This window comes from Microtus oregoni, unplaced genomic scaffold (genome assembly GCF_018167655.1).
Source record: "Microtus oregoni isolate MIOR12 unplaced genomic scaffold, Mior012 000126F_ref0000101, whole genome shotgun sequence".
In the NCBI taxonomy this organism is placed as follows: Eukaryota; Metazoa; Chordata; class Mammalia; order Rodentia; family Cricetidae; genus Microtus; species Microtus oregoni.
The window spans coordinates 765452-909630 of record NW_024544769.1 but is presented as its reverse complement, the minus strand read 5'-3'; the positions used below and the strand labels follow the sequence as shown (position 1 = coordinate 909630).

Here is a 144179-nt window from a genome sequence, read left to right as displayed (position 1 = left end):
ATGACCTTGTTGGAGGAAGTGTGTCACTATGAGTCTGGGCTTTGTGGTCTCCTCTGCTCATGCTACACCTAGTTCAGTTCACTTCTTGTTGCCTGCAGATCAAGATAGAATTCTCAGCTTCTTCTCCAGCACCATGACTGCAGCATGTTGCCATGTCCTGCTATGATAATGGACTAAACCTCTGAAAAGTAAGCCACCCTTAGTAAAGATTTTGTTTTATAAGCATTGACATGATCATGGTGTCTCTTTGCAGCAGTAGAAACATGAAGACATGTCCCTGTTGAAAATTAAATTCCTAGAATAATTTGGCCCATATAACTGCAACTGTTTACTCTGTGACCTATATCATGACATTTCTTTCTTTTCCCAGTGTCTGCTAACTGCCATTCCACTCCTCATTTCTCTGTATTTAACATTTTTTTAATTCTACATATATGAGGTAGTATATTTTTATTTCTGTCTTTGGCTTATTTAATTTAATGTAAGATGGTATTTGCATTTGTTGCTGATTCTGATTATAGGTCTCAAAGTCTGAATCTACTTCTTTTAATTCTTCTATAAAACTCTGGTTTGGGTTATTTAATATTTATTATAAGAACATACTCATGCATTTCCTTGTGATCTGAAGAATATTTGAAGATTGCAGTCCAATTATTGCTGCTGGAGTAATAATTGGATATATAACAGATTATACGTAAGATTTAATTTATTAATGTACAACTACCTGCTGTCCGGGTACTTCTTTCCAGTGATTAGAATGTTTTGTCCCTATAGACAAATTTATATAAGTAGAGACAAATTAGAAACATGATATGGCTTTGATGAGCTTAAAATCTAAGCAAAGGGAGTTAATTGAATGTTTCTGATTACTAGTGTCATCCACCCATGAAGCCTAATACATCTATCTGAATGTAGCTAGATAATTCTCTTTTGAATGTAATGTATTTTATACTTTTCCTCTACCCAGAATATGAAAAACTTTTCTCACTAAAGTTATCAAGTACAAACACCTTTACCTGACTGACATTCAGGACCCTTCTTAATCCAATCACATTTACCTAGATGAATTTATTTCCTGTTATGAGTACTGATGGAGGTGGGTCTTGTATCTTATCTGTTGCTTTTATTGGTTAACTAATACAAAAAAAAAAACTGCTTGGCCCTAATAGGACAAAAAATTAGATAGGCGTAGTAGACAGAACAGAATTCTGGGAGAAAGAAGCCAAGTCAGTAAGTCTCCATGATTCTCCCACCAGACACAGACGCAGGTTAAGATCTTCCCTGGTAAGCCATCTCGTAGGCTACACAGATTATTAAAAGTGGGTTAGATCAATATGTAAGAGATAGTCAATAAGAGGCTAAAACTAATGGGCCAAGCAGTGTTTAAAAGAATACAGTTTCCGTGTAATTGTTTCAGGTAAAGCTAGCCATGTGGTCGGATGGGTGCCAGAAACGTAGCCTGCTGCTCCTATTACAACAGAGTGGTGCCCAACGTGATGGACTAAATCCACTTAAAAACCTGAGAAGGCTTAAAAATAAGGGAGAGAGAGTTTAACACAGATTTCTGCTGTTTGTTGGTGGCATGCCGTAGAGAGATTTTAAAACGATTTTATACTGCCATTGTGATATGGCCATTTTAGCAGTCATTTTGATGTTAAAAATTTTTTGATGATGTTGGCTATGTGAGATTGTTTTCATACTGAGATATTTGACAGATTCTGAGACACAAACCATTTACGTGTCAAGTATTTCTTTTAATGATTAAATAGAACATGTTACAGTTTTGCCTTTCAGTCTTGTCCCAATTCCTTCCCATAACCACACAAACATACTTCACTCCATCTTTGCATGCCTTGCTCAGTAGTTGACCAAGAATTTAGTTAGTCATTGCCTTGTTCTGTGATTTACTCTCAAGTCCCCATCACGTTACAGTGAAGTCATTTTCGATTCACTTGGATTTTATTATAAACAGCTTCTTAAACTGTTTTCTGGACTGCCCTAGTTGGATGCTTTGAGTCATTTTTAATTCCTATGCATAAGTATGTATAGATTCCAGTAAATAATCTATCAATCTAATCACTAACAGATGCGTTTTTTAAACAAATGTTCTAGGAAACACTGGAAATATCTAAGCCTGTTTCTTTTATTATTATTAGTGTTGCTATTTAAAATATGATGATTCTCATATTGTTCTTGAAATGAATAATATTTAATGAAATCATCTCACCACAGTGGCTTTCTACTCTTATTCATTGTGATGAGATTTCATTATAAATGATAACAAGTGTTTTTTATTGAGATCAGCACTAATTTTATTTTTACTTGCTAAATCCATTGTAGTCTTTATAGTATGTCTAATTTTTTGCCCTGTAACAAAGTTAAAACTTTGTCTCGTCTTTTCACTATGTGGATCATGTATCATGGTATGCTCATTTTTCTCCATCCTCTAAAATGTGTCATTCCTTTTTTGTTTTTCTTTTTTGATAGTGACCGAAAGGTTGCTCTCCTTTATATATTAATCATATGTAGAAGCTTTAATTGAAAGTTTAAATTTTGGTCTCTATCTCACATCCATAAACTTTAGCTCTCTGAAATATTCATTAATACTGAAAATGCTGGTGTTATTAATATATTTTATTATGCCAAATTCTTCTCTCTTCACTTTTATATGCAACTTTCTATCAAGTCCACTTAGTTATTGTTTTGAAATATCCATATATTCACTTTAACTATAACTGGTTAGTTTCTCATGTCCACTAGCTCCTTAATTTAGTCTTGTCCTTATTGATTCCATTGTTTAAATGTGATAATACATTTATTTTTTTTCAAATAAATCATGTAATTTAAGAACTTTTCGTATTTATGTAACTCACCTTTTTGAGACTCTTCTTCAATGACTGATTTCTTATTGTTCTGTCCAGCTGCCTTTGCTATATGAGAATTTACGTTTTCTTTCACCTGGTGAAAGTTTCTAGAGTGTGTTGTGGGTTATATGTTTATGTATTTATTGGTTTCTTTTTCTGAAGTACAGTCACACTAAGAAAGCACAATTTGATCTCCAGCCCATTATGAAGAAACTGATAGCCTTAAACTTACAATCCTCATGCCTTAGTCTCCTAATGTCTAGATTACAGGAATGCATCACCATTATGATTCCATGGTGGAACTTCTCTTATGTGCATACTGAATTTCCTCAATATACATTTAATCCACCCTAAGGTTGATTTCTTTTTCTTTAAGTGATATCACAGATTAGACCTTTAAGGTGTATTGTTTATTATTAATATCTATTTTGGTCCTGGAAATTTATGTATCATCCTGTTTTTCTCATTATTGATTTTATATTTGTGCTTAGTCATCTTTTCATGACAATTATGTGTTACAAAAAAGTAAAGATGTTTGAAATTTGGGTATGTCTCCGATGGGCTCATTAGAAATGTCAACAGAATGGAGTCATTTGTTACCATTGTTTATTGCCTTTGATTTTCTTAGAATAATGTGAAGTTTTTATAAAATTCATTTGAGAAAAATATATAGTTACAAGTTTCAAGAAAGAAAAACATTTTTGCAAATTAGAAACTTGGGCAATGTAGCTACACTTCATTTGCTGATGAGTTTATTATTGGATTTTTTCTTTATGATTAAGGCGTAGAATACAGAGGTACTGGCCTTTTAAAATCGTCTCAGCTTGAAATCCCTTTGTCCCATCAACCCAATCCTCAAGTTCCTGAGAGGCCATTAAACTTCACATCTCATTTGTAGTAAACGACAAATTTGCTCAGGTCAAATAAAATGTAAATTAAGTCATTCAAGAATTGTTAGCTGGAGATACACTTCAGTGATAGAGCACTTGCCCAGAATGTATATTTGATCCCACTTACATAAATTAATGATGCATGTATATGATAGCAAGTATTGTTAGAGGTGACAAGTAAACAGCAGTAAGTAAAATAAAGTCTCTATCCTTGTGGATCTCATGTGTACCAAACATGTCTTAGGTATTTGTTTGAGGCTTCCTTGAAAACATTAAGAACTTAAAAATTATACAATAGAAGAGCAATTATGAAAGTTTGATACAATACTGGACCAACGTATAGATGTCCACTTGTGCAGATTCATTTTTCTTTGCTTAATACAAAATAGAATCATCAGGACAACCCTTAATTGAGAAATTACCTCTATCAGATTTTCTTGTGAGCAAATCAATATGGTTTTCATCATTAATGTTTGTTGGAGAAGATCCAGCCATCAGGGCAGGTGACTCTTAGCTCTTTAAAAAGCAGGTTGAGGAAGAGATGGAGAGCAAACCAGAAAGCAGAAGTCCTCTATGGTCTTTGTTTGAGTTTTTGCCTACAAGTGCTTGCCCTGACTTCACCTAGTGATGAGCTATAAAGTATAACCTGAACCCCTTTTCTCCTCAAGTTGTTTTTGATCAGTATTTTGCCTCAGAAAAATAAAACAAACTAACATATTATCCAAGGATTATTTAATGTTTTAGTGGAAGATAATTTGTTTGACGTAATTAATCATTGTTTATAGCCAAGATCCTATAAAGTTACATTTCCATTTGTTTATTTCATAGTAGATATACAAATGATTTCAAAACAGCACAAAAAGAAAACTCCCAATAATTACATGTATTTTTTTTTTACTTATGAGAGGAACCAATTCTGTGTCTAACCTAACAAAATTATTTTGATGTGCCTTGTAGTAAGGAGCTTGCTTGTTCTGTTCCCCAGCTACCTGACAGCTCAGAAATAATCACTGCTTGGCCCATTAGCTCTAGATTCTTATTTGGTGACTCTTAACATTTTAATTTAACCCATATTCATTAATCTGCACATCACCTTGAGGTCGTGGCCTACCAGCAAAATTTCAGCAATCTGTCCCAGCAGCAGCTCATGGCTTCTCTTCTGACTCTGCCTCCTTTCTCCCAGCATTCAGTTTAGTTTTCCCCATCTATCTCTATTCTCCTATAGCTCTGCTATAGGCCCAAAGCAGTTTCTTTATTAACCCATGGCATACAGAAGGGAATCCCATATCACCTCCCATTTTAAATGAAAAGGAAGGTTTTAACTTTAACAAAGTAAAATTGTATATAATAAAACAGGTATCAAGTAAGAATTACAGTTGCAATATTTATATCTACTTTATCACTTATAACTAAAGAAAACTACAACTATAAGTATAAATTCTTCAATTCCATCAAAGACTCTGAAAGGATATAATATTACCTAAGTAAACAGGAAGTATATTGTAAGCAACTTCCAAAACTCTAGAATTGACAGAGACCTCTCACTGCCTGTAAGTTACCAAAAGTTCTTCTCTAACATTTGGGGCATCCATCTTCAGCCTACAGGCCCATATTACCCAGCAGTCTTTTCCACAAAGCAGGAAACTTCAAAGACAGTTCCGCCTATATTGGCAGTTTGCCAGTCACTTTTTTCTGTGTCCTGAATAATGTCTAGCAGACTCTTTCATGAAGAAGGAAACCTGAAGGATCATCTCACCTTTAGGCAAGTTCAGTAGTCGTTTTTCTATGAGTCCTGCATGTCCATTTCATCAAGCAGTCCAGGCAAGAACAGTTTTTTGCCCAAATGACTAATCAACTCCATAAGGAGCCTCTTTGATGCTCATCTTTCTGTTGATGTAATTGGTGCTGCCAGGAGCAGATTTGTCTCATTGTCATGAAAGTCATATTTTAAATGCTGTATTCTGTAGTGTTTGAAAGGTTTGAAGAATGTCTATCCATCTGAAATACATCTCTGTACATCTAGAAAACCTAACTAACATGACTACAAGCTTTACTATTATAGATGACTTTCTATTAACCTATATTTCTTAATTTTATATATTGCATTTTAAAATGAGCTACACAAACACAATACTTTTGTCAAGAGCAGAAATACATATACACAGTATAACAAAATTGACATTAAATTTGTTCAATAAACAAAGATCCATACCAATGCAAATCTCTATAGCATATCCCCCTTTAAATGTAAAGAAACATTTACAAACAATATTTGCGAATTTGGGTGTAGTTCTCTAGACTACTTCCTTCTTATTGGGGGCACTTTTAATCAAGTCTTTCATATTGTATCCTGTGTGCTAGGTTCATCTCAGTCAGCAGTTGGGCGAAGTAATTTTATGAAGGTGTTCATGGCAACCTTTCAGGGGTTCTTGGTCCATGAAACCACTTAGTCTGGAATTAATCCACAATTTCTCATCTTCTGTGTAAACAAAAGAAGAACGTCTTTTCTAAAGCAGCATATACTTAGATTTAAATTCTGAAGTCAAGATACCTTTACATGAAGGTTTAGCTTAGCATCCCATACAATGAAATGTCTCTCTGTACTTACCTTCTTCCCAGTCAAAAAATTCAAAAACAACACAATAATATTCATATTCCAGACTCTCTGTTTATATTCCATATTTATGTGACTTGTTTTTACTTCATTACTTTTTAATATTTACTTAATTATCTTTCTCCCTTAATCTATGACTGTCTGTACTCTGTCTCTTTAAAATGATTTTAAAAAAACAATTTAATTCTTTTCCAACTCCCTATACACTTTTTATTCTCTCTCCCAAGTCCATGTACATTTATCCAACATTGTGACTCATTTAGAGGTCTTTTGCATCTGAATCTGTCCTATTTTATATCTATAATTCTTTACTATCTTGAAGAGTGTTTAAAATGGTCAGCAACTTGGTTGCAGTGGCTCTGGATGCTGGCTCCACCTCTCTCTACTTTCAAAATGATGGAGGTACTATTACTGCCAGATCTGGGACCACTAGATAGGAGCTTCACTCAGCACTTTAACTCTGAGAATGAGCATGCTGCAATAATCCCCGAGTAATAGCTAAATATGCCCTGCAGTGCAGTATGCAGCCTGGAAATATATCTGTGTATGGCAGCATGAATCTGCCATGCTCCCTTGTTTGTGTATGCCTAGTAGACCTGATCCCGCTTCCTGCCCAAGCATGGAGCTCTGAGCTATGTGCATGGTCTCAGCTGCTTTCCTCCCAACCCTGAGTGGGCACACAAATATCCAGGCCCACAAATGCCATCCAAATATTCCACAGCTAAAGTTCAAGCTGACAGCATGACCCAGGAAGCTGTCTATAATAGAGAAAACTAGCTTGGCCTGATAGGGCAAAAGAATAGAGGTAGGCAGGGAAAACTAAACTGAATGCTAGGAGAAAGAAGGGTGGAGTAAAGGAGAAGCCATATAGCCCCAGTGGAGCCAGACAGAACTTTACTTCGTAAGTCACAGCCACGTGGTGATACACAGATTATTAGAAATGGGTTAAATTAAAATGTAAGAGCTAGCCAATAAGAAGGTAGAGTTAATAGGCCAAGCAGTGATTTAAATAATATAGTTTCTGAGTGATTGTTCTGGGGCTAAACAGTCGAAAACCAACAAGCAGCCTCCTCCAACATTGCCTATCCTCCAGTACTGCAGCAACATCATCCTTCTAATTTGTCTTTGATGTAGATTGTTGGCCTTGTTCATTGCCTTGATGAATTAAGAAAATTTCTGAAACATCTTCATATTTATATGAGAATTGTATCTATAACTCTTTTTAAAGCACATGTTGACAGGAAACTGACAATTTCCTCTGCTGGATGTTATGATATTCATATGAATAGATATTTGTTTTTTATCGATCATTACTAGAGTTTTTCATATGGGGATTTTTTTTCCTTATACAATCCCCAAAATGTCTAAAAAATATATGTCACTATGTTACAATCTTACTTGCTTTATTTCTATTCTAGTAGGTTCTATCTTATTTCTCTCTTTTCTGTCCCTCAAAGTCTTCTTAAACCACATTCTTTTTGCTTAATTAACTTCTACTCATCCTCCAAATCTCAAAAGTTATTTTCTTAGAAATTTTTCTTTGACTACCACCATGTCCGTAAATCAATTTTTATTTTATTATATTCTATTTAGTTGTTGCAAAAAAAAATTTCCGCATCCTCCCCTTTTCCCATTTCCCTCCCCCTCCTCGCACACATAGCCCCCTCCTCCCTCCCCTCCCCCTCTCCCCCTCCCCCCCACTCCATTCCCCCTCCCTCTCAAGAATGAAGAGCAGTCCAGATTCCCTGCACTGCAGGAAGTCCAAGGTCCTCCCACTTCTATCCAGGACCAGGAAGGTGAGCATCCAAACAGGCTAGGCTCCCACAAAGTCAGCTCATGTTTTAGGATCGAAATCTAGTGCCATTGTCCTTGGCTTCTCATCAGCCTTCATTGTCGGCCATATTCAGAAAGTCCGGTTTCATCCCATGCTTAATCAGTCCCAGTCCCGCTGGCCTTGGTGAGGTCCCAATAGATCAGTTCCAGTGTCACAGTAGGTGGGTGCACCCCTCGTGGTCCTGACTTCCTTGCTCATGTTCTCCCTCCTTCTGCTCCTCATTTGGATCTTAAGAGCTCAGTCCGGTGCTCCAATTTGGATCTCTGTCTCTATCTCGATCCATCGCCAGATGAAGGTTCTAAGGTGATATGCAAGATATTCATCAGTATGGCTATAGGATAGGGTCGTTTCAGGTTCCCTCTCCTCAGTTGCTCAAGGTACTAGCTGGGGACATCTCCCTGGACACCTTTGACATACCATCGTACACCTGTCAGAATGGCTAAAATCAAAAACACCAATGATAGCCTTTGCTGGAGAGGTTGTGGAGTAAGGGGCACACTCATCCATTGCTGGTGGGAATGCAAACTTGTGCAACCACTTTGGAAATCAGTGTGGCGATTTCTCAGGAAATTTGGGATCAACCTACCCCAAGATCCAGTAATACCACTCTTGCGAATATACCCAAGAGATGTCCTATCATATGACAAAAGCATTTGTTCAACTATGTTCATAGCAGTATTATTTGTAATAGCCAGAAACTGGAAACAACCTAGATGCCCTTCAATGGAAGAATGGATGAAGAAAGTATGGAATATATACATATTAGAGTATACTCAGCGGTAAAAAACAATGATTTCATGAATTTTGCGTGCAAATGGATGGAAATAGAAAACACTATCCTGAGTGAGGTATCCCAGGCCCAAAAAGATGACCATGGGATATACTCACTTATAATTGGTTTCTAGCCATAAATAAAGGACATTGAGCATATAATTTGTGATCCTAGAGAAGCTAAATAAGAAGGTGAACCCATAGAAAAACATATAGTCATCCGCCTGGATATGGGAAGTAGACAAGATTGCAGGGAAAAACCTGGGAACTTGGGGGTGAGGTGGCATGGGTCTAAGGGGAAATGGGGTGAGAAACGTGAGAAGGGGAGAATGGGGAGAGCTTGGGGGAATGGGATGGTTGGGATAAAGGAAGGGTGGACACGGGAGCAGAGAAATATATATCCTAATTAAGGGAGCCATCTTAGGGGTGGCAAGAGACTTGACTCTAGAGTGGCTCGTAAATCAATTTTTAATACAATGAGCCAGCCATTTCTTTTTAAACACTTACCAAGTTGTACTTCATTAATTAGATAATAAGTTGTTTTAAGTCTGCCTCCTTCTAAGATTGAAATAATATGAATAGAGATATAGTTCTTATAGTTTTATTCTCAGCTATATGTTAATACCCAGAGCATAGTACCTGTTTGCTAAGAATACATTTAATGAATTAACAAATCACCATGTATTTTTGTTCTTGGTGGGTCTCAGTCCTGGTTTCACCTAACATTTAATGGAGTCACTATTTCTCATCTCCCTCCACATCCATTATGAACATCTGATGAGATGTTTTGTTTTCTCAGATAAGGATTTGAAAATTTAATTCTTCAGATCAAAAACATTCACATGTAAAAATAAACAAATACAAACTTTAGTATAAAAATAGAATTTATTTGCACAGTGCAAGAAATACTTCACATCTAACTAGCTCTAGTTTTTGTTTGGTTTGAAATTATTTTGGCCTTGTGAACTTTGTGCTCTAAAAAGATGATCTGTTCATTAATAGATTTTATTTATTGTGTGCTTATTTATTTACAACGCTGAGAACTGGACCTTGGATCTAGAGTACACTAGAAAATCCCCTACTATTGAGTTACATATCAAGTGCCTATTTGATAATCTTTAAATTTAATGCTACTAACATTCCACACTTTTCTTCACATATTCTTTCACATATTCATCTCTTTCTTGACATTTCAATCATTTAGTCAAATCATACATGTCTGCAGTATTCCCACTTAATCTCCGTGAAAAAATAATCTCTTTGTCTTGCTTTCTTACAATAATTTTTGTTATATAATATGTATACTCTAACAGAAAATGTAATCTAGAGATACCCAAGTATGTAACCAGGAAAATCAAAGGATACACATCTTAAATGTGATCTGATAAACTGATCAGATAGACCAAACTGGAGACTATTTGTTAAGAAATTTTCTGAAAGACAGGTCCAGCTGTGTACATTGCTAGGATTAACATATGTGGGAATGCCAAATAATTTTAAAAAAATTAACCAAGCAGAAGTCTGTTTGAAGAAAAAATAAGGATATTTCATAAGAGAATATGTTTTTCTTTTTATAATCCATACAGAAGCAGTTTATTTATATTTTTTTTTGGATTTTTTTAGAGACAGGGTTTCTCTGTGGCTTTGGAGCCTGTCCTGGAACTAGTGCTGTAGACCAGGCTGGTCTCGAACTCACAGAGATCCGCCTGCCTCTGCCTCCCGAGTGCTGGGATTAAAGGCGTGCGCCACCACCGCCCGGCTTCAGAAGCAGTATATATATGTATATATATATATATATATATATATATATATATATATATATATATATATATATATATAATTTCTACTGCTCCTTTTCCTACTTTCTAACTTCTCCTGTATACACTCTTTTCCTCAAATTCATGATCTCTTCATTATAATTATGTTTATATTTTTATATACAACTCACTAAGTTCATTTAGCATTGCTCATATGTATATGTATTTTGGGTTGACTAGTTGAGATTAGATAACCTATGAGAGGGTTTATCCCTAGAGAATACAGATTCTTCCTCTTAGCAATTATTTCCAATAGCTTTTCATCTTGTAGATGGGGTTTTGTGAAATCTCCTCCATCCATTTTGGCATGTTGATTGGTGCTGTAATTATGTAGATGTTATTTTAGCAATCATATTGTTAAGATTTCACAGCATTGAATTACCTGTTACTGTTTGGTTGGAAGTGTCACCCCAGCCCCTGGCATCCGTTTCAAAACCCTTCCCCTGGGAGTTGCCTTAGTCCAGACTCCACCTTTGGGAAAGCCTGCCAAGCAGTGACTCCTCCCCAGGGAGAGTCAGGACCACTCCCACAGGCTCTTTAGGCTGACCCCCAGAGAATGAACATGTGGTCTCTGGGCTTTGTGTTGTTTCCCCTCCTCTCTCTTTTCCTTGCCATGCTTTCCTTGTGCCATCCAGGAACAATGAATTAAACATGGGCATCTTTTATTCAGTTTAATTTGGTCTGATTGTAATTATTTGCGTTGAAGGAGAGGCTCTCTTAAGAAATATTCCTAATATATGGAGGTTCCACAAGGGAGTCTATTTTTCCCATGGGCCCAGGGCCACGTGTTGAAAAATGCCCTTCTCATGCATGTTCTCCACCAAGTTAAGACCGGCTTCATCTCAGTGAGTTCCCCTTTTGCACTCCTTTTTTTTTGTCAATTTTTGGGCTTTCCGTTGAAGCTGAGGCTATGATGGAACCCCAATCCACGTGATGAGCCAAGCCTCACTGAGATGGGACTTGAGTGTCCAGAGAAGTTCTGCCACTCATTTCTCATAAACCCCCATTTTGGACTCAAGAGTTCTGTCTGGTGGATACATCTTGACAAGCTTGAGTCCAAATTTGCATGGGCTTCTACATGGGTTCTTGTAATTTGAAGCAAAATTCTCAAATGCCCTTTGGACGCCTTTTACAAAAATCCTTTTAAATTGTGGCTATCTAACACCTAACATAAAAGCAAACAAGCCTCCAAAAACCCATGGTTTCTAGATGTGTGCTCCTATCCCCATTCTCCTTTCCCCCTCCCCCCTGCCTCTCTGGCTGTTTGCTGTTTTCTCAAACTCTGGAATTCTCTAAAACAAATCTGTTTTCCTGTTATTCTACTCTAAAACTGTATAGGTGATCCGTCCTTATGTTTCTGTTCCTCTTACAGTGTCTGCTAACCTGGTCTTTAAAGGGACCACCTCTGTGTTTTCCTGGCTTCTGCCACCTACCTATGCAGGGATTTTTAAATTGGTGAGCTGACAATTTGTCTATGTTAGAACAATGTACCCACAATATGTCTACGTGAGTATGTGGGTGCATTTTCATAGTATACTTGCTTTGTGTCTTTATGTGTATATATGTGCATGTTTCAAGATCTGTAAAACTTATAACTCCAGATTACAACAGCTCTGGGAAAATATAAACATGTGGGTTACCCCATTTTGACCATACCACCATCTTGGATAAAAGTATCCACATGTGCTAATATTCTTTGACTTATTGAAATATCCCTTTTAATCTTCTTACATTTACTAGCACTGGTAAGCTGTAACTAATTGGGTAAAATACATGCCTAAATTTAGCTTATATGTCCAGTTTAAAGTACCCAATTTTCAAGTGCCTTTACAAATCTGAGAGTATGGCATTTAACAAAAGAGCTTCTACCAAAGAGACATGCCAGCTCCTGCCCACCCTATAGCTCATCCAAGATACATGGTTGCAAAAGACCTTCTGCTTCCAGGCTTGCCAGCCACCCACACAGCAAAAAGCAGCCTTCCACCTCTTCAGCTTCCTGGATGCTACCCTGGGGATGGATCTCATCTTGCCAAGACAGGTAGACTAAATATCCCCCTCCATGGGAAAATTTTTGGATATCTTGTACTCAGCAGCTAATATCAAGCACTACTTCTAGGCTGGTGTTCTCCAGGGACTAAAAAAGAGACTTGGGATAGCCTGTGTAGGTAAAAATGCTGCTCATTTCTGCTCGTTTATCCCTCCCAGATATCTAATGACATTTGATGACTTAAGGTACTGGTAGCTCATTCCTTTTTTTAAAAGTTTCCTGCTAAAATACAGAGAGGTGTGCCTCTTTAACAGGCTTCATAGTCCAGGAATAATAGGTTTTAAATGTATCTTAAGAGGTTCAAAGTTTTCAATTCCCTTTAATTGTCTTCTAAAATATTTGTACCTCTGAACCTAAAGCAATAGCCTTTTGCTATGACACTCGGATGTAAATCTGTTCCAGTTCTCTTACAGATATTTACAGGTTCCTGGAAAAAGTTCTACTGTATTATCAAGAGACCTGGTTTGATAAAGACTAACAGTCACCAGAGTGTATTTTTAACCCCACCCATTTTCAAGCATATTTTACAGGTTACTCTTGCTGTCTGGGCCAAGACCATAGTTCTCTCCAGACAATACCAACACTTGCATCAACTCCTGGGACTTTACCATTGTTACCAACTTTCCTGGATCAAAGATACCAACTAAAATCTTGTTTTATTTTCTATTGTTTCCCAATTATACACCAGAGACTCACCTATACAACCTGGGCACTTCTCTGTCCCGTTCTTTCTGGCAGTTAATGATTTCCCATGACTAGTCCCATTCATAGGGCCAATAATAACAATATTTCCTTCTACTGGTCACCTGCCTTCTCATCTCCCTCAAGAAACAGATGTCTGAGGTCTCCAGGATAACAGTAAACTGGATCCTGCTCTGGCCATGTCTTTTGCTCTCCAACCCCCAGCTCTCCTGTCTCTAATGTCCTCCTATACCCACAGAAAGTAGCAAGGCTTGAGCCAACACCCCTATATCCAAAGAGTCTGGGATGTTTGGTTGGAAGTGAGATTTTAGCCCCCTGATACCCCTATATCTAAGACTCTTTGAAAAGTGTCATGCCACCCCTAGCATCCATTTCAAGCCCCCTTCCCTGGGCATTGCCTTAGTCTGGACTCCATCTCTGTGAAAGCCTACCAAGCAATGAACCCTCACCAAGGAGGGTCAAGAAAGCCCACTGAGTGGTGAACTCACCCCAGGGAGGGTCAGGACCAGTCTCACAGGCTATTTGGACTGCCCCCCCCCCTAGAGAATGAACACATGCCACTGGGTTTTTGCATGGTCTCCCCTTCTCTCTATTTCCCTGCCATGCTTTCCCTGTGCCATCTGGGAGCACTGTATTAAACATGGGCATCTTTTATTTGGCTTAATTTGGTCTGATTGTAATTATTTGCATTGGAAGAGAGGCTCTCTTAAGAAATATTCCTAGCAGTCGCATCTAGAAAAAATTGTCCTCCAAGAAGCATCTTGGTTATCTAGCTCTTAAAATCATTCTACCCCCTATTGTACAACATTCCGAGAGCCTTAGATGTAGGGGTTGTATTGTAGATGTACCAGTTGGGGTGCTATACGCTGTTACCACTTATTTTCTGAATTTTGACTAGTTATGGATTAGTTAGTACTCTCTGTCATCTGCAAAAAGCATCATGAGAATGTATGTTTTAAAAAAGAAATATGATGGTCCAATGAACGTTAAGTTACTAATAGAGGAATAATTTCCAAATAGGATACACACAGAGATACTAATGGCATTCAAGTCTGTAGGGGACTAGCTAGCCATCCTAGAAGTACAGCATCAGCAGATAAACATAGAGAGTTAATGAATGTATGTTGTCTGAGGTTTTGTTCTGCCCAGTTCCCACAGTCATTAAGTCCCAATGAGATTACACAGAGGTCTACATTAACTATAAACTGCTTGGCCCATTAGCTCAGGCTTCTTATTAACTCCTATAATGTATATAGCCCATTATTAGCCATTATTCTTATCTGTGTTAGCCATGTGGCTCAGTATCTTATTCAGCGGGGCAATCACATCTTGCTTCTTCTGTGACTGGGTCAGGACTGCAGAGGAATAGGCTTCTATCTTCCCAGCATTCTCCTGTTCTCCTTGACCCACCTCTACTTCCTGTCTGTTGTCCCATCTATACTTCCTCCCTGGCTACTGGTTAATCAGCATTTATTTAAAATATAATTGAGAGAACATAGACCATGGTTCCACACCAAATGTATGTAATAATATATTAAATAAAGCTTATATAGGATCATATTTTTTACAATAGTCTTTCTCTAGCACTAGGCCATGGCAGACTAGACCAAATTTGTAGTGGCATTTCATTTTTATTTTAATAAGTAAAGCTTACCTGAAGTTCAGAGACTATAACAGTCACATTACCCAACCTTAAAGACCAGGTGGCAATAATACAGGTATTTAATCCCAGTAGCCAAATTAGTTGCCATAGAAACCGGATGGTGAATGTCTTTAATCTCAATGGTGCATACCTTTAATCCTAGCCCTAGAGAGGATTATAAAATGCGGGGGAGAGGTGATGAGAGAACAGCTCTCAGACATAGTCTCATTTTTAAGATTTCTGGAGGCAGGATCATCATTTCAGAGAGGTCGAAGTAAGAGCCAGTGGCTGATGGCTTTGCTTTTTGAATCTTCAAGTTCAACACCATTATCAGTCTCTGAGCTTTTATTAATCCTGCCTCATTTTGGTGCCCAACTTTGGGGGCATAACTTTATGAAAAACCCATTTGCCTGATGCTTTTCAGCCACCAGGTGGGATTGGAATTCCAGCTCAAGGAACTGGAATCCAAACGAGCCACCTGGGATCAGGAAAAGCACTAGCACTCCTAGCTCCCATCCACCCTGGTTTAGCTTACTCTCCTGCAATGCCTGTCCTTTCTGCCACGCCATGGGACACTAACATGACTTCACAACTCCCCACCCCACAGCTTTCTGTGGCTCCTGCAGTCCCACAACTTGCCCCCAGCCCCACCTGCATGCGGCTCTTCAAATTGAAATGGATTCTCTGCTAAGTGGCATATAATTGAACTGGACTTCAAAATGGGTCATTTTTCCTTTTAAAAAAGTGAATCAAAGTCAACCTGAATTAGCATAGTAAGAATGTCCCCTTTTGTTTAATTCCAATAAAGAAAGGACTTTGAGATGACCAGTATACTTTTTTTGCTTTCATCAACCTTTTCCATCTATAAAAGAAATCTCTTCAACTCATTAGAATGTACTTTGTAGAATGAAACTTTGACTGATTCTAGAATCACAAATAAAAGCCAATTAATTTTTCTAGCTAAGTTCATTATAATTCTGCTTTTTCAGAAATATATTTATCTTTCTCCCACAAGATGGTAAATCTTGGAAAACCTGATTTTTAAAAATATTGACAAGTTTTAGATACTTTTACCCACTGAGTTTGTTTTACTAATTGTCACAGAGAAAGCTTTATTTTCTTTTCTAAGATTTATTTTTAGTTGTGTGTGTATATATGTTTGTAGGTGCCTGTAGAAGGCACAAGAAAGTATCAAATCCCCTGGAGTCAGGATACCAGGTTATTTTAAATGGCCTGACATGGGTACTCAGAATTGAATTTGGGTCCTCTGAAAGACTAACAAGGTCATTAACCACTGGGCAAACTCTCCAGCCTCTAAATTTACTTTTTCCCCAGAACTTCATGAATCCCCTTCTCTCCAAGTTTTTCTGACTGCTCCTTTAAAGTCCTTTTTGTTTTTATTATTCTGATTTCTAGACATTTTAACATTGTGTTTATCCTAATCCAAATCCCAAGCTCTTGTCTCATCCTAATCCAAATCCCAAGATCTTGTCTCTTCCCTCCATCCCTTCTCACCCTTCATTTCCCCTCCCCACTCCTTTATTTAAACTACTGTTCTAGATGAGTCATTAAGTGCTGAGATCTTAAAATGCTATTTCTTACTTGGTGTGGTGACACACGCCTTAATGTCAGCACTGAGGAGCCAAAGGTAGATATATCTCTGTGTGTTTGAGGACACCTTTCTTTACATAGTGAGTTCCAGTATTTCCAGGGCTACATAGAAATATCATGTCTAAACACAAACAAACAACAACAACAACAAAACACAACCTTACCTCCCCCAAATAATAATAATAATGATAATAATAATAATAATAATAATAATAATAGTTTCGTGTGGGTAACTTTTCACATTAAATCTCTGGACTTGACCTTTACCATAAACTACACACTTAGTCTAACATTGTTTAAACATGGATATCTGGCAGACAAACTGAACGTTCCCCTAATTGAACATTTGATTCTTAATATTTTTTAGCTAGCTATCCTCAGAAACTTCCTCATTTCAGTTAATGGAAATCCATGTTTTTAGTTGCTTAGGAGAAAATTATGACTAAACATTTGATATTCACAAAATTTGCAGGAAAATAAGTGGATTTTGAATGTATAATATTAAGTGAGGTCTCATAATCTCAAACAGAAAAAAATAAATGTTCCCCCCTCATATGTGGAATCTAATTTATTATATAGAATATATCATATATAATTTTCATATGTGTATGATGTATGAGTACAGTATAACATGTAGAAAGGAGAACAAGAAAAGGAAAATATTAACTGCAGATGAAAGACTATGGACACATGTCATGTAAGGCCATGTAAAGGCCATGGACACATGTCATGTAAGAGGATATACAACTAACTGTTATTCTGGCTCTATCTCTGTCATATCTTTCTGGAGTCTTAATAGTAGGAAAATGCATAAATAATATCATGAATAGTAAAATTGAAAATCCAAAATGAAGCCCCACAGCTTCAAAATACCTATTCTACCAGCACAGAAGTTCATTGAGATATATGATTTTGGGGTATACTTCATTTTAGTGAGGCTTTTCTTGTTGCAAGTTCTTTATAATAATGCTTCATTAAAATAAAAACATTCTTACTCTTCCCATCAAGCCTGTTGGATTGATATTCTAAATACAGACTATCGAGAAGTCATTGATTTCTAACCACTTTCACCATTATTCCATAATCCTGATAATTTTAGCTAGTCTTTGGACTTTCACTCCTGCCCCACACCATCCTGAACTGTTCATTTTATATAAAACAGCTAGAGTAAACCTTTAAACTATAGATTTGACACCCCTACACTTCTAGTATAAACATTTAAATAGTTTCATAGTTATTCATGTTAAAATCTGATATCTTGGCATAGTTGAAACTATTATTAGGTCCTGGCTTCCTTTCAGAATTCTACTTCTAGTAACATTCTCAAGTTGCTAAAGCAGGTTCTTGCTTCAGAGCTTTTATCTCTAGACATGGTATACATCATACACAGCATTTCCTCCAGGGTTTGCTCAAATATTGCCCCCTCAGAAAATCTTCCCCTGACTTTACTTAAATAAAGCACTTTCCCATCTCACAACATCATCTATTCATTCAATTTCATTTTCTTTCCTGTGTTTCTAATTCTTTAAATTATTTATTTCTGTCTCTTCCACTATATAGTCCAAGGTCTACTGTAGCTGGCATTCTTTTTCAGTCCTGATTTTTCACATTCAGAAGAGTGTATGGCACACAAAAATGGCAAAAAATTTTCTATTGAATGATTCAAGGTTGAATGATGTTTAAACATGACTAAAAGAACTAAGCAATACAGTTACTAATAACTGCCCAAGTAATGTCCAATATTTTTGAGGCAATTGCAAAACTTACAAAGACTTAAATAATTTGATTGCATGTTGATCCTGTTTTGTAAAATGAAAACTATGAAATTACTTTATTGTCTTCCATAATGTATATAATTTACAGATATTTGATACTATATCTTATTTGATATACATTATTTTATATTTAGTTGATATACATTAGAAAATCATTTTCAGAGAGCCCTTTCTATGTTCCCCATGCCTTGTAGAACTTTATATTGCATTTCTATTCATGACTCCTTCTTTCTTATGCTTATATTATGATGAATACAAAATCTATTTAGCACTACAAAAGCCATGTAATGGATGTTAAGTTTATATTTGTTAAATAAATGAGCCAATAAAAAGTGTGAATGTATGAAAAATTGCATATTTCTTTCTCAGTATCATCTCAATTTGATATAGATGTAACTAAAATTGAGTTTTTTTGTGATAAATGGAAACAAAAATTAGACCAGTAGCTATCTAGATGAAATGGAGTTGAAAGTGACTGTAAGTTAACATTAAAAAACTTTGGAAGAAGAAGAAAATGTTCTAAAACTGCATTGTGATGAGGTATAATTCTATATATTTACTAAAAATTATTGAACATTTACAATACACATATTTTATGCATGAAAATTATACCTTAAAACTGTTTTCAAAAACTGTATGGAGTAGCTCAAGTATCACAAGTAACAAATACACCAACGTTTAAAAATACAAAATTTAAGAACAAATATTCCTACTTTCTCTTAACATTTAGTTGAAATAAATATTATCTATATTAACAACATATATTTTATATAATAGCACTTACAACTACAACGATTTGACAAGAAACTCAGAAAAGTGAGGAGTGAGAAGAATGGGGAACTGAACATTTGTTCAGTGGCTACTGAATTACAATCTTTGTAAAAGCAAGGAGATTGCGATGTTACTGCACAGTAGGGTGACTGTGAATAACAAAACTGTGCTTCCCTTTTGCAAAAGGATAGGAAAAATGGTTTAAACTCTTTCCACAAAAAAAGGTGGTTGATTTTTGAGGAAATAGGCATACATTTCATACATACATATATATATATATATATATGTGTGTGTGTATATATATATATATATATATATCGAGAGAGAGAAAGAAATATAAAACACTGCTACATTAATATGCTTAATTTTGTATTGTATAAATTAGCTAATGAATTTTAAACTGGAAAAAATTTGACTGTCATCACAATGGGGAAAATAATTATAAAATCCAATTACTTGAATACTATAGCCAAAGCTGAGTTCATGACAGCATAATTTCGTGAAAACATGTTACCTGTTTTTGATTCAATAATATGTAGCAACAAGTTATACTTACAATAAATTGACATTTTGATATATAATTATACCACAAAGGAAGATATATGCAGGTTAATTAATTTCTTACCAAACCATACTTTGATTTTCATAATTGATTAAATTTTATATTTTAAATGAAATGTTAATGTGTGTAATTTACAATTGATTAATATAAAAGACATCATAAAATAAAAATAATAATGCAGTACTTGATAAGGTAATGACCTAAAATAATTTCTGCTAAAATTATTTCTACATGGCATGATTTATGTAAGTCAGCTTTCTGCATAAAAACAGAAATACTTGAAGCACAGAGAGACACACACTGTTTCCCCTCTGTATGTATGGAGGACTGGTTCCAGGATGCCCACCAGGCATGAAAATCTGCAGATGCTCAACTTCTAATAGAAAATGGCATATTATTTATACAGCTTCAGACATTCCTTCCTGTGCACTGTAAGTTACTTCTAGTTTACTTGTAATACTTAATATCATATAAATTGTGTGAAAATAACTTGTATTCTCTAGAGTAATGAAAAGAAAAGTAAAAGTTAATGTCTGTATATTTTCCAAATCAACATGCTTCTTCACATATTTCTATTAGCTCTTGGTTGAATGAACAATGTGGAACCAGCCAATATGGAAGGTAAACCATATGTATGCCTCTGTGTTGTGTATGTGTTCATGTATAAATACATGTAGAAAGAGAGAGAAAATGATCTTTAAAGATTTAGAATTAGACCAGGTCAAAAATCCTTGTATTAATAGATCCTAGTCTTTGTAAGAATGAATACAAATACTGTGTCTTGCAGTAGCATGTTTTGTTGTTTAAGATTAATGTTTACTAAGACCATATTTTCTTCCTTAATATGGGGTAATATTTATGTAAAATAGTATTCATCTTCAACAAAATGAAAGCAGCATTTTATAAAAATTAAAAACAAAATGAAAATAAAATAAAACTTTAGAATCAAATAATATCCTCAAAGTTTTCAAACTATGAGGCAGTCCTGCGTAGACTAGCTGCAGTTAGATAAAGGCTGAATAGTTTCAATAATTCTACATCCTACTATGTGCAGACAACACCCTCAGATGGACTCGGGCCTCCCACAGAGGTGAGAGAGCAAATAGTTGCTTTATAGAAATACATTTTATGGCCGGGCGGTGGTGGCACATGCTTTTAATCCCAGCACTCGGGAGGCAGAGGCAGGCGGATCTCTGTGAGTTCGAGATCAGCCTGGTATACAAGAGCTAGTTCCAGGACAGGCTCCAAAACCACAGAGAAAGCCTGTCTCGAAAAACCAAAAAAAAAAAAAAAAAAAAGAAATACATTTTATGTGACTTCTTATACAACAATAATGATAAAACAGCAGAAATTTCTTAAATCATTCATAATGAGTCGTTTGAATTCGACACTTACAAGAATGGCTATAATTGATACTATCGCAAGTGAAGAGTACATATAAAGGAGGAAGTTGTGGGCTACTCAGAAGACCTAGAGTGATGAAACCAAATTAAATGTTTTATAAATTACATATATATATATATGGAAGAATTAATAAAATAGTTTAGTATTGTTTGTAATAACCAGAACCTGGAAACAACCTAGATGCTCTTCAATGGAAGAATAGATGAAGAAAGCATGGAATATATACATATTAGAGTACTACTCAGCAGTAAAAAACAAGGACTTCTTGAATTTTGCATACAAATGTATGGAAATAGAGAACACTATCCTGAGTGAGGTAAGCCAGACCCAAAAAGAGGAACATGGGATGTACTCACTCATATTTGGTTTCTAGCCATAAACAAAGGACATTGAGCCTATAATTAGTGATCCTAGAGAAGCTCAATAAGGAAAACCCAAAGAAAAACATATAGACATCCTCCTGAATATTAACCTTCATCAGGCGATGAAAGGAGACAAAAACAGAGACCCACATTGGAGCACCGGACTGAAATCTCAAGGTCCAAATCAGGAGCAGAAGGAGAGAGAGCACGAGCAACGAACTCAGGACCACGAGGGGTGCACCCACACACTGAGACAATGGGGATGTTCTATCGGGAACTCACCAAGGCCAGCTGGCCTGGATCTGAAAAAGCCTGGGATAAAACCGGACTCGCTGAACATAGCGGACAATGAGGACTACTGAGAACTCAAGAACAATGGCAATGGGTTTTTGATCCTACTGCACGTAGTGGCTTTGTGGGAGCCTAGGCAGTTTGGATGCTCACCTTACTAGACCTGGATGGAGGTGGGTGGTCCTTGGACTTCCCACAGGGCAGGGAACCCTGATTGCTCTTTGGGCTGATGAGGGAGGGGGACTTGATTGGGGGAGGGGGAGGGAAATGGGAGGTGGTGGCGGGGAAGAGACAGAAATCTTTAATAAATAAATAAATTTAAAAAAATAATAAAAAAAAGATTTGGCTAATACTGATGGGAGGCTAATGACTCTGAAATCTGCAGGGCTTTGGAGGATTGAAAGTCAGGGCAAAATTAACTCTGTTGTTTTGAGGTACAATTTCTTCTTCTCTAGGAACTCTTTTAAGTCCTTCAATAGATTAGACTAGATTAAACCCAAGAAAATTGCTGGGGTCATTTCTTTCAGCTAAACTCAATTGGTTATAATTGTTAACCATATATATGAAATACCTTTACGTTTATTAAAGAATGGGACATAATAGCCTAACCAACTTGATACAGGAAAATGCTTACTCCAAATTTAGCTCACAAATCATGGTAGTAGTCTTCCTCTTGCCTGGTGGAATTAACATTTTTTGGAGGTCCCCCATCAGTCCATCCATCCATATTCTAAAACCAGGACTGAAAGGCCCAGTACTTAGTCCAGATTTCTGAACCTAAAAAGCCATCTCAGGAGATGTGCACCTGAAGATGTTCCAAGGTTCCGAGACAGGTTTTCCATTTTGAAAACTGTCAGAGTCAACTGCTATGCTGAGAAAATTAACAATCATCTATGAAAGCTTCCCCTGCTATGACACAGTACTTTTCTGTAACTCCAGGGGATCATGATCTGGAAGGAGTGTGGGGCTTGGAGGACTCAATACTCTTTCATCCAGGGCAAAAAACCATGACATTGCACTACCCACCTTGTTTCTCGGTATGGTTTTTTGTCTTGTCTGTTTTGTCTTTGTATCTCTTGTCTTTCATTTTGATTTTACTATCTTCACTTCTTGTATTTTTTATGTTCTATGTTTATTGGTTTTCTCTTTGCTGTCTCTGCTATTGCCAGCCTCTGGCTACTGCTGATGCCCCATGCCATGACAGCGTAGATGGCTAGGGCTCAGAATTTCTTATCTTGTGTTTTCTGGTCACTGTATTCAGTTTAGCAAGAATTCAAATATATTTTTGGTGTGGATCATGTTAAAGTTGCTGTTGTTGTTGTTGTTTGCTGTCCAGTTTATTGCAGAACTAGCTCTGGAGTTGGGTTATAGCTTTCTCTTCTCTGATTTATAAATTCCCGCTATCCTTTGTTCAGGTGAGTTACCTGACTCTGTGACAGGTAAAAATAACAAAGCAAATGAGCAAAATCTAGACTGATGGTTTAGTTTCCCTGCCTAAAACTTTTGTTAAGATAAGAACCTTATTGTCCTGGGCTGACAAGGGAGGGGAACTTGATTGGGGGAGGGGGAGGGAAATGGGAGGAGGTGGCGGGGAAGAGACAGAAATCTTTAATAAATAAATAAACGGAAAAAAAGATAAGAACCTTATCTAAAGATTTGTAAGACTTTTATGCGAATTTTCTGTACTTCAAGTTTTGTAAGTTTATTGAATATGGTTAAAAAAATCTGTAAGATCAATAATGAAAATTAAATTAAAACTCAGAACATGGGAGTAATAGCTAAAAATCTATACATGGATAATGTTAACAGAACCATGTGCCATGGATGCTGATTATATCATGATGTGGGAGTGTCATATATCAATCTGTTGATTTCATTGGTTAATTAATAAAGAAACTGCTTGGCCTGATAGGTTAGAACATAGGTGATTGGAGTAAACAGAACAGAATGCTGGGAAGAAGGGAAGTTAGGCAGATGCCATGCTGCTTCTCTCCAGGTCAGACATGATGAAGCTCTGACCTAAGATGGACGCAGGCTAGAATCTTCTTGGTAAGTCACCACCTCATGGTGCTACACACATTAATAGAAATGTGCCAAGCAGTGTTTAAATGAATGCAATTTGTGTGTTGTTATTTCGGGTGTAAAACTAGCCATACGGGAGCCAGGCAGGATGAAAAGCAGGCCTGCCTGCAGTTCCTTCAACAATATCAGGATTAAACAACATGTAGCTTGTCACTATCTTAGCTGATGAGCCCATAGGATGGAATTAAATACTTGACTGGCAGCAACTTTTATTAAGGTTAAAAAGGGTAAGTGCCATGTGACTTAACTACCATCTTGACTAAATGTTACCACATATAAACCTACTAAGGAGGCAGCAACTGGTCTCCAAGTTATTTTGGATGAGGATAGATTTAGTGTGATAATTCTTATCATGAAAACAAAGTCACAAAAACAAGTTTTCTGAAAGATAGCATTTCAAAGCAATTCTTGTTTAATACATTGTTAAAGCTGCACCTCCACATGTTCATACATAAGAAGAACATACCTTATGCTGGCAGCTAAACCTTGTAATGTAAGAATTACTTAGATGCTATTGATTTTATAGGCATAAAGGGGTCATGAAAAGCACTACGTGGCAGGGCTGGAGTTCCTAAAGAAAGCTCAGGTGAGACTATTGGTAAAAATGCAGCCCAGTCACAGTGGGAAACACAAGCAGTTTTGAAGATGCTAGTGCCGTGTTATGGTCACCAGGGATAACAGCTGCAATGAAATGGAGCTAGCTGGATCCTAAAAGACATGCTGTATTTGCTGCCGAGGGTGTATCTGTGGAGATGACCCAAGCCCCTTGGAGAAGCCCAGAATGAATCCCAGATACTGAACACTGAGTTTCTTGCACTGTTAGGAATTTTGTTTTGCCTTGTCCAGATTATGGCTGTGCCCTGTTTCTTCTCTCTTGAAGTAAAAAAAAGGGTTTAACTTATTTTTTCATATTCTTTTTTTAAAAAAAGAAAATTTTGGAGTTTTGCAAAAAATTTAAATAAAAATACTTGATTTATTTAAAGAAACAGCTTTTAAAATATTTAAATTTATAAAATGTTTTATAGTATGATGCCTTTATTTATGTGTAATTTTAAAAAATAAAGAAAAGGCTAAAGAGTAAGGGCCACCAAACTCCAAACATAAAAAACTAGGATATTCCTGTCTCATGATCCAGCAAGACAATGATGTAAGCAATCCAGCAAGGATTGTCGCTCCTCATGCTAACATGGACTGACTTAAGAATCTATGTCTAGTCTCCTTGTCTTTGCTAACTTTATTAAGTTTTAGCTATTTTGATAAGCCAAGTCATACTGTGCTATTTTATAATGATGTACAATAAAAGAACTAGGAAAACAAAGTCAACAGTTGCCCTGTGGACTGTATTTATGATTTAAAATTTTATTTTGACACTAAAATTGCTTCAATTAAAAAATGTTATTTCTTATAGCTAAACTTAGCAGGAATAAAAATGCAAATCCTTGTTGTAATAGGAGCGGCAGGCTACTTTCCCGGCACCCGGCCACCCGCACGGCTAGTTTTACCCAAAATAATTACACGGAAACTGTATTCTTTTAAACACTGCTTGGCCCATTTCTATCTAGCCTCTTCTAGGCTAATTCTCACATATTAATTTAGCCCATTTCTAATTATCTGTGTAGTTACAAAGAAGACACAAGGGGCTCAGACCTGGATAGTGATGATGTTAACCACTTGGAAAAACTGCCCCATGCCTCTCCTGCAGCCAGGGCCCTACACAAACTGTATAAAATATTGGATAGACTGTCCTACTCTGCCTAAGTCAAGACAGGCCAATTCTCTAAAGTTTCTTACCCACAGGAAAAATTTTCAGACCTTCTAGTTTTGGCAGTCAAAGGCCTACACTGTAGTGTGGAAAAACTGAAGATATAATGCGATATTATGTGATAGTCAAAGACCTACAACTTCTGCCCTCCAACAAAGGAATCAAGACCAAGGGAGCCTACTAGGGTTATCATCCAGGTATCTGGAAAATCTATAATTGTAATTAATAAAGAGGCCATTTGCTTTATACTTCCTGCTGTTATTTTGTCCTTTTCATGTATCTGACGGTACTGATGACTAAATATAGCTTTGTCAGTTGGGCAGCAGAAGGTATCCAGTTCCTTCCCTAAGGCTACAGTTACCTTGTTAGTTCACTTCATATGTAAAAATTGGCCTTGATTTTTCTAGAGCTATTATGTCTCCTGGTGAGCCTACTAACAGGCATTATATTCAAGGATAAACAGGTTTCAGGCATAACTTTTTATTATTGTTTTATTTAGAAGAACTTGTTTTATGACTGCTCTCAGTAATTATCCACTTGTTGACTATTGGTAAATAATTAGATTTAAAAACATCTTAAGATTTATGAAAATTGTAAGGATTTAAAAATGATTTAAGGTATATAAATGCAAGTTGTAAAATCTAATGATGTGAAAATTTAAAGTCATGAATATATGTTATAAAAGTATAAGAAAATGATCTAGATTGATAAATAGTTCAAACTTCTTCCCCTTATATGCTATTATAAAGATTTCAAAAGTTAAGAATTTTAACATTGATCAATGGCGTTCTGATAGTCTGATAAAACACCGGCTACTATTATCAGTCACTTTATATGTTTTAGATACATTAGAATTACTGCTGTTTGTAACCTGTACTAAAATCCACATTGTAGCAAAAGTGCCTAATAGGTGTCTGTAAAACAGCTGAAGTAGACTTACATCTTCTAGTCATAGCAAAATGTATGGTTTTAAATTTAAAAAAAAAAGCAGGAAAACCCTTTCCTCTATCCAGAAGGCTGGATATACAGATCGGACAGAAGTGTTTTTAGCATGGTGAGAAGCATCTTTAAATCTATATTTAGAAGACAATCAAATGAAATTTAAAATCTTGAGCTTGCGACTGATAATAGTAGTTGGTGTTTTATCAGGGGAAATGTGGTGATATTAACAAAATAGCTGCTCTGAAGAGTGCAAAGCTAGTCATACCAGTCAGCCATACAGGCCATGCAGTAGTGACAAACACCTTTGATCACAGTAGCCAAACTAGTTAGCCATAGAGGTCAGGTACTGGTAGTGAACACTTTTAATCCCACCACTAGAAAGAAATATGACCTGGGATGAGACAGCAACCCACTCTTCTTTCAGTCTGAAGATTTCATAGAAGTAACAGCTCTCTAGTGGTTGGCTGCTTTGCTTCTCTGATCTTTTAGCTTGTACCGCAATATCTGTCTTGGGTTTTTATTATTTGTGCTACGATTATCTTTTCTAAACTTAAAAATTCCTATAAGCCTCAGGGAGCCGCACAGGCCAAATGGACTCCAGATAAGGATTCCTGTCAAGTCAATCAACAGACAAAGTTTCCCTAGTTGCCTATTCCTGAGGGTAGAATCTCTCTCACTCTCCTGTGTTCTTTGGACTATTCCCCTCCCCCAACTACCAGGACTATGGGCCTGGAAGTTTCATATGTAAAATTTCTTTTGCACTCTTAAACTTTAGCCTCTACTCCTAGTCTATATCTGTCCACCTGGCTAACAGACACCATCCAGGAATCAGCTATGGACAACAATTTGCTCCAAAAAAATGATCTACACTACACTATTCCGAGTCCTAAAAAACCAGAAAGCCCTAGACTTGCTGAAAGCTGATGTGAACAAGGCCAACCAATCTGATTGCTCCCTGTCTGTTCAGCTGAGCCAGCAAACCAGATTCTTCTGATGAATACCCCATTGGCTGATTCCCCTCCAGGCTTTTGACTAGTATTCCGGTCTTCCTGGACCCTTATAGTAATGCCCAAATTTTATAAGAAGTATTTACAGTAGAAGGTACATCAACCCTTATCCTCAACAAAAGGTTAGAATGTTAGGTCCAAAAGAGAATCACTGGCAAAGAGAAAGAAATTACTACCTATAGTGTCTATTGCATAACAGAAAATGTACCAGTTAAAACCAAATACACCCAGATCTATCAAGAGGTAGATTCATTAGCTAAAACACTGCTACAATAGGGCAGTTGATCTGTTCTGTGCACAACAAGGAGGATATTGTGTGGCTTTAAGAGAAAATTGTTGTTTCTATGCAAACAACAGGAATCATTAGTGATAATTTAACTGTACTTCAGGGGGAAAATAACCAAAACAAAACACAGAAAAAACTCGCAGAAAAAAGAACACTAGATGAAATAACTGGATAGTTCCATTCTCATTTTGGGGCTTCTTCTGGATAGTAACTCTAAAGTCAACCACCAAAATGCCTTTGGCCATTCTCTTTTTGCTTGTTACTATTGGCCCTTGCATGATTAATGGCTTAACTAGATATATTAATTCTTAACTGGGTGCCATTACCATGATAGTTATTAGATCCCAATATAAACAAGAACCTACCATGGAGTCAAGGACTTGACTCAGGTTACAACTGAAGGGGGGATTATGATGGTTTAACTTTATATATCAAGTTTATATTACTGTACCTCCAACCTATAAGCCCCACGTACCCAAAGACAGATAACTTCCTGGAATGCTGGGGGCTGTAATTCATGTAAGATAACAAACCACATATTTTTGTTTCTGTAAATAAGCTTGTTTCCCCAGCTACAATTTTGTCTCCTTGATCACATGTAGACATGAGGTAGGTAGGCAGGAAACATATCAGTGTATGTATGTACATATATATATATATATATATATATATATATATATATATGTTCTTTATTAGATGAAGGTAGAAAATACATAGCTTTGTGGGTTTTGTCTGTATAAGATTCTGACTAATGTAATTTGGCACCATACTCCAGAAATCCCAGGTACAAACCTAGCTAGTATTTAATAAAGCCTGCTTTAAATTTGGCTCAAAAAAATGTGCTAGTGGTCTTATTCTCACCCAGTGTGATTAACATCTTTAATCTTTTTTAATTAATTAATTGATTGATGGATGGATGGATTTTACATAACAATGACAGTTCCCCTCCCTCCTTCTTGCTGTGCTCTAAATGTCTTCTTTGGGGAAGGGAATGAGAAGGCAGAGTGTCAATAGCATCGACACTGGGAGTCAGGTAAAAAAAAAAAAAAGGAGACTCGTTTATTCAGCAATGGGGAGAGCCTTAATATACCATTCTTCCAGTGACAGGCTGTGTTATGATCAGTTGACATTGTATGGCACTTCTCATTGGTTGAGCATGATCAAGACCTCTGACAGTGCCTATTGCTAGGCCCTCAGGCAGACTCCAGGTTGGTTCGTTTCTTGGCCTTGTAGGTCTTATCTTCCTATACCACCTCTCCTTGCATTCATTTCCTTCTCCCACCCTCTTTTACCCCCATTCACTCCTCTTCTGCCTCCATTCAGAAATAGTAAGGCCACCCATGGGAGTTCTCAAAGCATGCCATATCAAGTTGAAGCAGGACCAGCTCCTCCCCCTTGCATCAAGACTGGGCATGGCATCCCACTATAGAAAATAGGTTCCAAAGAGCCAGCTAATATATCAAGGACAGGTCCAGGTCCCACTGCTAAGACCCAAGAAAAAACTAACCTGCACAATTGTCATCCAGTTCCAGAGAGCCTAGGATGGTCCCATGCTGACTTCCTATCTTTCTGAGTTCAGAGTCTGTGAGTACCCACAAAGTCACATCAGCTGTCTCTGTGAGTTCCCTGTCATGATCTTAACCCCCTTGCTCTTATAATCTCCCCTCCCTCTCTTTAACTGGATTTCCAGAGCTTGGTCCAGTGCTTGACTGTGGATATCTGTATCTGCTTCCATCAGTTACTGGATGAAGACTCTATGATGACAATTAGGGTAGTCACCTATCTGAATACAGGGGAAGGCTAGTTTAGGCACCCTCTCCACTATTGCTGGGAGTCTTACCTCAGGTCATCCTTGTGCGTTCTTGGGAGTTTCCCTGGCACCAGGTTTCTCCCTAACTCCATAATTGATGGAGGAAGGTCATTGGCTAATAAAGGAACTGCCCTGGCCCATTTTATTGGTTAGAGGATAGGTGGGAGGAGAAAACAGGACAGAACGCTGGGAGGAAGAGGAAGTGAGGTCAGAGTCTCGACCGCTCTTCTCTCAGGAGCAGACGCCTGAGAGAGACGCCATGCCCCGCTCCCGGGATGAAGCTCCGACCCAGGATGGACTAGGCTAGAATCTCCCTGGTAAGCGCACCTTGGGGTGCTACACACAGATGATTAGAAGTGGGCTAAATTAATATGTGAGAATTAGCCTAGAAGAGATTGGGCCAAGCAGTGTTTAAAAGAATACAGTGTCTGTGTAATTATTTGGGGGCATAAGCTAGCCATGTGGGCGGCCGGGTGTGGGGGACGCAGCCCTGCCGCCCCATATTACTACATTTGGCGCCCAGACGTGTGAACAACTAAACCCACTTAAAAAACCTGAGAAGGCTTAAAAATAAGGGAAAGAGAGTTTAACACAGATTTTTGCTGTTTGTTGGTGGCGTGCTGTAGAGAGATTTCCTGATTCAGCAACAGTAGCAGAAAAAAAGGCTGTGTCATTTTAAAGCGCGACTTCCTGGGGCTGTGCCGCCATTGTGATCTCTGTCTGGCTCCTGTGGGAGACAGAGCTTTTGAATAGAGCATTTGGAGTAAAGTGCTACGATTTGTTTGATGGCAACTAGACTCGCTGTGTTCTCGGGTCTACTCTGCTTGCCAGAGGCAAGCAAGCTCCTCATCTAAGAGAGGCTTCCCGACTCAGCTTTAGCTGCAAAGTCTGCAGCTCATTAAGAGGTCCTGCCACGAAACACTTAAACGGTGTTGATGAAAAGCTGAACGCATGCTTTTCGGTTTTCAGCCGTAGCAGGAAAAAAGCTGCACCGTTTAAAAATGCCGGCTTTCTGGGCCATCCTGCCAGGGCAAACTCTGACTGTTTGAGGCAGGAGGGCCGGCTACCGAGAGAGAGGACTTGAGTGTTGTCTGTTGTAGCTCACTTGCTGGCAGGGACCTTGAAATGCCATACAGTTGTTGCAGTAAACATGGCTACAGCCTGTATATCCGCCATGAGGCTGGAAAGCTAAGGAATGGACTGGATCTAGCTGGCAAAGCCACGCCTTTAGTCCTACTGATATTGCTTGGTAAATTAAAGACTCATGTGGTCAGAAAAAGAGAGATATACAGTAAAGAGAGATTCAGAGACAAAGAAAATTTTTAAATGGTTTAAAGTGTGTTAAAAATATATGCAGACTAAAAGTTGAAGTTCTTAAAGTAAAAAACAAAAAAAGGAAGAGAGTTGTTGTGTGTGGTAACACACGCCTTTAATCCCAGTGCCTAGAAGGCAGAGACAAACAGATCTCTGTGAGTTCTAGGTGTAGCAGTGTACACCTTTAATCCTGAATGCCTGGGAGGCAGAGACAGGCAGATCTCTGAGAGTTCAAAGACAGCGTGGTCTACAGAGTTAGTTCAGATCAAAGATACAGAGAACCTGTCTCAAAAAGCAAAGAGTTAAAAGTAAAAATAAACAAAATAGAGGTTAAAACACAGCTGCACAAAGATGGAAAATACACAGAAAATTTTGATACTGTATGCTACTATGCTCTCTTTGAATTGTTTGAATGCTGAGGAAAGAGCAAAAGCTACTAAAAGATATTTGTTTATAAATGCTGCTGAACTAATCCAACATAGATATTTTGAATTTGTATCTAAGGATATGATACTTTGGAAAGGAGTTTCTTATTTTGTTTTCACAGAGGATGAGACGCTGTTCATTTCTTCTATTCCGATTTGGTATGATGGACCACGCCCTCCTGAAGCGTTGCAGTGAACATCTTCAGAAAATTGCTTTGCTCAACTGCCAACTGAGATGAAACTAGAACACAGGTTATACCATGAAAGACCTAATTAACGACGCCCCCATTCAGCAGGAAGCAGTTTGGAGAGAAAAAACTGCGCCCATGTTCCCAAATATGGTTTATAAACGTTCTTTTACTTTTAAAGGGGGATATATGATATAGGTATGAATAATTTGCATTAGTATAGATTTTGCTTTATTGATAGAGATTTACGGTCAATTTTGTTATATGTATATGTATTTCTGATATTGATTAAGGTGTTGTGATTGTGTAGTTCATTATTAAAATGTAATGTATAATTAGGAAATATAGGTTGTTGATGGATAATAATAAATAATAATCAAGTTTGTAATCATGTTAGTTAATATTTTCTAGATGTGCATAGATATATTTTAGATAGGCATTCTTCATATTTTTCAAAGATTATAGAATATGGCATTTTAAATGTTTTAATAACTGAGGACTTTTATGACAATGAGACATGTCTGCTCCTGGCGGCACCAATCTACTTCGAGAGGAAGATGGGCATCGAAGAGGATCATTATGGAGTTTGATAGCCATTTGGGCAAGAAACTGCTCTTGCCTGGACTATTGCATAAACTGGACACAGAGAACCCACAGAGAGAGGACTACTGAACTTGCCTAAGGTGAGATGATCTTTCGGGGTTCCTGATTCATTTTGAAAGAGTCTGCGAGACATTCTGCAGGACACAACAGATAGTGACTGAACTGACTTTGAATTTTCCTGCTTTATGGAAATGTCTGCTGGATACCATGGGCCTGAAGGCTGAAGATGGATGCCCCAACGATACAGAGGAACTTTGGGTGACTGTCCAGGCAGCGAGATGTCTCTGTCATTTCTAGAGTTTTAAAAGTTGCTTTTTTCTTGTTTGCTTAGGTAGTAGTGTATCTTTCTGGAGTCTTTGATGGAGTTAAGAATAGTTAGTTATAGTTATAGTTTTCCTTAGTTATGATAAAGATTATTGTAACTTTTACTTGATAACTGTTTTGTTATATGTAATTTTGCTATGTTAAAGCTTTTTTTTTTTTTGTTTAAACCGAAAAAGGGGAAATGATGGAGGAAGGTCATTGGCTAATAAAGGAACTGCCCTGGCCCATTTTATTGGTTAGAGGATAGGTGGGAGGAGAAAACAGGACAGAACGCTGGGAGGAAGAGGAAGTGAGGTCAGAGTCTCGACCGCTCTTCTCTCAGGAGCAGACGCCTGAGAGAGACGCCATGCCCCGCTCCCGGGATGAAGCTCCGACCCAGGATGGACTAGGCTAGAATCTCCCTGGTAAGCGCACCTTGGGGTGCTACACACAGATGATTAGAAGTGGGCTAAATTAATATGTGAGAATTAGCCTAGAAGAGATTGGGCCAAGCAGTGTTTAAAAGAATACAGTGTCTGTGTAATTATTTGGGGGCATAAGCTAGCCATGTGGACGGCCGGGTGTGGGGGACGCAGCCCTGCCGCCCCATATTACTACACATAATGGTCCCATCTATCAAGATATCTCTTTTATTACTCTCCCCTTTCTCCCTCCCCCAAGTTGACCATCCTGATCCCTCATGTTCCCATCCCCCATCCCCTCCCCTTTACCCACTGTGAGCCCCCAGCTTACTCAAGACATCTCAATCATTTCCTTTTCCCAGGGAGATCCATGTGTCCCTCTTAGGGTCCTCCTTATTACTTAGCTTCTCCAGGGCTAAGGAATTTAGCCTGGCTATCCTTTGATTTATATTTAATATATACTCATGAGTAAGTACATACTGTGTTTGCCTTTCTGGCTCTACATTAATAGGAAACTTAAAAGTCCAGTTCCTAAAGATCCATCTCAGCATTCAAAAAAAGACTCCACACTAAGCAAAAGGAACTAAAATCTCAGGGTCAAGAAATCTACTCAAAACACACTCTTTTACACCATGTCTCTTTATTGTTATATATCTTGTTACAAATGTTCCCAGTTTATATACTCTTAACAAGCAATTCCCCAGCATTAGTGGGCTCCTCCAGGACTGGAATTCTTTAGTGTGATAAAATATAGATAAGAGTTTATACACACACACACACACACACACACACACACACACACAAAAAAAAAAAAAAATCTGTGGCTGTCAGCTCAAAGGGTGGGCGTGGCTTATTCAATGTCCCATGAACTCCTGAATGGAGAAAGTTAGTTAATAAAGGAATTACATCAGGGGATTCTAGAGGGGCACACTAGTGTGGTACACAACATTTTTAGCTGGTTAGGTAAAGAGCTAAAAAAATTTCTTTTCAGTAAAGTTACCAATAAGGCAAGGATTGCCTTTTTACTCAGCGTGCTGCCCCCCCCCCCAGCATGCATAAAGAGTATCAGGTAACCAGGCAACCTATGTAAATAGGGGGGAGCTATGGCCCTTGTTCTGAGAGTAGATTCATTAAATACTGCTACTTCTATTGGCCTTTAGTTCTGAAGTTTACACCTTTGCTCTAAGTGGCAGATAGAAAGAGGAGACCCAGACCTCTAAATTATCAGATCTGGGGTATGCTGCTTATCCGACTCTCTAATTGTAGGCATTGTGTGTTTGTGGCACCAGCAGGAAGGATGTCTTTCTCTGGGCAAATAGTTAATTATTTTTTCTGCTGTCCCTGAGAGTAGAACACAAGCGGTAAATTTCCTGAACTAAAATCATCAGTAAATTGAGGTGAAGATGAGCATAAGGAATTAGGAATCTTGTAATGCAAAGTTACTTTTGGGTCATTGCTTCCCTTATCTATATAAGTGAGGCAAAACCAGGGTATGCTTATTTTTTCTATCTATCTGAGCAGCTATGAATCAACAGCTTTTCAACAAGTAGTAATTCTATGCCTTTGGATATCTAGGAATATCTTAAATGGAATGCTTTTACCTGATCCAAAACACTGATCAAGTGCCTGTCAATAAAGATAGTTGCAGGAAGACAGATCTCTGCATATACATAGGAAGAGGAACAAAGGACTGACATTGGGAAACTGTTTTCACACATAGTTAAGGGAATGCAATCAGTAATCCCCAAAAACATAGAAAAGATCATACTCAGTAAATGATCAAACAATTCTGAACCGAATAAGTTAAAAGATCTACAGCAAAATTAGTCACTTTATTCAAAAAGCTATAATGCCAAAATGCCCTGATTTTGCTTTAAAACTTTCACCAAAAACCTCTGACTTTGATGAATCACTTATAAAATGAGAGTGGTCTGTCTAATTATTGCAAGACTCCTCAGTTTTTAGCACTAGGTTGCCTCACTCAGAATAATTTTTTCTAGTTCCATCCATTTATTTGCCTGCAAATTTCATGATATCTTTTGATTTTTCCTGTTGAGTAATACTCCATTGTGTAGATGTACCATATTTTCTTTGTCCAATCTTCAACTGAGGGGCATCTAGGTTTTCAGGTACTGACTGTTAAAAATAATGCTTCAGTAAATATAATTGAGTAAGTGTCCTTGTCGTATCATTAAGCATCCTTTGGGTATGTGCCCAAGATTAGTGTCGCTGGGTCTTAAGGAGATTGATTCCCAATTTTCTGAGAAAACACCATACTGACTTCCAAAATGGCTGTATAAGTTTGCACTCCCACCAGCAGTGTAGAAGTGTTCCCCTTACTCTGCATCCTCGCCAATATAAACTGTCATTAGCAATTTTTTATCTTAGCCATTCTGGCAGATGTAAGACATTATTTCAGAGTTGTGTTGATTTGCATATCCCTTTTAGCTAAGGATGTTGAACAATTCTTTAAGTGTATCTTGGCCATTTGAGATTCTTCTGTTGAGTATTCGGTTTATATCTGAACCCCATTTTTTATTGAATTATTAGTTATTTTGATGTCCAGTTTCTTGAGTTCTTTATATACTTTGAATACCAGCCTTTTGATTAGTTCATCAGTAGTTTAAAAGAAGTTTAACACTATAGAGCATACATGTGTTACAGATGATGTTTATCTGATATTGTCAGTTGTTATCTGTTAGCATTAATACTAAATTACATTTTAGATGGGTTCACAATCAATGTTGACACATTTTTTGTTCATATATTGCCTACTCTTAGTTCTTGAAAGATATAAAATTTAGATTTGTTCTAAGGTGTAAAACAAAGGACTGGAATAAATCTGCTACTGGTATTGGCTCTTCATTTTAGTTTTGCTTTCCATTTGATAGTTTCAAACCATTTCCTATCTTAAAAGCTGCTGCTCTCATCATACAATTTTCCAATATGCCTTTTTAAATAGGAAAAAAAGTACTTAGGTAACACATAAGCCCCAAATTTCCCTGTGCTAAATAGCAACTTGATTAAACATTCTAAATTTTTTATATAATGAAATATAGTATAATATTTCAAAAATTAATTAGTGGCAGGCATTTCCCTTTATCCCTCCTCCTTGCAAACAAAAACACATGCACACAGTAACAACTTACTCTGTTTAATAATTGGGATTTTTCACAGTAATACAATTATCTTCACTTGCAGGAATATATATACTTTCAAATCCAACTGGAGAATAAAATTATATTGTGTTAATTTATAGAGAATACAAAAACTTGCTTATTTATGGGAAAATAGGGAAAATATGAATAATTGTCTTTGAACACGTACTGACAGAAGTTTCTTCACACTTCAACAGTTTTTTTTTTCTAGAAGGGTGGCTGATGTTAGTTTCCTTTCTTTATTTACTCTAACAAGGAAGATTCAATTTTCTCTCCCACTCAAAATAAAATCCACAGCATTGTGATTACTTGAAACATAATAAAGTAATTAGATATAAAAGGTGCACAGAATTTTTATAGAGCTCACACTTGGTCATGTGAACATGTTCAAGGTTGCTTTGCATTGGCCAAATTCCAATCACTGCAGCAGCATCTGTTACTAACCAGGTTTATCTATTCTTTGAATTCCAATTACACAACAGAACACAATTATGTGGTACTTGGGGAAAATGTTTTGTATTTTTCTATTGGACAGAAAATACTACTAAATATGTCAAAATAATAATTTGTGAAAGAAAGATATCATTTGAAACAGAATGAAAAATGTTTGATCTATATTCTTTCCATGCTTGTACTAAGTTAAAAGGATAGAAATGATGAAAACGTGCATAGCTCTCAGCATGTCACAGCCAGCACTGCATGCTTGAAATGTGATCTTTGTTTCAGCTTGGCCACCCAGAGAAGTAGACATGAATAAGAGATGTCTTTATACTGTGTGTACTACTTAACAAGTACACCTATAGACAAAGACTTTGTAAATAAAATCATGAAAGGCTTTATACTCCAAAGGTTTTTGCTTTGTGTTTGTGTTCTGGGGTAAGAAACTAGGGTACATAGGTCCTGTCAGAGGCTTGAGGGAATTGAAGAAATTGTTTTGCTAAGACATGTACTTTGTTATTTCCCAAACAAAAGCATAACTTGTAAAACTATTTTTAAACAGGAAGTAATATTTTGATCTGCAGTTGCCTGCCTTCATTTATAACTCCCCTCTCTCCTACAAACATTCTATATAAATCTCATCAACATTCTGAGAGGCTGGTTTAACATACCTCAGAAAATGCCGCATAGATATTTGCAGAAAAAAAGAAACACTGTAGATATTTGTACTGTTCTTAGAATTTATTGTGTTATCTTCACTAATGTAATGAAACACTCTCAGATCTGAACACATTTAATTTTATGTGAACCATCGCCAAACAAAATTATTAATAAGATAAAAATGAGAATTTATCAGAATGACTTAGGATTTCTGATAGACTACAATAAGAAGCTTTCAGTGACCACAACCAATGTAATAATTGTTCTGTCTCTTTAAGAGACAAGCCACGCCCACTTCATTCCTGCTTGCAGCCTCAGAGTCCCATTCTTCCTCTTCCTGTCCCCTCTCTCAGAGAGGCAGCTTCTTTTCTCTCTCTCTCTCTCTCTCTCTCTCTCTCTCTCTCTCTCTCTCTCTCTTCTCCCCTTTTTCCTTCCCCTCCATAATCCACCGAATAAATGTTTAACTTTACTCTGTATGGTATGTTTATCTGTCTCTCTGGCCTGCTGGCCACAGTCACCTGCCACGTGGTCTTGTGCACAGTCCCTACTTGGGACTGGCTGCTGTCTGGACCTCTGCAGCTTGCAGCAAACCCATCTGCATGGTGTGCCTATTTGTCTGCCCCTTGCCCAACTGCTGCCCACATGGCTAGCCGCCAGGGACGCCCAGGGGACCAGTCACCTTTGGAGACATGCTGCGTGGTGTGCCTGGGCCCTGCCCAGGACTGGCTGCTCTTAGGACCCACTGTCCCTTCTGCTCTAGGGACCCACTGCCCCAGGAAGCTGCAAATCCATAACACCCAATCTTAATCCAAATACATAAATAATACTTTCCAGTTTTTCATGAAATTCAAGGTTGCCTAAATCAGAAGTTGGGTTTCATGCCCTCTTCTCTTGTTAATCCGTTGGGATGCTTGTTAAATGTACAGATTTCTGGACTTTACCTCAGACCTATTGAATGTGAATAGCCAAGAGAAGTATCTAAATTTATAAATGTTTAACTAGGTGTTTGAAAAACACTGTTACAGCATTAATGAGATGTGTCAAGGAAAGACTGTAGCATAATGTGGGGATGGACTTACATTATTTTATTCAAGATAAGACACATTGAGAGAAGCACGGTGCTATTTAGAAATATACCAAGACAACTGAATAAACAACTTGTTTCATATATATATATATATATATATATATATATATACATATATATGTGTGTGTGTATATATATGTAATGTTAATTCAAACTTACATAATACTTTTAAAAATAAGCTTTATTGTTGTTTTTTAGAATGATGTAAGGTTCATAGAGAAATTTAGTGGAGGGGATAAAGCACAGTTGTAGCGTGCTTCCTTAGCATATGGACAGAAAGGAGGAAGTAATGAATTAATAGCAAGAATGAATTCCTGTATATTATTTCTCTCCTTCCACATACCACTGCCCCAACTGTGAACATATACAACCAGACTGCTACTCTGTTGACTCAAAGTGCATAGTTTTTATTAGAATTTATTCTTACTGTACACTCTACGACTTTCAACAGAAGTATAGTGATATATATCTACCATACAGAGTAATTTCACTGCTCTAAAAATTATTTCTGCTTCTTTTATTCATCTTTTACATTCCTCCTGACCGCCAGCAGCTAGCTGTTTATAATATGTAGTTTTGTCTTTTTTCAAATGTCATATAGTAAGACAATGTTACCTTTTAGATTGACTCCTTTCTCTTGGAAATATGCATGTATTTTTCTGCCACATAATGTCATAGTTTGATAGAACAATTTCTTTTTAGAACTGAGTAATTGGTTATTATCTAGATGTGTCATGCCATATGCATACTTTAAACCTACTGGAGAACAACATCATAGTTGTCTCAAACTTGGTATCAGTGTAGCATCTATAAATAGCCACATGTATATTTTTATTTAGATAGAAGATTTTGATGCATTCGGGTAAATAACAAGGAGCAGGATGGTAGGATTATATTCTAAGAATATTTTAAGTTTTGTAATAAACTGCCAAAGTGTGTTCCAGAGTAACTGTACTTACTTGCATTTACGCCAACAGTGAGAATTTCTGTTGGCCCACATTCATCAGCATTTAGATTATCAGTGCCTAAATGATGGGCATTCTAATAGGTATGTCCATGTTTAAAGGTAATTTTGTTTGTTTGATTTGTTAGTTGTTTGTTGCTTGCTCAGTTTTATTTTTTTTTTTAAGATAAGTTCTCTCTACATAGCCCTGGCTGTCATGGAACTCACTTTATAGACCAGAATGATCTTGAATTCAGAGATCTACTTGCTTCTGCCTCCCAAGTAACGAAAATAAAGACATGTGCTACCATCTCCTAGCTTTACTCTTCATTTTTAAGGTATTTCCTTATCAGATAAGTATTCTTTACTCAAATATTTCCTTCTGGTGTTGGGCTTATCTCTTCACACTCTTAATATTGTCCTTTGTACAGCAAGATTTTTTTTAATTTCCTAAGGTAGATGTTGAAGTGATACGTTTTTATGTTTTTTTATGTCCATGGGCAATTTGTCTGCATTTATGTCTGTGTAGCATTTGCATGATTGGTACACATGAAAGCCTGAAGAGGGAATCAGATCCCGTGGAACTGAAATTACAGATAGTTGTGAGTCATTATGTAGGTACGAGGAAGTAAACCTGGGTCCTCTGCAAGAATAGTCAGTGAACGTCATCACTAAGCCATTTCTCCAGTTTCTAGGGACATAATTTTTACATTTTTCTTAGGAACATTCTATGCTCTTTACAAGTTGGCCGTTTTAAGTTTGTCTGGATTTTCCAGCTAGCTTTCTGACCATGTTAAACATTGTGTGGCCTATTGCTCGGGCTTATTACTAACTAGTTCTTGCATCTTAAATTAACCCATATCTTATCTATGCTTAATCACATGGCTTGTTATCTTTTCTCAGTAAGGCATTCTCACTTTGCTTTCTCTGCATCTGGCTTGTGACTGACTCTCTGCCTTTCCTTTTCCCAGAATTCTATGTCTGGTTGCCCCACTTATACTTCTTGCCTGGCTACTGGCCAATCAGTGTTTTATCAAACTAATATGAGTGGCAAATCTTTACATTGTACAAAAGCATTCTCCCACAGCAGGCCTTTTACTCTTTCACCTTTATCTCCTTCACTCCTTTGCTTTCTCCCCCCAATAAACCTCTTACATGAACTCTCTTGTGTTTGCCATGTTTGCTTAGTGCCAGGGCCCACTGAAAGGTAATTTCTTCGTGCTGGGACCCTATCCACCTGCTCTACCCTCAACAGATCCACTTTCTTCCACCTGCTCTACCCTCAACAGATCCACTTTCTTCCACCTGCAACAAATCTGATTTCTCATTTGCTGATGGCTTCGCCTTCCATTCAATACCAACAACAAGGTCTCTGGTGGGTTTATCCACCTCTGACGATTCCCCTGGGTGTGAGGCTTCCTTTCTTGAGCATAGTCCTCTCCTTACCTTCTGGCTTTTCTCAAAGTTCTAGAACTAGCCAAGTGTGTCTCTCTAAGTCTCAGAGTCTTTGACCCCTTTTCTTGTGTGATGATATACTGAACAGCTTGTTCCCACTAAATCTGACCCTCCCTGGACACCTGGGATGCCAGCATATTCAGGCCTTTGGATCTTCCTTCTCTACCTCACTCATTGTGCCCACTCAATCTTCCTCTGCTTCATCCTAGGTAACTGTATCATACACCTTCCTCCTCCCATTGGGAACTCTTTTAGAGACCTCCTAACCACCCCTTTTAAATCAAATCTGGTCTCAGTATTCCTTAAACCAGATTATTGGGGAACTGATAAATAATTCTTTACTTTATTATTTTCTGTCTGTTTTCCCTCTCTAAATGTCCTGGTTGCTTGCTGCAGTGTGTGGGTCAGATGGAGAAGCCAGCTTCCTCTTGCCCACCACACACTGATTCTTCCTTTTTTTATTTACTCAACTCCTGTTTCCATTTAGCCCTAGAGATCATTCCCCTGTCACTTCTTTTCCTTGCCTTCTCAGGAGACAGCCTTACCAGTTTGGTACAAATTTGTTCTGCTTAACTTTTACTATTGACTGCCATCAGTAATCAACCACCTGTGTGTTTCCTGGTAAATCGGATAGAAAGAGAATATCAAGGTGATGCTGTGGTGATGGGAAAGCAATAGGTGCTTTAAGTTCTTGCGAGCCCCAGGACGTCAACTTGGATCCACCTCAAACAGAATTTTGCTAGTTCCAAGTGGTGCCTGCAGGTTCCCCAGAACCTGTACAGTAAAACAGTCAGATACCCGAGGACATGGCCAGCACCCCAGCTTTCTCAGGTCCTCAAAGACGATCAATGCCCCCTAAGGTCAGCAAAAAGTAGTCTCAAGAACATGGCATCCTCATCGCCACCTCTCCCGCTACACCTTTCTAATTCCTCACCGTTTTAAAATAAGCAAAAGGAAAGAATGTTAGTATTCAGGCATCTGCACTGACCTTCCCTTCAGGTCTGGACAAGATACATCCTCAGCTGCAGCCACTAAAAGCACCTCCTGTGCACATTCACTATGTTCCCTGTTAAAAGGTGGGACTTGCCCACCTCTTGTCTCTTTCTCTCTCTCTTTCTCTTCCACCACTCTTATCCTCAGGAACCAGTTTCAGGCCCCTTCTATGACCCCTTTTCTTTCCCCTTTTCTGCCCCTTCTCTCTCCTCTTCTAATAAACCTCTCTTGTGAGCCCTTTTGTATGGTATCTCTCTCACCTGCCATTTTTTTTTAATTATAACACTGGGTGTTATTTGTTTCCATTTCAAAGCACTTTTGAAGAGACTCTTTGGTTGAATGCATTCTTCCATATTCTTAATTCAGCTAAATATCGTAGGCTTTTAATAGCGGATCTAGAAAGGGAGTTTTTAGAAGGCATAAATTCTTTTCACACACACACACACACACACACACACACACACACACACACACACACACACACACACACACACCATGCTAGTTCCAAAACTGTAGAATAGAAGAGCTGTGAAAATAACTGTATCATTAGAGTGCTTGAGGCACAAGCCTAAGAACCAGAGTTCAGATTTCCAGCAACCGCATAAAACAGGGGACATGGTAGTGTATGGTTGTAATCCCAGTGTATGGGAGACAGAGACAGGAAAATTCTGGGGTCTGCTGTCCAGCTAGTCTTGCTTAACTAATAAGGTGTGGGTTCAAAAGAAACCCTGTCTCAAAAAAACAGAACATGTGGAGAGTATCAGAAGACAACCAACGACCCCCATACACAGATGTGTATGTATACCTGTACACATACACTGTGTAGATTGGAGTGATTTCAATTCTAGTATCATAGCTTTTATGAAGAATCTCTGTCAGCCTCCAGAGGTTTTGCAAATGATCCACAGGTGTAGCTGGTTTGAGGAAACAGATGTGTTCTTGAAGAGCTGTGTGCAAATTGAATTTTTGTTAATTGAATCTTATTTAGAATTCATTTTTGGAGAGCTAGCTATTTAAAGTAGCCCTTTGGTGAATTCTTTTGTAAAATGAATAATTGCTCCCTAATTTATCATTTTTTTGAAAATGCAAATTTTCTTGTGTGCACTTTCTTAAGCTATGTACAATTTGAGGCCTGTGTAAGATGCACAACATACTTGTGGCTCTTGGTAACAATACAACTCATTTTCTATAATTAAAGAGAATGCTGTGTTAAAATAATTGAATATATCCTATATGCAGCGTTGTGTTTGGAAACACAAGTTGCCTAGATTTATGATCCTGAAAAATAAAAATAATTTTAGTCTAAATAAACTTGTTGTTCAGTCAGTTTTGACTAATATAACGTTAAGAATACAGATTCAAATGACAGTGTATTAATGATTCTGACTCCATTGACCTTAGGTAAACTGCTGCCCAACCACCCAGCATGCTTATTCTGGTTATCCTGTTCTGTTCCATACAGTGGTCATTTATGCTCCCTATACTTGTCTCAATGTCAATGTATTCTGTTCTCTGTAGCACTAATCACATTTCAAGTGTTCCACAGCTATGTGTGGCTAGTGAGTACCACACCATATACACAGGTCATAAAATGCTTCTGCCATCCTGTCATGCTCTATTCAAAATCCCAGTGGAGATTCTAATATCAGGTAATATTTGGAAACATCAATCTAATTATCAATGACTCTTGCCAGAGAGTGCCCTGAAGCTGGAAGGCTTTTAGACCCCAGAAAAAGAATAATTGTTTGATGTTAATTTATTTGTTCATACACTCACCATTAGAAGCAATTGAGCTGAAATTATTATCATATGCAAAATCATTTCATTTTTCATCCTTATAGGTATGACTGTTAAAAGAGGGAGTTTCATGGATCACAAATGAAAATCAGTTTCATTACTTTAGAGACACATTTTGAAAGCTGCATAAGAAACTATATATTTTCTGTGGAGGGTGTGAATAGAATTGATAAATTCCAAGTCAAGTAATAAATTCCAGCTGGTGATATTTTCCTAGGGTAAATTTAGTAGAAGGCAGGAAATGTTTTATTGGATTCATAGGTTGTATTAAAATATTATAAAATCTCAGAAAATGCTCAACATTTAGAGCTAAGGAAACCTCAGGACACAAATACAGACCTGGGATCTTCCAGCCTTTCTGATACAACTAAGCAAATCAAACGAAAAAGCCTCCCAGCTAAGTGCCAACTGCCTCTGTTTCTCTATCTATAAGATGAGGACAATTATAGTTGCCACTTTATTTGCATATTTTGTGGTTTATTAAGATAGTGCATAGAAACAACCAGCACAGTACTACCTGATATATCCAGCAAGGATCCCTTACATTTCAGCCATTACTGTTGTTAGTCTTGTGAGTGACATCATAGCGATTCACATACTTGAGAACAGAATGCTCTTGCTAACACTTTAGGTCTTTGATCTGCATTGTGTGTCTTCAAATTGCACCCTACTATGCCCACAATGCTAGTAGACTCAGTTAGAATGATCCCAGCTGTCTCTGGAAAAAAAGACCTGTTTGGGAAATCCATTTTTGCCCTGTGAGTTTTGATCTCTAGAGCAATCATCCTAAGTCAGACAGCCTGAGATGCTTGGAGACCTAGGAACAGAGTAAGTGTTGAGACCCTGAAGAAATTTACTAGTGTTCAAAACAGCATTTAAATTTCTATTCACTTGTTTTGGGGAGAAAATACTCTAAAAGTGATGCTATTTAAAGTAAATATCTAGATACAAAATGACAAAACTCTTATCCTTTTCTTTTCTTAATGCAGTCTGTTGATGACCCCTAATGGGTAGGACTATAGACAAAACGTCACTTTCTTGGTTCAAGTGTTTGCCAGGCACTTTAGTGCTTCTGACAAGGATTACATTTTCAGTATGGTTGTTCTTTGAGTTGTTTTCCAAGCCTCCAGCTAGTATTTGGCCTTGCACTTGCATGCTGTGGTCATCCTTCATCGGTGAGGTCACTGATTCTGACAGGATGTGTATTTTTCACTCTATAGTATATAAATTTATCCAGCCTCATATCTGACTGGAGAGAAGTATCATGTCTTGTTACCATTTTGACAGGTAAGTCTCTGTGAAGAGTCAAATGCTTTGAGCCCAGTCTGGCTCACAGTTCTCCAGGCTTCCAGTAAAATAGATCACAACAACCAAAGAAAAAGAGTCATACTATAGGAGGGGATTGTGGTTTAGTTTGTTTAAAAAAGAAAAAGAGAAATCTAATCCTTATATCCAACAACTTTTAAAGATCAGGTAACCCAAAAAAACATGCTCTGACTAGCCAAGAAACTGTTTTATGAAATATATAAAAGATTGCTTTGTTTTCAATATTTCTCATCTCCTATGGAGTCATAACTAAAGATTTTGATTTTGCATGGTGTCTGGAAGCCACCTCCCAATCATCATCTAGCTGATCTGATGGTTCTCTTTCCATCCCCTTTACTGGCTGTAAGGGCTATCTACTGCTTTGTATGCTTTTATTTCTGTTACTACACAAAGACTACAGCTCATTGCTTTCTCTGTTTAATGCTGCCTTTGCCCCAAGCAATTACTGAGGAAGAAAGTATACTGGGGAGGTGTGAGAAAGAAGACACAAAGATTGTTTTTTCCTCCCTATACCTTTCTCTAACTCCTAGACTAACCATTACTAGTAATAGCCTGGTTAGAAATTCTTGCTGTCCTTCATTCTGTATCAACAAGTAGGCATTTGTCTTTCTAGAAAGATCTGTTCCTTGGTTAAAATAATATAAAGCATATTTAAAATGTCCCTAAGAGATAGCTATCAAGGAAAGATCTCTTTGAAAGGACCACTACCTACACTATTTCCAATCTAGGATTGGCATGAGACTTACGTGGTAGCTTGTAAATAATAGGGTGGAGACTCTAAGGTGCATATACACATAGACACACACACACACACACACACACACACACACACACACACACACACACACACACCAGCTCTCAAAGAGAATAAGATATAGTTTATTTGGGACACAAATCTGAATGACCAAGGGCCAGGAATATAGAGCAAACAGGTTTCATGTTTGCAAATCAGATTAGAGTCAGGCAGATATGATGCTAGCTGATAGCATACCTTTGGTGGAGAATAAGGTTTTACTACGATAATACGTTTCTGTAGTAGTGTGAATGTAATTGTTCCCATAAGCTCATAGGGAGTGGCACTATTAGGAGATGTGGCTTTGTTGGAGTAGGGAAGGCCTTGTTGGAGGAAGTGTGTCACTTTGAGATCTCATATATGTTCAAGCCATACCCAGTGCCTTAGTTCACTTCCTGTTGCATTTGGATCAAGTTAAAGTATTCTCAGCTCCTTCTCCAGCACCATATCTACTTTTGCACTGCCATGTCCCACCTGATGATAATGGACAAATCTCTGAAAATGTAAGCCACTCTCATTAAATGTTTTCTTCACTTATGAAAGTTGCCATGGTCATTGTGGCTAGCAACAGAAACCCCAAGACACCTTCAAAAATTTTGAATCTGTTTCTAAGGAGGTTGGAGTTGGGCTAAGAAGGGCTTTTGAGAAGATGCAAGTGGCTAAAGATAGCAGAAGAAACTGCAACTGTGCTCTCAGACTTGCAGCACTCTAAACTCTCCACATTCTTTGAAGTATTTATCTGTCCATCAGTCCTACAATGCACAGCTTCTTTCTAGGAATTTTCTTTGACACTAAAGTCAGAATTTGTAGAGTGGTGCCCTGAGTATCTGATCAGGCAGACTTTATGGTCCATGAACAGACATTTGGGACAACCCTGGTTGAGGATGCTAAATCCATATCCATAATGTGGCCCTAGGAAAGAAAGCCCTGGGCTTCTTAGCAATACTTCCTTGCACTGATTCTCACCTAGATCAGCATAGATAATTGAGAGACCATTAATATTTGGAAACTATCATATTCAAACACAAAATGTCCTGAGCAAAAAAGGAAGATTAATTCATGTCTAACAGATTTGCTTCTATCTTAGTTAAGCAATTTAGAAAAAAAAAATAGAGGAAAACAACATTCACTAAAGTAACAAAGTAACAGAAAGGTCACAGCAGCTACATAGCAAATGAAAGCAGCTTGCTATTGTTCTTCACTGAATTTAGATTACTCCACCCCCTGGAATCACTTACATCATTTTATTTTATTTTTCTGTCTTCTCTTTAAGTGTTCAGCATGCCTTCCTTCCTGTCATCCTGCAGCACACATTGGTGAAGCTTCTTTCAGGTGACACCCAGAGAATTGAAATGAACTCGCAAATGGAAACAAACTGCCTTCATTTTGGGCTGGAGTCCATCCTCCTCTACATAGGATTTATTTCCATGTCCATAGATAATAATCATTTGCATTATGCTGTCAGTTTCTTATAATATGCAAAGATGTAAAATGGCTCAAAGGCATCAAAAGATTAGCAATAGATAACTTGGAACTGCGATCTCTAAACAATGCATAGAAATCCACTGAAGCACAACATTTTTTCCTCACTGCTGAGGAATATAATAGCCTAATACATATTAACCAGTTACTGCCATAAATCCAAATATGTTTCATCTGAACCTCACTTACCTTCTGCCTTCACTTGCTTTATCAGGTCTTTCTCCTTGTTTTCCAATTTAAACAAAATATGTCATTTTAAGGATTGGAGAAATGGCTCAGCAGTTAAGAGCACTTGCTAAGCCACCAGCAGGATCAGCGGTTCAAAGTCTGGCATGCACGCAAGAATCTGGGTACTCTACACCTGCTTATAACCCTGAAGAGAGAGGAGAGGTGGATTCTAGCAACTGACTAGCATCCAGACTAGGAGAGAAAACATCAGCTCCAAGTGAGAGATTGAGCCTCAGAGTAGTAGACAAATAATGATAGAGGAGGATCCTGACACCAGCTTCAGGCCTCTAAGGTGCCACAAACAGATGCAAACAACTGTACACATACACACACACACACACACATTCATTATACACCCACACTGATGCACAGACTTAAATAAATAAATAAAATGTTTTTTATTTATTTATTTATTTTTTTTTTTTGGTTTTTCGAGACAGGGTTTCTCTGTGGTTTTGGAGCCTGTCCTGGAACTAGCTCTTGTAGACCAGGCTGGTCTCGAACTCACAGAGATCCGCCTGCCTCTGCCTCCCAAGTGCTGGGATTAAAGGCGTGCGCCACCACCGCCCGGCTTATTTTTTTTTTTTTTTGGTTTTTCGAATGTTTTTTATTTTTAAAATCTCATTTTTGATTAACTTAATTTGATTATGAATTCAGTAATTTGAATTGTTTCATTTAGGAATTGTTTCAAATACAAATGAATACAAAAAATAGAATGAAAATCATCAGTATACTGGTTAGTTTTCTTCTCAACTTGAGTCACTGCTGTCATCTGGGTAGAAGGAACCTCAAGTGGAAAAATATCTGCATCAGATTGCTGATAAGGCATTTTCTTGATTAATGATGGATATGGGCAAGCCCATCACATGGAGCAAAAGGAGTGGTGCCACCCTTGAGCCAGATGGTCCTGAGTTGGATGGAAAAGTAGAATGAGTGTAATGGTTGGAACGAAAATGGCCCCTGTCTTAGAGTTTTTAATGCTGTCAAGAGGCACTATGACCACAATTCTCATAAAGGAAACCATTTAATTGGGGTGGTTCAATTACAGTTCAGAGGTTCAGTCCACTATCATCATGGCAGGGTTCATGATGATGTGCAGCCATACATGGTGCTGAAGAAGGAGCTGAGAGTCCTATATCTTTCAGGCAACAGGAAACGGTCTGAAAGTCATACTGGGGAAGCTTGAACAAAAGAGGCCTCAAAGCCCACCCTGCAGTCACACACTTCCTCCAGCAAGGGTACACCTACTTCAATAAAGCCACATCCCCCAATAGTGCCATTCTCTATGAGTTCATGGGGGCAACTTACTTCAAACTACCACAGCCCCCATAGGTTCATAGGGAATAACATTAGTAGGAGGTGTGGCGTTGTTAGAGGAAGTGTATCACTGGGAGTGGGCTTTGAGCTCTCAGATGACAAAGCCAGGCCCAGAGACTCACTCTCTTCCTGCTGTCTGGCAATCTGAATGTAAAATCTTACCTACCTCTTCAGCACCATTTTTGCCTGTATGCTTCCATGCTTCTCAACATGCCAATAATGGTTGAAACCTCTGAACTATAAGCCAGTTCCAATTAAATGTTTCCTTATAAGAGTTGCCATTATCATTGTCTCTTTAAAGCAACAGAAAGACATTGTGACCAAGCCATGGAGGAAATGTTGTAACTGATGTTTCTTCACCGCTTGTGCATTAGTTTCTGCCTCCAGATTCCTACCTTGAATACTCTCTCTGATGTTCCTTTATGATGGACTGTGAAGTAGAAGTCTAAGCAAAATAAGATTTCCTTTCCTTCAAGTTGCTATTGGTTTTGTTGATCATCATAGCAGTAGAAAGCAGTCTAAAACAATTAATAACACTGTTGGGAGCTGTGAAAGCCCAGCTCCTGAATTTCTTGTAAACTAAACAACTTGTTCACCCCTGATCTAAGTGCCTACAGCTGCTCTGAGCATAAGACCCTCAGGAGTTTCTGATGGCAGGAGAGTGGTTTCTGGTGGGTTTGCATGGGTTGTGGCTATCAGTTAAAGATCTCTTGTGTTCTCTGTCAGTGTGTCTTTGTGTGTTTCAATCTCAAGGCCTTTGCCAGGTTCACAAACTGTATGGTGGTACATAGAGCGCAGATGGGCGTGGTGCGCCACATAACACTACTATAACTAGAAGAAAGTCCCTCAATATTAAAATGCATAGGAGGGGCTGCGCTTTGTAGCTCAGTGATAGAAAGACTGCTTGTAGAGCACACAGGAAGCCATAGACTCCATCTCCAGTAACTGGCAAACAAACAAACAAAACTAATTGTACAAACACACACACACACACACACACAGAGAGAGAGAGAGAGAGAGAGAGAGAGAGAGAGAGAGAGAGAGAGAGAGAGAGAGAGAGAACTGAGGGGAGAAATTTATGGTAAGTCATTGACATGTACTGAATTCCTGCACCAGGCCTCAACAGACCAAACTGAAATGGAGTCAGCTCCTGCTGAACTTCCACATCACCAAACATGACTTCCTGAGAAAAGAAAGACTATTTTCCAAATGTCAAACCAGTCATATATACTAATAAGGAAAGGCTCCCACTTAAACTCTTAACAAGGAAAATAGTGGACATAGCCTGTTTGCAAATCTGTTTATTTCAGTTTTGTTTCCTTCTTCTTGTTCAAGTTACTGAATCAAAGCTAGCTGTTTTGCTGTAACTAGCATGTGTGGTTTCAAAAGTGATACTTTTCAATTTATAAACTTCAAACAAAATTCAGTTATATAATTGAGCTAAATCACTGGAAACTATGTCTTTCAACACTGTAAGTTGTTAATGAAATTTGGGGACATTTTCCAACTATTGCTCACGGTTATCAATTCCTGTTTTGTCAACAGCTAGTTGGTAAAGATTTTCCCCTTACTTTGCCCTTCGTTTCAGAAACTCAGCTACTACAAATACCATATCCTCTTCATTTAACTGACATCATTATTTCTGCATTCCATGCCCCATTCTAACAAACAACACTCCTTGTTTTATCTATAGCCCCTGATTAATGAAATTCCAATGCGCCTCATCATCAAACTGCTGTAGAGTGTCTTATCAAAGCCATTCAGGGAAGGAAGAGCACTGAAGCAACATTCTGTCACTGGGTCTGACTTGTGAACCGCAGATAAATGCAGGATTAGCTTCCTTGTGTTATACTTTGTCCAAGCTGCTAGCTAATGTCATGGTCTTTAACTTCAGAATGAGAACTTTGAAGATGGTATGGGTGAATGGCCTTCTTTTGCCTATGTTTTCAATATATTTCACGGATAAATGAACAGTTAAAAAAGCAGAGACATCATCACCCTCAAATCCAGTATAAAATGGAAGAGCATTAAAACATGAACATACATGGATCATGCATGGCTCTCTTTAGCTCTGCAGTAACAAGTGCTTGTCTAAGAACAAAAGTCTTGCACTTACCAATTTCCATGGTGTAAATACTCTTACTGTAGTTAATTTTAAATTCCCCTTGGGATGTCACTTCACAGAGGGTGTGACAAGGCAAGACAGTGGAGAGGTTCCTCTATCCTGTATTCTTGTTGAGGTCATTTTAGGTTTGACCAGAATTCTGTACTTGATGGGAAGCCCCATGAAAAATTACCGAGCTCTATTCTAGGAACCTAAGGCCAAGGTGCTTCACCTAGCTTATCTTAGCTTCAGTTAAACTGCCTGCTTGTGCAGATCTCCCCAAGCCTTCCTAACCACTTACCCCAGTTTCTGTTAAATTGCCACTTAGAGCAGTGCTCCCCCTCCAGCTAACAGCTTATTTTACCTTCTGTTAAACTGCTTGTCTGTGTGAAGTCCTCCCCTGCCCCACCCCCTGCAGCTGCCAGGTGAGATGCAAAGGCATAGTTTCTGCATTCCAAAACCTCTAACATAAACCCTCAGCACTATACTTGGGTCCCCTATTCCTGAGTGTATTCCTAGCCCCCTAGAATAAAGATTTCGAATTTGTTATAACCTGTGTCTGAGTTTTTAGCTTCCGATAACATGAGAAGAATTGGGCTCAATGTATTATTGGAAAATAGAAGGAACCAGCCTTAGCTTCTCATTTCTTCGTGACACCACTCCTAAAATGTAAGGAAGTACATAAAACTTAGCCAGAGCTAGCTTCCGAAGGAAGCATACTAATAGTAACTTTCTTGGGATGATCTTTACAAATAAGAAAATTACTTGGAGTTTCAAAGCACGAAGTCACCACATCTTCCTTCCTCATGTTACTGATTTCTTTTTAATTATCTATACCAGAAATTGAATCAAACGCCTTGCACATGATAAATAAATACCCTATCATGGTGGTAGTTTCTTTGTTAACTTGACACAAGCTAGGGTTATCTGGGAAGAGGAAATTTCAATTAAGAAGATGCCAGTTGAGGACCCAGTATTGAGTGGGGAAGTGGCCATTATCTACCATCCCTAACAGAGAAGCTATCTCCAACTGACATCCACTTACAAAGGAAAAATTAGTTTTCTCCAGTGGAGTCTTGCTGAGTATATTAACCATACTCAAGTACAGGCTCCATTCCCAGCAGTAAGTGGCCAATCAAAGCAAACCCAATGGCGTTTTTAAAGACTTTTTGTTTCATTTCTGTATGCCTGTTTGTTTTCTAAAGAGAAAAACAAGATGAAGTTTGGTAGAGTAGTAGGAGAGAAAGAACAGGGAGGAGTTGGGGGAGAGGAAACCAGGATTGGAATGAATTGTATGAAACAACAATAAAAAAATATAAAATTTAAGCCAGGCATGATGGTCATACCTTTAGTCACAGCACTCAGGAGGCAGAGGTAGGTGAATCTGAATTTAAGGCTAGTTCTGCCTATAGAGTGAGTTCCAAGGCAGCCATGACTACACAGAAAACCCCTATCACAAAAATACAATCTATCTAAATATATATGCATATGTATATTGAAATTTTAATATACAATTTATATATATATATGAATTTCCTCCACCATACTAGACGATAAGAAAGTCTATGGACCACTTTCTTCACTAATAATTGATATGGGAAGTCCCAGCCCACTGGGAGTAGTACCACACCTGGATTTTTATAAGAAAATAAGCTGAGCAAGCCATAGGGAGAAAAACAGTTAGTGTTCCCCCATGACCCCTATTTCAGTTCCTGCCTTGAGTTCTGATTTACCTTCATGAGAGATTAAGCTAAAATAAACCCTTTCCTCCCCCAAACTGTTTTTGTTCAAGTTGCTTATCACAACAGGAAAGCAAACTAGGACACCTATCACTGACCTGTATGGCTCCAGCCTTTCCCTATGACATTTGAGTTGGGATGAGGTCACCTTCTATAAGTATTATGACTTAACTATGTGATGTCAGAAGCAGACCAGAGTTGATCTACATCACTCATAAAACATAACCCACTTCTATTTCATCGCATATATAAATTAGCTGGCGTTACAGTTAGAATATGAAACATATCCCAAAGGCTTGTGTTTTGAAAACCTGTTTCCCAGCTGGTGGTACAAATTTTTTTAAGGCTGTAGAACCTTTAGGAGACAGGGAACAGATAGTGAAAATAAATGAGTAAGGGTAGTTCTTCGTAAGTTATATCCACATCTAGTGGTAAGAGACTAATTTCTTTGCTTCTTGGCCCACCAAGATATGAGAAACTTTCACAATATATTTTTCCCACTGTGGAACTGTCTTATCATACCTTTCTGTGTTTTCTATTTCTGAAAAAAGAAAAAAGTAACAAACTTTGAAGCTGTGAGCCAAAAACTAGCTCTCTCTCTCTCTCTCTCTCTCTCTCTCTCTCTCTCTCTTCCACTCTCTCTTGCTTCTGACATGTACTTCACCATTGCAATTAGAAAAGTAACTGAAATAGATTGGGTTGTACAGATCAAGGTAACCCTTTTGCTCTAAGACTCTGGAATTATGGAGGCTTGTATATTCAACTTGACATAAAAAACAAGTATCAGGACTGAATTTCTGTGTGGCTGTTAACAACTAGGAAGGCATACAGTCATGGTTTATCATGCAGACTCAAATTAAAGTTCTTCCTTTTTATATGTTGTGAAGGTATATATATATATATATATTTTTTTTTTTTTTGGTTTTTCGAGACAGGGTTTCTCTGTGGTTTTGGAGCCTGTCCTGGAACTAGCTCTTGTAGACCAGGCTGGTCTCGAACTCACAGAGATCCGCCTGTCTCTGCCTCCCAAGTGCTGGGATTAAAGGCATGCGCCACCACCGCCCGGCTGGAAGGTATAATTTATGTATCAAGTATTCACTAATTTTAAGCATATAATTCAATAATTTCTATAAAAGGAGAGTTATATAAATACTCCCTGTCTCATAGTCATATATTTCATCACCTCAAGTGTCTATATGCTTATAAACAGTTATTCCCTATACTTTATACCAGTTTTTCAACACTGCTGCAACCCTAGCCTTAAGCAAGCTTTCTCTGCCTTGAGAGATCAGTGAATTTATATACATTTCTTATGGATGGAATTCCATGAAGCCTTTTGCTCCTGCCTTCTTTCATTTATCATATTTTAAAGATTTATTCATATAAAATAACATATGCCATCATTTCTTTTTATTGCTGAATAATATTCCATTTTATGAATATATAGCACTGTGTTTATCCATTTGAAATTTCATGACCATTTTTTTCTACTTTCTTGTTAGTATAAATACTGTCACTATGGCTATTGGTGCATAAAGTTTTTGATAGCCAAGAGTTTAAGCCAAAATGTTTTGGGTTGTTTCTTGGACAGAAACCAGGGATGCCACGGGGGCAGTCTGGTTTCTCACTATTTTTCTTTCATTAAATGAACATCTTTTCTGAATACCGTACTGAGGATTGCCATGGAAGAGAGGTAGGTGCCTTGAGATAACACTTTGTGAAGGGACAAAATCCACTGAGCAGTTTATTACTCCCTTTCCAAGCCTTCAACCAGAAAACCTTATTAATTCCAGGATGGAGACTCACAACAGTCTCTCATTTCTTTTTTTTTTTTTTTTTTTTTCGTTTTGCTTGTTTTTGTTTGTTTCTTTGTTTGTTTGTTTGTTTTTCGAGATAGGGTTTCTCTGTAGCTTTGGAGCCTGTCCTGGAACTAGCTCTTGTAGACCAGGCTGGCCTTGAACTTACAGAGATCTGCCCACCTGGCACATGCCACCACCTCCCAGCTAGTATCACATTTCTTGGAACCCACACCTTCATTACAACAGCTCTTCCTTTTCTCTTCTAAGCTCCTACCTATGACACTAAAATAAAATACCTTTTTAAACTTGATCTCCCATTGTATATGAATTCCATTCTTACTTAGCTTTTTTATTTTATTGGTTTATGTATATGAGTGTTTTGTGTTATGGAATATTCCTTTACACTGTATTGAAATGCATCACTGTAATTGGTTTAATAAAAACTAAATGCCCGATAGCTAGGCAGAAGGTACAGGTAGGATTTTTGGCCATAGAAAACTGTGGGAAGAAGAAAGGAAGAGTCACCAGCCAGACACAGAAGAAGCAAGATCAGAGTAAAATTAACCAAGCTATGTAAAAGAGTGTAAATTAAAAAAAAAAATGGGTTAATTTAAGCTTTAAGAACTAGTTAGGAATAAGCCTAAGCTAAGGCTGAGCTTTCTTCTTTTTTTTTTTTTTTTTGACTTTTTGTGAGCTCTACATTTTTTCTCTGCTCTCCTCCCTGCCTATCCCCTTCCCTCTTCAACCCTCCCCCAAGGTCCCCATGCTCCCAAGTTACTAAGGAGATCTTGTCTTATTATACTTTCTACTTCTCATGTAGATTATTAGATCTATGTAAGTCTCTCTTAGTGTCCTCATTGTTGTCTAAGTTTTCTGGGATTGTGGTTTGTAAGTTGGTTTTCTTTGCTTTATATTTAAAAACCACCTATAAGTGAGTACATATCATATTTGTCTTTCTGGGTCTGGGTTACCTCACTCAAAATAATGTTTTCCAGCTCCATCCATTTTTCTGCAAAATTCAAGATGTCATTATTTTTTTCTGCTGGGTAGTACTCCATTGTGTAAATGGACCACATAATTAATAATAAGTCTCAGTGTTATGATTTGTGGGCAGGTGTTGCAAAAAGAGCCTTCTACAGTTTGGCCTGCATGTATGTCTGTATACCATTTGTGCTTCTAGTGCCTTCAGAGGTCAGAATTGGGGATCAGGTTCCCTGGAAATGGAGTGGTAGATGGTTGTGAGCTACCACATCCAAGGGAATTAAACACTGGTTCTTTGTAACTGCTCCAGTTACAGCCAGTTTTCCAGCCCTAAATTTCATTTCGTTAAATCCACAAAACATAAATCAAGAAGCCACAGACTGTGTGACTATGAACATCTCTCACCTAATTCCTATGTTAAAGTATATTTGTGCCTAGGAAAGTTGTAACATTCAGGGCTACCCTACTTTCTTTTGTTCAGATCAAGGTTCTAGTCCCCTTTCACCTGTCTGTTTCCTCTTGAAAACCTTCCTCATTCCAAGCAATAAAACCATCCTGGCAGATATTCTCAAAGGTACTGTGGCCATTCCTTTGGCCACTAGATTTTTGAAACAACAGATCCCAGAAATTGAAATTTCCCCAGAAGCATCATTCTGGGAAAAGGACAAGGGTGAGAGCAGCCAGAAGAAGAACCTGAACCTGACTTCTGAAGAAAGATATATATATTGAGCAAGAGAATGGATCTGAGACAATGATGCACAAGTAGGATGGCTTGGGGGTTGGGATCACATTTTAGTCAGATTGCTTAGTTATGCATATCTCTTGTTTTCTATTTAAACCTTACCCTTGAGGCAGTACCAGGAAGACAAACTAGTTTGTCCTCTTCTCAATGTGCCTATGTTGAATAAATCTCCCTTGTCTTGTTTTCACTATTAATTTGGCTCCATTAATTGACTTACTGCAAATGAGTGACTCACAACCACCCTTTGGTTGGATTTAAAACCCACTTCGTGAGAGAGAACCTCTTCCGATATTATCAATAAGGCTAAAAACTGGAAGTTAGGTAGGTCAGTAGTACTAAAGGAAAATCTATTGCTATTACCCAGCTAGATGAACATAGCAAAAAAAAAAAAAAAAAAAAAGAGAGAGAGAGAGAGAGAGAGAGACTCATAATGACATATTGTTCTTACCAAAAAGTTTTTACGATAAATGCTAATTAACACAGAAACCCCATCTATAGCCAGTCAATGTGCAGAGAAGAGGCTTCAGCATACTCTACTTTTAACGAACTATCTATCTCACACAACTTCTCTTCTGTAGCTCAGAGGTACATGCAGAAGAAAAGGTGGAAAACAATTGTACGAATAGTAGCAGTGGATATTATCAAGCAAAGAGCATTTTCCAGACACAGCAGTGCTGATGCACAGACAAACTCAGAGACTATGACAACATGCACCAGGCCTTCATAAACTGAAGCCAGACAAATTTCCAGTGTGGAGGAGAGCAAGTGGGCACAAAGACCCACCCCTAGCCCAGAAGCTATTTACAATTGATACCTGCTGGGAGACAAAAGATGAGTTTTCTTTAAAGGAGTTGATCAATCATACTCCAGGGCAAGTCTCTTGCTCTGGAGTAGATGGCCTTGTTGTGTATTTGTTTTTCTTTTAAAAGAGAAAGGTCCTGAAGAGGGATAGGTAGGGAGTTCAGGGAGGATATAGGAGAGATTAAGTGAGGGAAAGATCAAAATATCTTGTGTGAAATTCTTTTATTAACATAATTTCTTTATTAATTCTTTGGGAATTTCACATCAATTATGTGCCTCAATTCTTCTCATTTCCCATTCCCTCCAAATCTGCCTTCACCCTTGCAGCACCACCCCCAGAAAAGTTCTTAAAAATTCAAAACAACCATTTTGGAAATCAGTATGGTGGTTTCTCAGAAAATTGGATGCAGCAATACCACTCTTTGGCATATATCCAAAAGAATCTCAATCATAGTATAAGGGCATTTGTTCAGCCATGTTCATAGCAGCATTATTTGTAATAGCCAGAACCTGGAAACAACCTAAATGCCCCTCAACCAAGAGAACGGATAAAGAAAATGCAGCACATTTACACATTAGAGTACTACTCAGTGGTAAAAAAACAACGACATCTTGAATTTTGCATGCAAATGGATGGAATTAGAAAACACTATCCTGAGTGAGGTACCCCAGACCCAAAAAAGAAGTACAGTATGTAGTCACTCATAAGTGGATACTAGCTATAAAACAAAGGACATTGAGCCTATAGTACATGATCCTAGAGAAGCTAAGTCATAAGGTGAACCCCAAGAAAAAATCATATAGATCTACCTGGAAAGTGAAAACAGACAAGATCACCTGACAACATTGGTAGCATAGGGGTGTGGGCAGAAGGGAGGGTAGAAGGGGAAGAGGAGGGATGAAGGGGAGAGGTAAGGAGAACATGAGGGAATGGAATAGTTCAGAAGGAGGAAGGACAGAGATGAGAGTAAGAAAAGAGATATCTTGATTGAGGGAGCCATTATTGGGTTATCAGAAACCTAGCTCTACAGAAAGTCCCAGGAATTCACAAGGATGACCCCAGCTAAAAGCCTAAGCAATAGAGGAGAGGGAAGCCTGATCTTGACTTGCCCTGTAGTCAGACTGATGAATATCTTATATATTACTATAGAACTTTCATCTAGTAACTGACGGAAACAGAGGCAGAGACCCACATCAGAGCACTGGACTGAGCGCTCAAAGTTCAGTTGAAGAGTGGGAGGAGGGAGAATATGAGCAAAGAGGTCAAGACAATGATAGGACCCTCACTGAAACAATCTACCTAAGCTAATGGGAGCTCACCAACACCAGCTGGACTGGGAAGAAACAAACATAGGACCAAACGAATCCCTCTGAATGTGGTTGACAGTTGCATCGTTGAGGCAGACTAAAGAGCCACAGGCAGTGGCACCAGGAGTTATCCCTACTGCATATACTGGCTTTTTGAGAACCTATTCTCTTTAGATAGATTCCTTCCTTAACTCAGCCTAGATATAGTAGGGAGGGCCTCAGACCTTCTACAAAGCAATGCACCTTACCCTCTATGAGGATTGGATAGGGGTAGGTAGGAGGGTATGTAGATTGAATGGGAGGAGGGGAGGGAGTGGAAACTTGGATTGGTATGTATAAGAAAAAAATAGTTTGTTTTCTTTATTAAAAATAAGAAGAAACAAAGCAAAACAAATAACAACAAAACCCACTTTGATCTTCCATCTTTCCTGCCTCTCCAATACTTCTTCATTCTTTTTTTAGAGGGGTGCAATGAACTTTATTGATGGTATTAAAGAGAGTAGGGATCCCTAAGCCCCCTCCTGCTATCCGGGGGTCTGGGATGGAAACTGTGAGGGAGATGCTCAGTGTCAAGGTTGAGGTAGGACAGGGATTGCTCAGCAGCCAGAGGGCCTCTCTCTTGCTGTGCCCTTGCTGGGATGGGTGGTCCAGGGTGGGCTTCTTACTCCTTGGAAGCCATGTAGGCCATGAGGTCCACCACTCTGTTGCTGTAGCCGAATTCATTGTCATACCAGGAAATGAGTTTTACAAAGTTGTCATTGAGAACAATGCCAGCCCTAGCATCGAAGGTGGAAAAGTGGGAGTCTCTGTTAAAAGTCACAAGAAACAACCTGGTCCTCAGTGTAGCCCAGGATGGCCTTTAGTGGGCCCTCGGATGCCTGCTTTACCACCTTCTTGATGTCGTCATACTTGGCAGCTTTCTCCAGGCGGCATGTCAGATCCATGACAGACACACCGGGAGTAGGAACATGGAAGGCCATGCCCGTGAGCTTCCCGTTCAGCTCTGGAATGACTTTGCCCACAGCCTTGGGAGCGCCAGTGGATTCAGGGATGATGCTCTGGGCAGCGCCACGGCTGTCTTGCCACAGCTTCCCAGAGGGGCCATCCACAGTCATGAGTCCTTCCACGAAGCCAAAGTTGTCATGGATGACCTTGGCCAAGGGGGCTAAGCAGTTGGTGGTTCAGGAAGCATTGCTGACAATCTTGAGGGAATTGTCATACTTGTCATGTTTCACACCCATCATAAACATGGGGGCATCCGCAGAAGGGGCTGAGATGATGACCCGTTTGGCCCCAGCCTCCAAGTGGGCCCCAGCCTTCTCCATGGTGGTGAAGACACCAGTCAACTGCACAACATACTCGGTGCCGGCATCACCCAATTTGATGTTGGCGGGATCTCGCTCCTGGAAGATAGTGATGGCCTTCCTGTTGATGACAAGCTTCCCATTCTCAGCCTTAACTGTGCCTTTGAAGTTGCTGTGGGTGGAGTCATACTGGAACATATAGACCATGTAGTTGAGGTCAATGAAAGAGTCATTGATGGCAACAACGTCCACTATCCTATCATAATTCGTGTAACCTATTTGGGAAACAGTCAGTGTTTGTTTGTCATTATATTAAGGTGCCTTATGATACAGCTTCCTGCTTTTAAAATTGCTTTGGCTAGATTCTTATTTGTTGATTTACTGAATCTAAGGCTGTCAATGTTTTTGAAGCTTGCATGACTGACTCCAAATTCAGATTGCGTCCTTCCACCATACTACCTTTTCCAGACAGTCCACTGCAAGATCTTCTATCTCTTCTCTGAAGCAATTACTCATGTTGATTTGACCACGCAGGAATTTTATTTACTTTCCCTCTACTGATTCATTTGTTTTTGTTTTGGTGTTAATGGCCATGCTGCAATCTCTGCAAGAATAGGACCATGATTTGTAGTTTATTTGAATTCACAGAAACATCTTGCAATTACATCAAAACAGAAATAGTTCAATTTCTCAGAAAAATAAGTGTTTCAAAGGACAAGTGGTACTCTTCTAAATGCAGGAGTTATGGTTTTGTTGACATTATAGCTCATTTGAGTCTATTCTCTTAACCTTCTAAGTTTGATAACCCCATTTCTTCAATTACTGGATTTGCATATTCTAACGACCCTGTAAAAGCTTAGAGTTTTATGTTATAACCACTTCTTCCCTAGCCTATGACCTTTTGTACTTGAATAAGTAGAATGGATCTAGCTAATCCTTCTGGCAGCTAAAACATACACCATTCCTAACATCTTTTAAGTTATTTTCATTAACCCTAAAAAAGGGTCAAAATAGTATACAATAGAATAAGCCCGTGTTGACTACAGCCCTCAACTTAACTAAAGAGTCAGCTGTAAGATTATTTTTCATTAGACTGAAGACTTCGAAAGTAATGTGGGAATTTCTATCTCAAATATGCGATACTGTTGCAAACAATAAGATTCTGACTAGTAGTTGGGCGTGGTGATGCACACCTTTACTCCCAACCCTTGGGTGGCAGAGGCACCCACCTGGTCTACAGAGTGAGTTCAAATACAGTCAGGGATACATAGAGAAGCACTGTCATGAAGAATAAAAAAAAGTTATGACTAGTGATCTTGAGTCCAGATGATCTGCAAATATGTGGGCATCTTACATGTTTAGTATCTGAACCTGCACTTGCATTAGCCTCTGTGGCAATGGTGGCTTTGGAAATGTGGTTAAAGAGATAAATTTGAAAGGAAATTATTTGAGATGAATGTAGCTCTAAGGCAAATGTAAAGGTTTTATTTGTTGGTTGATAAGTTTTTAAATTCTTTTCTTTCTTGTTTAAGAATTTCCTACATTATACAATGTATTTAGCTCAAATCTACTCCTCACTTCCTCTCCTCCAACTTCTGTTATACCTGTATTACCATTTTGCTCTTCCAATTCCAATTTTAATGTGATATTTTTTAAGCCACTGAGTCCACTTAGTTCTGCCAATAGGTTTATAGGTGTGGGGCATCCACTAGAGCATAGGTAACCTATATGTTTGATATATTTTTGAAATAGGCTCTCATATAGGCAAGGCTGGCCTTGAACTTACATTGTAGGGAGGGATGACTTTGAATTTCTGATCTTCCTGCCTCCAGCTTCCAAGGGCTGAGATTACAGTCTTGCACTACCATGCTTCACATGTAATGAGCTCAAGGAACAAACCCAGGACCTTAGGTCTAGCTTCTGCAAGTGTTTTTAAAAGATAAAGAAGCAAAACTAGGCATGGTGGTGCACAACTTTGATTCAAGCAATTGGGAAAGAGAGGCAAGCAGATTTCTGAGAGTTTGAGGCCGTCCGGAACTATGTAGTGAGACTCTGTCTTTAAAGAAATAGAAGTTGAAAGAAGCAATGGAGGGAGGGAATGTGAGCAAAGAAATATAGACAGTGTGTACAAGCTGGAAAAAGTGAAGGAAAAATAGATTCTCCTTCAGCTCTTTTGGAAAAAAGATGTAACTGTGCCTTCTGATTTTAGATCCATGAAACTTATTTTATGTGTCTGATTTACAGAACATTCTAAGATTGTTGTAATTTGTGGCAGCAGCAATAGAAAACTAATTATACCCACAAGAGGATGAGATGAATGATACTAACTTGTAGCAAGCTTGTCAAATGTGAATTATGTAATTTCACATCTTTAATAACAGTACTTTCATATCTATTGAAAGGAATGAAGCAGTCATTTAAAAATATTTTAGCTATTTCTCAAACATAGAAAATAAATTTTAATATCCAAGTTATTAAAGGTGAGATTGTATCTCCTAGTAATGTCAGAAGCCACACATATAAAGTCACACAAACAAGACTTTCTGAACATGAGATGAACAAGGATGATGCTAATGGATATTGCAAAGTAGATGGGGAAAAGCCCATGAGGCTTCAACTGTGCACAAAGAAGTATAGGAAAGCTGACAGTGGGAGAAGGTGGTCCTCCTCAGGGAAGAGAAGAGCACAACAACAGATTGTCTAGTGCCAAACAGTCAACCCTGAAGACACATATACAAGAAACATACAGACTGAACAGTATATTTAGGAATATACACATATGCACATATATATGCATGTAATAACAATTAATGAAAAAAGAGACCATGAATTTTGAAGGAGAGTAGAGAAAGTTGAGTTGGGGTTTTAGAGGGAGGAAGGAGGAAGAAATGCTGAGAAATGTTATAATCTCCAAAGAAACTCCAAACTTTTAGGCACAAAAACATAAAGACACACACACACACACACACACACACACACACACACACACACACACAAAAGGCTATAAAAAAGCTTGTGGAGATGATTACTTGGTGCAGCTATTTGTATTCTTTATTTTACTATGAGGGAAGTTGAAGTCTATGGTAGGTGTGATGGTTTGAATGATAGTGGCCTCCAAAGGGAGTTGCACTATTAGGAAGTATGGCCTGGTTGGAGGAAGTATATCACTGTGGGAGTGGGCTTTTAGGTCTCTTTTGCTCAAGCGTCCCTCAGTGTGACTTTCAATTGATTTACTGTTGCCTGCAATATGTAGCATTCTCAGCTCCAGCACTATGTCTGCCTGTATACCCACAGTATATCCCCATCATGAAGATAAGGCACTGAAACTCTGAAACTATAGGCAAGTCCCCTAAATTAAATTTTTTCGTTATAAGAGTAGCCATGGCATGGTTATTCTTCAAAGTAATAAAAACCCTAAGGTAGGGGGTAATTGGCTTGCCCCGGGTAAATCAGTGAGACTTTAAACCTTGGCTGTTAGCATGAGCTTGTATCGTCTTGTATGACTAGTGTAATTATGTGAATGACTAGGAAACTTCTAGTAAGAATCAAGGACTGGAAACTTTATTGGAGATCCCTGGCATCTATCTCAGTAAGAAAATCTTGCAGAGTCCCCCATAGGCTCATGTATTTGAAACCCTGGGCTTCAGTTGGTGGTGCAGGGAGGTTTAGGTGATGCATCCTTGCTGGAAAAAACATGTAACTGGGACCACCTTTGAGAAATAAAAGTGTAGGAATATTTCCAGTTTGCTCTGTCTGTTTTGTGTTTGTTGTTAAAGATGTGAGCTCTCAACTCCCTGTACCTGCTGCCGTGTCTACCACTTATTACCACGTTCCTCTAAATAAATCTTAACCCTCTGGAACCTTATGCTTAACTCTTTGTCTAAAGTTTTCTTGGTCATATTTTATCACAGGAACAGACAATTAACTAATTGAATCTCAAAAACTACAATCCTGATCATATTTTTATAGACTATATGAAGCAGTTGAGAAATGTGCATGAGAAGTGAGATAGGATTCAAAATCTATCTTGTAATACTAATAAATATGACTGCCTACAACTAACTTATAATCAGAAATGGGTGTTCTTGCATCAGCTCCAAGAATTGAACCAACTATTTAACCAGCAGCAGAATGAGAAAGCAGATATTTCTACACATTTCACCAATCAAATATGGCATTCCATTATTTAGGAAGAGGAGGAGGACAACAACTAACATAACCAGAAAACAATATTGTTAGTGCTCGTCCAACTTGCTTTAGAAAACTGTTATAAATCTCTGAGTGATTTCTTCTGTTTCAACATCTGGGATATATCAAACTTGGCAGGCTTTTGGCCCCAAATTTGTTCTCAGCACAAACATGTTCTAATTATATGTTCAAGGGCATAAACTTTACTTATTTATCAGTATAATATCACATTTTCTGTTTCTGTACTTCCCTGGAGAAATATAGATAAAAATGTTGCAGGTGTTACCTACTTTCCTGAACACTGAAGCAATAATTCTTTTCATAACTAAGCAGTTTTAAACATCACTACATTTTGGGACCAATAATAACACTTATTATTATGTTTATTAAGATAAGGATAACCAAACTTATGCCTCAGGTCACAAACTGATTGGCATGAGAGTCAGGATTTTTCAAATTATCTCATGTTCCATATATCCATGTCTAAAGCTATAATTCTCCCTTGGTTTCACGTCTATAAAAGTGAAAGAGAAAGAGAGCCATTATTAATAAACAAATGCTCCTATTGTAGAAAACATAAAGCATTGTTCTCATACATATGTCTCTAGACATTTGGTTGGTCAAACCTTTCTTTTTCTTCATGAATCACAAACTTAATTTCTTTTTCCTTTTTTAATACTTAAAAAATACCAATCCAAATTCCCACTCTACCCCCTCCCCCCAGTCCCCTCTCTCTCCCTCCACAGACCCTCTCCCCCACCCCTCCAACCCTAAGGGAGTGCCATGAACCCTGCCCTGTGGAAAGTCCAAGGCCCTCCCTACTACGTCTAGGTTGAGCAAGGTTTTCATCCAAAGAGAATAGGATCCTATGAAGCCAGTATATGCAATAGAGACACATCCCAGTGTCACTATCGGTGGCCCCTCAGTCTTCCCCAGCTGTCAACCCCCTTCAGAGGGGCTTGGTTGTTCCCATGCCTGTTCACTCCCAGTCCAGTTAGAGTTGGTGAGCTACCATGAGCTCAAGCAAACTGTCTCAGTGGATGACCTTGAATTCCTTTCTGATACTTTCACTCCCTCCACTCTTCAACTGAATCTTGGAAACTCTGTCCAGTGCTCCAATGTGGGTCATTGCCTTTGTTCCCATCTGTTGTTGGACGAAGGTTCTATGGTGATATTTAGGATAATCATCAGTCTGACTATAGGGTAAGGTCAGTTCAGAGACCCTCTCCTCTATTGCTTAGGGTCTCAGCTGGGTTCATCCCTGTGGGTTCTTGGGCATTTTTCTAGAGCCAGGTTTCTTGCTAACTCTATAATGCCTCCCTCAATCAAGGTATCTCTTTCCTTGCTCTCATATCCGTCCTTCTTCCATCTCAACCATCCCATTCGCTCAAGTTCTCCTCAACCTCCCTTCTCCCCTTTTCTACTCCCATTCCCTCTGCTCCCAAACTTTTTATGATTCCAATTTCCAGGTGGGTCTATATATGTTTTTCTTTGGGTTCATCTTATTATTTAATTTCTTTAGGATTCTGAACCAGAGACCTTTGTTTATGACTAGTATCCACTTATGAGTGAGTACATACCATTTTTGTTTTTTTTTTGTGGGGGGGATCTGGGATTCCTCACTCAGAATAATGTTTTCTAATTCCATCCATTTGCATGCAAAATTCAAGTTGTCATTATTTTTTACTACTGAGTAGTACTCTAATGTATAAAAGGCAGCCTACTGAATGAAAAAAAAAAATCTTCACCAACCCCACATCACAAAAAGGACGAATCTCTAAAATATATAAAGAACTCAAGAAATTAGACATTAAAATTCTAAATAACCCAATCAAAAAGTGGTGTATTAAACTAAACAGACAATTCTCATCAGAGTAATTGCAAATGGCCAAAAGATAATAAGGAAATATTCTTCATCCTTAGCTATCAGGAAAATGAAAATCAAAACAACTTTGAGATACCATCTTACATCTATCAGAATGGTTAAGATCAAAAACACTAATTATAACTTATGCTGGAGAGGTTGTGGAGCAAGGAGAACACTCATCCATTGCTGGTGGGAATGCAAACTTGTGCAACCACTTTGGAAATCAGTGTGGCGGTTTCTCAGAAAACTGAGAATCAACCTACTTCAGGATCCAGCAATTCCACTCTTGGGAATATACCCAAGAGATGCCCTATCATATGACAAAAGCATTTGTTCAACTATGTTCATAGCAGTATTATTTGTAATAGCCAGAACCTGGAAACAACCTAGATGCCCCTCAACTGAAGAATGGATGAAGAAAACGTGGAACATCGACACATTGGCCAAACCTTTTTTATGCTCAGGGTTCCACAAAATAGCTTTCAAAATGAAACTGATCAGTCCAATATTAACTTCAAACCAAGCATAAGGAGCCAATCATTCTCTGAAGCCCTGCTCCACATTGCATTCCATTTTTCTTACAACTTGTTTAACATGCTATTGCATATTAGCAGCTCTTTATGCATTTCCTCCAGGTTCTTTAAACCTGCATTCTTATACAGTTCTTGGTGCTTAACAATTTTTTTTCTTTTCTAATATTAATACATAAAAAGAGTGTTTTGAGAAAGGTTCGTCTGTGTTTGGGAACAGCTTTCAGTTTCTTAATTATGTGTTTCAACTCTCAGTGCCAACTCTTTTCTGTTTTCAATTCCAGGTTAACTTTATAGCTAAGGCTAATTATACGTATTTTTTCTTGATTAAATGAGCTCTACTGTGGTCATAAGGATCATTTAAGCTCCCTACTGTTTCTCTCTAATAAATTCTTAGACTATTTTTTTTAAATGCATCAGTGTACTGGAAGTCAAGACAAAGGATTTTCGTTCCTATTAAGAGTACGGCTCAGGAGCTCAGTCCAGTGCTCCAGTGTGAGTCTCTGTCTCTATCTCCATCCATCACCAGATGAAGGTTCTATGGTGATATGCAAGATATTCGACAGTATTGCTATAGGATAGGGTCGTTTCAGGTTCCCTATCCTCATCTGCCCAAGGAACTAACTGGGGACATCGCCTTGGGCTCCTGGGAGCCACTCTAGGTTCAAGTCTCTTGCCAGCCCTAAGGTGGGTCCCTTAACTAAGAATTGTGCTTCCGTGCTCTCCTATCCAACCTTCCTTTATCCCAATCATCCTGTTTCCCCAAGATCCCCCCATCCTCCCCTTCTCACTTTTCTCTCCCCATCTCCCCTTACCCCCAACCCACCCCACCCCCAAGATCCCACTTTTCTCCCCGGCAATTTTGAGCTCCCAAGGTCCCAATGAGGAGCGGAAGGAGGGAGAAGATGAGCAAGGAAGTCAGGACCACGAGGGGTGCACCCGCCCACTGAGACAGTGGGGCTGATCTATTGGGAGATCACCGAGGCCATCTGGACTATGACTGAAAAAGCATGGGATAAAACCAGACTCTCTGAACATGGCGAACAATGAGGGCTGATGAGAAGCCAAGGACAATGGCATGGGGTTTTGATCCTACTTCATGTTCTGGCTTTGTGGGAGCCTAGCCAGTTTGGATGTTCACCTTCCTAGACCAGGATGGAGGTGGAGGACTTTGGACTTTCCACAGGGCAGGGAACCCTGACTACTCTTCAGACTGGAGAGGGAGGGGGAGAAGGGTGGGAGGAGGGGGAGGGAAATGGGAGGCTGGGAGGAGGGGGAAACGTTTTTTTTCCTTTTCTCAATAAAAAAAAAAGAGTAGGTCTCTTACTAATTTAGATGTACATGTATGAATATATCATAATGAAACACAGAAAGAAACAGTCTTCCCAGGAATATACCCCAGATGGCTTGAAGCTCCTCCGCTGGAAATCACTGTAATATGCAAGTACTGTGTATGAATGCAAAGGAACTTTTTCCTTTACCATGTCATCAGTATAAAACATCAGATGTTATATTTGCTAAATATACTATATTGTAAAATGATAGAAGTTATGCATACTTTAGCTATTTAGATTAATATAATATTTAATCTAAATAACATTTAAATATTCTAAATGAGGTTCATGTACTTTAAATTCTGACCAGAGGCAAACATGCATAGTTGGAACATACATGCTGAAAACAAGTCACTGTTCAGAATTAACATGTTTTTCCAACTTAATGCTTTGATAAATATCACAGATAATATTTATTTATTTATATTGATTTCATGACTGTGCTGTTTCTAGATGTACTTGTTAGATTTGATAGTTTTTATTTTGGACTTCCAAAATCCTTGAATCTTTAAATCTTTTATTTGCATATTCTGTCCTTTTCTATTTGCATTGTATTTTATTTTTAGAAAGAAAACAATTAAATATTCTATATGAGATTTATGTACTTTTATTCTGACCAGAGTCAAATAAGCATAGTTGGAACATACACAAATTCACTGAAAGCTGAATAGGACTAAGAGAGGGACAAGAAAGGATAGCAGGGTGTGAATACATCATAATAAAACTTGTTATTCTATATAGTTAATGTATACTTAAAAACCTTTAAAAACCCTTGAACTTTTAAATTTTAAATCCTTTTTAATTTCCTTTTCAGTTTCCAAATTGAATATCCTCCAAACAGTGACTGAAATTAACATACAAGTTGTAAGGCAAACTGTGACACTTAAAGCTTTCTGAGTTAGTTTCTATGGCAGGTCAAATCACATGCATGCCCAAATTGCTGCTCAGCTGGAACTACAGATGAAACCAGGAAGGGTTGCTTGCCAAAAGTAGTATTCATTTGCTTCAAGAATTTTTTCTCTCACTTCTCTTGGCTTTCAATAGACGGCCTCGTTGTTGTGAATGCATTACACCTGCTTCAGAGCAAATCAAATACATTCTGAGCCTTTCCAACATACGTGCAGAATTTCCAAGTTGCCAGGAAAAAAAAAATGTTACTGTTTTCCAAAAGCATGAATCTCTAAAGTGTCTTGGACAGAGTCTGTCTTCGTCCTGGCCCTGCACAGGGGTCCTCTCCTATGCATGTTTGGTTTTGTCTGCGGCTTGATGAATTGATCTTTTCATTAGGCCTAAGCACCAGGAGCCTGGGAGCATCATCCATCCACACTGACACAGTTTCATAACTCCAGCCAGTGAGCCCCAGAAGTTGGCCCTTTGTCTCTCCATTCACTCCAGATGTGCTAATTTTTCTTTTCATCTTCATTAAGTCGGATATTCCTTTGCTGATGCCAATACACACTCCCAGCTCTTTCCAATAAGAAACCAAAGAATCAGCAAGGCAATTTAGAAGCCAGCAAGCATCATACGCAGAATACTCTAATTTTTTTCTTTCAAGGACTTGAATGCTTATTTTAATCTTATTTTCCTTTTTAGTGACCCTTGCTACAGAATATTTTCTTGTTAATTTTTAATGTTTTTAATATGGTTCTTTCTCTAATTTTTTATTATCAACACTTCTATTATTTTAATGTTAGATGCATCCAAATATGGCCTCTTGTCCTACATCTGATCTTTTTAACAGCTACTTTTTAAACTAAATATCATTTTCAAATTACTTGTTTGTTCATTTAGTGGGCATGGAATGTACACATGCTATAATGTATGTGTAGGTGTCAAAGAACAACTTTTGAGAGCTGGTTCTATCTTTGCAAATGGCTGAGGCGGGGTCTCTCTTGTTTCTATGACTACTTGAACTTCAGTGCAATGCTTTCTATGTATTTCATCTTGGTTTAGGAGTACCTGAATGAAATATGTGCACCAGTGCATCTTTTTATTCAGTTTTTTGCTTTTTTTAAAACATGGGTTCCAGAAATTAAATTCAGGTTATAAGACTTTCACAGCAAGCAGTTTGACCAACTAATACATCCCGCAGACCCTTTATCCTTTTCTTGCCTTATTTGATCATCCTTCTGGCTGCAAGGAAAACATAACAGTTTTTACAGTACATGTTTTTGAGAATCCTCCCATGTAAACCAGGCTGTCTTCAAACTCACAGCAATCTTCCTTCCTCTGTTACCTTAGTGTGGGGATTTACAGGCTTGTACTGCCATGCTCAGCCTCTTCAGGGTATTTGTCGTTATGCAGACATATGTTATTTAGTATGCTCATCTTAGTAGGTCAAAATGTAATCATATTTTAAAACTGTAAAAATCTACCAGTCTTCTCCCTTCTACTTAATGCTATTAGTCTCTTCCTAGATAGTTAAATCTCTTTGTACTACTTCCACCCTGGCCTCTTTATAAGCCTTTTAAATGTGCTCCAGTCATTTCACAGTTCACTTGCTCCTTTTGTCTCGTGGCCTATACCAGAGTGTTGAGATAGCTAGTTTACTGAAACACATGCTCACAGATCTAACTTTAAGTCCTAACAGCTCTGCACAGTTACTAGGCTCTTCTTGATCCTCTATTATTGCAATAATCAATCTCTCGAGACTAAAGTTCCAATGCTTTTTTGCTTCATATGGTTTAGAACAGGGTCTTGTGAGAAGAATTAGAGTACTAAGCTTCTAGATCTTCTTTCTTACTTTTTGTAGTCAAGCACTTATATACAAGTTACTTTGCCTCATATTAACCAAAGAAACATTGTAGTAATTGGTGCATGGAAATTCGCTCTAAACTGAAATCATCATAGCAGTCCTGAAAAGTCTCAAAACAATTCATTAAGGGATATGCAGCACTGATTGTGGTGACCATGAACTCACAGCTTAACAAACAAGCACTCCCATTAATTTTACCTTTAGTGTGTCTTTATCACTTTGTGCCTGTATTGTGGCAATAGCTATGTGACTAAGCAGATAAATTGCAGGCACTCACTGATACAGCCTGTAGGAAAATAACTATAGGATGAGTGATCTTTCCTAAGACCTCCTTTACAACAAATGTTTATTCGACGAAGACCATTCAATGACATCAATCTATTTATAGCCCTTTGTTTCATTTTTAAAGCAAACTTACACACTGCCTCTGCTTCAAGCATACCAACTCTCCACTCTGCCATGACCCTTCCATTCCTTTTCTTTCCATACAGTGAGTTTCTGATTACCATGGTAACCTTTGATTTCCTTTTTCTTCTTAGACCAGTAAAAATGTTTTCTATGCTGCAAGGCCCACTTAAGTTCCCATAATTTCCATAAACACTATTTTTATTTATTCATCTGCTTTTTCATTAATTTATGTTTGTGTGTGCACAATGGGGACAGGCAGCTGCATGCTTGCCATGATGCATTGCAGAAGACCGAAGATGACGTGGTGGAGTGGGCTGTCTCTATTCAGTCTCATGTGGGTTTCAGGCACTGAACTCAGCCAGGCTGTGACTATAAGCACCGATATTTGCTGCATCTTTTTCAAATTGGGAACACTATTTTCTAACAGAAAGAAGATCTGAAAGTAAATAACCATGGATCATCACCTAGATGAGACAGCTAATGAATATTGTGTCATTATCACGTGTCTGTCCAGCCACCTGTCTTTCCATCCATTTAACCATCCATCCATCCATCCATCCACCCATCCATCCATCCATCCATCCATCCATCCAACTTCTTTTTTGATGCATTTCAAAGTGAATTTCAATGCGCAGGATATTTCACTTAGAAAACTTCAGGAACTCATTTTTATTTTTCTGTTCTTTCTGTTAAGTAAACTATATTTACCATAGCATATAAAAATGGTAGCTATTGAATGTCCTATGTACTCCAAAATCACTTGAAAAAATTTAACTTTATTATCACTTAAAACAGTCAATTATATCCCTTCCCAGTTAATCCTAAGTTCCACCAAAACAAAGAATCTTCTGATTATTTTTCTCATAAAATAGTTTAGTGTTGTCTAGTTTCATACTGAATCAAATATTTGGCACACCTTTGTCCAAATTTTATTTTTTCATTGTAATACAGGAGAGTCTTCTGTTTTGTGTTGATTTCATTGGTTAAATAAAGAGACTGCCTTGGCCCTTTAATAGGACAGAAAATTAGGTAGGCGGAGTAGACAGAACAGAATGCTGGGAGAAAGAAAGCTGAGTCAGGCAGACTCCATGCCTCTCCTGTCTGAGACGGAAGCAGGTTAAGAATCTCCCTGGTAAGCCATCAGCTCATGGTGCTACACAGATTATTAAAAATGGGTTAATCGAGATATGAGAGTTAGCCAATAAGAGGCTGGAACTAATGGGCCAGGCAGTATTTAAAAGAATACAGGTTCCATGTAATTATTTTGGGTAAAGCTAGCCGGGTGGCCGGACGTAGCCCTGCCGCTCGTATTACAACAATTCATTATATGTAATATTGTACTGTGTGCATATAATATTGTTTGTTTACACATTTTCCTGCCAATGACTATCTTGAGCTGTGCAAAGGATAAATAAAGGGTGTTGCTTATAATATTACTTTTGAAGGCACAGAGTGGACCAAGAGGTGAGTGACCAGTACCCCAGCTGGACAGTCCAGTCTCTAGGCACTAGGTCTTGGGGCAAAACTCCAGGCCCCCACCGCCAGCTGCTTTAGCTTCACCAGTCACCCAGGAGGCAAGGCTCTTGCAAGTGGGCTGCTCCAAGCCTTCATCAATCAAACTGTAAGCTACAAGTCCCACTCTGTACTCAAACCGATCTATCCCCTGTGACCTCAGAGGATCTCTGATGTACAGACTGACTCTACAGAGCAGACTACAAGATGAGGGACCAGCCCCACAGCTGGGCAGCCCAGTCTCTAAGACCTAGGTCCCAGGGCAAAACACTGGGCCCCTCTGCCACCTGCCTCTTCTTCACTAGCCAGCCAGTAGGCAAATCTCCTACCCATAGGCTGATCCATGTGCCCCATCAATCAGACCCTATAAGCTACAAGTCCCATTTTACACCCACACCCACCCATTCCCAGAGACCTCAGTGGCCCCCTGAGACACAAACGGTCACTGCACAGGGCAGACCAAGAATGGCTCCCTAAGACACAGACAGCAACTGCAAAAATTGGTCCAAGAGAGGAACTTTGAGACACAGACACTGACTGCAAGGGTTGGGCCAAGTGGCAAAACCACTGACTGTACAAATTGTAAAAAGAGATGAGCAGACATTAATGCAAAAATGTATTTAATAACTTAAAAATCAACATCATAACACCAGAACCCAATGGTCATACAACAGGAAGACAGGAACATCCTAACCCAGAATTAACAGGAAAAAAAATTACCTTAAATATAACTTTATGAAGATGATAGAGACCCTTAAAGAGGAAATGAAAAATTACCTTAAAGAAATAGAGGAAAAAACAAACAAAAATTTGGAAGAAATCAATAAATCTCTTAAAGAAAACCACGAAAAGAAACTATCAAACAGGTGAAGCAAACAGTTCATGACGTGAAAACTGAAATAGAGGCAAAAAAAAAAAACTGAGGGAATTCTGGAAATGGAAAATTGGGGTAAATGAGTAGGAACTACAGATGCAAGCATAATAAAAAGAATATAAGAGAAGGAGCCTATAATTCATGATCCTAGAGAAGCTAAATAAGAAGGTGAACCCACAGAAAAACATATAGTTATCCTCCTGGATATTGGAAGTAGACAAGATTGCTGGGCAAAAATTGGGAACTGGGGGGTGGGGTGGGATGGGGGAAAGGGGAGATGGGGAGAGACAAGTGAGCAGGGGAGGATGGGGAGAGCTTGGTGGAATGGGATGGTTGGGATAATGGAAGGATAGATATGGGAGCAGGGAAGTATATATCATAATTAAGGGAGCCATTTTAGGGTTGGCAAGAGCCTTGACTCTAGAGGAGTTCCCAGGGGTCCAGAGAAATGTCCCCAACTATGTTCTTGGGCAGCTGAGGAGAGAGAGCCTGAAATGGCCCTGATCCTATAGCCATACTAAAGAATATCTTGCATATCACCATAGAACCTTCATTTGGCGATGGATGGAGATAGAGACAGACCCACACCCCACTCCTCTCCCCCTCCCTCTCCAGTCTGAAGAGTAGTCAGGGTTCCCTGCCCTGTGGAAAGTCCAAAGTCCTCCACCTCCATCCTGGTCTAGGAAGGTGAACATCCAAACTGGCTAGGCTCCCACAAAGCCAGAACATGATGTAGGATCAAAACCTAGTGCCATTGTCCTTGGCTTCCCATCAGCCCTCATTGTCTGCCATATTCAGAGAGTCCGGTTTTATCCCATGCTTTTTCAGTCACAGTCCAGCTGGCCTTGGTGAGTTCCCAATAGATCAGCCCCACTGTCTCCTTGGGTGGGTGCACCCCTTGTGGTTCTGACTTCTTTGCTCATGTTCTCCCTTCTTCTGCTCCTCATTGGGACATTGGGAGCTCAGTCCGGTGCTTCAGTGTGGGTCTCTGTCTCTATATCCATCCATCGCCAGATGAAGGTTCTATGGTGTATGCAAGATAATCATCAGTATGGCTATAGGATAAGGTCATTTCAGGTTCCCTATCCTCAGCTGCCCCAGGAACTAACTGGGGATATCGCCCTGGGCACCTGGGAGCCCGTCTAGGTCCATGTCTCTTGCCAACCCTAAGATGGCTCCCTTAATTAAGATATGTGCTTCCCTGCTCCCCTATCCAACCTTCCTTTATCCCAATCATCCTGTTTCCCCAAGTTCCCCCCATCCTCCCCTTCTCACTTTTCTCTCCCCATCTCCCCTTACCCCCTTCCCACCCCACCCCCAAGATCCCAATTTTTTGCCCGGCAATCTTATCTACTTCCCATAACCAGGAGGATAGCTATATGTTTTTCTTTGGGTTTCAGATGTACACTTTTATGTTGTTCAACTTTTATTTGGGGTGCTGGAAATCTAAACTCAGATTCTGATGTTTGATCAGTAGTCATTTTACCCTCTGAGCCATCTCCCCAGTCTTTTATGCATTGTTTTTTAAAATGTTAAACGTCTAAATCAATGGGAGGTCACCACTACGTGATGAAAGAAGAAGTACTAGGATGTCTAGACTTAAAAAAAAAAACAAAAAAAAAAAAAACGGCAACCTAGAGTCTCATAAATTTGAGTCTATGCTAGCTTAACAAATGAGTATAAGCTGAAAATAAAAAAGACTACAAACATCAATGAAAATGACATAGTTCTTGTGGATTGATTAATCCCAAGTCTTAAGGTAAATTTTGGAAAATAACACAAATCAGGGGAGTAAATGAAGTGTCTTTATTCATACACATGCAATTCTATTTCCCAACATAAAATAATAGGAACAAAGCTGTAGGAAGGAAGCAAATAAGTCGGAGAAGAAAGGCAACATTTACTGAGGATTTTCTTTGTTCAGATACTATATTAAGTGCTTATGTCAGCTAATAATAATAATCTTTGTTCATCACAAGGAGATTGTCAGGCTTAAAGAAGAAAAGAACCACGGCAACCATTTCTTTCTCTTTTCAAAACAACAAAAATAAGATACTTCTTAAAACAAATTTGGGTGGGTGTGTCATCATATTTTGATGATATTATGTCTTTGTAATCTTACATCCCTTTGTATTTCTCAGTTTTGTATAATTCAGAAGTAAAAATACATTTGAAATTTGGTATCTCTGATAAAATGGATTATTCAAGAAGATATTATAAATGCAGGAGACTGACAACAAACAATTTTATTAACCTACATCATCCTGAACAATGTGACTATTCAGAATGGCAATTGCAGATTATTTTGAAATTGTTAGAATAAATTGGAAAATGAAGTACTGAATTGGAAGCAAGTAATAGCAATAACAGCATCATAAGGTTATCTTATTAATCGTATAGAGGATTTTGGAAAACAAGTTGGAAAGGTTTCATAAAATAAAGCCTTGCCATCTAAAATTTGATGCATCTCACCCATGTTAACTTCACATAGGCAAACAAGGTCACCTTCCTGCATGCTCTTTATTCCTGTCACTACTTCATTCTTTATTCAATTTGCCTCTCATATCCAAATACTAACCAGGCCTGATCACTTCTTAGCTTCTGAGATCAGATGAGCCAGTGCATTCTGGGAGGTATGACTACAGACTAAATGTGTCTCTGACATTTCACTGTGAAGGAGTTTTCTGTCTTCACACTGTTGAAGAGGTACTTAACTGTACCCTCTTAGCTCTTAGACAAAGGTTAACAAACAGGAAAGTTTCCTGGGAGTTGGGAGTATGGTAGATATCATAATACAGTCACACTGAGTATGAGAGATATGGCAAACCATTGGGATTGTGTCAAAAAAGAGTAAATTCCCTTTCAAATTTGATAGTGACAATGTTAGGAAAGCTGTACCAGTGCTTCTCCATCTGAGTTTTCAACAGAGACTAGAAATCTAGCTTGGCCTGGGAATTCTTCATTTATGTAAGTGTTAGCTACTTCTGATTTACAGTGTTCTATCTCTGTATCTCTTCATCCCGATAAATACAAATCTTTCTTCCTGTTTAGTGTTTTGTTTTTCTCATCCTGCAGGGACACTTGTTCAGTAATCCTTATAGAGAGAGGTTTACCATTTGTTTCTTTGTCATTTGAGTCACTGTCCCATGTATTCGATGAATGGTTGTTTGTAAACAGGGGTACTTCAAACCATAACATACATAAGCCCCTTGGCTTTACTAATACATCAAACTAGCTCTGATGCAGGTTAATACCACAAGTGTAAACTGAGCTCAATTCAGTCCATCATGTAGTTCCTATGTAATTATCAGGACCTTAGGAGTAAACTGGGGGAGACAGAGTCTCACATAATCTAGGCTGGCCTCCAACTTGCTGTGTGGCTGAGGATGACCTTGAAATTTTGCAATTCTTGCATCCACTGTCTCTGTTTTCAGAATCACAGGCATGTTCCACCATGTTTGGCTCCATGAGGTGCTAAGAATTTTACCCAGGACTTCCAGTGTACTGGACAAGCACTTTCCTCACTAAACTATAAACGTAGTCCCTGACCTGAAGTTCTCTGTGCAAATATTTAATCTAATCTTCATTGATAAAAATGCTATTTTTATGGAGAGTAGAATATGGGTAAAATGGTCAGAGTCAGTTCAAAAATGGTGAGAGTCAGCTCTCAGTGCCATAACAAATATAGGAGGCTAAGGAAATTTAACATCAAACTTGTTTTGCCAGAAATCCAAAATTAAGGTGCCAGTGTAGTTGATTTCTGTGTGAGCATTCTTCTTGATATATTGGCAGAAGCTTTTTATTTCTTTATTCTTCTCTCATACATTACATCCAGACCACATCTTCCCCCCTCTCCTCTAAATCCATCCCACCTCCCCTTTCCCTCAGATTCACTGCCCCTCTGCTTCCCTTTAGAAGAGAGCAGACCTTCTAGGGATATCAAAGGAAGATGGCATAATAAGAAGAAATAAGACTAGGCACAACCCTTCATATCAATGCTGGATGATGCAGTCTAGTAGGAGAACTAGGGTACCAAGAACAGGCAAAATAATGAGAGATACCCCCACTTCCAGTGTTAGGAGTCCAATAAAACCTCAAGCTAAATAACTATATGCAGAGGAGCCATTGCATAATGATGCAAGTTCCATGATTGTTTCTCAGTTTTATAGAGGCCTTCTTATATGGGGTTTGGGCAAGAGAAAACAGAAGCAGGGTAGAGAGAAATTTTGTTTTCTTTATAATGTCACCAGCACGGTCCTAACCTCAAGACTGCTTTTAGATTTGTCTCTTGAAAAATTCCATGTCTTAATACTATTACATTGGGAGTTAAAAGTTCAATATATGAGTTTGCAAAACACGATGAACATCTACAGAAGCATGTGGTTTGTGATATAGAGGATAGGGATATTTGCTTAAATTTTTATTTTCTTAATATATAGTAATAATAGTAATAAGCTTTTCATAAATAGTGTAAATTAATGAGTTATTGATTTGGGATTTCCCCTCTGTATTCTGTGATTACCATTAATGAATAAAGAAACTGCTTTGGACCTATAGCAGGGCAAAACTCAGCTTGGAGGGGAAAACTAAACTGAATGTTGGGAGAAAGAATGGTGGAGTCAGAGAGAAGCCATGGAGCACCGCTAGAGTCAGACATGCCGAATCTTTCCTGGTAAGCCACTGCCACATGGCGACACACAGACTAAGAGAAATGGGTTAAATTAAGATGTAAGAGTTAGCCAATAAGAAAATAGAGTTAATGGGCCAAGAAGTGATTTAATTAATACAGTTTCGGTGTGATAAACCAACAAGCAGCTTTCCTCCAACAAGCTACACTCTAACTTGCAACAATTATGTCAACTAAATTTATAAAAGTCAATTCCTACACATATAGAATTTGATTATTTTGTAGGGAGAAACTGCAAACATGCTGGCTTTTTCTCAGTGTCTTTCATCTTTTTTCTTCTGTTGGTTAGTCACTTTGAATCTACGTTCATGGAGGAATTTAACCGACAGACACAATAAAGCCTGTATCTGAATTAGCAGTCCCTTAGAGACTTGCCAGTTCAGTTTTTAGTGATTACTGGCATTCTATTTCCCTTTTTAATATATAGAGAAATGCCAAAACTGAAGGAAAGACAAATTGAAATTTTCAAACTTCAACCTGCAACAATATAGTTGAACTCTCTCTCATTCTCTCTCTCCCTCTCTCTCTCTCTCTCTCTCTCTCTCTCTCTCTCTCTCTCTCTCTCTCTCTCTCTCTCTCTCACACACACACACACACACACACACACATTCTTATTTTGTATCCAGTATATTTTCAAATGGTTAATTAAGCATCAAGCAATTACTATAAGCCTCATCCAAAGTCAAATAAAAATCAGGTGAGTCACAGATCTTCCTTTTAGGTAGTTTGAGGATCATATTGAGAATAGAAATTAATATATAGAAAGCAAAAAAGATTTATTACCTCAAATGGCTAATGACAACCACTAAAATTGATAGAGTTCTGAAACACTTAAACTTGAGCAAGATAGCTAGAGGACTAATAATCAAAATAACAGACAATATCAAATGTTGGCAGAGGTAAAAGGCAGCAGGAACTCTTACTCATTGTTGGCAGGAATAGAAAGTGACATAGAGACTTTAGGAGAGGGCTGAAACATAACAATGGCTGTCTTATGTGGGGTCTGAGAAAACAATACCCAAAAGTATCAGCTTCAGTCATACCAAGTCCCTTGAAACAAAGGAAATTTGAAAGCTTTGGAAGTGGACTGATTAATAAGCCAATTTCTAACCCTGAACCATTCCAACCTTATTTTAAAACCTGAATTAAAAAACAAAATAAATACCTAATATTAAACCACTCTAATTATTTATTTAAATTTGTATCCTAGGTACTTCTTTAAAAGACATAAAAACATAGGTCTCTAAAAGTATTTTTATTTATTTATTTTGTAATTGAGTTCAGTATTTCATTTTTTCCTTTAATTAAGTTGTTTTTTTTAAAAAAAGATTTTTTTTCTTATTTTACATATCAATCCCAGTCTCACTCCCTCCCCTGCTTCTTCTCCCTCCACATTCCCCCTACCCCTCTCACCATCCACTCCTCTCAGGGGGTAAGGCTTCCCATGGGGAAATCAACAAAGTCTAGCATATCACTTTGAGGCAGGACCAAGGCCCTCCCCCACTATATCTAGGCTAGTCAAGGTATTCCTCCAAAGGGAATGGGGTCCAAAATGTCAGTTCATGCACTAGTGATAAACCCTAGTCCCACTGGTCAGTGACCTTCCATTAGCTCAGTTAAGCTGTTTCAGTGGGTATCTCCATCCTGTTCTTGACCCCTTTGCTCATATTATCACTATTCCCTCTCTTTGACTTGACTTTTGGATCTCAGCCCAGTGCTTTCTTGTGAATTTTTGTATCTCCTTCCATCAGTTGCTGGATGGAGGTTCTATGATGACAATTAAGGTAGTGATCAATCTGATTGCAAGGAAAGGCTAGTTCAGGCACCCTCTCCACTATTGCTTAGGGTCTTAGCTGGGGTCATCATTGTGGATTACTGGGAATTTCCCTACTGCCAGGTTTCTCGCTAGCCCCTGATGACTCCCACAATCAAGTTGTCTCTTTCCTTGCTCTTCTTCTCTGTCCTTCCCCCATCTTGACTATCCTGTTTCCTCAAGTTCTTCTGCCCCCTTCTATTTTCCATCTTCTTCCCCTTCCACCCTCCTTTCTTCTCCCACCTCATACTCCCAATTTTCTCAGGAGATCTTGTCTTCCCAGGGGGATCCATGTATGTTTCTTCTAGGGTTCTCATTGTTACCTAATTTCTCTGGGCTCCTGGAATATAGGCTTGTTATCCTTTGCTTTATATTTAATACCCATTTATGATTGAGTAATATTATGCTATTCTTTCTGGGTCTAGGTTACCTCACTCAGGATGTTTTCTTCTTGTTCCATCCATTTGCATGCAAACTTCAATATGTCATTGTTTTTTTAACTGCTGAGTAGTACTCCATTGTATAAATGTAACCATATTTTCTTTATCCATCCTTTGTTTGAGGGGCATCTAAGTTGTTTCTAGGTTTTGGCTATTACAAATAATGTTGCTATGAATATAGGTGAGCAAACATGCTTGTAGTCTGATTGAGCATCCTTTGGGTATATGCCCAAGAATGGTATGGCTGGGTCTCGAGGTAGCTTGATTTCCAATTTTCTGAGAAACCACCATACTGATTTCCAAGGTGGATGCACAAAGTTGCACTCCCACTCCACACCCTTTCCAGGTTAAGCTGTCATTTAGTGTTTTAGATCTTAGCCATTTTGACAGGTGTAAAATGATATCTTAGAGTCTTTTGGATCTCTCCAATACATTTACCATGAATGGGTGTTGCATTTTGTTGAATGCTTTTTCAGCATCTATTAAGATGATCATATAATTTTTTCTTTTAGGTTATTTATATGATAAATTACATTGATAGTATTTCATATGTTGAACCATCCCTGTATCTCTGGATGAAACCAATTTATCATGGTAGATGATTTTTTTAAACGTGTTCTTGGACTGTGTTTTATTTTATTATATATTTTACATTAATATTTATGAGGAAGATTGGTCTGTAATTTTCTTTCTTTATTGAGTCTTTGTGTGGTTTGGGTATGAGGTTAACTGTATCCTCATAAAAAGAGTTTGACATTGTTCTTTCTCTTTCTATTGTGTGGTATCATTTGAAGAGTATTAGTTCTTTGAAATTCTGGTAGAATTCTGTGCTGGAGCCATCTTGCCCTTGGCTTTTTCTGGTTGGGATACTTTTGATGACTACTTATATTTACTTATGGGTTATAGGTCTATTTAAATGACTCATCTGGTCTTGATTTAATTTCAGTATGTGGTAGCTATCTAGAAAATTGTCCATTTCATGCCATTTCCATTTTGGGAGTATAAGTTTCTGAAGTACTACCTAGGATTCTCTGGATTTCCTTGGTGTGTGTTGTTATGTCCCCGCTTTTAATTCTGATTTTGTTAATTTGAATGTTCTCTCTCTGTGTTTTGATTAGTTTAGAAAAATGTTTGTCTATCTTGTTGATTTTCTCAAAGAACCAGCTCTTTGTCTCACTGATTCTTTGTATTGCTTTCTTTGTTTCTATTTTAGTGATTTCAGCCCTTAATTTGATTATTTCCTGGTATTTATTCCTCTTGGGTTAGTTTGCTTCTTTTTATTCTAAAGCGTACAATTGTGTGATTAAGTCACTAGTTTGAGATTTCTCCACTTTCTTTATGTAGGCACTTAATGCTATGAATTTTTTTCTGAGCACTGCTTTCATAGTGCCCCATAGGTTTGAGTATGTTGTGCATTCATTTTTGTTTAATTCTAGGAAGTCTTTAATTTCTTTTTTTAATTTTTTTCTTGACCCAGCTGTGATCCAACTGAGTACTGTTAAATTTCCACGAGTTTGTAGGTTTTCTGCAATTAATGTCTTCTAATTTTAAGCCATGGTGATCCGATAAGATACAGGGGTTTATTACAATTTTTTCTGTCTGTTGAGGTTTGGCTTGTTACCGAGTATGTGGTCAGTTTAAGAAAAGGTTCTGTGAGGTGCTGAGAAGAAGGTATATTCTTTTCTAGTCTATAGATGTCTGTTAAGTCCTCTTGAGTCATGACATCTGTTAGTTCTCATTTTTCTGTTAAGTTTCCATCTGGCTGACCTGTCCATTGGTCATAGTTGGGTGTTAAAGTCTTCTACTATTAGTGTGTAGGGTTTGATTTGAGTTTTAAGCTTTAGTAATATTTCTTTCACATATTTGGGTGCTCTTTTGTTTGGGCATAGTTGTTCAGGATTGAGACTTCATCGTGATATTTTTTTTTCTCTGATAAGTATGAAGTGTCTTTCTCCATCTTGTTTAAGTGATTTTAGTTTGAAATCTATTTTGTTAGATATTAGAATAGCTACACCTGCTTGTTTCTTACATCCATTTGATTTTGGAAAATCTTTTTCTAACTCTTTCCTCTGAAGTAATTTCTGTATACAGCAGAAGGATGGTTTCTATTTTCATATCCACTTTGTTAGCCTGTATCTTTTTATAGGCGAAATTAGTCCATTGATATTTGGAGATATTAATGACCAGTGATCGTTAATTCCTGTTATTTTTCTGTGGTATTGTTTGTGTGCTTCTCTTCTTTTGTGTTTGCTGGTGTGAGATTATCTGTTACCTGTGTTTTTATTGATACACCTGGCTTCCTAAGATTGAACTTTTCCTTCTAGTACTTTCTGTAGAGCTGGATTTCTGGATAGGTATTGTTTAAATCTGTTTTTTTTTTTTTTTCGTGAATATCTTGCTTTCTCCAGTGATAGTGATTAAAAATTTTCCTGGGTAAAGTATTTTGGGCTTGCATCCAGGGTCTCTTACTGTCTGCAGCACATCTGTACAGGACCGTTTGCATTCATGGTTTCCATTGAGAAGTTGGGTGTAATTCTGATAGGTCTGCATTTATATATTACTTGGCCTTTTTCCTTTGTAGTTCTTAATAGTCCTTCTTTATTCTGTATGTTTAGTGTTTTGATTACTATATGGTGAGGGGACTTTTTTGGTATAGTCTATTTGATATTCTGTAAACTTCTTCTACCTTCATAATCATATATACTTCTTTAGGTTGGAAAGTTTTCTTCTATGATTTTTGATGAACATATTTTCTGTACCTTTGAGTCAGAATTCTTCTCCTTCTTCTGTTCCTATTATTCTTAGGTTTGGTCTTTACATGGTGTTTCAGATTTCTTGGATGTTCTAGGTTAAAAATTTGTTGCATTTAACATTTTCTTTGACCAATGAATCTATATTCTTATTGTATCTTTAATGCCTGAGAGTCTGTCTTTCTTCTCTCTTTTTTTTGTTTTTTTGTTTTTTTTTTTTCTGTTGGAGACAGGTGGCATCCAGAGGCTTGTTTGACAGCCAGACTATACAGATGGATGAGCTCCACATACAGGAAGAGAACTTGTCTCAGAAAAAAGGTGGCAAGATATAGACACCTAACATTGACTTCTGAATGCCATATTCACACACAGACACAAATACACACAGAGAGGCATATACACATATATCATGCATGCATACACATAGATTAAATAAATGATTTTATCAATTAAAATATCATAACTAATAGAACCCCTACTTCAAATTATGATCCTTTTCCAGACTAGCAATACACAACACAATACTGTCTCTTAATGCTATACGGTGATAACAAGCTGTGACTCCCCATACACTGTGAAATCATGAGAGTGAGCAACGGACATTTTAGTCTGTTGTGTTGCAACAGATTTGGGGTATTTCACTTTTATGATTATGTATCTTATCATGTCTTCACAATGTCCACCTACGTCTCCCACTTCTAGTGTGGTGAAGACATTTGCAACATAGGCTGCTATCATCTTACAATGATTTCATCCATAGATAATCCCATTGCAAGTTGAAGAACAACTAGACTTTTAAATAAACTTCTATTCTTAAAGTATGAGAAATGTGTATCTGGGTAAAATAATTCGACATAATTGTTGCTTAAACATATTTTCAAAGCATGATGTCTATATATATATATGCTGATTGTTATGAACTAAAGAAAGGGAATTTTGTTTTTATGATGTACCCCTAAGGATAGAGGTCTGTAACATTGGTAAGCAACCTGAAGATGTCCACAGAGACCATTTCACTGGAACACTGGGCAACAATTTCAAGTCACTACCATGGCTATATCTTCCCCGCCTATTAGAGACCTGGAAAAGGAAAGGACTACATTTTCAATTACTCTCATTTATTGTTCAAAATACTGAGAAGCCAGAGATAATCTAATGAACAAAGAGAATAAATCAGTGAGGCAATGCATCAATACAGTTCTTACTACATTTCCAACTGCAACAAGGCATAAATATTGGAATGCTCTGAAATCAGAAATGTTATCTGTCCTATTCCTGCTCCAACTTTAGCACTTAGAACAATGTTGACAACATGGCAGGCACTCACAAAATATTTACTGCTTGAACAAATTCTATGTAAAGGGTGATTAAAATTGAAACAGAAACAACATAAAGGTGGAATAGAAATGCGATATTGGATTTTACATAGAAGATACATGAGGCAAGATAATTGTGGCAAGTAATGCATCTGAAAGTAATAAGTTTTATATATAAATTCCATGTAAATTCTTGTCAAAACCTGAATTAAAAAATTATGTGCATGACTGTTTCTTTGTTGTTTATGCCTTGCAGTATTTTGAGTGTCTGGTGCCCAAGGAAGTCGGAAGAAGGCAACAGAGTCCCTAGAACTGGAGTTACAGGTGATTGTGACCCACAAGGTAAGTGCTGGGTAATAAAACCTGTGTTCTTCCAAAGAACACCTCTTAGTCTCTGAGCCATGTCTCCAAACACAAGACCTGATTTTTGTTATTGTATGTGTATATGCGTGCATATATGGAGTGTGCAGTGTGAAAATCAGAAGGTAACTCTGTGCAGCTGGCTCACTCATCTTATCTTTTTTTTTTATTTTATTGAAAAAAAGGGAAAAAAAGTTTCTGCCTCCTCCCAGCCTCCCAATCCCCTCCCCCTCCTCCCACCCTTCTCTCCCTCCCCCCACTCCTCTCTCCCTCCCTCTCCAGTCCCACAAGCAGTCAGGGGTTCCCTGCCCTGTGGGAAGTCCTAGGTCCTCCCCCCTCCGTCCATATCTAGGAAGGTGAGCATCCAAACTGGCTAGGCTCCCACAAAGCCAGAACATGAAGTAGGATCAAAACCCCGTGCCATTGTCCTTGGCTTCTCATCAGCCCTCATTGTTCGCCATGTTCAGAGAGTCGGGTTTTATCCCATGCTTTTTCAGTCATAGTCCAGCTGGCCTTGGTGAGCTCCCAATAGATCAGCCCCACTGTCTCAATGGGTGGGTGCACCCCTCGTGGTCCTGACTTCTTTGCTCATGTTCTCCCTCCTTCTGCTCCTCATTGGGACCTTGGGAGCTCAGTCCAGTGCTCCAGTGTGGGTCTCTGTCTCTATCTCCATCCATCACCGGATGAAGGTTCTATGGTGATATACAAGATATTGGTCAGTATTGTTATAGGGTCATTTCAGGTTCCCTATCCTCAGCTGCCCATCTCATCTTTAAATAAGTTTATGGAGCCAAAATAAGGTTGGGAGTCTTATACAGCAAAGGCTTATCCACCTAGTCTCCTGCATGACCCTAAATCTTACTATATTAATAATAAAATAAAAAATTATTCCAGGATAACATATCCAGACTACTTTGATTAAACTGGATTAAATAATAACTGTGATTATATGACAATAAAAACCACAAGAAAGGAGTTGTGGTGATAAAAGTCATCTGAAAACAACGGTTTCATCTCCATCAGAGTTATAGATTTTAATTCTGAAAGACAGGGAGACTAAGGATGTTCATAAAAGCCAAGGTTTCTGGTAGTATTAAATCATTATAGTTTGTGAATGATGCCTTTCAGAGCAGAAGGGAGGCAGAGATCTGAAAGAGTTTCTTAAGAATCAAGAAGACTCAATTAGCAGCAGAATATAAATGTTCAGGCATAATAATGCCTGCAGTGTTATTTTAAAAATACATAGAAATCAAACTCTGATAAATTTTGTGCTCAGCTAAACGTGGCTCTACATTTTCTAGTTTTTAATATTGGAACACTTACTCAACCTCTGTAACCTTCTGTTACCAACGGAAAGCAAGTTATTCAAATAAACCTTCTCAGATTCTCAGATCATTTGGAATTCTAAACTAGCTCCTTTGGAATTAGTATTTCCTTCATTATTCCTACTCCAGAAATACCTTATAATGTTTTCTAGCTTCTTGGAAGTACTTCAAAAGTAAATAAACCAATCCAAACAAAAGCTGAAGTTAAAATGATAAAATATTATTTAAATTCTTCATTAACCAAAGTGACTCAATCTATAGAAAACTTCCCCGTCAAAGCTTGTTTGTGTCTACTTCATCTTGCCTATTTCCTAGATCCAAAAGCATTTCTGTTTGGAAATTGCAACAAAATGAATAGATTCAAAACACTGTACTTTTGCCTAGTAACTTCATTTTCAGAAAGAGAAATTTCTAGGGCCGAATCTTTGCAGTAGATACCCAAGTTCTTCCACAGAATTCATTGCCTGTTATTTATCCCCTACTCTTGAGAACTCCTTTTCACCTGATGCAGGAAAACTGCTGCAGATCTTGCAGTCTTCCCCTACAGCTCATCTGCATGAACACTGCATTGTCCTAAAGGCTTTAGCACATCTGATTTTCTACCCCATTTCTCATCTGGAGCCCTGATTTGAAGCTCCAGTCCTGTTGGCAGCTAAAAATCTCTATATCCTCTTCCCTTTTGACAAACCTGAGCGGGGAGTGTTGATGTTATTTTACAGTTTCTCCCTCTTACTTTTGTCCTAGTAGATTTGTTTTAAGAAAGAAACCAGTACATTATTCTTTTCAGTGAATCCTTCTTTGCAATAACTGCAACTCTGCATGGCTGCTGGTACAGGAATCAACAGAGAAAATAACAGAGATTCCTGATAGCACCCATGTACCATGACACTCACACTTCCACCACAGAAACTGAACTACTTCGAAGTTGTTGAAATTCTCACTAAATATATTAACACCACCTCTTTTAAACAGTAAAAGCTTTATTACTTTCATTGTGGGACCAAGAAAATGCTTTAAATCTTGAATTCTGAAATAATATCTCCTGTCCTAAAAGCAGTGAAGCTTTTCAAGAGAGGGAAAGAGAAAGGAAATGCCTTCCAAAAAGGTAGTTTATAGTTTTGGAAAATCTATTCCAAGTTTGGGTCATATATTTTTACTAACTACCACCTCTATATGTAAAGTAGGTATATGTGAAGAATGTTTTTTATAAAGCAAGAAATAATTTTCCGTCCTAAACGACAAAGGCTTGTAAACCAGTAAGGCAGCCCTGCATGTGCTTGATGACTGTGAAATGAAATGTTTGATTTTCTATTACAGACCAACAGACTGTGTTGCCCTGGTCCTTCAGTCCCTAACTGTCGGGTAGCCAACTTCTCATTAGGAATGGAGTGCATTCATCGCCTGTAATAAATAAGATGCATTTAAAATCTCATGTATAGAAACAGACCTCCATTGTGAAGGCAGCCCTATAAAAACATGTTTATCATTTGAAATACTACAGTAAAGGAGAAATCAATGGTTTTTGTTAGTGGTTGCGGCCGTAGTGTTTTTTTTTGTTGTTGTTGTTGTTGTTTTTTGTTTTTTTTTTTTCTGGCTAAACCCTGACAAATGAGTTTATCATTTGACCATATGGGATAGTGTATTCACACATGTCCAAATAGTCAAATCCATTCAAATTGGTCCAGATAGACTAATTCATCAGTTCTTTGGAGGGAAAACCCAAGCTGAGCTAAATAAAATGCTGAAATAAAAGCAGTTTAATTACCTCAGGGGAGAAGTAGTGAGAATTTGGACTCTAGTCCTAACAGAATTCCACAATGACTCTCGTGAATGCATAATCACTTGTGATCATCATGTTCCTTCTATACAAAAGCTTCAGCAAAAGTTGGGATCCCTTTCATCTTTACACTTAGTCTGGTTTATATAGCTGAATACACACACACACACACACACACACACGAGTGTATGTGTGTCTTTGTGTGTGTCCCTGTAATAAACATACATTTAAGTTGGAAAGACTGAAATTTTTGCAGATTCCAAATTAATGTAGTTTGGATTAATGTAGTTTTACTGTCTGTGTGTACATGTTAGACAAAGACAGTAAAGTATGCCACCTGCACTTCAGAATTTAAGCTGTTTGTTTTCTTCACAGCCAAGATCATAAATTCTACCTCTTGTGTGAGAATGAACCTATTTCCCTCTGCTTCTGTATTGTTCTGTTATAAAAATTCCCTAATCAAAATTTATCTGAGAATCTAGGGATATGTGAAGCAAGATATTCCTAGCTATAATTTTCCCTCTTTGAATGGCTATCTACTTTAAGTGTTTCTTTATTGAATGCAATATCTCAGAAGCATTGACATGTTATATTCATTATATCTTTTTAACACTTTGAAAATTATAAATGAAGTAATATAGAAAAGACCAATGAGTAGAGAATCACTCAGAGATGAAACATTTGAAAGGAAAAAAGAAATTTATAGAAATTTAGTAAGAGAAAAAGATAAAACTAATGGATTCAAAAGTTTTAGGTGATATGGTATAGATAATTCAGACAGCATTCTTTCTGTATCATAAATGCACCTACAGAATCAGCAAGACCTAAATATCTGAGTCTCTGGAGTTCACGGAAGGCTGGCAATTTTCTTTGAAAAGGTTTAGATCAGTGGTTCTCTACCTTCCTAATGCTGTGACCCTTAATACAGTTTCTTATGTTGTGATGACCAGAACCAAAAAATTATTTTCTTTGCTACTTCATAACTGTAACTTTGCTAATGTTATGAATTATAATGTAAATATATAATTTCCTATTATCTTAAGTGACACCTATGAAAGGATTGTTTGACACCAGAGGGGTTATGACCCATAAGGTTGAGAACTGCTAGCTTAGACAACAGATTCAGGTTAATTTGGGGTATGAATTCAGCCATGGCTAGCTAGCTACCTCCTTCACTCCAGACAGCCTCATGGAATGTAGTGATGCACAAGTTTCTGGAGCAGATTATAAAACACTTATGGAAGCTGAGATGGACAACAAGGACTCTGCCTTCTGAACCTTAGTTATCTGTGGTATCCTCTTATTACAGGTGTACACACATATAGGAAGGCAATTATAGCTACCCCACTCCAACTGTGTTGCAACTCCTTCCTAAAGTGTCCCAAGCCCTTCCTCTGCATCCGCAATGAAAAGGAATGGATTTTAAAAACAAACTCTTCCTTTTCCCTTTCACTTTTATTTCCTGGAAACAAGACTATGAAGACTAGAACTTTAAAAAAGAATAGTTGTATATAAAGGTGAAACTGGAAAGTGTCAACATACACTCAATGAAAGATTCAGGCCCTCCCAAATCTGATAAGACTTAAACTTATATGACAGACTTGCACTCAATATATATATATATATATATATATATATATATATATATATATATACTAATCAGTAAAAAAAAAAAAACCAGTGCAAATTCTGAGAATGAGGGGAAGGAATATGGTTCTCAGAGTTGCCACATTGCTAGATCAAAATATATAGTTTCAACAATAAAATCATAAGCTATACAGAGAAACAAGGAAGAATTTCCTATGCAAACAAACAAACAAAACACATTTTTCCAAAGACCAGATGTCTACTAAACAAAGGCATTAATTAAAATTGCTATATCTAAAGAATTTTTGGAGAAAGTGAAGAAAATGATGCATGAACAAAATGTAATTATCAACAAAGAAATATACAATCCTCCAAAGAAGTTTTACAACTTAAAAGTCAAACGCCTGTTATGAAAATTCACTACAGGGATTTAAATGCATATTTAAATGCAGGTAAAGGAAAGACTCAGTCATAAAATTACTAATTTTGTAGAACAGAATATAATGTACTAAGTTCAAGGGATCCTGTGATACCATTAATCATGCCATGTAATGATGCCAAAAAGAGAGAATAGGGTAGAAATAATGTTTGAAAAAAATGAGCGAAACTTCTCAAATGTGATGCAAAACATGAATATAATTACCCAAGGAGCTCAATGAATATTAATTAAGATAAACTTATATTGAATAAGAACTCAAAGAGAACTCCATTGACATGTGAGAATCAAACTTGTGAAAACCAGAGAGAATCTTGAAAGCTGTAAGAGAAAAGCGACTCAGAACACATAAGAATTCCCAGTAAGATGATAAACAGATTTCACATCAGGACCTGAAAATACTAGAAAACAATACAGAATGAAAACTAACTGTCATCTGAGAATATCATCCATAAAAACTGGTGTTCTATAATTTGGAATAAATCAAGATGACACCAGTCAAACAAGTTTTATGATAATTTTAACCAAGGTTGTAATGAAAGTACTCTTCAACAGTAGCAAAACCATATGAAGAAATAATGATCGCACAAACAGTGAAAACATCATCAATTATGAAAGCAAGCATTATGGCAAAATCCATTTATAACTGAATTTTAAAGTTTTTCCACAATTTAATAGGTTAATAAACTTAAAATAAAACAAATATTCATTTAATGCTTAGTTTTACTGTGGCATTTGCTTGTAAAGCCACATTTTATCTTTTACATAATTTAAGATGACACATATTTACAAAAATCATTTGATTATTTTTAGGCACTTCTGTATCAAAAGGTAATATATGTATTGGCTAGTTTTATGTCAACTTGACACAAGCAGGAGTCATCTGAGGGAACGCAACCTCAAATAAGAAAATGGTTCCATAATATCAGGCTGTTGGCATTTATATTAACAAGTGTTATGGGAAGGCTGAGTCCATTGAGGGTGATGTCACCCCTGAAGAAAGACAAACACAAACCTTCAGCAACTGATGGAAGCAGATGCAGAGATCCATGGCTAAATACTGGACTGAGCTCCCAGAGTCCAGTCAAAAAGATGTGAGGAGTAATAATATGAGGTGCAAAGGAGTCAAGACCATGATGGGGATACCCACAAAAACAGCTGAGCCAGACTTTCCATGGGAAGCCTTATCCTCTCTGAGGAGTGGATGAAGGTAGGGTGGGAGAAATGTGGAAGGAACTGGAAGAGGGAGGGAGAGGGAATTGAGATTGGTATGTAATATTGAAAAAAATTGTTTTTAAAACATAAATTAAATTTTAAAAAAAGAAAGCAGGCTGAACAAGCCATGAGGAGCAAACCTGTTAGCAGCACTCTTCCTTGACCTTTGTACTAGCTCCTGCCTACAGTTTCCTACGCTCCTTGACTTCCTGTCCTGACTGCTGTCAATGAATAGCTGTGAATAAATTTTTTGCTCTCTGAATCATTTTTAGTCATGATGTCTTGTTGTGGAATATTCCTTTATACTGCGTGAAGATGTGTCACTGTGATTGTTTGAATAAAAAAAAAACTAAACAGTCAATAGCTAGGCAGGAGGTATAGCATGGATTTCTATAGAGAGAAAGCTCTAGCAGGAAAGGCAGAATCACCAGCCAGATGTACCTGGAGCAAGACATGCAGGAGGAGAGGTAAAAACCACAAGTTCTGTGGCAACATGTAGATGAATAGAAATGAGTTAATTCAAGTTATAAGAAATAGTGGGACAAGCCTAAAGTACAGCTTGAGTTTTCATAATTAAAAATAAGTCTCCATGTTGTCTTATGTGAGCTGGTATCCCAAAGAACAAACCTTCTAACATGTCTTATCACAGCAATAGAAATGCGAAAACAGCATTCCATTAATAACAAAAAGAGGTTGAACAAGACATTTTATAGGTACAGCATTTTACATTGTATTGAGTTAATATAAGTATAATTTAAACTTAAAAATGTTCAATGCAATTGCCATTGCAATCACACAGAAAGTAGTTGTACAATTTAAACAAAAGTAAACGAGAAAATAATTTATGCACTTCACTACAAAAGTCATCCAAACACAAAGAATGACACCAATGCAGAAAATGGAAAAGAGATACAATGCACAAAGAATATGAACAACAATATAGATTCAGTAAGCCTTTCCCCTTCAGTAACATGTTTAAATATAAATGGATTAACTATCTAATCAAAAGGCAAGAATTGACAAGTAAATTTAAAAATTGATTCAGGAGTTTCAGGATAATACGTGGTAAGTGCAGTATTTTTTTTTTCCTCTGTAACACATAAAACCCCCATAAAGAAGTTCAGAAAACCAATTGAGTAATTAAACAATGTAATAAACCAACTAGTTTAAACACTATAAGGAGAAAACATTTAGTAACAACAGAATATTTTTCTCAAGTACATATGAAACAGTCTCCAAAACATACAGTATGCTAATCTACCCATTAAGTTACCATAAATATATTTTAATATATCTTCTCTGACTACAATAGGATGATTCTGAAAATAAATTATAGAAGGAAAATCAGAGAATTTCTAAGTTTGTAGATATTAAAAAGCAAGTGACACAACCAGTGGCTCATGGATCACAAGGGAAATTAGCAAATACCTGGAGTCAAACGAAAGTGAAAACACAATGTTTCAAAATTTTCTGGGCACAGCAAAGCAGGTCTAAGGGAGAAGTTCCTCAAAAAACAAACTAAACCAACAAATCAAACAAACAAACAAAAATAGAACATCCAAAACTTACCCCTGAAACATAAGAAACTTTTTCCAAACTATACCTAGTAGAATACCAAACTATACATACTAGAATAGAATACCAAAGAATAGAATACCAAAGAAGCAAGAAAACCAAACTATACCTATAGTAGAAAGAAGACATTAATTATGATGAAGGCAGAGTTAAGCAAAACAGAGAATAATAAAGAAGTTATAGAGAAAAATCAGTGAAACCAGATGTGATCCTTCAAAACATCAACAAACTGCCAAATCTATAGGTGAACTAAGAAAAAGGAGAAAATAGTCAAATTAAATCAGAAAGGAGGGTAAGGATACTGCCACCATTTCGACAAAAATAAAAAAGCATTAAAGAGAGTACTATGAAATGCCACCTATCAGCAGATGAAATGGATGAATTTGTAGAAAAATAACAGCCACAAAGATCAAGTCAGAAACAAAACTGTCTAAATGTCCTTGTAATTGCAAAGATATTGAATTAGTTTTTTTTAAAACTCTTCAAAGAAATATTCCATTCTGACAGTTTCCATGGTAAATCAGGCCAAACATTTAAATGAACTAGCAGTTACTCCTCTCCAGGCTGTATAAAAGATTAGAAGAAAATGCAACATAGCCATCACATCCTACATAGCCTGTATTGCACTAATACAAAAACCAAAGTCAGAGAGAAAAAAGCCACAGACCAATATCCTTCTCAGCCAAAATACTTAACAAAAGAGTGTCAAATAAAATTGAACAGAATATTATAATGATTATACATCATGACCAGGCGAGAGTACTTTGATTTGAATGCAAGCATATGTGAACATATAGAGACACATAAGTATAATTAAGGGCATTATCAGAATGAATGAGAAAATATATGAGACTCGTCATTGATGCAGATAAAGCATTTTACAAAAATGAAAACTTTTTATGGTAAAAAGCAATCAAATAGGAACAGAAGGAAATACATTATATAATACAATAAGTATTTGAAACTCACAGAATTGAAAGCCCAGAATTGAACTATCATGTCTATGAGTGATTTGCAACAAGGATGTCCAAAACATTCAATACTCAATAATAGAATTTCCAGCTGATGGTGAGAACCGAACTGGATATCCACAAGCAAAAACTAAGAAAGGCGAAGCCTTTCCCAAAACATAAATATTAAATCAAATTGGCCTAGAGAGTTAAGTGTAAGGGGCAAACCTATAATAATCATTAAAACAAGAGCAAATTCTTCACAACCTTGGATTTCACAGTGACACTGTGACAAAGACACTGGCAATGAAAATGTAAACAAATTGTCATTCATCAAAATTTGAATGTTTTGTTGTTGCTGTTGTTGTTGGACACACACATATCTTTAATCCTGGGAGGCAGAGGAAAGGAATATTTCTATGAATTTGAAGCCAGCCTGGTTTACAGTGAGAGCTCACAGTTCTGTTTAATCAAAAAAGTATTTTATATATGAAGATAATTATGTTGATTATATTCATTTCCACTGCCAACTCATCCTTGAACCACACACACCCTACCCAGGGCATCCACAGTTTATCCAGCTGTGAATCTGTAGACTACAATAATGACTAACACAGCAAGATATATTTGTGGGTGCAAAAGTGGTGTGTTGGTGAAAATGTTATGAGGATAACCAATGAATTTCAGATTAAATACAAAGCCCACTCCAGAGGGAAAAACCCTCACCTGGTACTATAAATCTTGTCAACAACCCATAGGTGAAGACTTTTTTTGTGAGTCGACGGGTGAACCTGCTATTATTATGCTAAAGGAATGTCTTATCAAACTATGTTCTAAATTCCTATCACTATACCAATAGATTGTGTGCCGCTCTCAGATGTCATCAGAGAAGTTTCTTTGTTCAGGAACAGCAGTTGATGCCAAAACTCACAAGTGGGCAAAGTGGAGAAAGCAAGTATCTATAGTGCACAGACACAAATGACAAAGTGCTTTTATTTGTTTGTTTTAGGGAATAAAATGGCATAGTTGAGTTGTGGTTTTGAAATACCTGGTGAATTCCAGCCAGCATCTTTATTAGATGAAGAAATCAACGAAGAGAGAGCTGAGTGACTCTGACTACGTAAAAGACTCTTCTTAATGATAGAGTTAAGACTTTTGGGCCCTAGTTAATGGTTTCTAATATGTTGTCCCTACCCTTTTTGTTCAACCTCATATTCAGTTTTGTTTTATTTTTAATTTTCTTAATTTCTTTATGTAATATTCATCTGAGTTTTCTATTGCCCATAACAGAATACAATAGATTGGAAATTTTCTTGAAAAAATTTATTTTGGTGCATTATTCTAATTCAAGGATAAGAGGTTGCACCTGGTGACCCTGTTCTTGCTGGCTTTTCTTTCCTCAAGTCACTAGGGTTCCAACTTGTTGATCTAATCGAATATAAACTCTTCTTATAGGTTCCATCTCTTAATATTGTAGTTTTAGTAAATCCATTCTTGAAATAGCTTACAATGGGGATGAAATTTCAACTGAGTTCAAGAGAACAAATTATATTCATATAATAGCAATAATATGTTATTCTTTTTTCTAATACTTTTTATTTCATTAATAAATAAATATACCTCTCTTTAAATTAGTTAGATTCACAAAATGCTTGAGGCAAGTAACTAATAAATAGTTTGAAAAACACTATTCAGCTCAGAGCTTTAAAGGTTGCAGTCAATACCTGGTAGCACCTTTTCTGTGCGTATGTGGTGAAGGCCTGCACTGAGAGGGAGTCCATTGGATGGCTAGCCACCTTAACACATAATGCAGTAATCAGGAAGATCCTAAAAGGCTGAGTTTCAATGATCCTGTTTAAGGACACTTTTCCAGTGACCTAATAACCAAACACTGGGACCAATCTCCTAAAGTTTCTATCACTCCCCAAAACCGTTGTCCTGGAAACCATGCCTTTAACATAAGGACTTTTCAAGGCCATTACCCATATATGAAGCATAGCATGTTGTACTTTCAACATGTATTCCATCCCTATAGTAACAATTATTCTGTTGTATTGACTATGTGCATACTTTTCTACTACATAAATGTGTCTTTTCCTCATTTGATAATGTGCTATTTATCGCTATTTCTTAATTTCTTTTACTAAACACTATTTTAAAGTGCTCCATGTTGCTACAGAAGTATTAATCACTGCTACTGGTTACTCCATGATTCGCTCTATCCTGTATTCATATTGAATGATAACTATCTTCCCAGCGATTGCTACACAGAATGCTCCAACTCCTCCCTAAAATAAAAAAAAAATGGGTCTGGGAGAATATATTTAAAATGTAAGTTGCCGTACTGAAACTATCATGAGTTAAATTGATGCCCTTATAAGAGGAGACACAAGATAAATTATCACCCTCTTGGCAAAATGTAGATTTGACTAGAAAATAGCCACATTCAAGTAAAGAAAAAAAACTCTCTAATTTGACATTAAAACTGCCTGTACCTGGGTCTTGGACATCCTACGTTCCATGTTTCTGAGAAGTAAATGTTTGACATTAAAGCTGCACAAAGTTTGTGATTCTGTTACAGCAGCTGAACAACCAAAAGAGTGATGAATACTGTCTATCTTCTACCCATGCTCTAATTGGGTTGCTTTCCTTGTGAATTAAGCATGTACTACAGATAACAGTCTTTTAAATATATATTTGATTGACAAATACTCTGTCTGATCTGGACATATCTTTTCAACCCTTTAACAAGAATCTTATAGTAAAAAAAATTGATGAAGTCCAAATTATTTTATTAATTTATACATGTGTGTATTTCAGGGTGTGTGTGTGTGTGTGTGTGTGTGTGTGTGTGTGTGTGTGTGTGTGTGTGTGTGATGTGTGTGCAGATGCCTTTGGAGACCAGAAGAGGCTGCTGGATACCCTGAAGTCCAAATTCCTGATATACTTACATATCATGCTTTTGATATCTGTTAAAGGTTTATTTTCTTCTTATAGCCAATGTGACATGTCATGTTTTTTTTTACAACTATAACTGTTTATTGAGATTTCACGTTTTTAATTGACCCATTTGTAACATTTAAAATAATTTAGTGCATAATTAATTTTATTTCTTTTGGTATTCCATTTTTCATCTTTTATTCATTTTTTCAAAGATAACTTTGGTTTGTGATAATTTTCTCTATTGAGTGTTGTTTTGAGTATGCCTGTTTGGTCATCACCTTCACACATGTGCTTTATTTTCTTTTACTATTTTCTCAACTATTTGAATTGGAAAAAGAGACATTAATTTTTTCATGAATGTGTTTATATATATATATGTGTGTGTGTGTGTGTGTGTGTGTGTGTGTGTGTGCAAGAACATTTGTATATTTAGGTGTGGGTGTAGTATTTGTACATGTGTGTTCTTGTTTATGGTGACAAAATGCTGATGTAAGGTATATTCCTTGTTCACTATTCATCTTATATATTATGGTAGGATCTCTCACTTGAAATCAGAATGTACATATTGGCCAAGGCTAGCTAGTCAGCTTGCTCTATGGATCCCCTTGTCACAGTATCTAAAATTCTGGGACTACAAATACGCATCATGGTCACTTTGTATTTACATAGGTCTTTAGAATCTGAACTTCAGTTTTCATGGTTCCACACCAAGTACTTCACTCACCGAATCCATATTCCCAGCTGTGATTCTTATTTTGTAGCTCTATTTTAGGTACACAAATAATAACCAAAGAATGTTTATAATGAAATATTTATACTTTAAGTATACTCCACCTAAGCTTTATAAACAGATGATAATTTTATCAGTTTTAAAATATTAAAAAAGAGATCCTCATCTTTCTTAAATATAGATGCAATGATGAAAATCTTGGTTATAATCATAGGCAGGGAGAATGAAATGTAACAGTGAAAATGCAAACAAGTCGTAAACATATAGATAAAAACACTAATGAATAATATATCATATTTAAAAGTCTGTCACTGTTTCTGATTCTTATGTTTTTTCATATTTTATGTCATTTTATTTTATTTGTTTACTTATTTTTTGGGATGTTCAAGACAGGGTTCCTCTGTGTAACCTTAGCTGTCCTGGAACTTACTCTGTAGACCAGGCTGACCCTGAACTCAGAGATCTGCCAGCTTCTGCCTCCCAAGTGCTGGGATTAAAGACATGAACAAATACCACCCAACCTCTTGTTACAATAATGTCACTTTCAAGAATTTGTTGTGTACTTACTTCCATTCATCTTCAAGATTAGCATATCTGTTACCATTATGGTGTGTTGATAGTTTAAATGTTACTGGTAGATAGTCTTAGAGGAAACTTGCTCTCAAAATGAAATCCGCAATTTCTTATAAAGGTTCTATACACATTCATCTCATTAACTTTCATCTCAATCTCTATCCTGTTTATTAATTAATAAACACAACATTAAGGACTTGCGGAAGCTATTTTATGGGTTTTTACACATTACCTTTCTAGCCACTTCACTTGGATATTTTATTGGAAAAGTGAAAAGTCTGCTGAAAATGTATACAAGGCAAACTACAACTTAGATGATTTTTTTCAATATTAGTCATAGTCTATAAACTTCCCTACCACAATCTCAGATCTGCTAGAAACTTTAGCTGTTATTTCATATAATATCATTCAATCAATAAATACTGATGTGAGCTACAAGTATCATACAGTAAAAGTACAGCTGACAGATCCATGAACAGATGCACAAGAGTATGATCTGGTGGAAAAACTGATTTGTAAAGCTTGAGGAACACTTATCTTTTGGATAGTCACTGTCAATTCAGTAGAAATCTTATAAAATCATGGTGTTTCTCCCTCCCATAAGGGGATTCATCCTTAAATATCCCAGCAGTGTATAAATCATTCTTTAATCCTCACTTTCCTGTACTGTGAAATATATACCTTTTCCCACACTATGGGTATTTAGAAAAGTGAGATAGTCTGCTGGAAATGTATACAATATATATATAATATATAATAAATACATATTATTCATTAGTGGAAAGTATTCACTCAGCCAAACCTTTGTTCTCATAAACAAATCTACATAAAGCTAGTCCTCAGTCATCCTTATTGACAGGACTTATTGACAAGAATGGAGCCCTAAGCAGGAGGTACTGAACAGAGACAATATGTCGGCTCTTACTGATAAACAGGTCTGGGATGTCCTGAATTCTCTAGCAGCAGACTCAGGAAGGTGTAATCTAGTGCTCTTTACTCTACCCTAACAAGCTATTAATATTCTGCATTTACCTTCATTTTTCATTTGACACAAGGCCTTAATCTAGAAAATTAGCTGTTTCTATGTTTACCCCTAAAATATACAGGAAAAAACTTTGGGTTGCTAAATCAGCATCAGAGGAAGAAATTCCTTATCACCTGAATATCAGCAGATACAGCACCAGGATGCTTAGCCCAGAGGGCAAGCTCCATCCTAATTCTCCTGGTATATGGGGCTTTATAGGCAAATGCCTTCTGAGACTTTGTCAATCATTTATACATACAGTTAGCCCTAAAAAATACATGCTTATTAACTATGTTTATGTGTGTGTATGTACATAAACTGGAAATCGTGTAGAATAGGTATAACAGCAAGGGACATCGAAAGTGAAACAGCAAGGAACATTGAAAGAAAAAAAATTCAGGAGAGCATTTGAGAGTGTATAAGAAGAATAAATGAGACATAATAAAAAGACTTTTGTGAGCTAATTTATTTTATTTAGCCTCAGCTATCTTTAGCCAGTTTTTGTTTGTTTTACAGATCCTTCTGAATCCTGAGAGGTTTAGAGGGCCTTAATCCCAACATAAACCTCGATAAAAATCCTTATCAGGCATCTACTATGAAGGATTCACACTGGTTACCAGCACAAATGGTACCCTAAAATGTTTATAATATTGCCCCTGTGGATGTGCTTTCTAAAAATGAATAACATAAGAAGCTCTAATTTGTTTTTGCCCTTATCTCTTGGTTATTCAAAATATATGCAACATATAATTTAAAATGTGAAATTTCAGTAGAATATGAGACAAAACATATTTTTGATGATCTAAACATCAACAAGCATTACATATAGATGACATATGCTAATACATTATGATATCCTAAACTTATTATTGATAAATATTAGTTTACTTTAGGTGGTTATAGCAATTTCAAAAAAGTTACTTTAATTCATTTTAACATTTAAAAATAATAATTCAGTATATGCCACTACTCAGGTAATTGGTTTTGTATGTTTTTGATCTACTGTATATTGATTCATTTTATCTTATAAACCCACTAAATTTTAAATTTGTGAAATAGTTCCTTTACTTGCCTCCTTATCTTTTGCTTTCATATATTGCTGTGGTGATTTGAATAGGTATGACTTCCATAGACTCACATGATTGTCTCACAGGAAGTAGCACTATTAGGAAGTATGGCCTTATTGGAGTAGGTACAGCCTTGTTGGAGAAAGTGTATCACTGTGCAGATGGGCTTGAAGGTCTTCTATGCTTAAGCTACACAATATATCACACAGTTTCCTTCTACCTCCTGTGAATCAAGACAAAGAACTCTCAGTTCCTTTTCCAACCCCATGTCTGCCTGCATGTCACTATACTTCTTGCCAAAATGATAATGAACTAAACTTTTGATACTGTAAGCCAGAAAAATTAAATATTTTTCTTTATAAGAAAAAAAAAACGGTCTCTTCACAGCAATGGAAACCCTAACTAAAAACAGAAGTTGGTACCAGAGACTTGAGTATTGCTTCTATTAGCTGACTATGCTTTTGTTAGAAGGAATATGAACTTTTGGAGTTCAGGTTAGAAATGCAGTTGAACACTGTAAGTAGGACCTAATGGGCTCTACTAGTAGAAGCATGGAAGACAGTGGTATTGAGGGTAATTTAACTGTGGGGGCCTGGCTCAAGAGGGTTCAGAAGAGAAGGAGTTTAGTTTGTTGCCTAGAGATCATTCTTAGACTATTTTGGTGAAGAATGTGGCTGCTTTTTTCTTTGGCTAAAAAGTCTGCCTGAGGTTAAAGTGAAGAGATTTGGATTAACTCCATTGGCAGAGGAAATTTCAAAATACCAGTATTGTCTCCGTTGGGTGGTTATTAGTTTTCAGTCTTATACAGATCTATAATGAAAAGGAGCAAGCTGAGCAAGGAAGAATACAAAATGTACAGATTGCGAAAAAAGGCAACAGGAAGTAGAATGGAGCTAAATCCCACGTTCAAAGAGATAAACAGATTAAAGAATGAAATAAAGGGAATGGTGACCTCAGGGCATGGTTTCACCCAGCTAGGCTTTCAACTTGTGAAAAGGAATTAAATAACAGTTTAGGTCCAGGCATGCTGGTGCATGACTTTAATTGAGTACTGAGAAGGCACAGGCTGGGACATCTCTGAGTTTGAGGCCAGCCTGGTATACAGAGCAAGTTCTAAGATAGCCAAGCTTAGGCAGTGAGGGAAGTCACAACCTTTCAGACCGGTGAGTGGGTACCATCCCGGGGTGGGGTGGAACGTCTGGGAAAGGAGCACTGCCCTATTGTCTGTGAGGTCCTTGGCCTAGGAACAGTTCCTGCTCCTGCACTGAGGCTACCCACCCAGAGGGGTGAGTGTGCACCCGCCGGGCTGGAGGGGAGTGCACGTCACCTCCAGCTCCTGCTGCAGGGGCTTCTTGGTTCCACACAACCCTCCCCTCACCCCAAGTTCACCCTTTTGTCTGTGGGGTCCTTCGACCTCCAAGAGTCCTGTCCCTGTGCTGAGGACAATATTTCAGACCAAGGAGTGGGTGCCATCCCAAAGTGGGACGGAACATCTGGGAAAGGAGCATTGGGCCCCTTCAACTCCTGCTGCAGGGGTTTCTTTGTTCCACACATCCCTGTCCACCCGCCAAGCCTGCCCTATTAGCTGTGAGGTTCTTGGCCCAGGAACAGTGCCTACTCCTGCACTGAGGCTATCCACCCAGAGGGGAACAGTTCCTGCTCCTGCAGTGAGGAGATCCACCCAGAGTCAGTCACAGCATAGATTAGACCAAGCCATCAAGACTCTCTTGGCTGCATTTGAAGGAAGAGATGGGCAGGCATCAATGCAAGAATTCCTCCAAAACCTGAAAGGCAACATGACAACACCAGATTCCAGGGATCACAAAACAAAAGACTTGAACACCCCATTCCAGAAGAAGTAGAAGAAATTGACTTTAAGTGTAACATGAAAATAATAGAGAACCTTAAACAGGATGTGAAAAACTGCTGTAAAGAAGTGGAGAAGACAAACAAAAAGGTAGAAGAAATTAATAAATCTCTCAAAGATACCCAAGAAAACCACGATAAAGCAATCAAACAGGTAATGGAAACAGTTCAAGACTTGAAAAATGAAATGGAGGTAATGAAGAAAACACAAAACGAGGGAAGGCTGGATACGGAAAATCTGGGTAATCAATCAAGAACTACAGAGACAAGCATAACCAACAGAATACAAGAGATAGGAGAAAGAATTTCAGACACTGAAGATACTATAGAGGAAATAAACTCATTTATTAAAGAAAATAACAAACCCAACAAATTCTTAACACAAAACATCCAGGAAATCTGGGACACCGTGAAAAGACCAAACCTAAGAATAATAGGGATAGAAGAAGGGGAAGAATTACAGCTCAAAGGCCCAGAAAATATATTCAACAAAATTATAGAAGAAAACTTTCCCAACCTAAAGTTGGGAAAAACCTATGAAGGTACAAAAAGCAAACAGAACACCAAATAGACTGGATAAAAGAAAAGCATCCCCTCACCATATAATAATCAAAACACAAAACATACAGAAGAAAGAACGAATATTAAGAGCTGCAAGGGAAAAAGGTCAAGTAACATATAAAGGGAAACCTATCAGAATTATACCTGATTTCTTAATGGAAACCATAAAAGCTAGAAGGTCTTGGATAGATGTGCTGTAAACACTAAGAGACCATGGATGCAAGCCCACACTACTATATAGCAAAGCTCGTATTCACCATCGAGGGAAGTCATTAAAAACAGAAAACTGGTAAAGGTGTAATTAAACAAGGGGGCCAGCTTCCAGGCTGAGCAAGCAGAACTTGGCAGCTTCAACCACGTGGTTCCAGCTTTAGAGTTAAGGATAGAAGAAGGGGTTATGGAATCTCACTGTTTCTAAAGAAAAGATACATGTGACAGAGGTATCCCGCATGGAGACCCAGAGAGGCCACTGTGTGAAGCTAAAAAGAGGCCTGAATTGCCTTGGAGACCCCAACATGTTAGTGATGGCAGAGCTTTCAGATTGAGGAAAGCTACTAACAGGGAGTAGAAATAACCCAAGAGAGTGGAGTGTATTGCAATCAACAAAAGAGAATAGAGTTGGAGATCTGAAGAGTGTTTTGACTTCACTGTAAACAGAAGTTTTCTGTCCCCTCCGCCCAGTCCCAAATAACCAGCTAAAAGGCTGAATATGAATTATAAATGTTCTGTCAATAGTTTACCATTATTACCAGATATCCTTTACATTTTAAGTTAACCCATATTCCTTATTTATGCTCTGCCACGTAGTAGTACCTTTATTAACATGGCACATTGATTTCCCTCTGTGTCTGACTGGCAACTCTTGACTCCACCCTTCTTCTTCCCATCATCCTTAGTTTGATTCCCCCCACCTATACTTCCTGCCTTGCTCCTAGCCAATCAGTGTCTTATTAAACCAATTTGAGTGACAAATCTTTACAGTGTACGAGAGGATTATCCCACAGCACGTCAGACATAGAAATGTAGAGTTTGGAATTTGACCAGGATTTCAGTCTTGTTTTGTTCCCATGTTTTCTTACTGTATTCCTTTTCTTCAATTTTGGAATGATAATGCATATCCTGTGCCAATGTATGTTGGAAGTATGTGATCTTTTTCTATTTTGATCTTATAGGGGATTACAGTTAAGAAATTATATGAATCTTAGAAGAAATTTTGAAATTTAGACTTTTGAACAACGTTGAGATTGTGATAGACTATGGGAACGTCTATAGTTGGACTATATGCATTTTGCATTTGTTATAGCTACATGTCCATGGGGACAAGGGAGTGGACTGTTGTGATTTGAATAGGTATGGCCCCCATAGACTCATGTATTTGAATGTTTAGCCCATAGAAAATGGCACTATTAAGAGGTATGACCTTTTTGGAATGGTTGTGGCCTTATTAGATAAAGTGTGTCACTGTGGGAATGGGATTGAAGGTTTTATATGCTCAATCTACACCCAGTGTGGTACACAGTCTTCTTCTGTTTCCTGTATGTCAAAATACATAATTCTCTGCTTCTTATCCAGTATACATCTGCATGAATGTTGCTATGATTCTCACCATGATGATGATGAACTAAGACTGCAACTATAAGCAAAACCCATTTAAATGTTTTCCTTTATAAGAGTTGTCATGGCTATGCAGTCTCTTCACAGTAGAAACCCTAACTAAGATACTTGCTAACCATTTTGTATTTCTAAATACTTATTTGCATACTTTTATTTCAAAGTTCAAAACCATTCAGTGATTCCATATTGTTCACAGAATATGAATAAGTAACAATTGTTCTACCCTAATTCTTCTATGAGAATTTATATACTTTCTTATGTAAGGGTGGTTGTGTGTGTGTGTGTGTGTGTGTGTGTGTGTGTGTGTGTGTGTGTGTGTGTGTGTATGTGTGTGTGTGTGTTGGTATGCATGCAGGAATATTCATGCAGGTATATACACATGCCTTTTGAGATCAAAGTTTAATATCATTCATCTTTCTCTATCACTCCCTCTTTTATGTCTGAGATAATGTCTCTCAATGGATTTGGAGCTGACTGAGTTGGCTAGACTAGATGCCTATAAAAGTCCTAGGAATCTTTGTCTCTGTCCCTCTAGCACTAGAATTATAGGTATATGCCACCATATTTGGCTTTTGATGTGGATGCTGAGGGTTAAAAACAGCTTCATTGACTGAGCTCCAGTCCAAGACCAAGATTACCTTTTATTAGTAAAATACACACCACACACACACACACACACACACACACACACACACATACACACACACACACACACACACAAACACATACACATATTAAAGAAATAACTCTCCACTCTGTTTCTCTCTATCTAGAATTAGAACTGTGGGCCAAGAGACATGTGATTAATGTTAATTAAATGGTAGATCTATCATATCTTAACACATATTTGTTTTCAGTTTTTCATGTTTTGACTCGGGATTTGCTCACTATTAATTTTCACATAAAGAAGAAGAATGTGAATATAAGAAGAGGAGTAATAATGCTTATTACCCTGTAAATACCTGCAATCTCTAAATATTTTGATTTGCCCAAATTATCTTCAAACTGCTCAACCATCTACTCATTCCAGTCTCTCAAGAAACCACATACCTAATTCTACCATGTGCTTTTTTTTTTTTGGATTGAGTCATGGTTCTTTTTGAAACTACTAAATGGAAAAATTTAAAGCTTTGATGATAGTTTTCCCATTTTATACATTGTTAGTATGTTTTACTTTAATATATTTAATAAATACAAAACATTCTTTATCATTCAGCTTTTAGTCTTATAAATTGACAAAAATCTTGTCTGTATTCATCTGTGCATATGCACATGTAGTTATTTGTGTCTATCTAGCTTTATATACGTTTGTGGGTGACTCATGAAATTTCAGTATGGAAGAAAACTTAAAAAAACAACCATTCCCAGCTATTCTGTTTCTGCAACTAATATTATAGACTGGAAAACTTAACTACTTGTGTATTTCTCAAATTTCTTGAGAGTAGAAAGTACAACATCAAAATACTGACTGGTTTAACATGTGGTAAACCCTTTTTGCAATTTGTGACCATCTTCCTGCTGTTTCTGCACAGGCAAGAGAAACGTATCATTTCTCTCATGCCTACTTAAAGGATCTCAGAGAAATTATGTCATTAATGAATACTTCAATTTTATGGCCTAACTTACCTCTGAAGCTCTCTGCCCCCTACTGCTGTCACAATAGAGATTAGGAATCTAAAATATGAATTTTGAGGGGACACATTCAGTCCATAGAAAATTGTTTTATTTGGGGGGTTTTATTTGTTTTTTGAAACAGGGCCTTACTGTGTAGCCTTAGATGGTCTGAAAAATCACTATGTAGCCTAGGCTAGGCGAGCTTCCAACTCCCAGAGACATGCTTAGCTCTGCTTCAGTGAGAATGGCATGTGAACCAATGGCTGGCATTCATTAAAAAATCTTAATGTTTTTCAGTTTCCTCTCCACATCTGATATGAGCAGAAGTACACATGTCTTATTTTGGGGTTTCTTTTGTTGTGAGGAGACACCATGACCATGGCAACTCTTATAAAAAAAACATTTAATTGAGGAGGTTTGCTTGCAGTTTCAGAGGCTCAGTCAATAATCATCATGGCAGGGAACATGTCAGCACGCTGGCAGCTGTGCTAGAGCTGAGAGCACTTACATCTCGACTCAGAGGCAATAGGAACTCCACAGACTGTCACACTGAGTGAAGCTTGAGAAAAAACCTCAAAGACTGCCCCAGAGTGACACACTTCCAACAGAAGGTAAGGCCCAGATAAAAGGTGTACCCTCAAGCTTCAAGGTCTAGATTAAAGGCATGTGTCATCCAGCTTCCTCCAACAAGACCATACTCCCTCAAACAATGCCACAGCTCCTAATGCCAATCTCTATGAACTTATGGGGACCAAATACATTCAAACTACCATAGATGATGATTGTGATGCAGTAATACTGTCCATTGAGGAATGGTGCCACACTTTGAATCACTACTTTCAGGAAACAGTAGATATTTGCAGTTCTTTCTCCTAAATCATGAAAACTCTGCGATGTAGTTTAATATATGTAACAAAGAACACTAGTACTGTTTAGTCTTGAGTGGTTTCTTATCCAGAGGGCATATGTCAAATACAAACATTTAACTCATGACCTCAAATGATGCCTCACCTATTCATTTTGTCTTTGTTTCTTCAGATTATTCAACATCACAACAACAACATCTTCTAACTTGTCATGCAACCAATGCCAATTCAAGATGTTAATGTGTGGGCAGATTTTAAAAATATATATGTTGGAGGAGGCCGTTTGGTTGTTCCCGGCCATGTAGCCACAAAATAATTACACAGAAACTGTATTTATAATGACTGCTTGTCCCATTGGCTCTAGCTTCTTATTGGCTAACTCTTACATATTAATTCAATCCATCTCCATTAATCTGTGCACCACAAGGCAGTCGTGGCCTACCAGCAAAATTTCAGCACGTCTGTCTCCGGTGGCTCTCTCTAACTCCCCCTCCTTTCTCCCAGCATTCCGTTTAGGTTTCTCTGCCTAGCTCTGTTTCCCTATAGTTCTGCTATGGGCTCAAAGCAGTTCCTTTATTAACCAATGATATTTCCAGCATACAGAGGGGAGTCCCACATCATATATTAGTTGTAATAATTGTGTTTGTGCATGCATGCCGAAATAGGTGTGAAGATCAGAGTACAAACTCTGAGTATCACTTCTTTCCTTACACTATGAAGCCCAAGGATTAAACCTAAGTTGGCAGTCATGGCAGGAAAGCACTTTTATTCAGTGAACCATCTCCCTAGTCCAAGACTGTGCACATCTTGTTGGTTATTATTCAGATTACAGTATGAGTTACACCTGGGTATACTTTACTGTGGAAGAAAAGGTGAACCTACCTAGTCTTTAGTGCATTAGCTTTCATTGCTTTCCAATTTCAATAAAGCTTTTTTTTATATAGAAATTAAAATAATAATGATGACAGTGTCCTTGCTTGAATCTAGTAATTAATGACTCCCCAAATACCTGTCAAATATTTTCCATTCTGTGGTCTAATCCCATACATGAATTAACATACCACATAATGCTATCCCTGTGGTACCATAATTTCTAGTGGTAGCTAAACACCTTTTAGTCCTTTTTCCCTCTTCCTGTATTTTGTCCCCTATATCTAAATCATCATAAAAGACATCTGGATATTTCTCTGTATTTCCTACCTCCCTTTGAACTGCCCTTCTTTGTCCATATTTCACCACAATTGTCTTTGTTCAGTTGCTCATCTCTTTACTTACCGTGTACTTACATGCCAATCTCAGTTTGTACCCCTGTTCTTTTCAGTGCTATAGCCTGTCCTAATTTTGACAGTTTCCTCTATTGTTTTTCCTAATGTGTTTTTCAACTGTTTTAATATTTTTGAATTATTACTGTGTGTATGAGTGTTTTGCTGGTGTGTATGTGTGTGCACCCCATGGATGTAGTGCCTGCTAAGGCAGAAGACAACATATGATGCTCTAGAACTAGAGCTATTCTGCATGGCTATGGGCTACCATGAAGGTGCTGGGATCTGAAGTCAGGGCCTCTGCAAGAAAAGCAGGTATTCGTAACTACAGAGCCATTTCACCAGGTCCCAAACCACTATTTTTTAGCATCTTCTGTCAGACGAAACTATGTTTTCCACTTCATTATATTACAGACCCTTTCTGGGCCTACTAAAACTTTAATAAGCTCATGCAATTTCTGCTCCTGTCTCCATGATAACTTCTGGTGATAGTTTATCTGTTTTATTCCTTTCCTCCCCTCAGCCCCAGCCATATCTCTGTGCATTTCCTCTAGTTAAATTTTACCTTGGCTGGCATGGTCACTTCATGTATTTACCACTACATATTCAAATATCCTTGAAGATCCTGTTCAGCCTCTAGCTTTATTTGAACACTCCTGTTTAATAACAGTCTCATTTCTGGGCTACTTCTCTTCCAGTAAATATATATTTAGTGTTTTAATTGATCTGTAATTAGGCTATAAATGGTAGTCTTAATTTTCCATGTCTGTAATAGCATCCTACAGGGTAACAAGCAAATCTATCTTCTGTTATTTGTTTTCTGTTTTGTTGTTGTTTGTTTGTTTGTTTTCTGTTTACTTTACAGTGCCAATCACAGTGCTGAAAACATAAACCCTCGAGAGATACTTGCTTGCTTTAGACTCCTTGTGTTTCCTTCTCTCTCCTTTCCTAGGTGTGATGGACTGAGGCCGTTTCTGTGAGGTAAAATTGACAGGGGCTCAGAGATCAGGTAGTGAAGCATGAAGGAATCACGTAGAGTCCTCAGACAAAGAAATGCAGACACACCCCTGTATTGTGCATTTCTCACATGTGGTGATTAAATTCTGGCTGACATTAACATATGACAACCTGTTGAAATGATTTGTAAGTCTTTTAGGGTTTCACAAACAGCTTTATCTCTCAATTCTACATGATGAAGTGGCAAAGAATTATTTATTATGTCTCTCCAACACTGGCATATGGAATTTTTAAAAGATTTATTTTAGCTTTGGGAATCTCTTGAGATGAGAGAACTGGCAAGAAAAGGAATGAAATCGTCTTTGTCTCCGCAGGCCACAGCATTATAGACTCCACCATGCTATTTCGTCAAGGATCGGCCTCTTATCTGCACAAAAGAAGTGCTTTCTTTTTATTGTAATGTAGTTGTAAAACTCAAACAGCCATCATAATTTCATTAAATCACGGTGAACTTCACAGAATTGCTGAAAAGGATCCATAATATGCAATATTTGCTCGGCAAACTGACTGAATATTTATAATATTTAGTCTATACCATGCTATTTATCCTAAAAATGACATATTTGTTTTTGTTTTCTTAGTAGAGCATAAGGCAAATTATATTAATTAGGCTATTTACATGATTTCCTAACTTAGAGCAGTGAAACTTGCCTTTAGCTAGCAAATAATTGGAATTACAATTGCTACAGATATCACAAGTTTGTTAATTATATCAGGCTTCATCAAGCTCTGATAGGTCGCTAAATGGTCTTTTTCCCCTCCCCTCTTTTCTTCTTTTCTTTTCTTCACTAAAACCCCTGTCCCCTTTCTTTCAAATGGAGAATGATGTTGCCGTAAAGTAGATATACAATGTCTGATCATATGAGCTGCAATTTCTACTTCAACTGTGGGAGTCTATAATCTTCTAAAGTAGAATAGATTATAGCTTGTCATAATTTGCATTGAAAAAATAAGGCCCAAAATTTTGAAGGACCCTAGGTCACCCTCTCTAATAATGCTTATTTTTAAAGAAATATTAAAACCAAGAACCACAACAATGAACTTTAACAACATAATGCCAGTGTAGTGCCTCTGTCAAATCATTTCAATGTTCTCTATTAAGATGCATTTGTCTATTTCTTATAACATTTAAAAATTTGGGAGTGGGTGTCTGTAACAAGAGAGGGCCTGCTTCTTGGGGTTTTTGTCCTGCCCAGTTCCCCACAGCCAGCAAGTCTCAGAGAAAATCACACAGAGATCTCCATAAGTTATAAAACTGATTGGCCCATTACTCAGTCTTCTTATTAGCTTTTGTAGCTTATATTAACCCATTATTCTTATCTATGTCAGCCACATGGCTCGGTACCTTTCTCAGCTGGGTAGCTCACATATTGCTTCTTTGGTGATCTGGGCAGAACTACGAGGAATGGGCTTCCTCCTTCCCAGAATTCTCCTGTTCTCATCTCCCCACCTCTACTTCCTGTCTGGTTGACCCACCTATACTTCCTGCCAGTGTCCATTGTTGTGGGATAGAGGACAATAAGACGTCACTCAAATTACAAATGAACCAGATACATTATGATGTTGCATTTCCTGATTGTGTTGAATATTGCTTAGAAACTTCCACTGCCTTCCTATGGTTCTTAGAGGAGCACTTTCATAATCTGTTCCTTGGACATTAGTTCCCTACCACACTACTACAGAAATATAAATGTAAAAGTGTCTGGGAGATGATCTATTGTATTGTTTAGCATTTGTCTGACTGTGGCAAAGGGACCTAACAGAAACACTTTAAAGAAGGGTCTATTTCAGTTCCAGATTTCAAAGGTTTCATAAAATGCTCTCTTGGCCCCACATACTTGGGCAAAACATTAAGACAGCTAGAGTACACAGCAAAGAAAGCTTTTTACCCCTTAATGGATAGGAAGTAATGAGAAAGAAATAGGGGGCCTATTAAAAGAGGGACACTGGAAAACACAACTCTACATATATCACAACAGCACACCTCCTGCTACAGTCCCTCTGATGTGGGATTTCCCTCTGTATGCTATGATTACCATTAATGAATAAAGAAACTATTTTGTACCTATAGCAGGGCAGAACTTATGTAGGAAGGGAAGATGCAACTGAATGCTGGGTAAAAGAAGGGCGGAGTCAGAGAGAGGATATGTAGGCCTGCTGGAGACAGATGCTGGAACTTTGCTGGTAAGCCATTGCCATTTGACAATACACAGATTAATAAAACTGGGTTAAATTAAGATGTAAGTGTTAGCCAATAAGAAGCTAGAGCTAAGGGGCCAAGCAGTGTTTTAAAGAATATGGTTTCTGTGTGGTTATTTTGGTTCTGAGCAGACAGGACAAATAAGCAGCCTCCTCCTACAGTCCCTCATCCTACCTTTTCTTTAACCACCTTCCAAGAGCTATCAGATAACAAATTCTTTGAAGAAGATTTATCTATTGATAAGGGAAGAGCAGTCTTGGTGTACTTGAGTCTGGAACTGTCACCAAATTCACCAAATTAGTGTTTCACTATTTCTTGGGCATTTCTAACCCCAAGTCAGTTTACAATTTAAAACAAACCTGTACAGCTTACGTTTTGTCAACTTGAAAGAAGTTAAGATCATCTAGGAAGAGGAAACCTCAGTTGAAAAAAAAAATGTCTCCATTGGACTGTTTGGTGAGCAAGTCTGTTGAGCCATTTTCTTGATTAATAGTTAATATGGGGCAGTCTTTCCAACTGTGGGGTTGTGCTACCCCTGGAGCAGGTGGCCTTGGGTTATATAGAAAAAGAAACCTGACAAATTAAACCATAAAGAGTATGTAAGTAAGCAGCATTTATTTTTCTATTGTATTTGATTCAGTTTCTGTCTCCAGGTCCCTTCCCTGTTTAAATTTCTGCCTTGATCTCCTTCAGTTATACACTGTGCTTAGGATATGTGAGCCATGTCCTCTCCCTTCCTCCCTAAATTGCCTTTGATCTCACTGTTTATCGTAGCAATAGAAGACAAGCTAAGATAAACACAATCAGCCATCAATTAAATCAAGAAAATAGCATATATTATGTCTCAAACTGGAGGAACAACACTGCATATCAATACACTGAATACTCCTGGAGTGAAGATAGTCATTTCATATTGATTAGCCTAGTTTGTAAAAAGGATGTTTGTTTGGGCGTAAGTTTACATAACGCCTCCTGGCATTTTGTGAACTAACCAAAGCAAATGGTAGCTTGGGCTGAAGTTCAAAGCTCAGTCTGCAGAGGCTAGTCACATTCTGTGCCACACTGCCTTTCTGTCCTCACCTCTTGCTGCTGTCCCTCTTGCTCCTGCATTTTTCATTTCTATGAAAGATGCATACTCTCTCATTTTCAGAAAACTTTTTAGCCTGCTAAACTTTGTAAGCTTCTGAGCTCCAAGGAAAAACCATTTCTTTGGCATTTTGCTTCCACACTTTTAACTTTTAGTGATGGTTCCCTACAGGGGTATTTTTCTCTGTCTACCTATTTTCTCAGTGCAGTTTATTTTTGGGTACCTGTTTGCCAGGTTCTCTGTTAAATCCTCAGGTGATGGGATGGGGAATGAGGGGGGTGTGTAGTAGCTATATTCAAAGTACTTCATTAGAGTCAACTGTTACATGTCTGGGATCTCTGTGAGCCGGTTGGTATCCCCTTGGTAGCTTAAAGTCACCCATGGTGGGAACATTTCCATCATAGATGTGACCAAACATAGTGAAGCATGTTCATTTGGAGTGAGAAGACATGGCGCCTGGCAAAACACCTGTTCCTGGTGTATAGTGGCCATTTCAAAATGTTTATATTGCTTCAGATTTTATACATCTCCAACTTTAAGAACAATCTTCATATTTTAAAACATCTCTCTCCTGTCATTTTTGAAAAGTCTGTTTTGCCTTGAAGGAAGGGTGGTGTCATTTATTTCCATGTATCCTACAATGCCTTGGAGAGCGTAAGCATATCATCATTTTAAATGACAGCTGTAACTATGAACTGAACCTATGCTGTCCTGCCTCCTTTAAGCAGTCAATAATGCCTTGTCTGATTCTTCCTCTAGTGCTGGTATCGAGCTGCAATTGATTGCACCATTTTTTTTTTATTTTTAAAATATGCCAAACTCAGAGGCACTACTGTTGAGATTTAAAAGCAGTTGTTCTTGACAAAGGTCCAGTTCTTCCCATCAGCTTTTCCAGGTAAACAGGAAAGATCTATCAATATATCACTTTATCAAAGCACTGAAACTTGCTCAGTGAACGTGAGTAATTAGTTGACCCTCTTGAAGAAGACAGTACTGGAGCCAGCCTAGACTTGAGAAATCTGTATGTAACAATTTATTAAGAAAGTGTGTCTAGTAAAAGAACAAGGAATGTAGTTCCAGGTTAAGAAGCTTAGCAACGGCACAATCTTGGACCAAAGTCCAGGTTTCAGCTGAATTCCACTAAGGAGTTCTAGAATTTTATATTTTAGAATCATCTGTTTGTGAGGTAAAGATGGACTTTTTGACTCTTGAGCTTGAGGGCCGTGATTTTTAGAAATAGAAGTCCTCATGCAAAGAGCACGTGGTTAGGGGAGAAATCAATGGAAATCGGCAAGGAGCACTGTAGAGCACAAAATGGGATTATGAACAAACTCAAAGTTAAGCTGTTTGCCTTTGGGGTATAATTTAATTACCTTTGGTCTTGGTTCTATTGTTAATCACTGCTTTGACCTTGGGGAGAAAAATTAAATTTTGAATCTCATTTCCTCATTTGTAAAATAGAGATAAACAAGAGTGGAACAGCTTCATAGGACATTTTAGACAGTTGGAGTTTCAGCCCAAGGCACCAATTCAAAATAAAATGCCAAAGGGTATTAGGTGAAAGAAAACTCATTCCCAAGCATGTTTTGGAAAAAATAAAAACACCTAGGTTAATCGATGCTAAATAGCTGTCCTAGAGTATCCAGTCTGTTGATAAGTTGGACGACATATCTCCAATGTCCCTTAGAGATCTTTGAGCTCAGATATTCTATTGTTTGTAACAGTAACAAACCTGAGATTTTAGCTTGTTTGTCAGCTGATAAGTTATCTTAGCAGAAGGCAAAAGACTCCTGTTTTAAGAGCATAGGACAACTTAATATCTATAGAAACAGTATTAGCTGTGGTATCAACATTCCTTTAAGCTCTCTAATTCTCCCTTTCCAAGGTTCATATAAAGACGTACAAACGTGGACATAAGCAAAGGGTTAGGCTGAATTCTGGAAGAGGAACTTGGGACTTAGGGAAACTAAATACTTCATAGTCAGCAATAAATGTGTAAAGCATGTCTTCCTAGAAGGGGATATTATTTTCATTATACATACAAAAAGAAACCTGTCCTTTATTGCACCAGGACACACTGTCTATTTAACACTGTTGTTTCCTATATACATATTCTTAAAGAGTCTAGCCCAAAGGCAATCAGAGACTTTTCTTGCAATGTAAATGTCTCCTTATATTTTTCTAGAGTTGCTCTCTCTCAGTTCTTCTTTTGAGATAATGTGGGTAAATGTGAACATGAATTGGGCAAAAAAAAAAAAGTTTCAACTTGGATCAATGGAATGTTTGACCAGAACATGTATTAAAAAACTGAGAGACAGTAAAAGTAAAATTGAACACGACAGGCAACTTTAAAAGCTCCAGAATTAGGTTCCACAAAACATGCCTTAGTTATTTATTTGCTCTTTTCATGCTTTCTTCTTCCATGTTTCTCCAGACATCTTTTGTCAGTACCTAGGAGTTCCTAGGAAAAGTCAAACTGTTTCCATTCTGTACTGTGATCACACTATTTCCTTTAAGAAATACAGTAAACCTTGAGAATAACAGCAGATACTGTTCTCAAATTTCCTTGAAAAACATTCCAAGTATGGAAAGTTTCTCACCTTGGACCACCTTCAGAGAGAATATAAGCAAGCTGGGCAGATAAGCATACCCTCACAGGCACAGGGCAAATCATAATTTTAATAAAAATTGGAAATATGACCCATAGTATTGGGACTGAGCCTCTCCAGGCTGTTCAAAGGCATCATTTTCAAGGCATGGGCAGAGAGAAGGCTCCAGGCATCCTACAGTGATGGGAATATTCAGCAAGTGTTTCTTAATCTGTTTTTCTTAGCTGACAGAGTAGGCACCTAGGATAGTTTCTGGAAGTAGAGAATGTACACATTATAAATCCATAAAGTAAAATATTTGTAAAATTGATTCTACTCCAAGTTAGAAGAGAACGATGAGTACCAAAATGTAGTCAATAGAATTGATTAGTGTGGGAGTGTGTATCAGATATCAATTTTGTCTGAATTTTAAATAACATAGCCAATTTCCATATCATAGGAGAAGTTAATGTTCATGACACTTTCAGGTTATCTTAGTCTTTCCCAAGCTCAAATCTTCCAGTTACATTATTCTGGCACATTTCACATGGTCAGAAGCCAAATTTTTCAGCCCAGGTCACTGATGTGGAATAGGAAGGAATGGGCTGAATTTTTAAGAGATTCTGTCAAACAGGTCAAGGCTTGCCCTTATTTTCAGGACCGAAGAGGTATATTTGTGTACTTTTTTATCTATGAAAATTAAGGTATGAGAACGATTATCGTTTTATTTTCTATTCATTTTGGTTATAAACACTCACAATTCCACAATTAACCTCATCCCAGAGGTCAAAAATCTATAACATTTATTAATTCCACAAATGATGAGGGAAGAAAATCTTGTGGCAGGTAGTGAATATTACATTTCTGGAAGTGGGTTGATCACTGATTTGGAGTTCACATGCTTGAAATTACAGCAATTGGCCCCACCTGTGTATTACATGTTGTAATGATTGGAATAATAGAAAACAGTATTTCAATATGGTTTATTTTCTGTCCTTCCAAGCAAGATAGCCTCCCTAGGAATCGGTTTTATTAATGAGACCAAATTACCATCCCAGTGTGCTTGTCCTTGATATAATGAATTTAAACAAATGGCCAAAAATAGTCCTTGGTAATTATGTTTTATAAGAATGTAATCCATGCCATTTTTCTAAGTTGCTAGCAGGTGCTATGTACCCAGTAGGTTCTCAGTAAATATTAATTGATGTTGATGTAACACTTTCCTCCTGGAAGTAGACAATTTCTCAGATTTTTGTATCCTTTGTTTTCTTCTATGCTTCTCTGATTACAAGGCCATGATTAAAGAATTTTCCATGTCTTGTGCTTACAAATATCACATATTTTAAAAAATGTTAAATTCCTTTTCTATAATAAAGTAACGTATGTCAAAATTATTATTTTTTCCTACCTAATATTGTGGACAGGTTTCTGTTCTGTCCAGTTCCCGCAGTTGTTAAAACCCAAAGAAATCACACAGAGGTCTACATTAATTATAAACTGATTTCCTATTAGCCTGATGGTTTTTATTAACTTTTATAACTTATATTAGCTCATAATTCTTGTCAGTGTTACCCATGTGACTGCCTTTTTTGACAAGGCAGTCACATCTTGCTTGCTGTGTCTGGCTTCCTCTGTGTGTGAATGATGACTGTAGACTGAAACTTCACTCTTCTCAGAATTCTCATTGCCCTGCCTCGACTTCCTGCCTGGTTGCCCTGCCTATACTTCCTGCTTGGCTACTGGCCAATCAGTTTATTTAAAATACAAGTGGCAGAGTATAGACCATTATACCACAGCATAGAATTTTATTTCTTAAAAGTAATAAAAAATAATGAGAACACAGATCACCCTATACATTTTTGTATAGTGTTAGTGATAACATAATATTATTTATAATAAAATTAGACAACTAACAGGGGTACTTTCTTAAGCAAAGTCAGGCAAATGGTAACTGGAATCTGTGACTGCTCATTTTAGGTCTAAGTGTATTTATTCTAATCAGTAACACTTAAAATTCCCAACTTCAGGAGAACATTAAAATCTATTTAATCTGGATAAGGTGTTATCATATCAAACTTGGAACAACATGGAATCACATTCTTTTGCCCCAAGTCAATTCAGCTACCAACCCTCAATAATACAATTAAAAGAGTTAACTTAATAGTATAAAAAAATGGGAGATTTATTTTTTCAGTATGGCCACATAGGGAAAAGGGACAAAGAAAGCTAGTGACTCACCCTTCTTCACTCTCCACCCAGCAACTCCATCTTCAAGATCCTGAAGTAAGGTAAAAATGTAAATAGAGGACCAAGCATATGCGCATCTATCCAGTCTTGTGATCTTACCCACCACTGACCCATCATTGTCTGGGTCATCCTCTCAAATTGAGAAATACAAGTATCTCTTTATGATATCTTTATTTCTGCCAGGTCCCTTAGAAAAGGAATGTGCTACTGAAGAGGACTGAATGAGCTATCTCCTGTAGGCTTATGCCTTTGAAAACTTGGTCCACAGCAGGTGGAGTGTTTGATAGGATTAGGGATCATGACCTTGTTGGAGGAAGTCATAAGAGGCAACCTTGGCTCTTTAGGCTTCCTGCTTGCAAATGGATTTGTGAGCCCTCAGCTACTGCTCTTAGCATCCAGTTCTTGCTCTCTGCTACTTCCATACCACGACCATGAACTCTAACCCTCTGGAACCCTAAGCCCAAATAAACACTTTGTTCTATAACTTACCTTGGTCATAGTGTTTCATTACAGCCATAAAATGGAAGTAATAAAAGTCTAGGATAGGTTTTTCTGAGTAACCTATTTTTATCACCAGAAGGGGAAAGAAAATGGATGTTAGAAGATGGGACACAGGCTAGCTTCTGATGAAGGAACAAAGCCAGGGACATATGGGATCAGTAATTCAATGTAACAGGAAATTTTAGGTAGAGGGAACACAAAGGCAGTGAGTGCTCTGAGAACAAAGGGTACTTAGGAAAAAGGCTTAAAAGGAGAGATTAAGACAAAGCAACAACAACAACAAAAAAAAAACCCACAGGAAAATTCTAGCAAAAACAGAATTTTTGACAATATTAATCTTATTCCCAAGATTAAATAACAATAGCTATTTATTTCTAGAAATGATTCTTAGTTTTTTTTTCTGTATACTAGAATAATTGGAGGAGATTTTCTCAAAACACAGATCAGAGCCCCACCCCAGAGAACCCAGTTTAATTGCTCAGGGAAAGAAGCAGAACACTGGCCTTTTCTTATGTCTCCCTAGCTGATTCTAATGTGTTGCTGGGTTAAGAACTACTGACCTGTAGTAAATTGGGGAGTTGAGGCTTGCTTCCCACATGGGAATGATCTCTATTCAGTGTTTTTCTTCAAGCATTGGTTTTCAAACTTAAGTGTGCATTCACTTGGGGGTATTTGCATATTTAATTAGCACCTTCGGACAATTCAGATTTCTCTTCACTGACTTTGATGAAAAGAGCCAGAGATGAATGGGAATGATCAAAGTCTGCTCTACAAGTAGAAGATAAGATAAGGAATTCTCAACATGGACTATAACTTTGTTACTTAAGGTTAGGTCCTCAGGCCAGTAACACTACCTAGATGCTTGTTTGAAATGCAAAATCTCCACTGTCTACCCCAGACTTACTGTATCAAAGTCTGCATTTTAACAAGATTCCCCCAGTCATTCAGCTACACATTAAAGTTTGAGAAGCACTGGGACATAGCAACTTCAAATCTGCTTTATAACTTGATCATTCCTTAATTTCTTTTTCAAAACTACTGTTGAGTGAGTGCCTCTCAAGCCTTGCTTTGTTGCCTCATAGGTGATCAATAAATGTTGCTAAATCAGTGCAACATCTATTTTAGGTATCAAATACTGGAGAGACCGTGTCTCAAATGATGCTCTTTTTTTTCCCTGAGATTTTGTCATAGTCTTTGTAGATATGTAGGAGTCAGGTGACTTTCCAAAGGTTAACAAAAAAAGGAGAGCTTTGCCTCTTGGTTCCTGTCACAACTCCTCAAATGTAAAGTTTATATATTCTATGCAAAGCAATTCTGTGAGCTGGGCCTTTCTAAAGAGTGGGTATTTATCAGGGTGTCATGTTTATGTAATAGACTTGGCAGAAATGAAAATATGAAAAAGAAGCTAATTGTATATTTCCATCAGGCTATCAGACTATCGATACAAAGGACCCCAATAGAAATGCGAATTTCCCATGTCAGTTCTAACGAAAACTCCATTTCTCTACATTTTAAAAAGCAGAGGGGACAAATCGCTATATATGGTGTTTATTAGCATACTGAAGTGCATACTGGCCTCCAGGCTTTCTCAGTACCCTAAGTACCTTTTGTACATTTCAGAGCAAGCACCATAACTCTTCTCATCTTCATCTCTACCATATACATCCAGTTCAGTGTCTTCCTTCCCTGTCAGTTACCAGTTATCCTTATAGCCCTACTATTTCAACTATACTTTCTCTATCTCCTCTCCTCCCCCCTCCCATGTTCTTCTCCTTTTGTTTCTCTCAAGGCTAGGTCCAGCTTGCTGGCCATGCTCAATCAATTTCTTTCTCTCGCTACTTGGATCCTTCCAGATGCCTTTGACTGTTCTCTCCCTCATACACTTTATAGACATGTAGGAGTCAAGTCTATAAGACCATTTTTCTTATCTATACCATGAAGTCGTCATGTTATTAATTTATACAGTCCAGAATCCATGCAAAAAGAAGGAACAGGTGTTCACAATACTGGGAAATTGTTTCCCAAACAAGATTTCACATGGTTCTACTAACTTGCCAAACCACCTTATAGAATGAGACTGAAGACCAATCAAGAAATGATCAGCGGTAAGTGGGATCACACCTTGACAAAGACTGCTTGAATGTGTATATCTTTGACTCTGTATTAAACTTTCATCTGTCTCACTTCAGTACCTCGAAGACAAATTTGGGTGGCTCTCTGGATCCACTGCCATCTTCCTAATGTAGCCCTATTTGAATATATGTCCCTTTTCTGCTTTTCACTTTTAATATGGTTCCTTTAATTTGCATATTGAGATTATTAGCTGCTCATTGCTTTGGGCCAAAGTTGTGACCCCTCCCTCATGCAATTTCAGTAAAGTGTGTTCTTTGACTAATCTAACCCTTTTTCTTTGCATTTCTTTTTTTTTAATTTCTTAGTTATCATGCATATAGTGTTCTGCTTGCATAAATGCCTGTACACAAAAAGGGGTCACCAGATCTCATTATAGATGGGTGTGAGCTACCATGTCGTGACTGGAAATTGAACTCAGGACCTCTGGAAAAGCAGCCAGTGCTCTTAACCTCTGAGCCATCTCTCTGGTCCTTCTTTGCGTTTCTGTAAGACATATTTGCATGCATGCACACACATGCATTTTCTTTCTGAACATACATTTATTAACATGTGTGGTTCTACTCTAGAAACACAAAGAATAGAGGTGACCCCAATATTATTATTTTTGCACATCGTAGATGTTTTGTGAAACTAGAAATGGTAAGTACATTATAAATCTACAAAGTAAAATATTTGCAAAGCTGGCTTGAATGATGATGTAACATTCAGTGAGATTTATATATTTAGTTCATATCTTTTTGAAGTTGATTCAGGTGACCAGAAAACTACATCTGTTCAGAATTCAAAGGTTACCTAGCAATTTCTTTTTATTGCTACTTGCTAGAAAATGGCATTAAAATTTTACATTGCTTATTTAACTATATCAAACCTTCTTCTCATTTTGAATTGAATATCCTTGAGCATAGGAAATGCCGGTACTGCATTTTTAATAAATACCTTAGGTAATTCTGACCAAGGTGTTCGCTTAATCACAGTTTAAGAAAACCTGATCACAAGTGGCCACGAGGAAAAAAAAATGAGGAGTAAATATTTATTGACCATTCACTGCAGCCCAGGTGCTTCATTGTTTTTCAATGCTTCACGCCAACCTTTAAATTTTCAAAAAGGATCAAGACAAGCTTCAAAGAAGCACATACTATGCTCAAAGCCACACAGTGTCAACATAATGGATATCAGAAATAACAACAGAACTGTTGAATTAGGAGCGGCGGGGCTACATTCCCGGCACCCTGCCGCCCGCACGGCTAACTTTACCCGAAATAATTACACGGAAATTGTATTCTTTTAAACACCGCTTGGCCCATTTCTATCTAGCCTCTTCTAGGCTAGCTCTCACACCTGGACTAGCCCATTTCTAATAATCTGCTGTAGCCCACGAGCTGGCTTACCAGGAATGATCTTAACCTGTGTCTGTCTGGAGTGGGAGAATCATGGCGACTCACTGACTCAGCTTCTTTCTCCCAGCCTTCTGTTCTGTTTACTCCACCCGCCTAAGGGTGGGCCTATCAAATGGGCCTAGCAGTTTCTTTATTGCTTAATCAATGAAATCAACAGATTGATATATGACACTCCCACATCACAGAACATGTTCTGGAATCAGACTTCTGGGGCTGGGAGTCTACTTCAGCTATTTCCTGCATGAATTTAGGACATTGGTTTATCATTCGTCACCTCAGTTTCCACATCTAGAAAACTGGGCCAATACAGTATGTACTTTATAGGACTGGAGAAGGATTAATTGAGAAAATAACCATCAATAGCTCTAATGAGCAGCTGAAACAGAGCAGGTACTCAGAATGAGGCAACTGCTGCTGTTGTTACTATTCTCATAATTATTAATACGCTCCTACATATCATTTCCATCATTATCATACAGAAATCTTTCTGTTTTCTGCATCCTTCCTCTGCACGGTGGTAGTTACATAATGTATCCCACAGAAGATAAGGTTACCCTTTGTAGTGAGGAGAATAAACAGTGTCCTAGCATGTTCAACACTGAGAATCAGTCATCCTGTTCTTTTTCTTCTTCAACATCCCTTGCTGTTTGATCTTTTCCCTCTGCTTTCATAACCCACATATCTCTGTGGGTTTCAGTGTAGTCATCATTCAAGATGAAGATGAGTTAGATATTTGCAAGAACCTGGAACAAAGGACAAAAAGTAAACTGCATAGAAGAATGGCTGGGCCAATGTATCTATATACTGAGAAGCAGATGAGACTCTGTTTCAAAGAACAATACAACTGTGAGTTAAACACTTTAGGGAAATAAAAGGAGATTCAGGAAAAAGAGGCAGCAAGTCCACCCTAGAGTTTAGATGGATTTTTCTACAAGTTAACATGTGACAAAAAAGTGTCTCTGGGTCACAAATGCTAATTTTGCATAACAGATATTCACCCTAAATTTAATCAAATCATCTTGGGTCCTTTAAAAAAAAAATTCCCCCATCGCAAGAGTAAGTAATGTATAGGGTAGGAAATAGAGGGTTTAGAAAAAAACAAAGATAGAGCCAAGGCATGGCACTAGCACTTTGGGAAAAACATTTCTGTTCTGTGAACCTCAACTTCATCAATGGTCAAATCAAGGATAATATAATTTCTCATCTTAAAAGGTTTCTGGGAAGATTAGATAAAATATTATCAGTACAGAACCTGGAATAATGTCTATTACCAATTTCTGATAAATGTTCAAGGTGGTAAAATGATGGTGAAGTAGTAAAGAGTACTGGCTTCTTTTGCAAAGGGTCTGAGTTCTATTCCCAGTATTCACATGTTAGATCATGACTATCAGTAACTTCAAGTCCAGGGGATCTGATTTTTTTTTCTGGCCTCAATGGGGACCAGGCACATACACACATAGTTAGCAAGCATAGGTGTAGACAAAATTCCAGCATACATGAAATAAATTAAATAAATCTAAAATAAGTTTTAAAAATACACCTTAACATAGTAGCATTTTCCTGACACCTTATTTCCTTTTTTCTATATTAGTCACCGGTAAAATGTCTTCTCATAGCATCTGGGCCCCAGATGGAACACCTTAAAGCATTGCACAGATTATTAAACTCAAATTAATTATTCTTATTTCCTGGGAGAGCTCACATTTGTAGGGTCTGTAGACATTTGTGTTACAATACAAACCTGAAGTCATTTTTGAACAATAAATGTTGTTTCACATATCCTAGACTATAATAAAAGATCATGTGCACTTTTTAAGATTTAATAGAAACTTTTTAAAAATACATTTTCAATTTTTATATTACTTGATATTATTTCCACTGGAAAATAAAAGCCAGATTGATACACTTGTTCACTACCCACATATTTTCTTCTTGTGGAATTGAGAATGCGATATTCCAAGCATAAATTTTTTGGAATAAGACTTTTTGAAATTGTGACCTTTTTTACTGTTATCAGTGAAAGAAAAATCAATGTATTTTCTACATTAATGTATGCATGCTGGGAAGAAATCAGTCACTCGGATATTCCGGTGTAATTATTTAATTATTAGAAATAAAACCTAAATATAGGGTCTTGCTTGTTTAAATAATTAAATCTTTATAAACCTACTATGAATACTCCCAGTGAGCCAAATTCATGTGTGGTTACTGCAAATTGAATGTTTCTGCTCCTGTAGAAGTTTTATTAGAAACAAATTCCCAACTTACAACGTTCAACACAAGTCACCTTCTGGTGAGCTCCATAGCAAAGACGGAGTACCCCAACTCTGTGTTCTTCCTTCTGCATTATTTGGTAAGAACTGCAAAACTTATCTGAAACAAAGGAATAAAAAAATCATAGGGAAAATCTTGAAAACTGTGCTCCAGTGCATATGGAAATTTAAAGGGACTCTTTTTCCTGTTAAAAATACATATGTATATGTATGCATAAACATATATCTGCTACTTAAAATAAACCTACCAAAACGACTCAGAAGGTAGAGATAATTAAGAAAGATTTTTTAACCAGGTGGTGGTGGCACATGCCGTTAATCCAAAAGCACTCAGAAGGCAGAGGCAGGAAGATTTCTGTGAGTTTGAGGCCAACCTGATCTACAAGCTCTAATTTCAGGACAGACTCCAAATCTACAGAGAAACCCTGTCTCAACAACCAACAACAACAATAACAACAAAAAGAGAGTATTTTATGAAAAAAATAACAAACTGCTTCTCAGGATAGGTATTAGCTCTAGTAGTGCAGGGAAGAACAATAAAAGTAATAGGATAAGATGAAGGCAGAAAGATGAGTGAATTCAGATGGAGTCTGAAGTCAAAGCATGAACACAGCCACTTAAGGGAGATTTGTATAATTGTCAGGGAGAGAGAAAACTCATTTAGGAGTTATTGGATGACCCAACTTGAAAAATTTGCATGTGTTTTTCATTCAGATTTGTTCTTTGGATATGACAATATGCTAAGATTTTCATAAACACATAGAAGCTGGACTTTATTATATATGTGCAACACAGACTTGTTTTCTTCATTATTATGTTACCACTCACAGAAAAATATCAGGCTCCGAGGCCATGCAAAATTGTAAGGATATGTAAAAATGGAGACTACCCCAACTTGTCATTTGGCCAGAGTCAAAAATCATTGAAGTTGACTTGCTCTTGTAAATTAACAAAAGAGGACAAAAACATACAAAAGATTTAAAAACATTATCCTCATTTACACAATGGAATTTTATTCAGATGTTAAGAAAAACAAAATTATGAAATTTATTGTGAATGAATGAAGCTGGAAACTATCACTATGAGGGCAATAACCTAGACCGGGAAAGATAAACACCACATATTTTCTGTCATGTCTTCATGTTAGCTTTGAAACTTTAGGTCTGCATGTTTTTTATTTGGAATACCCACAAATGATAGGAAACTTACAAGAGGCCATGGTGTCCAGGCTTGATTTAAGGAACAGGAGCTAGAATGTAATAAAATAAAAGGAGAAAGTGAAATAATGAAGTAGGAAGGATTGAATGGTTTGTGAGGAGTGAAATTACAGGGTAGAGAAAGGAATACATGAAAATAAAACTAACACTAAATACACTTTGAAAAATTCAAATGAAAACCTACTATTGGAGAAGAAGTAAAAGCCAGTGGCTGACAGTTTTGTTTTTCTCATCTTCAGGTTGAACCCCAAATTCTCTGAGTTTTTATTAATCCTGCTACATTTGGTGCCCAACTTTTAGGGCATGAATTTAAGAAAAAGCCACTTGGCCTGAGGCTTTTTAGCTACCAGCTCAGGCCAGAGCTTCAATTGGAATTCCAGACCTAGGAATTGGAACTCAAACCTAGCTACTTGGGTTTGGAAGAAAAACTAGTGCCCCCAGTTCTCATCCACCCCAGCTTAGCTTCCATATAAAGATAGAAAATACACAGAAAATCTGTATATTGTATGTTATTGTGTTGTAGTTAAATTGTTTGATTCCTGAGGAAGGAAAAACAGCTGCTAAAAGACATTTGATTATAAATGCTGCTAGTTTAATCCAAACTATATATTTTGAATATGCCTTGACTTCAAAATTTAATTAAAAAGATATGTTACTTTGGAGAAGAGCTTTTGCTTTTGTTTCCACAGGAAGTGAGAGGCTACAAATTCATTATAGGTTAAGAAAAAAAAGGTTTGATCAAGCAAGATCCCCTGAAAAATCTCTGATAGGAGTGGATGGCCCAGATGGTCAAACATTTTAGAACACCTCTGTTGCAGTTTCTTCTGAGTTCTACATCCAGAACAGTTTCAAGACTGCTGGCTGGCAAGTTGTGGTGGCTCAAATTTTAATCCCAGCACACAGGAGGCAGAAGAAGAAGCAGAGGCAGATGCAGGTGGATCTCTGTGTGTTTGAGGCCAGCCTGGTCTACAAAGAAAGTTCCAGGACATCAGGACTGTGAAAAGAGAAACACTGTTTTGAAAAATTTAAAAGAAAAAAAAAACTGCTGGCAGAGATGATTCATCCTCACAGAATACTCTAGTCAGGAATTGACCATAATCCTAAATTTTTGGGAGGTTCTCATGAGATTATCAGCACCGTCAGTAAACAGGAAGTAGCCTAGAACGTGATGCCCACATTTTCAAGAGGGGGATAGGTAGTTTTGTGGTCATTAAATGGTTTATGGATGTTTGTCTTTGTTTAGGGTGTTGGTTGTTATGGATAATTGTCAGTAAAAAAAGCTAAAGAAAGGAAATTAGATTCAAGGTTCTTGCTTTGAAAAGAAAAACAAGGAGTGATAAAGATATGATAGGATAAAAGGGTAGATTATTGAATCTGTAAAGAAAAAGGGAGGATACAGATATAAGATAAAAAGGCAGATTACTGAATCTACTTTTAAAAAAGCAACTACTAGCTTTAAATGTTTCACATTGGATTGGACTTTTACATATTCTATACAAATTTTGTGTATTGAAACGAATTTGAGATTAATTTTGTTAAAACATACAGTACATGCATTTCTAATCATGTTCAAGGTATTGTACCCATACAGCTCATTTTAACAATGTAATGCAAATTTCTAGTCTTTAAAAGTTATTATTACCAACTGTTTAGGATAATAAGGAAATGCAGGTTAGTAGTTAATCACTCAGTATAATCAAACTTTTAGTCACATTAGGTATGTTTTCAAGGTCAAACAAAGTATATTTTAGATAGACAGATCATCTTCAAACACTTCAAAGAGCTACAGAATATGGCATGAAATGTGTTTTAATAACCTAGTTTCTTCTTTTATTCAGTCTGTGTGTGTGCCTGAAGGCCAGACGAGGGCACCAGACCTCATTACAAATGGTTGTGAGCCACCATGTGGTTGCTGGGAATTGAACTCAGGACCTTTGGAAGAGCAGGGAATGCTCTTAACCTCTGAGCTATCTCTCAAGCCCCCTAGTTTCTTCTTTGTATGACAATGAGACATGTCTGCTCCTGGCAGCACCAATCTAATTCAGAAAAGATAATGAACATGACCATATGTAGTTTCCTTCCTTTGTGGCAAAAGCAAGCCATTGGGCAAGAAAATGTTCCTGTCTCAACTGCTGACAGTATGCTGTCCTAATTAGACAAGCAGGACTGCCAAACAATGTCAAGACAAGAAAGGGCAGCCCTTCATATTATCCTGCTTAACAGAAAAGTCTGTTGAATATGTTAGGTCTATAGGCCAAAGATGGATGCCCTAACATTGCAGAGGAACTTTAGATGACTCTCCATGCAGTCAGCTGTTTCTGTCATTACTCAAAATTTTTTTTTTTTTTGAAAATCGCTGGCTTGCACTTCTTGATTACTTGGTCAATGTTATTTTCTTCTGTGTCTCTGAGGAGTTGAAGACTAGATATTTGACTAGATATTTATAGTTATAGTTTTCCCTGTTTACCTGACACAGAAAGAAAATTATGATAGAAAGTAAATTAGGTACATGACGTTGGACTCATAAAGATAGAATGGATATGGAGCATTTTCTATGAATTTGTCAAATGCAAATGAACTAGACATTGTTGATGTATTTATTTCCTGCATGCATTGCATACAGCTATTATACTTATTATATATAGTTTTTCTTATATTAGTTATAGTCTTATTTTTTATTTTAGACAAAAGGGGGGAAAGTAGTGGCATTACACTTGTATTTTAATAAATAAAGCTTGCCTGAATATCAGAGATTAAAACAACCCAATTGGTCAGCCTTACAGACCAGGCAGTGCTAACACATGCATTTAGTTCCCAGTTGCCACACTAATTGCCATAGAAACTGGGCAGTATATGCCTTTTAACTTAGCCCTAGAGAGGATTATAAAAAGGGAGTAGACAGCTCTCAGTCTCAGTCTCATTATGAGATTTTTAGAGACAGGTTCACCATTTTGGACTGAGGTTGAGGTAAGAACCAGTGGCTGGCTGCTTTGCTTTTTTGACTTTCAGGTTTAACCCCAATTTTTCTCTCTGAGTTTTTATTAATCATGCTTCAATTGCTTAAATATATGCATCATATACATATACAAAGAGTTTAAATTAGTACCCTATTACAGGGTAACAAATCCCAGTGTCTGGTATGGATTACCAGTTTTGGAGTGGTTAGACACCAAGATCCATAGACCTCACAGACATTATACACTATTTCCAATGCCTGTGGTTACCCTTCAGAACTTAATAATAAAACCCTATTGCTGGACAACATATACATCAGTCATAGAATATGGAGATATCAAGTTGGTACTGATCTTCAGGTCATATATTCATTCCTACTGGCTAGCTTTCATTGTGCTGGAGGGTTCTATGAATACTACAATAGAGGAAAAATAATCCTCAAACATACCCATGTGTGAGCCTGGCAAGCTAAATAATGGCTAGTCTGGCAAGAGATGCTCATTGGTTAAATAGGGCAAAGAATGTCATGGCAGTTACTAACTACTTTATGGTTGGATATAATAAGAACCATTCTTCAAGATAAAACCCCTACTTGAAACACAAGTATCAAGTACCAAATCCTATGGCTAGATAAGTCATAGTACTTAGGGGAGAACCTACCACTATTACTCTATTAAATGAACATAGTAATAAATACACTCCTAATAAATTATTGTTATTTCCATAGATTAATTTATCTGTTAAACCTCGCCAGGAAGGTCCTTTTTGCAGTAGATGATGATTAATACAGAGATCCACAACTGGTCAAGGTGTAGAGAATAAAACATTGTAGAGTGTTCAGACCTAAATTGGATATTACATCACACCCTTCTTTTCAAGGCTATGGGATCATCTCAGATAAGGAAGCAGAAAGATTGTAAGAATCAGAATTCGTGGATGATTACAATGAGACACTGTTTTCAAGCCATAACAGAACAGTTTCAGATATGAACCTCCATCAATTGTGACAGCATACCCAATACTGGCATAAACTCAAACCAGATTGTGGGGCTGTGGTGGATGAACATAAAGCCCCACCCCTAGGTGAGGAACTTGGTAACTGATAGGTGCTGGAGAAGGGGGTGTTAGTTTTATTTAAGGGTGAGGACTCTGTTACGCAAACCACACTGCAGTGGCTGGCGATACACTCAAGAGTATATGGGTAGCATAAATTGGATTTGATGGGTATTTAAAAAATGAGGCAGAGGTGGTGCACGCTTTTAATACCAGCACTTGGGTGGCAGAGACAGGTAGATCTCTGTGAGTTTGAGGCCAGCCTGGTCTATAAGAGCTAGTTCTAGGACAGGCTCCAAAGCTACAGAGAAACCCTGTCACAAATAAATTAAATAAATAAATAAATAAATAAATAAATAAATAAATAAATAAATAATAAATTAATTAATAAATAAAGAGCATATAACGTTGGGAATGTATGAAAGGGGTGGATCTAGGAGGAGTTCAGGAAATTGGTGAATATAATCAAAATTAATGTATAAAATACTTAAATAATTTATAAAATATTAATATAAATATGACTATTTGAAAGAAGAATAAAACCATCAAACATATTGACTCCTTCTCCAGACCTGAAGAAATAGAAATGACCCACTTCTACAAATACTTTGGTTTAGCTTTCCCTTCTTCAAGGAGCCAGGGCGTCTGCTTTGATCAACTTCCAAACAGAAGAAAGAAGGAAAAGGTGTGTGGAAGGGAAATAATTTTGTTGAATAAAGGCAGGGATTCTGTAAAAATTTAGTGTCACAAATCCAAAATAAAAGCAGTACAATTAACATTGTCAAGTTTCTTCCAGGGTGTGGTAACCAAACTATGCTTGGACAATAATCAGCTGGTGTCCTGGAGACACACAAAATTAGTTCTGTTGTCCCTTGACATCAAACCTAACCACCCTCCAACAAAACCCACTTTGTTAGCTCTGTTCTCCTTTTGCTGCAAAATAAGCACATTAGACAATCAGTAGAGAGTAGAAATAGGGTCTGAGTCATTTCAGAATATAAAACTACAGAAATTTTATTAAAAAAAGGAATAGTACAATTTAGTGATACCCAAACCTGAAAAGACGAGCTTAACTCTGTGCAACAAGCAAATAAAATGGCATGCATACAAAGCATATTTAAAGTGCTGTAACTACAACAAAATGAAATTCTCTGGGTGAATGTTACATAACTTACCTAGATTTGTCTTGAACTGGTGTAGCAGAAACTGCACAAACAACAACAACGAAAAAGGCTGCATATTGTATTACAGTTTTATCCCACTAATTTATTCTCCTGGCCCTGACCTGGACGTTAGCAGCCAATAATAGCAATTTTTAAAATATGCCTTTTAATATATTTCCCATTTTTCAGTTTTTACTCCGATCTTTTCATAAGTAGCTGTATTGGTCATGAATTGCTTGCATTTTATTATATCTACAATGATTTTTAAAAAGAAGAAAATAGCTCATGGGAACTCTAATCCCTCCATTATAGAAATAATTAAGCTCTTTTATTTGTAATAGGGAAATCTTTGGGAGTGTAGAAAAACTATCAATTGGCAGTTAAAAGAAGAAGAAAAAAAGTAAAAGAAGATAAAATATAAGCACACCCTAGGCATAAAAATGTCAGGAAGGGCTGCATATGGAAGGATGCAACAAAAATGTTGAAAGCTCAACATGCACATGATTTCTGCTCTATTCTTTGCTGCAGTTGTTTGGCATAATTGGCTATTTAAAATCTCCTGGACACCTAGATATGCAAACGTAAAGGTAAAGTGAAGAAAATAGGCAAAAACAATGTGAATTCCAGAACTCATTTATGCTTTTTTTTTTTTAAATCTCTGCTCCTAACACTCCACCCAGTACATAAAAATCAGGCATGCCTAGAAGAGTTGCTTTTTACTGCAGAGCTATCTGTTTGAACTTCAAACATAATGAATAAGTGGGCCATTTTCTGAAATGGTTGGCTAATTAGAATCCTGGTGAAGAATGAAATTTACTTGTCCCACTATGGAAACCTGCAATGGCAGCAGGACTTTGGAATTGTGTTTTGAAATTCCAATGAATACCTGTGCTTTGAAATAATCCATACATGCATCGTGAAATAAAAATAACTTTCCCATTTAGTTACTGATTATTGAAAACACAGGGTAGGTTTATTATAGCTACTTCTAGTCACTGAAGACCTGATGGGCTATGGCCTCAAGCACCTAGCACACCTGTTGGGGAAATCATTACTATAAGTTGTCAGAAGGACTATATGACTTCGAATGACTTTTGTTTAGTTTCTCCCCCAGCTTCTGAAATAATTGTTTTGAAATTTTACCTTAGAGATCCTTCTCATAAAAGAAAGACGATTATCAAATAAAAGACTTATTCTTATCATTTATCCATCAATATGTAGAAATTCATTAGTCCATTTATGCATTCAGTGAATTAGGTGTCAATTATATATATGCATTTTATCAAGCAGTGAGAAAGCAGAGATGACTGTAAAGAAATTTTCAGTTGCCTTAAAAATGGTCATCTTAAAAAAAGGAAAAAATGGTCATTTTGTGGAACATAACTCTTATCAAACTACAGAGAATGGAAAGAAATTCCATTTGTAATGAAGAAATAGCAGAAGGCTTCATATTAGTTCCTTATCAAATGTGACTATTCATTGTTAACTGATTAATATAATCACATTTTAAACTGCACATTCCAGAACATATTTTCATCTATTTGGAATTGGCCCACAGTGCCTACAAATACAGTATGAAAGGATAGACATTTATATCTAGGTAGAGACATATCATGACCTCCCTTAAGAATTACTCCAGTTTACTCAGTCAATAACCTGATCAACGGACCACTTCTCAGGAAGCTGGATCAAGCTCAAGTTCTGTGAAAAAGATAGAAGGACTAGTGATCCCTGTACTGAGATATGTATCCATCTGGCTCAGGGTCTCTCCCCTCAGTGCTGTCACAGCGCCAGTCATTCAACTTCGTAACTCTGCCCCTTTTATGAGTTACTCAGAAAAATAGAACTTCTTTTTCTTCTTGCTATCACTTATCTAAGCATGCTTTCCCTAATACTTTGGGCTCCACTCTTCCTCTAAAGCTGCTTCTCCCTTCCATGTGGCTATGTTTCCACCCTGTGGCTGACCTTTACACCTTCTGAACTCAGACAGCATGGTTTTATCTCTTTTTTATCCCTCCCCTCTAGGCAGCTGCCAAGAATTATAATTTGCCTGCTCTGAGGCTTGTCTTTTAAATTCTAATAAAATTATACTCAGACTTTCTTCTCTTAAATTCTTCTAGGAACTGCAACATGAGACCTTAATTTTCCTAGTAATATGGCAATTTCCATTAACAACAATATCTAAGCACATGTGACATCTGTAGTGTGCATGAACCTACTAATTCTTGCCAGTGCATCTTCATGAATGTGTTTATTATTGCATTTTACCATCTGGGGCAATTTCTCTCATGAATGTGTGTCTTATGGTGTAGTCAGCAGAATTAAGAGGTTAAAATAAAATACTTCAAGTCAATGTAAAAGTATTTTATAAATATGGTCATATAATTCTCATAATTCTCAGGATTTCAAACCTAAAGTTCAGGATTTAAGGAACCAAAGACCCAATACAGTTTTGTACTTAGATTCAATCTTCAAAATAGAATAGATTTGGCTAGTCCAGAAGAGCCAGAGATCCATTCATCTTTCTCTATTCGGGTTATTGCATATAGCCTGTCCAGTCCATAATCAACAAATATTTGAAAAGAAGAAAAAGGAAATTTTGAAGGCCATCTGAGGATGTCTGAATCCCTGAGTAAATGGGCAAAGATGCATTTACTGGTATGGAACAGCAGCTTCAGACTTTGGAAGTGCCAAAAGGAAGTACTGCAGTTACAGGCAGATGGGGGTTGCGTAGATTTGGAGAAGCTGATATGAGGATGTGAAGCAGATGTGGTCTGGTTGAGATGATGAAAAAGCTTCAGGCAAAATTAGTTCATATGCCTCTGGGAAGACAGTGAGGGGCTACCCCTAAGCTTCCAGCAAGGAGATGAGTATGGCAGTCCTGTCTTTCACAAGGATGCATTGCTGGCCCTGAGGAAGAACAACTGCAATCTAAGTCAAGTCTTAAGAAGCTGTGGCGATTCCTGCAAACTCCCAGTTAAAATTACCTTCACAAAAGGCTCAGCTGCAACTGAAAAATGAATAAAAACACATAAGGCTGAACATGTATACTCTTTATTGATGTTTCTCTTCCTACATGATCTAGGATAATAACTGTTTACCTATTGTTTCTCATATATTAGCCATGTTTAAAGTGTATAAACAGTTGTTTAAATGCTACTACATTTTATATAAGAAACTGACATCTATAGCTTTTCCTGTCCCTGGATAACAAATCCTCTCCTGGGGGAAGTCTTGCCATCACTAGCCATGTCTCAAATCACCAAATTTCTCATTTATCTGGAATCTTCTTTCTTTGCTTTCGTGCCAAGTTCCTATTCACCCTTCATTTTTATACTCTTGTTTACCTGCTACCATTCATTGATCTGCTTTTGTTCCATGGCTGACTACTTTTCATCCATCTGTCTCTGTTGAAAGCCCTACTTTAGACCAATATATAAATAAAGAGGAAATACATATGTAAGGATGTAAAAAGAACTATTCAACCTTAAAGTTATGCACCGTCTCACTATGGAACATTGTCACTCTAGCCAAGAATAATACTGGTTAAATTTTTTAAAAAAAGAAAATCCAAACTCTTGGAAATATTCACACTGTTAAACCCACTTCAAAAATGATGTATTTTTCTCATTTTTTTCCTAGCCAGTATGCGCTACTACTTTATGGTTATCCATTCTCAATGTTATAGTTATGTAGGAAGTCTAAGTAGATGACACTATAAGCTTTGATTTCCACTATAAGCTTTGATTTCCTTTGGTGCTTTGCACTTTTTCCTGGATGAGCTTTGCCTTGATAGGAGCCCACAGGCCTCACTTACCCCATTCTGTGACAGCTAGCCTGAAGCTGTTTTTTCTGCATAAAAGTTCCAAAGCTCAGACCTGAGGATTGGACTCCTGCACTGTTCTTTTCCATAAAAATGGTCTCTCACAAATCTCTGTCCAAGAGGAATGCTCCAAGATAGATAGATGGCTTTAAACCACTGTACTACAATGGAAGGGAGACCATATGGTGGAATCTTTTGTCAGTTTTCTGTGAGAACTATAGTATATCTCAAGCTAGAAAGCTGCAACCAAAGAAATCAGAGAGACCTTGTTTCCTTCCCAAGGTCATAGCTAGAAAAGGCCTTTATTAATGTTAGTCTGTGTCTATTCCTTATTATCCCAATTCCCCTCCAGGCTTCATATATACTGACACATCCCTCTAAGGAGAGCTCAAAGGCATAGTGCCAGTTTTGGAGATAAGTAATTAGTGACTAGAGACGGTTGTCAGTTGTAGTTTGTCTTTGAAGTCAGAAGTTTCTGAGGAAAACTCACAGGTCTTAATGTAGACAATTAGTGCATTTTGCTCAGTCTGGCTTCTTCATCTTGGTACTGGGAGCCATGATGATACATGGCTCATAAAGCTACTGTGAGAAAGTAATGGGAAAATATATCTTAAATGCCAGGAACCTTGTTTACTGGTAGGTAATGAATGCCAAAGAAGTGCAGCTATTCTTTTGGCAGTTGGAGAAACACATATTCCTTCTTCAAACCTCTAGAAAGAGCTGGAATCAGAACGGCATCCTTTACTTTTGCTTACATGCCTTTCTTCTTGCAGGGCCATAGTATTAATATCATGATAAATATTTGTTGTAATATTCATGGAGGTAATAAAAACCATTTGTTCCTTTTGTGATGACTTTTGCAGGATTGTTCAACTGTGTAAATCATGTCAATGATTAAATGAATTAAAATCATGTCACAAAATAACACAAAAACTCCATTATGGAATGGCTAACTAAGTAACTTACTGATTAAACAATAAGTTATTCTAGCTGATGAAACATTAAGTTATCTAAGAAAAAGTTGAAATATTCAATATACCTAGCTAACTTCTAAGGACAATATCAATGACTCTGTTTCTTTTTCTGCAGTCTCCTGTCTCTCTTAGCCTTTCCTTGTAACATCATACAATATCAAAATTCTGAGTTGAACAGAATCTAAGCCTCTCTCACAATGACATTTAACTGAAAATGTTTACTAGCATAGCATATGGCAAATATTTTGTTGTGTTTTTATATTAGTATGTATCATCCAAAAACAGAATTTAAAATATGATTAAATAAAATGTGTCATACCCACATGATGGAATATTATTTAATTGTGGAGAGGAATAGAGTATTTATACCACAGCATGGATAAGCTTTGGAAGCATTATGCTGAATGAATGAAGCCAGTCACAAAATGCCACACACTGTATATATCTACTTATACTAAAAGACCATGACAGGAAATTACATTTGATAAAGTTTATTATAAAATAATTTTACAAATAAAGAAAAATATCACACATATAAAGTAACCAGACCCCAAATATATACAACATAATAAATTTTTATACAGTTAAGATTGGCACAGAAACAGAAGCTGTAAATTTTAGACTTTGGGTATTGAATGTATTTTGTGCACTTATCTACCACCAAAGTCAAAGCATCCATGGCTGAATTAGAACTAGAAAAACAAATAGATAAATAGCCTCTTTTATAACTTGTGTCCATTATTTGTATTTAGTTATTAACTTGATACAGTATAGCATGAAGCGAATGTTTGTTAAAATTAGAATAATAGCTGTTTAGAGTTGAGTGATGATAGAGATGAGAAAAATGTTCATGGGGTCAGGATTCCAAGGTTTCTTTTGTGGTTTATGAAAATATTCTAAAGTTAAATTGTGGCAATGTTCACGTAACTCTGTGAATGTACTGAAACATTGAGTTGTATTCTTTAAAGAGGTATACTACATGATGTGTGAATCACATCTTAATAAAGATCTTAAAATTACATCTTTAATACATCAGCTATTGCCACATAATGCCATTCACTTCAAAGTCTATCGTTCCTAATAGCATGTATTGTTTGGTACTTTGTAGAAAGTGTTCTGGGACAACTTTGTTTAAAGTTTAAGTCAAGTTCATGCATGTGCCACATTTCAGGGATGAACAACTTGATGCTATCAGGAATATGAATTTCTCCCTGAAAAAGTTCAAAATTCCTAGGAGGCCAAAAGAAACAGTGTGTTTTAAGGCTCATCACAAGCTCAGTAACTGTCACTTCCAGTGACATTTTGTTACAAAGTGTAAGTAGCTTTAGTAGAATGCTTGTCATTAACAGATTGCAAATATTCTCCTTTTATAAATTTAAGGAAATGAGAATGGATATTTGTTGAAAATTTATCAAATCTATTACCTATCTAAATATTTAACATTATATTAGCAACGAAATACGTTATAATATCATTATTACATATATATGTGCAGATAGATAGATAGATACTGTTTGCTTGCCTGGCTTCCTTAAAAAATGAAATAAAATTTTGTTTAAAAAAACCCCGCAATAATGAGGACATCAAATTCACTGTCCTTTTCTTCTGTATAAAAGAGTCTAACTTTCCAAAAAACTGTCCAGGAAATGTCCTCTAATCATTGCAGTATTGTGCAGTTTAACTATGGTTCATCATCAACTACAGCAACAAAATGGAGCCAATCTGCCTCGCAGTGCTGCAGGTGGTACTCAATGTTAGAAATTTGCAGAGTTCTCCACAGTGGTGGGGCCCTAAGGCCTAACAGAGGGGCAGGTGGCATGTTGGGGCTGGCTCAGCAAGAAGCCAAACAGGATATTGTTATGATTTACAAAATGAGCTCTGTGACACTACAAATGTACTTGCCTTATGATTTTTAAGTCATTTCCTGGAGTCAGAAAAAGCCAGAATTTTGAGCTTCCCAAACTAAGTGGTTTATCAAAATCTGATACCTACTTCTACTTCAGAATTAATAATAGAAACTAATCACAGAGACTTCCATATAATCCTTTGAGAAAAAAAAAAACTACCTGTATTTGTGCCCAGAAAAATCCAGTATAATGTTTAAAAGCTCAGAGGGTTAAATGTTTCCGATCAGTTTGACCATGACACTCCCATGAATAATAGTGAGGAAGGCGCACTCATTCAATTCCTGCTCTTCTTCAGTTAACAATAATTTACAAAGAGTACAAATACTGCCAGTTGCAACGACCCAGATATTATACAAAGGTACCCAAAGCTAGCCAGGTTCAGAAGCTTAAAGGGAAAAAAAGCTCTCTTTGGCTATGTGACACTAGGTAGGATATAGATTTTGAATAGTTGACTGTCCAAAGGTTAACTAAAGATATGTTGTCCAATCCTACAGCTCTGTGCCTTACAAAATAAGGAACTGTCCTTTATGCTCTAATACCATAGTAGAAATCCATCTCTCTTTGCTTCTGCTGAGACCCAAGAGGACACTTGTCTGCATGTAATTATCCCCAATTGGGCCAAGTCATTGGCTGCATTTGGGAGAGACTCTGCTCTGTATTTTACTAGTTCTTCAGTGACTCCTGAACCACGAAGTAAGTGATCATGTCAGGTCAGAGTTTATTATGGAAACAGAGAGTCCTAAAGGACTGACATTGTAGCTGACAGCAAGGTGGCTGATTTGTAAAGGAAGTCTCCAACCACAAAAGCCTGAATGTCTGGACAGTAGAGCACGTCTTGGAATGATTTCTTAACATTTTTCAGAAGGAAGAAGAAGAAAGAATTTCTTGACTTTGCCAGCCACTTTGCTTTGATATTCCATGTAAGTTGTTCAGACATTCTATTCTGTTCTATCTAGGGATAGAGCAAAAAAAAAAAAAATAGTGGGTTTTAATAAAAATCCTGGTGAGATACTTCAGCAATTACAAAGCAGCATTTCTTTCCTAGGCTGAATGTTTATATAATTCACTGTAGACTAAGGCAATTTAGACTGCTAATGTATTGTACTGCCAGGCTATATTCAGCCATCGAGATACCTTCCGTGGCATCACCTTGTCCCTAGTAGGAAGCATTATTATATGCCAAGACACCAAGATAACATAACAGGAAACTATGGAGGTTTCCTTCATATATAAAATTGAAAAAAACTGGAGCACATTCATTGTGATAATGGATGAGCATGCAAAATGTAAAAAATTCATACACTCACGTTATCAATTTATACACCTCCAACAGGTTGAAAAATGATGTTCACAGAGGAGTTTAAATTCTAAAATGCACTCCCAAGAGGTGAGTGCTTTTTAAAGATGTTTTAAACTAGAAATTGAAAACATTTTTTTTTTCTAAAACAACGCATGTACGAAACTTCCAGCCTGTTAAATAAAACGAGAAAGCATGCCAAGGCTTGGAAGAAAATATTTTCAACACACACACACACACACACACACACACACACACACACACATATATCATAAAGGGTGATGACCTAAAATATACAAAGAACTATCATAACTCAACAACAAGGAAATTCAAAATTCTATTAAAATGATGCAAATTGTCAACAGACATTTCACTGTAGAAAGAGATGATTGGCAGGGAAGCAGACACAATTTGGTGGCCATTATTGTCATAAAGGAGGGACAGACTAAAACAGCCGCCACAAACCTATTAGGACATGAATGTCAGTTAGTGCTGAAGAGATGCAAAAGGATAGGGAAGTACATCCTCTGATGTTGGAGATAAATGTTGGTACAGACATTTTGGAAGACAGTTGGATGATTTCTTTTTAAATTGCATGTTTTTGCTCTACAAATTGTAAGTCATGTTCTTTGGTTTTTACTCCTATGAACTGAAAAGGTATAGTCACTTAAAACCTGCAAATGGCATAGTGACTTTTTTTTTATAATTGCCTAACCTCAGAAGAAAAATTGATGCACCCTTTCTTCAGTAGTGGGTGGTCATAATAAAAACTGATGCATTTGTTCAATGCAAAATTAGTCACACCGAATCAGAATTGAGCCAGTAACACCTCCATGAAGAAGCCATGGAGAAAATATAAATGCATACCCCTAAGTGAAAGAAGCCAACCTGAAAAAGTTACATATTGGATGATTCTTCATCCATGCACTCTGGGAAAATGAAATTTAGGAGACACTGTAAACATTAATAGTTTCCAGGGGTTAGGGGATGTTGGATAAGTGGAACACAAACATTTTAGAGCTTTATGTGTTGCAAGGAAGAGGGCCTGCTTGTTTGTCTCAGCCATTCGGCTAGCTAAGCCCCAAAATAACCACAAAGAAATTGTATTAATTAAAACACTGCTTGGCCCATTATCTCCAGCATCTCATTGGCTATCTCTCACATCTTGATTTAACCCATTTCTATTAATCTCTATATCACCACGAGTTTGTGGCCTACCAGGAAAGATTCAGCATGTTTGTCTCTGGCAGCTTCATGACCTCTCTCTCTCTCTCTCTTTCTCTCTCCTTTCTTTCTCCCAGCATTCAGTTCTGTTTTTCCTACCTACGTAAATTCTGCTCTATCAAAAGGCCAAGGCAGTTTCTTTATTCATTAACCAATGAAAGCAACACATAAACAGAAGAACTCCTACACCATTTATGTCTTTTAAAACGATAGACACATCTATACGTTTGTCTAACCTAAAAGAATGAACAGCAGCAATAACAATCTCTAGAGTCAAAAGGCACTATTCCTGGGTAGATGTTAACAAGTGTCTACTTGCTGCAGATAAGAAACCAGCTGGAGCAAGTGGCCGTGAGAAGCTAACAAGAAACAGCTACAACAGAACGATGAACTTCCTCATGGTATCTCACTGTGTCTCATCTACAACAAATTTCCCTCCTCTCCATGTTATCTCCTTCCTTCTCCATTTTCCCATCTCCCCTCTGTACTGCAAACGGCTTGTGGTAAATACTGCTACTTGGGAAAATTTTTCTGCTCATTGATCAACTCAACAAATATGTTTAGAAGAACCAAACAAGTTAGAAATTAATCTCTAACACTATATATGATCTTATATGGGAACAGAAGAACAAGTAGCATATAAAAATTAATTTTGTATGAGACCAGGGCTCAGCTTTTGGCAGACATCTACAGATTGTATGTGTGCTGACACTACACAATAAAAGTCGATCCTGGCGCACACTTTAGTGTCTCTTCCCTTGCTTAATGACAGATATAAAGCAGAAATACCACTAAAGTCCAGCTTGATGAAAAAAAAATGAGTTTATTGGGGTTACTTAATAAGAGCAGAAATGATTCATGGATAGATGTATCACCAAAATTCAGCCCAGCATGCATGAATGGTTAAGAAAGTTGGAAACCTAGAACACAATGCATAACTTTTAGGCAGCTTAATAGGTGGAAGAGTCCAGGTAACTAAATTAATCTGAGCCTTTTCCAGATAGCTAAGCTGGTTTTTGCCTCTTCAGAGTAGGATGACTTCTCTGAGAGTGTGTCTCAGAAACCCTTACTGCTTGTATAATGTTCTGAAAGGAAGGATTTAGTACATCTGGTTAGTTTCAAGGACATTCTAAAGCCCTTGTGTTGTTTATAACATGAGCATTAAAGTGTCTCCCTGAATGATGAAATGTTTCACTTCCCTTTAGAATATGCAAAGTCTAATAAGCTTGCCAATAGAGAGTTTTTTTTATTTTGGAAGAAATTGCTACATAATAAATGTAGACCATGGTCCTTATGTAATAATGATGAACTTATTGTGCTACTAAGATGGGACGCATAGAGTGTGTGGGAATTTGTACAGTTGAGAAGACATAAGTGTAGAAAACCCTCTGTACTTTCCACCAATTTTTATTATTCAAAACTTCTCTATAAATTTTAGAAAAAAAGCATTGATAACAAATAAATGACACAAGACAATTTGTTTACTCATGACCATTAACATTGCCCGAGTGTTAACTTGTGTTGCTGTGATCCTTCTCAACTTCATTCTTTCTTAGTCTACTATTTCACCCAAATTAACTGCTATGCCAATCCCATGCTGGTTCTGCTCTACGTTTAATATGCAACATGAAATATACAGCATAAACTGTTCATTTTTACTGTTCTTAAATATTTGATTTCTTCCTGATTCTTTTTCTTTCTTATAGTATGGCTACATACATTGCTCCACTTATCTTCTTAAGGATGAATACAAGGGATTTCTTTAAGGAGAATTTGTGATCCTACGATAAATCTTTAATTTGTTTCTTAAATGTACTTATTTGTCTTTTGTGTCTTTCTATGAAATAATTGCTTTTTTGTTTTTATCAGATTGCTTAACTTTTTCTTGTCACTGCTTGCTTGCACCAGTTTGTGACTTTTTGTTTCACTTTAGTTATGAATATTCTTTTTTGGTGTGTGATACTGGGAATTTGAAGCCACCCCCTGCTCATTCTGGGCACACATTCCACTGAGATGTAAAATCATATCTCAGTTCACAGTGTTCTAATTTTGATAGTAGCTGTTTTCTACTAATTTTAGTAACAACAGCAAATGTATATGCTTTTCCTTTTTTTGCATGGTTGCTATCTTATTTGTGAAAGTGTTAGTGATAAGAAGATAAAGATACAGGTACATAGTGTTCTCTTTAACATCCTAAGTGTTCCCTGAATCTTTTATGGACCTCAACTCAAGCCAAACTGGATTTGTGATTTTGACACAGAAAAGAAATTCAAGACTGACCACCATGAAGCAGATTTGGGATTTTGTTATAAGTATTTTGATATAGACTTTAAGCACAGTGTTAGGACAATATATTAATAAAAACATATCCAAGTATAGATGTGGGCAAGTCACAGTTAATGTTCTTAGCATTAGCCATACATACTGTTTTGGTAGCTCTCAAGCTAGATTTCCACAGGTTGCCACAAAAGCCTTCCCACTTTTCTTTTGACAAGTGGTATCTTAGGGTGTTTCTGAAGATACCTTATGTGGAGTGATAATTTGGTAAAGTAAGAATAGGAGCCACTAGGCTACACAAGTTACATGTATTTCCCTTGTAACTGGGCTTCTGGTGACAGTCCTAGAAAATTGTAGGTTTATAGCTCTGACAGGAGAAAGGACTTAAGCAGTTGTTAATTGTACTGCAACTTTTGTTTTTTATTAGGCAAAAGGCTTCTCCTAGATTCCAGAATGACGGTCTATTTTTTTTTCCTTCTTATGTCCCCAAAGCTTTCCTTATCTTTCTATCCTGCCTTGTTCTCATATATGGATACCTAAAATGCATCCTTTCAGCTTTTTTTTTAAACAAAAGTATCTTGTCTCTCAAATTTGACATTAATAAATGTGAAATTGACTTGCTCCATGATAGTTAATATTTTCATGTATTCTTGTTTAAGCATACTTTGTTAAATATTCAATATTGATTGACCTCCATGATCTACCCTTTCATACACTATCGATGATTCATGTCTTTTTGCTGTTAACATTTGTTGTTTCATAGGACTTCCTAGATTTCTGTACAAGCTACATTATTTTATTGATCAATAACTTATTATGATGTTTTTCATCTGCTGGTGAGATACCACTTGTTCTTTTCCATTGGTATTTGGTTATAGCTGTTCTTTTCATCTTTCTATATGAACCTTAGAAACAAATATTCAAATCTTATTCTTTCTCACTTATATATTTGGAATGTGGGGTTAAATAGCAACTAATCAAAAATTTTAATTGGGAAGAATTGACCTATTAAGGTTATCCATTCATACTCATTTGGTGGATTTCAATAGTTTTCAACTTTTAACTTAATTTAATTCTGATGAAAAATGAGATATACATACATCTTATATGAAAATTTTAACTTCTTTTTGCCTTAGTGTATGGTCCACTTTTGTTACTTTATCTGCATAGTTAAAATGATGTATATTTGTCAATAGGCAGCAAGGTTACAACAATATTTTTAATTATGCTTTTAAATATTTATGTTGATATTGATATTTTGCCAACCTAGATATACTAGCTTTCACTTGATTGCCCTTTGCATAAAGCATTTTTCTCATTTATTAATCCTGAACTTCCAGTGGAATTGTTTCCCATATGACTTTGTAAGTAAAAATCAACTACATATTATTTTTATGTAGTTCAAAGATTATTCCTTTAGTAGGATTGTTTCATTTGTTTAAACTTGTAGTAAACATAGGTATAGTTAAGATTTATTTCTACCATCTTAAGCTTTAGTTTCTATTTTTCCTACTTTTTATACTGATGTTTTATTTTCCTTCTTTAATGCCTTATTTTAGATTGATTGGGACATTGGAGGACTCATTTCATATTTTCCTAAATGTTATCATGCATATTTAACAAAGTCTAAAGTTAATCAACTTCTTTACAGCTCCTCCAAATACTGCAGGGCATTTATTACCACCTTCCACTAAAGATAGTTTGAGATTTTAGCTTTTGTCTGAGTTTTTACTAAGTGCTTATGTAGTCATCATTTGTTTATGTATTAGGACAAATTTACTGGTTTTAAGATTTAACTTTTCTACAGACCTCGCAACATTTCCTTTGGGAATGATTTGCTATGAGTCTGAAGTACATACTTTAGAATCCCCTTCACTGGGATGTGTTGGCAGAGTAGCTTACATTTTGCTAGCTGATCATGCCCCTTTTGAAACTCTAATTTCTACACAATGCTCTCCATTTTATATGCATCCCTCAATCATTAATTTAAGTGCTCACTTCTCATGATTGTTAATTTCAATATTTAGAGTCTGCATCAAGACACATTGTTGTGGTAGACTGAACTAATGATGCCTGCCCTATCTTATGAAGGTAATGTCCTTAAATATTACCATAGGAAAACATGACTCTATCATGTCTACAACTTGGTTGAGAAAATGTATAAGGGTAGAAAGATATTAAAAGTTTCACAATGTCAAAGATCTCTTTGTTGGGAATAAATATCGAGAGTAGAAAAGATATGTAGCCATTAGGTGTGATTTCTAAGCTATTATTTGTTTGTTAAGGCCACCAAAAAGAAATACTATAGACCGAGTCACTTAGTCAACAAAAATTCATTGCTCCCAGTGTTGGAAGCTAAGGGTTTCCAGCTAAGGTGTTAGCAGAGTTGGCTTTTTCTGTGTACATTGGAGGATAAACTGTCCCATGTTTCTATCCCAGTTCCTGGTGGTTTGCTGGCCATTGTCATTACTTACCAAAACTGTTCTTTCCTGTCTTTATATCATCTATCCTTTTGTTATCATCTTCCCTTTTTCTTTTTCTTCACACAGTCCTTTGTTTCTATGAGAAGAGAGTCATGCTGGATTAGAAATCAATCTCCTCCTGTATGATCTCATCCAGACTATAACTACAATGATTATGATTCCAAAATTGGGGATGCAATTCTGTTCAACAGATCCTTGTATATTTTGTGAGTTTGAGTACAAGGCCTTTAAGACTTCAACTGTGGAAAATCTTTGAGACTTAGGTTGAAGCATTCCCCCAGAGGGAATTAGAGTTTGATTTTGCTGAGTGCCTGAATTATGTCCAATCTGGAGCTGTTATAAAATCAATTCTCAGCAGGAGATTTCTGAGGACTACCTAGGAAATGTAATTGAGATTCCAAACCTGCACCAAGGTCCTACCTGTAGCTTAACAATAATAGAAGACACCTTTCCAATGTAACCTTAGGTTTGAACTAAGATTCATTTGTTGTCTCTTTATCTCGTGAGTGTATTTGTTTGTTTGTTTTTCTTGGCAATGTGCCCTTTTATAATGATGTTTGTAAATACTATATATGTCCAAGTTTTTTTGCCAGGGCATTCTAACAGATTTTTGTTTTAGGACCCATGGACCAAATGTTCTTTAACAGTGATGTTCAAGGCTTTGCGACCTGCCCACCAGCACGGAGGCCTGATCTCTAGGCGCCAGGAGACCCAGCGTTGGGGTGAGTTTCTGACCCTGCGGCGCCAGCCCGGGAAGGGGAGTTCAGAGCCTCCTTGGCCCCCTATCCTTCTTGAGCTCTTGGCAGGGCCCCCACTCCCTGCATACCTCCTCTTTCTTCCTAGCCCACCCAGCTTCCATCCAGAACCCTCCCCAATTTGCCCCACCGTCCTCTTTCTGCACATAACATCACCCAGCCCAGCCAGTCTGGGCACTGGGTCCGAATCATCGGGGCACCCAAGCGGGCGGGAGTCTCTTTGTTTCTATGGC

General features: G+C 37.4%; 1 pseudogene; it reads right to left on the bottom strand.

Moving 5' to 3' along the window:
* Nucleotides 1-58853: 58853 nt before the first annotated feature.
* Nucleotides 58854-124037, bottom strand: LOC121444452 (annotated as a pseudogene).
* Nucleotides 124038-144179: the final 20142 nt, after the last annotated feature.